The sequence below is a fragment of the Phacochoerus africanus genome, chromosome 2, assembly GCF_016906955.1.
Source record: "Phacochoerus africanus isolate WHEZ1 chromosome 2, ROS_Pafr_v1, whole genome shotgun sequence".
NCBI lineage: Eukaryota > Metazoa > Chordata > Mammalia > Artiodactyla > Suidae > Phacochoerus > Phacochoerus africanus.
In genome coordinates this window covers 244,178,612-244,322,790 of record NC_062545.1, presented here as the reverse complement: position 1 = coordinate 244,322,790, position 144,179 = coordinate 244,178,612, and the positions used below count along the sequence as shown (strand labels likewise).

Genomic DNA, 144,179 nt, shown 5'->3' with positions numbered 1-144,179 from the left:
ACAATCAAAGCCTAGAGATGCCACCACTGTCTTGGAAATGTGAAGCTCCACCCTAAACACAGCAGAGGAGGAAGTCAGAGGTAACTTGCACTAGGAGTCCAGCCAGGGATGGCCTCTTCTAGACCTATTGTTATGACCACAATAAACCCATTCTTTGGTTAAACCACTGTAATAGGTTTTTCCATTATTTACAGCCAAATTCAAATCTGATACAATTAGACTCCCTCTTTCGTAAAAATGTCTGCCTTTGGCTTCTGTCACACATACTCCTGGTTTTCCTTCTATCTCACTGGACCTTCCTCCTCCTTTTCTGCTTCTTCCCTATTCAACTTCCAAGGAGCACTCTAGGGATTGGTCTTGGGTGCTGTGTTAGCAAAATGCCTGCCGAGTTGTTCATATCCTCATCCCCAGAACATGTAAATATTTCACCATAGATGACAAAAAAAGACTTTGCAGATATGATTAAGGCTCTTGAGATGGGAGATTACCCTGGATTATCCAGATGGGCCCATTAAAATCAGAGGAATCCTTATGAAGGAAAAAGAGAAACAGGAGAGTTTAAAAAAAAAAAAAAGCTATGATAATGGAAATAGAGGCTGGACTAATGTACTTTGAATATGAGAAAGGAGCTACAGGCAATGAAAGCAAGTTTCCAGGAGATGGTAGAAAAGGTGAGAAGATGGATTAGGTACTAGAGTCTCCAGATGGAGTGTAGCCAAAGCCTTGATTTTGGCCCAGTGAGATCCAGTTTTGACTTCTGAGTTCCAGAACCATAAAATAATAAATTTGTGTTGTTGTAGGCTACTAAGTTTGTAGTAGTTTGTTACAGCCACAATAGGACACTAATTCAGTCCCCATTCCTTTCTCTAACTACATGTTTTTCCAAAGGAAGCCCAAGCCATCCTGTGGCTTTAAAATCTATCTATATTCCAAGACTACCAAATCTTTCTCAGCAAATCTGACCTCTCCCCAGTACTCCAGATTTTATGTCTAAATTACTACCTGCAAGGGAAAAGAAATAAGTAGCAGCCCCTTTACAAAATGCAGACTTACCTAAGCTTATTTTGGCCTGAATCTGTTACTTATTGAATTAGTCTGTATTCTGTGCTCCCTGTGTGTGATGCAGTATTTTATAATAGAGAGGATGGGACAGAGCAGGATACATCTACATATTTTCATCCAAAACTCTTTTTTTTTTTTTCTTTTGTCCTTTTAGGGCCGCACTCACGTCATATGGAGGTTCCCAGGCTATGGGTCGAATCGGAGCTGTTGCTGCCAGCCTATGCCAGAGCCACAGCAACGCCAGATCTAAGCCATGTCTGTGACCTACACCATAGCTCACGGCAATGCCAGATCCTTAACCCACTGAGCGAGGCCAGGGATCAAACCCAAAACCTCATGGTTCCTAGTCAGATTCGTTTCTGCTGTGTCGCCATGGGAACTCCCAAAAATCATTATTGATCCAAATAAGAATGTGTCACTCCTATGCCAGTCCCACGAGTGGATAAACATGTGCAATCATGCGTGTCTAAGATATCACAAAATCCACACTGCCATTTGGAATTCCCTAATTTCTCCACCTCGTCCCACACACCAGCATCTGCCCTTACCCCAGCCAAACCATGCTGTTCCTTTCCCAGGCTTCTTGATCCCAGTAAATGGTACCATTAACAGTTGCTCATGCCAAAAAAACTAAGAGCTTACCTTGCATTCATTCCTCTTCTCCTCATTCAACACATTCAGCCTATAATCAAGTCCTAGCATGTCTATCTTCAAAACAAAAATGTGTTCATATCTCCCCATCTACTACTTTCTCTGCAATCCAAGCCACCGCATCTCTCACATAGAATATTGCAACCACCTCCAATGATCTATTCTCCATACAGCAACCAGGAGAACATTGTATAATGTAAATTAGTCCATGTCACCCCCCTGCCTAAAACCCATCAGTGACATCTCATTGCACTTAAAATGAGAGTCAATCTCCTTTGCTGGCATTCAGAGACTTTCTTGGTTCTTCCTAACTTTCCATCCTCCTCACATACTTGGCTTGCCAAGTGCCAGCCATGCTGGCCTTCTTTGGAACATGCCAATTTCCAGTTCGCATTAGGACATTTCTTTCTCTTTTTTTTTGTATTTTTAGGGCTGCACCCATGGCCCATGGAGGTTCCCAGGCTAGGGGATGAATCAGAGCTGTAGCTACTGGCCTAAGCCACAGCTACAGCAAGATGGGATCTGAGCCACACTTGCAACCTATACCACAGCTCACAGCAATGCCAGATCCTTAACCCACTGAGCAAGGCCAGGGATCGAAACTGTGTCCTCTTGGATGCTAGTCTGATTCGTTTCTGCTGAGCCATGATGGGAATTCCATATTAGGACATTTGTACCAGCTTTTCTCTCTGCCTAAAATGCTCTCCCCCTAATTTTCTTTCTCAACATTTAAGTCTCATCTCAAATGTCACCTTCACATTGAGTCTTTCCTGTCTCTCCTATACAAAATAGCCATCCAAATGTCCCCTTAAAACATCTCCCTATTTCAATTCTTTGCAGAGTGTATATTCCTATCTGATATTTTTTGTTTTAGTGTTTATTTTGTTCCCCCCAGCCCAGGATAATGTAAAAGTTATGGCAGCAGGAGCCTTGTCTTTTTCACTGTTATGCGCCTAGATCTTTAAAGATTGTCTAGCACATAATAGGTGTTAAATAAACATTTGTCGTATAAGTAAAATTTTTCCCAAGACCTATGATTATGATTAGGAGCTGCTCTCATTGAGTCATTATTATAAAATGTCTTCACTATGGTTATTCTTAGCGAGTAGCACTGGATTTGATTTTCCTGTTTACTTATTGTCTTCACTACTGGATATGACTTTCTTGAAAATAATTATGAGATTAGGGCCGTGACTGATGCATTCAAGGCAGTCAATCACCATCTTTGAATTAATACATGAATGAGTCAATCAGTCAATCCATGAATCCATGAATGATTAATGAATGAGGAAAAGAGGAGAGGTGCCTGCTCTGTCACACATGTCCTCATGTGCCTTATCACACAGGAGGGGCACACAAAGATACAAACAAAGGCAACTGGTAGCAAATACAGACAAAAATAGACTTTGCTAAGCCTGCATTCTATAAGGGTGCTGCTTATGTGACTCTAGTTTTCACCCTGGCATGTCTGATAGTTAGGTAGGGTCCACCTGAACTAGGTATCATTGTAGAAAAGCACCCTAAGGATCCTCTGCTTAGAAACTCTGTGATGAGTACAGAAAGATTTGTAGGGAATTTCTAAACCTTCATTTTGTAGTGAGAACAAGATATAGTTCACTAACTATGATGATATACTAAAAGCCATTAAAATACTAAGTGGATTCTGATATCAGTCTCACATCACCATGGAATTAATATAATTGCATTAGCATTCAGGCAGCTACATTTAGGAGAAATTACTAGGCTTCAGAAACTTTGCTAAGAGCTTGACAGGAGGTGTGCTATTGTGATTTATATTTCATAGATAACATACCTGAATTAGAGAAACACCAGGTCGCATGGTTATCGCATGGATGATCCAGGCTATTAACCTGGTGTTCTGACTTCTAAGCCCACAACCTCGGCACCACACTAGCCTGAATTAACTAGCAGGGCCAGAGACTGGCCAGACTTTCTCAAGTGGCACTGTCTAGACTCCCTTCTGAATGGCCTAGTATATGTGGCTCCCACCCCATCAGCTGTCCTCCACTGGGATATCAGCATGTCTTAGGTTTATTTGAGGACTCTTATTATTAAGACTTTAGTCTCTGGCCAAGTACTCATTCAAAGGACGGCTTTTACTATACCCTAAATCCCTACCCATCTCACTTGTCTTCCCTCCCACAGATTCTGGGGGTTGCTATGCACAAGCTTGGTACAGGAGCTCCCTGGTCCTCCACCCTCGATGCTGTGCAGCTGGCTCTCTCAGCCTCCATGATCCCTGCTTTGTAGCTGAGTTTGGGCAACTGGATTAGCATATTTCAAAGGCTCTTTGCCATGAAGATTAAATATCTGCTTGAAGTGGAAAGTTGAAGTGACATCCTCCTTGGACAGAAGCACAGAGGCAATGACATTCCCTATGAAAAACCGTTTAAAATCCCACTTAAGATGTTTAATTATTTCATACCCAGTTTTGTATAGATTACTCTAGAACACTCTGATAGGGAACAGAGTTTTTTAATCACATTTGGTAGATTCTAAATTCTAAATTCAAAACACTTTAATAAATGAAATCACCAGTTACTTTTATTGCTTCAGAATTTCTACCCTGCAGCTCACAATAAGGGCAGCAGTTGTATCTTTTCTCCAGGACATGCTTCCTGGCACTTGGGTCACACAGTAGCACATGTTGCTTTTCTATAATGCTTTTTCTCTTGGCTATTTGGCCACTTACCATAAAGGAAGTGAGGACAACAAGGGTAAAAGACTGAAACATGGGATTCTGCTACTGTTCTTTTTTTATCCAAAAAAAAAAAAAATTAAACAGCACATGCTCTCTACATCATATGTCTTTGCTTTGGGTTCGCATTATGGGAATATTCAGAAGCACCTAGATGAATTCTGGCCAAACTGGAAAGACACCAAGATAATTATCAGTTATGTCTTCAAACAGATACCAGCTTATTGTTTAAATGCCGAGTAAAAAGGCACAGGAATAAGGAGTAGGTTGAAAAGCTTGAAAAATGCACCAACGTTTTAACTGCTAAAATCTCCCACCTCACTAGATGTAATAGGTAAACTTCCAAATGGGGGCCATGTCACTTTAAGGAAATTAAGGCCCTAAACATAGGAGAAACACAGCCAATCATGACTCTCAAAAATAATTCATTTCTATGTTCCTTAGTGCACAAGACATCACTTAGACCCAAAAAGAAATATTAAGCTTCATGGCATGGCAGCTGCCAGAAGCCAGTTCCCTTATCAGTCCAGCAGGAGTGTAATTAAAGACAATAGCTGGAGCAGCTGTATTGAAAAAACAAGTCATTTGTCTTCCCCCTCCCCCCACCTCTTCTGCTCACGTAGTTAATCTGAACATAGCATCAGCTCCATCATCAAGCTTCTCAAAAGGCAGAATAATGGGAAACATATCTGTTTCCCACTGTGGATTGTGAGTGTTGAAGAAATACTTGCTCTTATCTTGCTATGGCATTATATAAAATGCAAGCAATTTAGCTCTGGAGATTCAAAAGCTCCTGAGATAGGAGAATGTTGTTATTGCAGAATAAGAACAATTATCTTCCGGGATAGGGAGAACCTGAGAAAATGGCTCATACATAGCGGGTCTTCTAAAAAATGTTTAACAGGCTCTTCAGGGGAAAACCTGGATTTATAATATTTTCCAATTTCTGTGGTATAAATATTCTCACCATGACTGATTTCAAGCTACCAATACAACATCACTGAACACCAAGTTGGAAAGAAATCTACCATAGGAAACCATTAAACAGTACTCCTACCGCACATACAATAGTATAGATAATAGTAAAATTACTAGAAGTGATGAATTTTGAGGATTTGTTACCTTTGATTTTAATGCAATTTATTGATTTTGTGTGTGTCTTTTTTTAGGGCCACACCCATGGTGTATGGAGGTTCCCAGGCTAAGGGTTGAATCAGAGCTATAGCTGCTGGCCTACACTACAGCCACAGCAATGCCAGATTGAAGCCGCATCTGCGACCTACAACACAACTCATGGCAGCACCAGATCCTTAACCCACTAAGCTAGGCCAGGGATTGAACCTTCATCCTCATGGATACTAGTCAGATTTGTTTCTACTGAGCCACGACGGTAACTCCTGAAATTTTATATAATTTAATTTTTAATAATCGCTATGCTTATTGCCTTGCAGAATTCCTAAAAAAAAAAAAAAAATCACCTCTCACAAGCTGGTCCTAGCTGACTCTATCCCACCACTATCTATACTATATGCTGGCTACCACTTTACTAGAAGTAACAAATAGCTATTTAGTTATAACAAGTGAAGGAGAATGCATAATAATAATATTCATTTTTTTAAATGGAGTTTAGTCATTTCTTTCATAGGTCATAAGATCTACCTCTCCAGAATGTTCTCCCTGAAGCCATAAGAAAGATCATCTAGCAACATGCTTTTGTGATGTTACTAAAACAATGAAAATCCAGGTGCTTTTCATAATCATGATTGTCGAGAATGTATTTTGTAACCCTTTCTTCTTCATAGGTCTATGACTAAATGCTAATAGGAAACTTTGGCTGAGGCACCAAGATAACGAATGTCATATTCCAAATACAAAGCTATGCTGAGAACTTGCAAAAGAGATGATCAAAAAACAGTTGCACAGACTTCCACTTCTGGGAGGATGGAGTTGACATATTTTCCTTGTCCTTCCCAGTAAGTATGACTAAACATCTGGACATTATATATAAAACAAATGAAAGAAGACTCTGAAAGTTAGAGAGACACTGACAGACCAGCTAGGGAGTAACACAGAGGTGAGTTTCCTGGCTTTTCTTTTTGCCTCATAAATCCCAGAGGAGGAGCTGAAGAAGCCAGCAACCCAGAAACACCAATGGGCACAGACTAAGAAGCTCCCCAAGAGCCTTTGCTCTCTAGCCAAAAGACCTTCTAAGGATGGGACTCGACTGCATCTTGACTGCAGTCATGTCAGAATCCTGGTTGTGATATTATATTACAGTTTTGGGGAAAACTAGATAAAGAGTACATGGGATGTCTGTGAATTAGCTCTTACAACTGCATGTGAATTTATTAACTATGTCAAAATAAAAAGGTTAAAATTTTTTAAAAATTACATGTCTCCTATGCCCTCAGCTATATCAGTATATAAAAGGGTCATAAGTCAGAGATCAGGAGATTTTTGGAGAAAGCTGTTGGTGTACCAAGAGATCTGACCTTGCTTCCAAGATAGTAAACTAAGGGATGTTTCCCCCATGCCTACAAATCAAAACAGAGGGACTTTAAAGAGACAACTTAGAGAGTTTGATGTTTGGCTTCTTAGAGATGGGGATATATAGAATGACTCCCACCTGAAAAATCTAACAAGAACTATCAGCTGCTAATGGGTTTGATAGAAAAGTTAAAATGAGGCACCTGGTAGGGGCAGCCTATGTCCCCAGAGTCTGTGGAACAAAGGATACGTGATTATTTCCTGTGGACCAGATGGAGATCATGCACAGGAGCTAGCACAGGTCTTCTTAGATCTTGCCCAAGAGAGCCACGTGAAGGAGCAGAAAAGACCTCGGCAGGAAGAAGCCAGCACGCTTCGGAACTCCTAAGGGATGAGGGAGCTTTCCTAAATCTCCATTCAGAGAGAAATGCCCATGCCCATGGAGCAGTGCCTTTTCTCTTTGCGGGGATCAAAAGCCAAGTTAGCAACATGGGAGAGGATGAGCAGAAGCCCTAGGCTGGAAAGAACACACAACCGATGATCTGTAATGTTCACACATGGAGTGTTCTCATGTTGCCACAAGCTGGCAAACATTCATTATTATCAGCTCACAAACTGAGCACTCCTAAGGACTTCTCTGAATGGGGATTATAGATAATTTAATTTTTAATCATCACATAAACGGGTCAAGGGTCTTCATTACTGAAATGCATTTTGAAATTGTTTTTTAATTAACATAATTACAATATAAACAGCGAGAATAAATTCATTAAAATTAAACAATTCAATGAAATCATTTTTTTCTCTAAACATACTCTCTGATGTTTCAGTCTTTTATTAGACATACTTTTTAAGGCTTCTCTCTCACTTCCCCTACCCTCCTCACACACTCCTGCTGTGAACCCCACCCCCACCCCCACTCTCTCCAAAGAGGGGAAAATCTAAATTATATTCCTGGACACAGATCAGACCACATTTGCTAGTGGGCAGAGCCACCATGCATAAAATGGTCAGCATATGAGTGTGCTTTCTCTCTCCTTTCTCTTGCATATGATGCTGAAGTGATAAGCTGACCATATCCTGGTCATGTGCTCTCTTAGGATGATAAAGTGCTTTCAGAAGTAGGGGGGGAAGGATTGGGAGTTTGGGGTCAGTGGAGGCAAGCTAGTATGTATACGATGGAAAAACAACAAGTCGACTCTATATCACAGGGAATGATATTCAATATCCTGTGTTACAGGGAACTATATGCAACCTCTTGGGATAGAACATGAAGGAATATAAGTACTATATATATACATGTACAGCATACATTGGCACAACACTATAAATCAACTATACTTCTATAAAGTTTTAAAAATAAAAATATTAAAATTTTAAAAATTTTAAACAGAATTAACTGTAAAATGATTGCCAGGAAATCTTACAGGGGGAGAAAGAAGATTGTAGAAAATTACTACACTATTATCACATCTTGTTTCTATTCCACCCTTTTTTAAAAAAGCATCATAGGTTTTATTTTGTAACCAATAACTATATCATGCATATTTCAAAGTTCTAATTCTGCTAATTGTTGTTTCTGGTGGCCCTGACTCTAGGTGAGTTTTTTCCATGCGTGTTTTGTACATTTCAATTACGAGCTCATGTTTAGTGCAGCCTCTAATTTCCAAGCTAACTAACTACATAAAAGGAGCATTCCCATGATTTACTGGTTTAACAAGTATGAACTAAAATGCCAGTTGGACCTCTCATAGTCTCTACCGGTAAGGAGCTCCAGAGTCACAGCTCCCCGTGCTGGTTGGGGAAAACAGTCAAGGGCCTAGTCAGAATGATAACAGCTAATGCTTACTGGAAACTCATCAGGAGCGTTTGACGCACATTACGTAATCTTCAAACTACCCTGAGGGAGGTACTATTGTTAGCCCCATTTCATAGATGAGAAAGCCGACACTTGTATAGAGATTGACAACGTGCCCATGATCACTCTGCCAGTAAATTGTAGAACCAGAATTTAAAATCATGTCATCCTTAGACCCCACCACCCAAACTCTTATCCATTAGGCTGCATTGCAGTCACAACGAAAATGGCAAAGCACTCAGGCTCAGGCATGAAGCAACAGTAACAACTCAAGGCCAACAAGGAAAAGGACTAGACTGAGATCCTGAGGTCCCTCATGCACTTGGATATAAAATACAAGTAGATAGATAAGCTGCTGCAGAAACCCACCTCTGGAAAGATACAGCCAAGGTCCCGTCTGAAGCAGCATTTAACTCTAAGTTACACAAAACAGAGAGGCCAAGGCAGCTGCTTCCTCCACCCCCATTGGAACAGGCTGGGGAGCTAGAACAGTCCTGGGCTTTCTGGAGTCCAGCTGCAGGAAGTTAAGGGAGAAAATAAAGTCAGAGAATCTGGGGTGGGGCAGACAGGAAAGCTCAGAAGCCAGTACGGTTACACTGAGTTTACCCATATGCTGAAACCCACCACCTAGTGCACGCTCTTCATAGGATGAGGAAATCAGTATTTTCACAGAGTGCCGTGGTATTTGAAAATGCCACGGCATAGGTCTGGAGAACACAGCTCTGCAAAATGTATACTATACTTTCTGGATTTTACCCAGAAGACAAGCTCAGAAGAAGGTCTGTCGAGCTGCAAGCATGAGAAGCTAAAGGTGGTTTGGCAATTGAGCACCTGAGTGGTCCTTTTAAGTTGTTAAGTAGATAGATGATCCGAACCAACAAATGCAAAGGACACTTGTGCCCACTTACTAGCAGATGCAACCTCTTCTAAAGAAAAGATATTTTCAAAAACTCAGACTAAAGAAGAGAGAGTAAAATTCTTTCATCTGAACTGAATGTTATTCAGACTTGAAAATCTCACGTTAACTGTCAATACCACTCTGTGCCATCTATAAAAGTCCTACCTAGAACAATTAAGAGAAAAAAAAAACTGTACACATTTTTCCTAATAACCCATGTTCTTATTTCCATATTATGAAAATAAGCATTATGTAATTTTTTTTGTCTTTTTTTTTTTTGCTATTTCTTGGGCCGCTGCCACGGCATATAGAGGTTCCCAGGCTAGGGGTCCAATCGGAGCTGTAGCCACCAGCCTACACCAGAGCCACAGCAACGCAGGATCCGAGCCGCGTCTGCGACCTACACCACAGCTCACGGCAATGCTGGATCATTAACCCACTGAGTAAGGCCAGGGACCGAACCTGCAACCTCATGGTTCCTAGCCGGATTCGTTAACCACTGCGCCACAATGAGAACTCCGCATTATGTAATTATTAAACTATCAGAGTATTGCCTGAGGCTGATTAACCTCAGGAGAACACCAGACAAGGTGCTAATGAAGCCATGGCCAGGGATCGGTTCTCAGGAAGGCTCTTCAGGGACACTGGGTTTTATGACTTCCACCTGACCCCTCATCCCAGCTTGCTGGCAAGGGGGACAAAGCAAGATAGAAGGAGGAAATAGCCCTACCAATAGCAGAGAAGAGTCACTGCCTTTGTACATGAAGGAAAGCATATTATTAGGTCATGGCTGACATTTAACAGGTAATTCACTCAAATGACTTACCATTTCATACCCTGTAATTTGATGTGATTCTCCCTCTAACAGCACTCTGAACAGATGCACATTTCCCATTTACATTCAAAATCACAACACGCTCTCTTTTCCCCAGTGCAGCTCTTCTGAAGGACGAACACTAATGCTCATATATGCAGTAAAGGGAAGCTTCTAGGGACCACAGGGACCTCTGGTCTTAGCTGCCTGTCCTGTTCTCACTCAAACCTCTTTCCTCCACCCTCTCCTCTCCTCCTCTAGAAGCCCATTTCACCTCCATGTCAGGGCTTCACCTGCTATCCTTTCCATTTTAGAACTGCTGCTACAACCAGACCACTGCTCAGGGAGCGTCTCCCCTTGCACCATAGTCCAGAGCTCCATTCCCTGGGTTCTTCTCCTTTCCTTGGGTGTAATCTCACAAAGGAAGCCCAGGGAACATTCTTGAAGATCTTGCTGTTCATCACTCTGGGGAAACAAGCAGGAACTGGCCACAGGAACAAATACGTGCAAGTTACAAATTGGTAAGCCTCCTGAGGTCCCCTAGTAAGTGTCCTCTGGGTGGCTCTATTCTGGGGACAGAGAAGACAACACATATTTCCACAAAGGAGAGGCACACTACCATTTAGTAGCTGATAGTGTACTTTTATAAAGTTAAGACATATGATGCCTTAAAAAAAAAAAAAAGGACATGAGGGTATGGGGAGGGGACTTGTTGTATAATTACATGAAGTGATCTCCAAAATATAAGTTAAAGATAAGTGGTATATTTTGTACACAAAAGGAAGAAATATCTATCCAAAAGTATTTATTTGTAAAGGCCCTAAAATACTCTAGAAATAGACAACACAGATTGCCTCCATGGAAGGGAACTAGTTGGCTCTTGGACCCTTGGCAAGAAGACTTCTCCGTGGTTTCCCCTTTACATTGTCTGAACTTCTGTTCTTTCCTCTCTCAGAAAAGAATTTACAAGTGAAGGTATTCAGCACTCAGTAGACACCTGATAGTTGCACAGACTGTATTCATGAGAATTTGAAAAGATCATGCAATTCTCTGGCGAGAGGAAGGTGACCCTTCTCCCCTTCTCTCACTGTCACTCCTGTCTTCAACCCACCACCCATTAAAGTATTGTTGTGAAGTTCAAATGCATGGCTGAATTGTAAGAGAAGTACAGTAAACTCTAGATTCACTTCTCTTCCCCACTCATTTTGCATACTTTACACAGAGCCTTCCTCTCCTTAAAAATACATTTTCAAAAGGGATAGTCAAAACCCTATTGATTATTAAATTGAGCTTTTAAAAACATTTTTAAAAGACTTTGTGGAAACACAGCCTTTCTTCTCATGGCTCTTCATCTTTATATGAGTGCCATTGCAAATTCTTAACCACCTAAAGTTTAAACTTTCTCCAAGGACTAAGTTGAAGGCCTTGCAAGTCTTCTTTCAGAAGATAAAAGACAGCAGCCTCCTGCACACAATATCCCCCTCCCATCAAGCATTTTTTAAGGTAAACATCTTCAAGTTTAGTAAGAACAATTTGATTCAAAGGAAAATCAATTGGTCCTCAAATTCTGTTGCAGCTTTGAAAACATTCTTCCTGAGTAACCAAGGTGATCTGCGTTGTGAGTCTAATGTGAAAAAATGAGAATACAGCTCAACCGCAGAAACTGCCAATATTAAGCAAGAGCTAATATCTTGCATTTTTGCCAAGCTGGAATTGAGAAGGAATATTAGACCCAATAAAGATACCACATTTAACGAATCTGACTAGGAACCATGAGGCTGCAGGTTCGATCCCTGGCCTTGCTCAGTGGGTTAGGGATCTGATGTTGCCGTGAGCTGTGGTGTAGGTTGCAGACATGGCTCGGATCCTGCATTGCTGTGGCTCTGGCATAGGCTGGCCACTACAGCTCCGAATAGACCCCTAGCCTGGGAACCTCCATATGCCGCGGGAGCAGCCCTAGAAAAGGCAAAAAAGACCATAAATAAATAAATAAATAAATAAATAAAATAAAATAAAGATACCACATTAAAATAGTTGTCAATTGCATAGCTTCTCATATTAATGTTGACAATTATTTGTTCCCTACCCGGCAAGACAATTACACATCTTTGCTGTGTGCCATGACTCCTGCAAGAGGAACACATCTTGCTGCATATTGTCCCACTTGGCCATGGACTGGACTGGCCAATGAACATCGGCAGAAATGACAGTGTGCTTGCTCCAAGCAGGACCTTCTTGAAGAGGGTTGCACTTGTGTTTTCATCTGTAACTGAAGAACAACATATCCTAGATGGGATGCCCCATTAGCCTGGATTCCAACATGAAGCCTCATGGAAAACAGCCATTTGGAACAGAGCCCCAGCCACAGCTGCACCTGCAGGCTACCTGCAGGCAACCTGCAACAAGGTGGGAGATCTTCAGCCCATCCACAGAGTACGTACAATGAGACAAAGACAACAATCTTTGCTGTTGTTTGCTACTAAAATTTGGGGGTTTTTTTTTTATCACAGGTTAGATGGTTAATGCAACAAACAAATCTTAATGATCCCAAGAATGGGGGAACTAGGTTTCTGTGTTCTAGGGAAAAAAGGAAAAGAAACTAACATTTATAGAACATGCTCTAGGCCAACTACTACAACAAGCATTTTCATGAAATTGCCCAAAAATTTGATGTCTGAAATAACCCCTTGAGTCTTAACTAGAAAATGAGTAGCTAAGGTTCTATGACCTCTAAGTGTCCAAAGCTGGCATTTTATATGAGCTCCTTACTGGAGCCTTTCATAGAAATGAGATTCACCTACATAATTTATAGTCATCCTGCCTTCAAGGGAGTAGGTATCTGCCCTATATTAATACCTTTTTTTTTTTCCATAATATGACTGATATTTTATCAGAGTTTCTGCTGTGGCTCAGCAAGTTAAGAACCCAACATAGTGTCTGTGAGGATGTGGATTCCATCTCTGGCCTTGCTAATTGGATTAAGGATGTGGCATTGCTGCAAGTTACGCATAGGTCACAGATGTGACTCAGATCCAGAATTACCCTGGCTGTGGTGCAGGCCTACAGTTGCAGCTCCAATTCGACCCCTAGCCTGCTGCAGATGTGGCTATAAAAAGATAAAAAAAAGAATTATTAGTACCACCTTCAGAGAGAAAACTGTCTTTCAGTTCACTAATGTTTAAAACTTTTTACTTCCAAGAACAAGCCCATTTTTATTTCCTATTTTCATCTACTTAATATTAGCTGACTACCAAAAATCTTGAATCCTTCCATTTTAAGGGCAATCATCAATCGAAATTAAACTTTCTCTTATATTGTAGTAAATTTCATTAAGAAGCCTATAAATGTACCAATATTAATGTGAATCTACTAAAAAATTTGGCTTTTTAAAGTTTATATATGATAATAGAGATATCATCAAAAGATTTCAAGTCATCAGAGTCTAAGAATTATTAAAGATACTGTCACCATTAATGACACATAGGCATTGTTCTGGGAAGGGAAATACATCTGGAGTTTAATAAATGGATTTTAAATAGAGAAGAGTGGAAACTAATCTATCCAGATTGAAAGAAAGTTTTCAAAGGCAGGCAAAGTCAAATGTAGTATTTGAATTTGAGAAGCAAAATTCTCCTATGCCCCTTCTTATTGGAAAGGAAAAATATCTGTGGAAAGATACCATATACATCTTCTGATGATGTTAATCTTTTTAACCATTTTATGTGGCATTTTAACTATATACTTAGTAGATAGAACAAGATATCTATACATTTCCAATTTTTATAATTCTAAGAGAAGAATGATGAGATGTTAAAAAAAATTTTTTTTTAAAAAAGGGAGTTCCCATCATGGCTCAGTGGTTAACAAACCCAACAAGTATCCATGAGGATGTGGGTTCAATCCCTAGCCTCACTCAGTGGGTTAAGGATCTGGCATTACCGTGAGCTGTGGTGTAGGCTATAGATGCGGCTTGGATCTGGCGTTGCTGTGGTTGTGGTGTAGGCTGGCAGCTGTAGGTCCAATTTGACCCCTAGCCTGGAAACCTCCATATGCTGTGGGTGTGGCCCTAAAAAGCAAAAAAACAAAAAAGAGAGAGAGAGAGATTAGACCAGAATTAGAAATGTGGAATTAGAAAAAAAAATATGGGGAGGTTATTTTTTTACAAAGTGTATCATTAAAATTCAATGCTATGAACAGTCACCTAACATGTGCACTCTTTCACCCGTACATGAAATAAAGGCACAGTGTGGACAATGAAAAAGGTAAGTTTAGTGAGGGGATTATGGGTTATGTTCTGGTTTATATATCTTTTATTAATAACAATAATATTTCTAAACAATAACAGATAAATTCTGCTAGTAGTATCTTATTACATATACTCATTTTAATGTCCTATGGAGAATTTCAGCGAAGAACTGGAAAGCAGAAAATAAGTGAAAGACTATAGCTGAAAAAAATAAAACAATGTAAACTAACAAGAGAGGTATTTAATAGGAGTTTACATACAACTGAAAAGACAACTGGTGGGGTAAAACATCAGAAAAAAAACATATAGGCTGAACATGGAGAATCAAAAGGAAAAAATACAGAAATGAACATAAAATTCACATGAGATAATACGGTGAAAGTTCCAAGAATAAGAGAGTAGAATACACCAGAAGCAATATTTGAAGAGTCCTGCCAAAAATTTCCCATAACATGACCAAAACACCAAGAAGTACTGCAAACTCTAAGAGGAACAAATACAAAGAAAACCACACCTAGACTCATCATGGTAAAACTGCTAAGAAACAAAGACAAAGAGAAGTCCTTAAAGTCAACCAGAGGAAAAGAGATATATTACCTTTGAAAGAACCGTAAGTACTAAAACCATCAGCTGATTTCTCAACAGGAAAGAAAAAAAAGCAAGAAGATAACGGAATAATGTCTTCAACATGCTAAAAGAAAACACCTCCCAACATAGAATTCTATATCCATCAAAAATATTCTTCAAAATTTAAGGTAAAATACATTTAAACAAAAACTGAGAGGATGTGTGGTCAGCAGAAATACACTCGTGGACATACAATTCAAGAGAAAGGAAAACAATCTCAGAAAGAAGTGCCAAGAGGCAGACTAGACTGTAGAACAATGAAAAGGGTATATATGTTGGTTATTTTACATAAAGTCACCTACAAAATAATGTCATATGGAGTTTGAAATATATCACTAATATCCTTGACATTCAGAGCACATAAGGCAGGAAGGGGCTGCTCTACCATTTTTGTATTTTCCAGAACTAGTAAAGGTAGTAAGATATATACTTTAATTAAAGTATTTGATTAATCAAAAGGAATGCAAAAAAGAAGATAATTGTAATACTACATTGAATAATCAGAAAAATCAGATTAAACAATAACATTTTTCATGTATCAGAATGCAGAAATTCAAATGTTTGATAATATTAAGTCTTGATGAGGTTGGTGGGAGATTAAAACTCCTGCTGAAGGTGGGGGCAGTGGTGGGAATCACACAAGGCATTCAAATGGCAATTTGGAATTGCTATCAAAATGCAAAGTACAAGAGTTCCTGTCATGGCTCAGTGGAAACAAATCTGACTAGTATCCATGAGGACACAGGTTCGATCCCTGGCCTTGCTCAGAGGGTTAAGGATCCAGTGTTTCCGTGAGCTGTTGTGTAGTTCACAGATGTGACTCAGATCATTCATTGCTATGGCTGTGGTGTAGGCCAGCAGCTGCAGCTCTGATTCGACCTCTAGCCTAGGAACGTCCATATGCCACAGGTGTGGCCCTAAAAAGGAGAGAAAAAAAAACTTAATCACATAGAAAAATTCACCCTAAACAAATGAGGTTGAAGAGTAAAAGGATGGATGGAAAAATCATATATGCCATGCAAACACTAACCAATAGAAAGCTGGTGTGCCTTCACTTCTATGAGACAAAGCAGATTTTAAGACAGAAAGTATTACTAGACAGACATAAAAAGGGAACATTTTATGATGACAGAAGAGTAGTTCTACAATAAGCCTAAATTTGTATGACTCCAAGAACATTATCTTAAAAATATACAAAACAAAAAACTGACAAAAATAAAAAAGGAAATAGAAAAATTCACATCATACTTAGAGACTTTTGTTTTGTTTTATTTTTCAGGGCCGCACCTGCAGCAAATGGAGGTTCCCAGGCTAGGGGTCGAATTAGAGCTGCAGCTGCTGGTCTACACCACAGGCACAGCAACGCATGATCTGAGTCACATCCGAGACTTACACCACAGCTCATGGCAATAACATCTTTAACCCACTGATTGAGGCCAGGGTTTGAACCCATATCCTCATGGATGCTAGTCGGGTTTGTTACCGCTGAGTCTTGATGGTAACTCCCATACTTAGAGACTCTAACACATCTTTCTCAGTAATTAAGAGAAAAAACAAATACATCATCAGTAAGGATATAGATTTGCAAATGACCCTAATGGACAGATATAGAACAGTGCACCTATTGTGTCAAATATACATTCTTTTCAAATACCACAGAACATTTACCAAGTTGTCCAAAATCTGAGCCAAAAATCAAGTTTCAATACATTTCAAAAGATTTAAATAATATAGGTTATGTCCCAACTAACCACAGTGGAATTAATAATTAATACCAAAAATATAACTTAAAAAATCCCCCTATGTTTGGAAATTAACAATACCCTTCTAAATATTTCATGGGCTAAAGAAGATAATGAAAATGAGAAATATTTGAAGTGAATGACAATAATTTCTTTAAAACTACATATGCATTTTTGCAGGTGAAGAACTAGAGCCACACTTAGAAGTATATTTATGGTCTTAAATGTGCATAGTTTAAAAATGAGAAAGGCTGGCATTCCCACTATGGCACAGCAGGTTAAGGATCTTGCAGTGCCACAGTTGTGGCATAGGTCACAGCTGCGGATCAGATTTGATCCCTGGCCCAGAAACTTCCATATGTCGTGGGTACAGCCAAAAGAGAGGGAGAGAGAGAAAGAGAGGCTAAAAATCAATTATCTCAGCATTCATCATAAGAAACTGGAAAAAGAAAACAATGTCAAATTAAATCCAAAGAAAACTGAAGAGAGGAAAAAATAAAGATCAGAAATAAATTAAATAAAAAATAACCATATGAGAGGATCAACAAAGCAAAAGGTTGGTTCCTTGAAAGACATAATAAAATTAACAAACCCCTGCTAGGACCAAGAAAAATGGCAAAAAACAGGATTAAAAAAGGACATCAACTACAGTGTCTACAGATATTAAAATATAAAGTAAGTATTAAAATTTGAAATGATAAATTAAATGATAAATGATAGTTCCTAGAAAAACATAACTTAGCAAAAGCATCAGAAAATCTGCATAGTCCTATATCCATTAGAGAAACCAAGTATAGCCTGAATTTTTTCACACAGCACTATACTATAGAAACATTTCTTTATGTTATCTTCTTATGTCACTCGTTCATGATAGAGGACATTAATTATAGTAGTTAAGACTAAGGTTTCATTTAAATTTTATTAATTCTTAACCACATGAACTTTGATAAATTATTATAACCTTGTTATGCTACAATTTTTTTTTAAATATTGACCCCAGTGGTGGGATATTCTGTTTGCTTAGTACAATGCTGTGGATCTAGGAAATATTGATAAGGATAGCAATGAATATGTTTAATGACTGAATAGTAACCTATTTTTTCATCTTATAAATGCTGCAAGAAAACTCCTCGTGGAGTTCCTGCCATGGCTCAGCGGAAACAAATCTGACTAGTGTCCATGAGGATGCAGGTTGGATCCCTGGCCTTGCTCAGTGGGTTAAGGATCTGGCGTTGATGTGAGCTGTGGTGTAGGTCGCAGACGTGGCTCAGATCTGGCATTGCTGTGGCTGTGGTGTAAGCTGTGGTGTAGGCTATAGCTCCGATTCAACCCCCAGCCTGGGAACCTTTTTAGGGTGCAGCCCTAAAAAGATCAAAGAAAAGAAAAGAAAAAATCCTTGTTTATCTACCTTTATACACATCCCTATTTAGGATAAAATCTTGCACATGAAATTGATGGGCCAAAAGAGATTTATGACACACAGGGCCCATGGTCCTTTGCATAAGCTAAATCAGCTTACACATCCAAAAACCCTACACCTTTGTCCAGCTGAATATCATCCTTTTATAGTTTTGCCAATCTGGCAGGACAGAATGGCAAATCAGTATTATATTTACTTTGCATTTTATTTAATTATCAACTTTTATCCGATCTATGATAATAATAATGAAAGAATTTTTTTTCTATATTGTATCTGCCTTTTTCTTTTACCAGAGCAGAAGAGAGGGAGGCAAACTGGCAAATCACGAAGTCCTGGTGGTCAAGGGCCCCAAGGCAAGTACACGCTGGTTTGCCAACTGGCCCCAAACATGGAAAGCAAGCAGAGACCAAAGAAAGAGGCACCACACTCCAGAGTGGTAGTGGCAGGTTTAAAAAGCAAGGGAAATTACATGAGGTCCTACTGTACAGCACAGGAAACTAAATCCAGTCTCTTGAGATAAACCATGATAGAGGATAATACAAGAAAGGGACTGCATATATATGTATGACCGGGTCACTTTGCTGTACAGAAGAAATTGGCACAACATTGTAAATCAACTATACTTTAATAAAATAATATATATAACTATATATAATATATATAACTAAAAAAGCAAGGGAACTTACTCATGAGACTCGTCTTGGGTGGCTACAAAATTAGCAGATGTCAGCACTGCCAGCCAGAATCTTAAAGTTTATATGGAAGCCTTGGGGTTCAGCCATGTATGCTGACCAGATGGTCTCAGCAACACATGGCTCTCCTAGGGCTACAGCCTTGAACACGCTCCCGCTGTGGGAATGGTGGGGAGAATGTACATTTCAAGGACAGGGGATGGGGTGAGGAGCCTCTAATGGCCCAGGTCCAGCCCACAGGTCAACTGGTAGTCACATCCTCTCGATTACCTCCTCCAAATAATACCATCCAAAATTTTTTTAACTTGTCTTCCCTTTCTGGGGACCCAAAAATTGTTTGCACATGGGCTTTCTTCTTGACAGTCCTTCTTTCACCCATTTTTCTTACTGTATTTTTTACATATTGATTTATAAGAGCTCTTTATAGAGGTTGTTATTTACCTTTTAATTCTGCTTAGGTTTATTTACATTCACTCTCTTTTAATAATGAAAACATGAGGGTTATGGATTCGTCTCTGATTCTAGTTTTGGTCATATCCTACAGCTGTTACAGAGATTTTTCTCATCATTATCTTCTCAATGTTTGCATCTGCAATTTGTTTTTCATAGTATCTGGATTTAGTATATAAATATATAAGAAAAAGTAAAATCAGGAGAGCATGACTGCCATTCACATTACCTGTTAGGTTGCAAATTTTTTTGTCTTTTGAGGGCCGTACCCGCGGCATATGGAGGTTCCCAGGCCAGAAGTCTAGTTGGAGCTGTTGCTGCCGGCTTACACCACAGCCACAGCCATGCCAGATCCAAGTGGCGTCTATAACCTACACCACAGCTCACATCAACGCCAGATCCTTAACCCACTGAGCAAGGCCAGGGATGGAACCCGCAACCTCATGGTTCCTAGTCGGATTCGTTTCCACTGCGCCATGACAGGAACTCCAGATTTCAATTTTTAATAACTACAGAATATTAAATAAAACACATAAAAACCATACCATGAAAATATTCTCTCAACTAGAATGGTTGGACTTTTTCCCAATTCAAAAGAAAAAATATGGGAGCAGGGAGAGAATAGAAATTCTAAAAGCAAAAATTATATTCACTGGCAGAAGTTGTACGTAGTTGAAATGACATTGCACCCATTATCAAATTATGTTTTAACATGCCAGATGTAATCTACAATGCTTAGGTCTGAAGAAATGAGACAATTCAAAGCCAGGCTGTAAACAGACACCAGCTGTAGTTGAGTCTTTAGCAACCTCAAGTGAAAAATATGTCACCACAGCAAACTTCCCTGGGGTCTGTTTTATTGAAACCAGAAATTACTTCCATGACTAACAGTGTATATAGCATTGTTTATATTGTAGTGTTGACAGTTTAGAAATTGTTGACATTTCCAAAAGAGCCGTGTGATGAGAGAATTCGAAATTATTCCAATTGAGGATGGCCATGGCTTCTTGGTGAATTAAGTTCCTGTTAGATGCCTAGAGGAAGCCCAGAACAAGATCTGCAGGAATCCAAGATTTAATGAACTGATGCTGAGGCACTGACTAAACCAAGGTATTTACTGAACTTTTACGTTGTACCTTTTCAGGTGAAAGTTTCATGTTAAATATGAGAAAAACAGGCAGCCCTAATTTTGCTTAATCATGTTTATCAATGTTTGTCAAAAAGATCAGATTGTGTCCATCCATTAGGATACAGTATAATGACCTATGTATGAGAGCTTGGAAAAGTGAGGTAACAAAAGACGGTAAAAATATACAACTGTAGGAGTTCCTTGGTGGCTCAGCAGATTAAAGATATGCCATTGTCACTGCTGTGGCTCTGGTTACCACTGTGGCTTGGTTATACCTGGCTCAGGAACTTTTGCATGCTAGGGGCACAGCCAAACTATACACTTATAAAATATATATATATACATACATACACACACACACACACACATACACACACACACAGAGCATCTAGCCTCTATTTTGGCACATGTGACCCTGTTCCTGCCAAAGCCTAACTACAAGAATCTGAGGCCCTGACTTTTTTCAAATGCCACAGGCACAATCATTATTTCGCAAACTGACTTTTCATAGAATCCTTATTACCCAACACACATTTAACACCAGTCTGAGAAACACAATTTGGAATGTATTCGCAAATGTTTATTGACATGCATGTGATATATTGCCAAGCAGTGCCACACTATGTGTAAGACAGTAGCAATTGTGTTATTATATTTTTATATATTATTTATTTACATATAAAATATAAATATATGTGAAATGCACTTATATAGTATATTTGATTATATATGTAGTTGATCTTCATTATTCTTATATTCCATATTTGCAAATGTGTCTATTTGCCCAAATTTATTTGTAACCCCAAATCGATAATCATGACACTCTTGTAGTCTCATTCAGTGACATTTGAAAAGCAGGGAAAATTTTGAGTTGCCCCATGCCCTCTTTCTCAGATGCATTTAAACAAAGCAACATTCCCTCTTCTTACTTCAGCTCTCCAACTGTAGACAAATGTCCTTTTCATGGTTTATTTAGTGCCATGTTTCTCACATTTTTGTGATTTTTAATTGGTGTTATCATGTGAGCCCCAAGCATACTGCTAGAGAGCCATCTAAAGTTTCTAAGTCCAAGAAGGCTCTGATATGCCTGACAGAAAAAATACTTAGGTTAGATAAGCTTCCTTCAGCATGAGTTATAGTGCTGCTAGCTATGAGTTCAATATTAGTAAATCAACAATGATATTAAATAAAGTGTCTTTAAATAGAAACACCCATAACATAATGTTATATATTGATCAACTGACAAAAATATTGTGACCAGAGGCTCTCAGGAACCTAACCCTATACTTTCCTTAGGAGCAACTGTGCAGTTCTCAGTTATTCAGTGTTCGAGGCCCCCCCTATAGAAGAAACTACCATCAGATAACAAGAACAGATTATATATATAAATGAGTCAAAGAAACTTTAGAAACTTTGATTCTTTTCAGCTAGAGAAATGAAACTGAATAAGAGACATCTTTGGTAGCTATTCATTTATTCAATCAGTGAATGTATATTGAGTTCTTCTATGTACTGGGTATAAAGCAGTACATAAATAAAGACACTGTCCTGACTTTCTGGAAGTCTGTGTTCTAGCAGGGAAAGGCCACCATTCATAGAAGTAGTATAATGCACAACTTTAACGGGGAATAGAGATGTAACCAAATAGTCACATTAATGAATTAACAACCACAAACTGGGATTGGCAAGAACATGTTTCTCTTACCAAAACAAGATACCCAACTCAGATGGAAGGTGATGGAGAGAGTATTCTGCTCAGAAAATATGGCCTGGGCAAAGGCTTGTAGCAGGAGGGCTCATGACATTGTGTAGAAACTGAGAGAACATTGTGCTTGAAGCAAAAGAACGAAAAGGAAAATGGTCCAAAATAAAGCCCGGGAAACAGGCAGGGGGTAGACCATTCAAGACCTTAAAAGCCAAGCTAAAAAATGTTGGTTTTATTCTTCAATGGGAAACCACTAATGAGAAGTGATTAGATCACTCACCCTAAAAAGAAAAAAATCACTTTGGCTGTGAGGTAGAAATGGCAGAAAGCAGTGATCAGAATCAATGTGGGAGAACAGTTAAAGCATCATAACCTCCTGAAGTGTCTCTGACCGTGTAATTATAGCCCAACAAATATATAACTATTAGTATGCAGAGTGGACCTTACAGGGAAAAAATGAGGAGATAATCAGTACGGCCATAAGTGAAAGAGCTTTAAAGCTCTTATCTTAAAAATTATAAACCATAGGAATATTGTGACTTCTTTTCAAATATATGTCTGAGTTTCCTTTGATGTATATTTAATCTTGTTTGCTATGACTTCCCTTATTTTTCAAAAGGTATATTTGTATTCCATTCAAATATATACTTCATCCTGTTTGTCATTTTTTCCACATTTTCACAGTCAGCTAAAAGCATTTTTTGAATGTATGCTATATAATCATTCTTATGAGTACAAAGATTCCCTCCTCAGTGAATCCTAAAACAACTTCTGGAACGGATGGAGGTGGCAAGGATCATGAATTAAAGGTAACCTGGAAAACTCATGATTTAAGACAACTAGGTTTTGACTATGGTGGCTCCCTTCACTTTTTCCTGTGTGCAGACTTCTAAATAAATGGTAAAAGTTGTATTTCAAAAGAGAAAGCAAAGGGAGTTCCTGCTGTGGCACAATAGGATAGGCAGTATCTCTGTAGCATCTAGACACAGGTTCAATCCCTCATCCACACAGTAGGTTAAAGGATTTGGTGTTGCCACAGCTGCAGTGTAGGTGGCAAATGAGGCTCGAATCTGATTCCTGGCCCAGGAACTCTGTATGCTGCAGGGTGGCCCAAAAAGAAAAAAAGAGAAAGAGAAAGTGAGGAAGGAGGAGAAGCTGGAATAGGAGAAAAAGGAAAAAAAGAAGGACTCTCCTACCCGTATAAGCTTATCTGGTCCTCATTTGACCAATACTTGTAAATAAATAGACATTTTTAAGACAAGTAGGGAAATTTGAATAAGGACTGTGAATTAGATGATATGGGGATTTTTTTTAGGTGTGATAGTGCCATGTGGTGTATAAATATAACATATATGTTACATAAATATAATAGATATATATTTTAAAGTCTTTATCAATTAGAGCTGTGGACCAGAGCTGTGGTATCGTATCTAGGATTTGCTTTACAATACTCCAAAAAAGGGATAAAATCAATGAAATGTTACTAACAAAAAGATTAATGGCTGTTAAGGCTGGTGGTGAGACATAAGCATTCATTACACTTTTCTCTTAACTTTGGCATATTCTTGAAAATTGAGTACCCTTCCAAGTTATATCAACCTTTCACTGTGAATGAGCTATTTTACAACTCTGTATAAGTTATAGAAAATGGGAGAAAATGTAAATTATCCCTGCCCATAAAAGTGTAAATTGTGTCTAGCTGCATATAATCACTGCCTCATGAATAGACATTTTTTTCATCTGTTTGTAAATTCATTCCTTATTTACCTAGATAATGTGTGGTTCTTTGAATTTTCCTTTGAACCATTGTAATATCTTACTGATTTTCTCGTTAACTAATGAGTTAAATAAAATCTTGGTACACATTTCATTTTATATTTGTATGAGAATCATGATTCCACTTTTTTTAAGTATTCTTCAATAGTATAATTACAGTGTTTTTTCAAAAAAAAGGCTTGTCAAAATGTTTATGCCTAAGCATAAGGAGGGGGGAGCAGTAAATACCCAGCTGTCCCCACCCCATCCCTATTTTCCACCATGTCCCTGATTCCATGAATCAGAGGCTAGGGTTCTTGTGTTCTCCCTAGAACTGTTTTCTAAATAGTGCAGTAGCCCCTCAGAGAAGTGGATGAAACTCCCCCTTTTGTCTTGCTTATTAGTATTCCAGATTGTGCCTCAGAGTCAGTGAAGAAGTGAGGATATGGAGGACATTTTCAGAGAAATCTTCTGTAATATGTGATTTAATCTCACTTCAAAAGGATCCTCTTCTGGCTCAGAGAAAAAGGCTTTTTAACCTGAAGCCCCATGTCTTTCTCACAGGATATCTAGTGCCAGAGTTTCTTAGGCTGCCATCGTGTGGCAAACTGGAGTATGAAAGGGAAAAACTTGGACCAAGACAAGGGCAACAAGATACTGAATATAGTTTCCTTTAGCTCAGTTTCTGGAGAAGAATCTGAAAAAGAACATATATGTATACATACACATACATATATATGTATACACATATAACTGAATCACCACTTTGCTGTACACTAGAAACTAACACAACATTAGTTACTTCATATACTTCAATTAAAAAAAAAAGACGAGTATAAGTTGGTGGCATGCCTGCCTGCTTCATAATGGTCACTCTAGAACATGTGCTAGATATGAGGCTATAGAGGGAGCCAAAAACCCCTCAGTCCCTTGTCCTCAAGAAGCTTGCAATCTATAAGAGAGGAGACAGATATTAATTTTCAAAATCACACAAATGCACGTAAAATTACAACCCTTAAAAAAATGGTCTGAAGGAGCTTTACATAAGTGCTCTGGAAGTAAATAAAAGAACTTCAACCAAGGCAGGAAAAGTGGAAAAAGTTTCCCTGAGGATGAGATGATTAAACTGAGGCTCGAGGAGTTCCCATCACGGCCCAGTGGGTTAAGAACCCAATATAGTATCCATGAGGATGTAGCTTCAATTGCTGGCCTCGCTCAGTGGGTTTAGGATCCAGCATTGCCACAAGCTGCAGTGTAGGTCACAGATGTAGCTTGTATCCAGTGTTGCTGTGGCTGTGGCACAGGCTGCAGGTGCAGCTCTGATTTGACTCCTGGCCTGGGAATTTCCATACACCACAGGTGTGGCCTTAAAAAATAAAATAAAAAAAACTTGAGGCTTGAAAATAAGGATTTACTGGGTGAAAAAGTGAGGGAAGATGATTTCAGATAAAGGAAAGAGTGCCTGTAAAAACTCTGCAGCAGGAGGAAAGCAAGGGAGACTCTGGTCCAAGATAAGGCCAGGGAGGTAAAGAGGGGCCAGCTTAGGCAGGGCCTCAGAAACCATGCATATCAGAGGGTTTTCTTGATTCTCTAAGCAGAGTCAAATCATAAAATGATTTTAAACAAAGAAGCATGACAAAATCAGAGTTACATTTCACAAATATTGCACTAGATATTAGTCTGGGTCCAATCCAGAGACAGAAACTTTACAGCAATTTGAACAGGGAAAGTTTACTATCAAGAATTATTATAGGGAGTTCCCATTGTGGTGCAGTGGGAAACAAATCCAACTAGTAACCATGAGGTTGCAGGTTTGATCCCTGGCCTCACTCAGTGGGTTAAGGATCCGGCACTGCCATAAGCTGTGATGTAGGTCGCAGACACGGCTTGGATCCTGCGTTGCTGTGGCTGTGGTGTAGGCTGGCAGCTGTAGCTCCAATTTACCCCAGCCTGGGAACCTCCACATGCCACCCTAAAAAGCAAAATAAATAAATAAATAAATAATGGTTTAACAGGAAGTTGAAGTAACGAGAGACTGGCCTGTAACACATAAAGAGAATTCTAAAAAATTCTACAATGATCAGCCACTCCCCAGACCTCGTTGGAGAGGAAACCTCAGTGGGGCCTGGATGGCAGAGAAGCTGCAGAGCTGCATAGGGACCAGAGGAAGCTGTTCAAAGGTCAGGAACTCTCTGGAGGCACTCCCCTATGAAACTGCCCAAAGAGGACACCAGGAGAAGTTTCTGGCTGTTGGGTGCTGTGGGCCAGTGCACTACACTCAGGAACCTGGGGCCAGAGCAGCAATGCACACAGCAGCAATGTGCAGAGGGCAGGACTCTCCAACTGAGGAAAACTTCCTCCTCCTCCAGTGTCTCTCCAGTGCCCTCTACCGACCGCTTAGCATCCTGCCAGCCAACAAAGGAAAAATAGTTAGCAGAAGGACACAGCAAAGCAGGCAATGCACAGGGGACTTGAAGCTGAGAGGCCGTAAACTGATAACCAGCACACACTGGCCTCCATGTGGTGAGCCTTCTAGAAGAGGAGCAAACAAACCAGTTAGGAGGTACTTAAGTAGTCCAGGAGAAAGAAGAGAAAGTGATAATAACCTACAAGGTGCTGGACAAAACACACTTGGGAGTCCTGCATGGGCTAACAGGAAAGATACCAAATAGCCTGATTTAGGCCCCTGTGTGCAATGGGCTTGCAGAAGAGAGGCCTCAGAAGGTGTGGCTAAGAGAGCGAAGAGGCTCAGCTGTCACGGGTCCCAGCAGGACGAGAGACCGGCAGCATCAGCCATACTGAACTAATTCTTTGAAAACAAAGGCATAGGAGTAGTATTGTTCCCAAGAGACAGACTTGCCAGGCTTACACAAACACATCAAGTACGATCAAAGCTGCACCCAATCCATGCAAATACTACCACAGCTGGACTTGCAAGAACAGGCCTTGGGGTCTCAAAAGTTACTAAGGTAAAGTGAGCATGACTTGTGACAAACCATCACTCTCATTTTTAAAAAGCTTTTAAATGAATCATTGTTTTTCTTTTTCTTTTCTTTTTTTTTCTTTTTTCTTTTCTTTTTTCTTTTCTTTTTTCTTTTTCTTTTTTTTTTCTTTTTTTAACAGCCAGCAAGCCTGGCTTTCTGGTCCTTCACAAAGACCTTCAACTTACCCACTGTCTCAAGATCATCAGCGGGAAAGGGTCCAGATGCAGGAGGTAAAGGGTCACAGCTTATCTGTAAAGAGTCAGCCCCCTCATTTTTCCAAAACATTAGCATCAGCAAGTAGTGGAATTTTAGTACCAACTGAGAAGCCAGGGTTGAAGTAACTAAAATCTACTAAACATAAAAATAAACAACAGTATTTAACTGCTCCTTCTGGGCAGCAGGACTGAGGATAGGGAGGGATGGGGCAGTGATTTTTAAGTGAACACTTCTGTGTGGTTTGATCATTTTTAACCAGGTCTGAAAGGAAAGTAAAGATGTCAAATGGATAAAAGAAAGTTGTTAGATCATTATGACAATGGACTGGAATTATAATTACTCAAAGAAAGCTACTCTTGGGCCTGAAAGTGATTCAAGGACTTATTATCTAAGAGTGGCTAAGTTATAGGTTATACCTGAAATTGTCAACGGGGAAAGCACATTTCCCCTCTCTTGGCACCCCTTTGATTTCAGCTCTCTCAATACAACAGCAATACAATGCATTCTCAATACAATGACACCTATAAAAAGAGCACTGAGAAAGAATTACTTAGTATTGATCTCTGCTTGTTTAGCAGAACTAGGATTTAGACAAGTCTGAATCTAGGAATAGCCTTGTTTCCTGAGATAGAGTTAAGCAAGCTCTTTTATTTCCATAAAGTTTTTGGAGTTCCCATTGTGGCTTAGTGGTAATGAACCCGACCAGTATCCATGAGGACACAGGTTCGATCCTTGGTCCCGCTCAGTGGGTTAAGGATCCAGCATTGCCCCATGAGCTCAGATTTGGCATTGCTATGGCTGTGGAGTAGCCCAGCAGCTGAAGCTCCAATTCTCCTCCTAGCCTGGGAATTTCCATATGCTGCAGGTGTGAACCTAAAAAGAAAAAAAAAAAGTATTTATTCACTTCTTGTAGTTCGATTTTGATAATGCTGCAACACTACTCCAAACCTCTTCCTGGGGAGTTCCCGTCGTGGCGCAGTGGTTAACGAATCCGACTAGGAACCATGAGGTTGCGGGTTTGGTCCCTGGCCTTGCTCAGTGGGTTAACGATCCGGCGTTGCCGTGAGCTGTGGTGTAGGCTGCAGACGAGGCTCAGATCCCGCGTTGCTATGGCTCTGGTGTAGGCCGGTGGCTACAGCTCCAATTGGACCCCTAGCCTGGGAACCTCCATATGCCGCGGGAGCGGCCCAAGAAATAGCAAAAAAAAGAAAAAAAAACCTCTTCCTATTTTGGAGGTGTGAGTCAGTTGTGAAAAAACCATCCTGGTGGATTTGCAAAGAAGGACCTGGCTTAAAGCTTAAATCCATCATCCTGCCCATAAAGAAGATATAAAAGGGTCAGAGTAAAGTTTGGAAGGGGTTGGATGATTTCTTTAGAGAGTCCTGCTAATCCTCCAACCAGAGATGGTAGGTGTGAGAGGCCTACCTCTCTAACTTCAAGCTTAACAAGGGGCCTCCAAAAAAGCACCCTAAGAGCTTACAGCTCAGTTGTCCCAATGGATCGCTGACTTCCACCTGGGAAATGTGGAGAACAGCAGTCTTCCCCACTAGCTGATTCTTTTTCTTGCAATCTTTCAGAGGTTCTTCCTGCAGTGCCTCTCCTCCAGCGAGACCCCGATTACAAACCCCCTGGCAACCTCCCTTCCTAACAGTTCAGCTCTAGGCTCTCTGCTGAGGTCTCCTCACCTCTGAGAAAGACCCTTAAGGAAAGTTCTTTTCCAAGAGCTGACCACCATGCCAGCTCCCTACCGCAGACCCACTTGGCACAGAGGAAATTCCTCTCATTATGTGAGAAAAACTCTTCTCTCATTATAACTACAATTTGTTCATAACCTTATTCAACCCAGGGAAGGAAACTGCATTTGTCCCACTTGCAAGGCTTTTAATTAACATCTTGGCCACCAGCCATAAATAGCAATTCAAAGACAGGATATCGGTACTTCCACTACAAAGAGACCAAAACACACACACACACACACACACACACACACACACACAATTAGATTTCTGGTTTGCAGTCGAGGCTGCAAAATATTCCACCGTGTGTGTGTATACATATTATTTTTAATTGCCACACCCAAGGCTTGCGGAGTACCTGGGCCAGGGATGGAACCCGTGCCACAACAGCCATTGGAGCCACAAAAGTGACAATGGCGGATCCTTAACCCACTAAGCCACCAGGGAACTCCACTATGCGTTCACAGCTATATTTTAATTAACCAATTCCCTATTGATAGGCTGTTAAATTACTACCAACTTAATTTATTAACACAATTCGTGCAAACCAAATTGCAGAGTCACCTGGGACTCCAGTCAGGCAGGAGCTAGGATTCTAAGACAGCAGGAGAAAGAAACTCGACACCAAGCAGGCCTCTGCGCCTGCGCACTGGAGCCGACTCATCACGCCAGCAGCACGCATGCATCAACCAGGCAGCGGATTTCACGTCCCTCTTCCCTGCTCCCGTAAGCCACCTGGGAGAAAGGTAGCTTTCACTCCTTCTGCTTCCCAGCGGAAGCTGTTTCCACAGGGTTAAGGGGGGACTTCTGGAACAGCCCAGTCCTGGAGGAGCACGCGGCCAAAGTACCTCCCGGCCGGAAGGGTGCGTTCATCCGCCTACCTGGGGACTGGGCTGGGTTCCGGGGAGGAAGGGAGCCTATCAGAGCCAAGGACCCGCCCCCTTAGCATCACTGGTTCGGGACAGGTGCGGTGGTATTGTACTCAATGATTTGTAAGGGTTAAAGAAAACACTGAAAGTTCCTGATGCTTAAAGAGCATAAATTAGTTGTGGCTATTGTTACTGCTTCCATGTCTACTCATTTTCCTTCGGGCGATAGTAGTAGTTTGGTTCCACCTCTCCCAAGATTCATCCTGGCCCACTCAATCACCTTTCACCTACTCAAGAACTTCTAATGAGTCATCACCCCTGTGGCCTTCACTTTATACTTTTCTAACTGGACCTTCTTCTTCAGCCCATCTCCCCATCATTTATACACAGATATCCTGTTGTCTTGGCTCCTCACCGAAATATCTACCTCTCCTGTGGCTCTTCCTGACTCTGTAAAAATTACCACATCTGTCTGAAATCTGAATCTGAAAGACGAGTGGGCATTACTAGGTGTGTGTTTGGTTGTTGGGGTGGGTGAGAGTGGGAGAGATGTGGACCAAGGAAACTGCCTAAGCAAAGGTCCTGAGACAAGTGGGACAAAGTATTGGAGGACCTAAAAGAAGGCCACTGTGTCTCAGCATGACTGGAAAGCAGAAGCTGAAGAGGTAAAGTAGTAAGAGATATGAAGAGGCAAGCAGTAGCCAGGTCCTGCAAAGCTAAATATTTGGGATCTTTTTCCCTAAAAGTAATGAATGCCACCGAACAACTTGAATCTTTATGTAGTTAAATGGTATACCTTAGTGTAAAAGAATATTCAACTACCCCCAATCAATGAAAATAAAATGGATCATACAAATACACGAAATGGTTAAAATCTAAATTCTGCTCATGTTAAGTGCTGGAGCAAAAAAAGGTTTTTTTTAATACAGATACTATTATTACTACAATAGCCTGCTTCTCTACCTCTAATGGCTACTCATGGTTCCTCTGAAAAGTAACACCTAGCTGTTACTGACAGCTTACTTAATGCCAGCATGTTAAGTGCTTTGCATAAATTACCTGACTTAATAAAGAACCTTTACAAAGTGGGTACCATTTAGAAACTGAGATACAGAGTGCAGCTCACCCAAGTTCCAACAGTCAGTATGCAAATGACGGAGTAAGACATGAAGCCAGATATCCAATTATAAAGCTAAAGCTCTTGACTCCTGCACTAAATACTCCACTTAAACTTTAGGAAACTCATCACTGCACCTGACTTTGAATATTTCCCCAGTGCCTTGGACTTCATCCCACTATGCCCACTCATGAGCCCTTTTGCAAATCAGTGTCAAACGGACTCCAGGCCAAGTATGGAACACACACCCTTAGATACCACACAGCAAATCAAAGGCAACCTTTTGAGGGCCACCCCTAGAACCAGAGCACCCAGGCACTTTCTCCTGATGATTCCATCTGCTCTTGACTTATTCTCCCCTTAGCAGCCTATAATTCTGATGCCACAATCTTCTGGCGGCTAAACCTAACAGTTTTAACAAATACTTGCTAAAGGAATGCAAACTTACCTGAATATAAGCCAAAGAAAAACAAGGAGACAAATCTATTGTAATCTTCTCCTAAGGATATTGTGATTGTTTTCTCATCCTGTTTGTGATTTTCTATGTTAAATCTCGCCCTCTATTCCTATCAAGAGCTGGTATGTTCCAATTTGCAGATTTATAAGCAACTATGAAAATATCCACAAGATGTCAGCCTTGAGCTGCAGTGAGGTTCCTGGGATACGGCAAAGGAGTCAACTGCTAAGGAGAAGGGATAGATGGGGAAGTCTGGGGAGTTTGGATAGTTTCCTTTGCAGTATGAACTAAGACAGGAACTGTAGTGAGCTTTTTGAATGAACAGGATGGTTTGATTTTTCAATGGGTATAAATAATTAGATCAATTAATCTGATCAATAAATTACATCATATCACTGCTCTGCTCAACAGATCCCAATATGCCTCCCTCTTTTGCAGAATAAAAAGCAAACTCCTTACCACAGCCTATCTAACACTGTACTTGTTGCACCCTTCCATCCTCACCCACTTCAGCCACACAATCTCCGAACACACCTGAAACACTTCACAAGGAATTCTTGCATGGTTGATGCATTCAATTCAGACCACCTTCTCAGAGGTCTTCCTGGACACCATTTGCAAACCAGCACCCATCCAGCACCACCCACCTATAATGCCCACCCACCTTACTGTGACTTAGTTTTCTCCTTAACACTTTTCACTGCCTAACATATATTTACTTGATTATTAGTCTCACTCTGGAATGTTAATTTAGCTCTCTGAAAGCAGTAACTCATCTTGTTTGCTGCTTTTTCCCCAGAGCCTATTAAAGTACCAGGCTTATGAGAGATGCCCAGTAAATTCCAAATAAATGACCTTAATTCAAAGATATTCCGAAAAGATATCATACTTCAAAAATTCATTTGTTTTCTTTCAATAAATACTTATTAAATACCTAATATAAAGAAGGCATTGAATTACGGGAGGTACAAGATAATAAGACATTATCTTACTGATGAGAAATATAGTCTCTTGCTCTTAACTCATAAAATCCCAACGAGAAAGCATGCACAGTATCTTAAAAGGTTTTACAAAAAGAACAACATGAATATGACAACCATGGCTGTACACTGTAAGAAATTATGGAACTGGAGTTCCCGTCATGGCTCAGCAGTTAACAAACCCTACTGGTATCCAGGAGGACTCAGGTTCGATCCCTGGCCTCAATCAGTGGGTTAAAGTTCCTGCATTGCTATGGCTGTGGCGTAGGCCGGCAGCTACAGCTCTGATATGACCCCTAGCCTGGGAACCTCTATATGCTGAAAGAGTGGCCCCAAATCAACCAAAAAAATTAAAAATTAAAAAAAAATAAACTAGGGAACAACAAAAATATGATGTGTGTGTTTATCCTTGGGCATTTCATTTACTACCCTGTCTCCAAATAAAAGATTTTCAATTCTTAAACCTTCTGAAGATGTATATACACAGTAGCCTTTCTTTGTGGATAACATGATTCCCTTCCCCAGCCTTTCCTTCCTCATTTATGTTGTTTTGTTCTCAGTAACAATGGAGACCACCTAGTTACCCTTATTCTTCAATCTGCACTATTTAAAGGTGTTCCTGGCTTTAATCTTTAATTTGGAGCTGAGTGGGTTTATTTGTTTGTTGTTGTTGTTGTTGTTGTTGTTGGAGTTGAGTGGGTTTGTTTGACTGTTGTTGCCTGAAGACTCATGACTAAATTTCATGATTTCTATGTCCATTCTCCCCATTCCAATATCCTGAGCCCCTGGGGTATGGGGCGGGGACTGTAATAACCATGCCTTTTCTGAACAAAATTTTGAAAGTCAAGAAAAATAGTCCACTGAATGCATATGTGGTCTCCATCAAACCATGGAAGTAAATTCAGGCTCCTTTGCTCCCTAATCAATTATTTAGTCTCTTTCTGGCTGTCTACCCTCACAGATATCATTTTGGAGAAGAAAAAAAAGAGATGCTTAAAGGAGATTATTACTGGAAGATGATTTTTTTTTTAAAGAATATGGGAGAATGATTAGTAATCTTAAGTAATTTTATGCTCCAATACAGGTTTGCCTGTAATGCTGGTGATTTCTTTTCATGTGAGAAAGATGTATGAGTTTCAAGTAGAGAAAATTTGGGGGTACTGTCTTCATCTACAACCTATGGTTTAATTGGATATTTTCTCTCCTCTTGAAGAAAATGTAGTTCTATTTCTTAACAGTTGACAAGCATATGAATCTTCTCCATTGCTTTGAACGACAGCCAAGTTACCCCATGCATAATTCTGTTCATTTATTTCTTCTCCTTACGGAAACTGTCCAAATAAATGTGGTCACTTGAAAGGTGCTGGTACAATTAAAGTGTCAAACTCATTTCAGTGGATTTTATTTTATCCTAAAACAACCTATCTGCATAGTTTGAAACTCTAAAGCTTATTCAGGTAAAAGGCCGAATAAGACTCCAATAAATTAGGAATATTAGCCTATGAGATTATAAAATAACTTGGCTGCTTATTAATGTTGTGATATTAATAAGCTATATGCAAGCTGCAGCCATTAAGTATTACCTTAATGGGCTTACAGCAAGAAACTGAACTAAACCCTCCAGACGTAGTTTTAAATTTAAGCTGAGAACAATATTTAGTGAATTACATCAGGGAGGTGTGGAAACCAGTGTTTGATAGAGAATTCTTGCCCTTACAAAGGTAGAAAGAGTCACAGACTGATGAGGAGACAGTTCTTGAAATGAGGGTCCAAGAAGAATCATTTGGAAGAATAGCTTAACTTACAAGTCAGTCAACTTCTTTACCTCTTCCTTTCTTTTAGGAGATCTTTATCCACTTCTTCTTTCAAACTCAAACCACCAGAATGTGCTCACAAAACCCCACAATTTCACTGACCTGTGCTTCCTCTAACAAGCATGTGGATCTGCCCTCTCCTCTGGCCTGGGATCTGTTAATATCCTCCTTGCCTGCCCTCCACATGGTCATTGAAGATTAGCACCTCAATTCAGTGGATCCAAAATAGGCCTTCTCGGCAGGAGCTACCTTCCCTGGGCTACATTTAACTCTACATTAGGCCACAACAGCACAATACAGGTTATGGCTTCCAATCGGACCTTATGTTCTGGTGCGGTGGGTTTTCTGGGCCAGAAGCCCCAGTCTCTCTGCCTCGCATCTCCCTACTACCTGCCCACCTGAGCTGGGTTCCTCAGTAGGCCTGGCACGGGGGTAGGGGTGGGGTCCCCTCCATCCCCTTCACCCCCTGGCTGAGTATGTGAGGCCAGCCTGTGGGTTTCACTGCTAGGTGATAAAATGGACCCTGCCTCGGCTCCACAAATGTTGCCTTCTCTACTGCCACACGAGAGCATGCTGGTTCCCAGACAAAGTCTTTCTCCCATCTTAGGTCTAAGAGGCATTCTCCCACCGAATTTACCAGATACTCTACATTTAGGGGATTTATTGGACATTTGGCCAGCCAGTAATAAGATGACACCTTTGTGCTCCATTTTGTTGGTGATCCTTATATGACCTCTTTCATCAGGCAGAACCTTGGAAGAGAAGAAAAACGGGTTGCATCAAAGCCCATCTTGAACCTGTAATAGATTTGGAATGTCGTGATCATATCTAACATGATAGACACCAAAGGGTGACATTTGAAACCGAAGCACTCACGATGAGATGGAGGCTCTCACAGCAACCATGGCAGCCGAGTGGCTGCATGAACCCAGGCGACTGGCCTTGGACAAGGTACCAGGTTACAGCAGCTTTTACTGTGGCATCAGCTGCAATACCATGCACAGCTTTGGCTAGAATCCTCAGCTGCCAAACAATAACTGAGATTAGAAAAAAAGAAACAAACGAACGAACCAAAAACATCCATTCTTAGAATCAAGGGTAGCTTTTCTTTGGACCACACAATGAACAGACAAAAATCTGGCCTTGAGCAGATAGGAGAGAAGCTCTCACGATGGCCTTAGACCTGAAAGGCTATACCACTTCCCAAGGATTTTAGAGTCCTGGTGGAGAGGGCAAGGCCCTTGCTAAAACCAGGAGAGAATCATTCTGAATCAGGCTTTCCTCAAGCATGGGTGAGGGCCACAAGGGCTAGACTAGACAGAACTCTAGTGTGGAAGCTTCTGTAGTTATGTGCCTGGCTCCCTTTTGTTTCTCAGGCTATGCATGGGCCTGGCAACAAAGGCTGTCAGAGAGGAGAGTAAGAGGGCCCTCGGGAGAGTGCTCTATTAGAGTTTCCAAATGGGATACCATATATCCTATCTCAGTGAATAAGCAGGAGCACTCACCTAGGCAGAAACCTGGCAATCATTTGCTCCCCATCACAACCCACATTTAAGTTTATCCCATTCAGAGCTCTGTTACAGCTTAAGGTCAGGCACTACTCTCTTACCTGGAAAAATGCAAGGACCGGAGTAACTGGTCTCTCTGCTCCTGGTGTGTTAACAGAGCATCCTTTCACAAACATCAAATCTCAGCACTCCAGGGCTTCAAATCTCCTTGGCTCTCTAAGGCCTTGTACATAAAACCCAAAACACCTTCATACAGCCTCTCCAGCTGCATCTTGCCTTGAAGTCTGTTTTTAGCTATTGATTGGCCTTCAAATGCCAAGTGAATACTATTTTCTCTAGCTTTCCCTGATACCCCTCCCCCAGCTTCTTAGATGTTCTCTCTATGCTCTCATCATCCTCTCTTAAATCTGAGGCTCTAATCACATTGTGCAATGATATTGGGTTACCTGTCTATCATGGATCCAAGATACCTAATGATGGCTAGCATTCAGGAAGCTCCCCAAGTGCTGGGCACCCAAAGATGAGCAGAATAGGGTGCCTGCCCCTGAAAAGCGCCATCTACTCTAGAAAACAGTCGCACACATGAACTAAAACATGATAAATGGTATGATATATAATCAAAATCTATAACAATATCTTCTCTTCCGTCTCTACAGTACCATTATCTTATACACAGCACTAGCACATTGCTGAATTTTTGCTCAACAGTCTCCTAGAACACAGTGAGCCTGAGATAAGGATTGGGAAAGGGAAGGAGGTAGGACAAGGACTACATTCTTTTTTTTTTTTTAGGCTGCACCTGCGGCATATGGAGGCTCCTAAGGTATGGGTCAAATCAGAGGTGCAACTGACAGCCTACACAACCACAGCAACATCAGATCTGAGCCACATCTGAGACCTATATCATGGCTCGCAGCAACGCCAAATCCTTAACCCACTGAGCAAGGCCAGGGATTGAATCCCCATCCTCATGGATACTAGTCAGGTTCTCAACCCACTGAGCCACAATGGGAACTTCCAAGGACTATGTTCTTTGAATCCTCACACAGAATCTGGCATATAGAGGTGCTATGTATATTGAATATAGGAGTAATTAATCAAGCCCTTCCTAAGGGGTGGGAGGTGACCCAGGAAAGCTAAAAGGAGGAAATGGACATTATCACTGGACTTGAAAGTCATCTCGCAGACCAAATGGCATAAGCAAAGGCATCAAGTGGCAGAGCAGTCTAGGAGAGTCCTTGTCCAGCACAGCTGATTTTAGGAAGATGCTCAAAATAAATCCAAAGCCTAAGGATATTCTGCCACTCTTTTCTATCCTCTCGGGAATCCTTGGATGTCCTAAGAGACTCACAGTGAAGAGGTAGTTATCCTACACCTCCTCTTCGCATGAACTACACTAAATGATTCTGACTTGCTAAGGAAAGCTATAAATCCTCAGAAATCACATTAACTCAGAAGTGGTCACAAGGACACAACAAAATTCAGCACTAAGGCATCTTTGTTTTTCACTCACCATAAACCAGGTACTGGTGTGCCCCAAATTCCAAATTCCAACAGAGCTGAGGACGAGATCATGCCAGTCATTCCCCCTAGTCTTGACTCAGATAGGCCAGAGCAGTTACTTTGGGATTGAAACTATAATTTTTTAGTAGGTTCAATAAAAGTTAGAGAAAACATGTCTCAAAAGAAGAACAATACTTTCATGTGAGGAAACTGCAGTTAAGAGTGATTCTGTGTAATATTTTATATAACATGACTTTTATACCCTCTAGGTGATAGACTTACAGTGAACTTCAGTGTTATGAAGCAAACCCTTAAATGTACATGACAGGCAAAGAATAAAGTCAAAATAGGAGTTCCCTTGTGGCACAGTGGGTTAAGGGTCCAGCACTATCACCACAGCAGCCCAGGTTGCTGCTGTGGTGTGGGTTCAGTCCCTGGCCCGGGAACTTCCACATGCCGTGGGCACAGCTAAAAAACAAAACAAAACAAAATAATAAAGTCAAAATGAAAATACTACGTTTTGGTTTATATTTTTAATTTATGAAAACTTGTTCAAGCAAGTTCATACATACCACAAATACATACTCAGCAAGCTGGATATTCATGCTCCTATCACTATTTTGTACTTGGCCTATTTCTCTAACCTATGAGCCAGAAACAGGCCACCAGAAACTCTGAAAGCCTCTGAATCCATCAAGTGCAGGAGACAGAGCTGCACTTACCTTCTCTGTCTATTCTGTAGAAGAACTTGAGACTAGGTTCCACACCAAGTGTCTACAGATGTTGCATTGTTCTGCCTCAGAGAAAGAAAAGGGGAAGCAACCCAACAAATGGTTTTATTTCAATTGTTTACAATCTAACATGTTTAAAATTTCAAAAACACAGAAGAGTAAAATGAGTAGAAAAATCTGTGTTGTCTGAAACTTTAAAAAAGAGAATGTTGAAAATTTCTTGCATTAATTGGGGATGTGTGATTTTGCAGCCTATAATAAAGATTTTTTTTTTTTTGGCCACACTCACAGCACACGTAAGTTCAAGAGCCAGGGATTAAACCTGTGCCACAGCAATGACAACACGGGATCCTTACTCTGTTACACCATCAGGGAACTCCATACAGACATTTTTTATGTCATGAAAACAGGGAGAAAAGAGAAAAAGTTATGAATGTGGAATTGAGGAATGCTCTAAATAGAGGAAGAAATATTGAGAAACAGAAGCAACACAAAGGGGGAAATCCTAGTACCAAGAAAGCAGTGTAAGTTACAATGAACCTCTGGGAACATGAAACTGCTCCAAGTCTACCATGATAAAGACCTGACCAAGTTATAATGTCTCGTACATCAAAATTCTAATGTACCTTTGTGGGAAGTGTTTCACAGCATATCAAGTCTGGTTATATAATAGGCTAGTAAGCAAATATACTTTACAAAAACTCCTTGACAGTGATAATTGCAGAAAAATATGTTAGCTCAATCAATATCTACTCTGCATGAGGTCAGAAAAAAAACCAAAAGCATGTAACTTCGTAACATTCTACTTATCCTAGAAACCTGTCTATCATAAGAAGGGTTATGGTGTTCCCATCATGGCACAGTGGAAATGAATCCGACTGGGAACCATGAGGTTGCAGGTTCGATCCTTGGCCTCGCTCACTGGGTTAAGGATCTGGCATTGCTGTGAGCTATGGTGTAGGCCGCAGATGCGGCTCAGATCTGGCATTGCTGTGGCCAGCAGCTGTAGCTCCGATTAGAACCCTAGCCTGGAAACCTCCACATGCAGCAGAGGTGGCCCTAAAAAGCAAAAAAAGAAAACGAAGAAGAAGGATTATTATATCAAATTCATGCCATATTGTTTGTATTTATTAGTCATAAAACTATTTATAAATAGGACACTGACATCAAACTTTATAATGACTTCTTTTTAAAATTCAAATTTATTACGGCTTAAAGGAAATATGTTATTAAGCATCCAAGCTCTTTCTAAACTGTAACATCTTTAAAAAATTATTCCTTTCAAAGTATTGTTCAAAGTTGTATACGCTTTAGTTTTCAATATAAAAAGATAGTGAAGAGATCAACAATTCACAATTTTATGTATTCATGCAGAGTGAAGAGGAAATGATTCTGAGTCAAATTCCCAAACCCAAATAGCTGAGTAACTGAGATAAATATTTTAAAGCTGATTTGTATGTTTGTGTGTGTGTTCATTACAATTTTTAAGCATCCAAAACTGATCTGAAAGCTGACTATTGTTCAAACTCTTTAAATTCCACAATTCCATCATTTCTTCTATGAACCAGAAGATTTAAACATACCCAAGCGCAAAACCAGAATGAGCATTTCTCTCTTTAGCCATCATATCTACTTCTGGATTGGCTAGATCTACAGCTAACAAGTAAGTGGATGGATTTGGGCTTCCTCCAAAAGCAGCTATGATGAACTCCTAAGAACACTGTTTTGGATAGACGGGCCCTGAGGGGTTCCCTCTGGAAATCAGAAACATCTGAGGTCATTTCCAAGCACTGCACCAGGGGTGACTTTAGAAGGACCTCTTGAAGACAGCCACATTTGCAAGCTTCACACTGCTCAAAACACTGTTGCTCCAGTCCATCAGAGATCTGAATCAGAAAAAAATTGGAAAAGAATTTTCCAAGAAATGTCTTCAGACTCAACACAAACCCACAGTCTGGTTTTACTCTTTGACAAAAACATGTCACCCAAACATTTATTTTTCATTCCTGATCCTAAGAAAAGCTTCTGAAGACCACCGTTATTGTGTGTCCCACTTAGGTCTTCACTGCTTGGAGCTCAGGGTTTTTTCAGATGTAATTATTTTGATTCTGTTTTTTGAAGAACAAGTTTTGTTTTCTCTGGAAATGGTTCCTGTTCCCCCAGAATGTGTAACATTTCCTTCATCTTCACAACAGTCCTCTGAGATAGGCAGGACAGGTGAACTCTCTCCATTTTATCAGTGAGAACGTTGGCAGATGACCTGCCAAGTGGCTCCCTCTAAGCAAAGGTGTGATGCCAGAATCAGGTGCTCAAGTCCAGAACTTCAATGTTTTTATGCAAAAGCATCAAAAGGGGGTGTGAAATAGGGATGTAATCCACATGTGAGTTATCACCCTTCAAGCTTGGCCACAATATTTGCCTTGACCAAAAATCAAAAGTCCACTTGGAAATAAATGGTCATAAATTTACCTTTCATTTTTTTGCAGACTACCAAGCACCTAACTGGCCCTCGCTAGGAAAACTATTTTTCTGGTGGACATGGGAAAGGAACTTTAAAATCCACAGCTGCCATGAGAGTGACCTAAGAGAAAAAGCTGTTAAAATCGCATAAGCCCTGGGGGAGAGAGAGAGAGAGAAAAAAGAATTCCCCAGGAAGTCACAAGGAAATGTATTTATTATCTGTACTATCTTTATGATTTTAAACCTAAGAAATGAAACAGCCATACCACACGTGTTTTCCTATATGGCATATACATGTACACGAGTACACTATTTAAACAGAACTGGTGATTAAAGAGACAATTATATTTAATTCCTCTTTAGAATTACTGTTTTAAATCTAGCAAAAGAGATTCGTCATCCTCTACTTTCACCTGGGGTTTAAAGGTAACTTTTAAAGGCTCGGGGGTGGAGGCTTCCCCACCGTCTCGGGGAGCATGCGCAGGGCTAGCCTCCTCGCGGTCCGTTTCACTGAGCACCTCGGTGTACAGCGGGCTGACGGGACCTGGAGACTCGCTCCTGGCAATGATGTCCACACCCATCTCCCTGATCTCTTCCCGACCTTCGGCCACAGCTCGGTCTTTAGTCTTCGACCGAAGGCTACGCATCTTAAAAGTTTCCCTCGAGGGTGCTGCGTTAGAAATAGATTTCTTAAACCTTTCCCCTGACTGTTTCAGCCTCTCCCCCGACTGCCTTAACCTCTCCCCCGACTGCCGCAGCCGCTCTCTCCTCTCTGGGGTCACTATTCTGGTCCTAATCCTATTCACTTTCTTGTCAAAATTCTGCCGTGTCTTCTGCATGTTTTCTTTGGAAAACGCCTTTTTGAGATTATCAATGCGCTCCTTGCCTGACTTTCTAAGCCTGGCAGATCTGCTCTCTTCAACATAATATTCTTCGTCTGAAGACAGATCAACTGGGGGATCCAAGACATCGTCCTCCTCCTCTGGACTCTCGGTCAGGCTTCTGTCTTTCACAACAGACAGGGACGTGGGACACTGAACCTCCTCCTGAAGGAGAGAGAAAGCCAGCTAAGCGTTAGCAGGTGTTCATTGACCTCCCGGCCACGCCTTTTTCAGTCTCCTCTGCGGGCTGTTTACATTCCGCTTGCTCCTTCAATAGGGTTATTTCTCAGGGTTTCTTTTTCTCAGCACGCACCCCCCCACCCCCACCCAAGCTCACCCTGAGCAACCTTATCTACTGCTCTACCTTGAGATCCAACTGTAAGCAGACTCGCAAATATTTCACCTTTACCTCCCCCTTTTCTCTAAGACAAAGACCTATTTCTAAGCACCAGACAGACTTCTCCACCTAGATGTAACATCACACCATAGCACCTCTCACTTAACATGTCCAAAAACTAAGACCCAGCCACCACCCTTTCCTGGAACGCTCAGCACCAATAGCGAGAAATTTCAGAACTACCATCCAAAATATTCCCTCCTCTCATCCTATATTCAGCTGGTCACCAAGCACTGTGGATAACACTGCTTAATAACTAATCACTCTTCTGTTCCCTCCCCTCCTTCTTCCAGTCTCTCCCAACATCTTAATTCAGGCCCTATAACCTCAGACTTGAATTTGTATAGGACTTGTACCTCTAAAACATCACCTAAGCAGTTCCTGAGAAATGTTTCTAAAATATGGCTCTGATCACATCCTTTCTCTACTTTCAAAGTTTGGGAGTACATCAATACTCAAAGGATAAGGCACAAATCCTTTAGTATGACTAGAAGTCCCTTCAGTTTGAGCTAAACCTGTGTTCTCACTCCTCCAGTCCAGCCACACAACCACCCAGAGCTTCTCAAACTGTTTTCACCAGTCCATGCCTTTGAATATATATGGGCTTTGCTAACTTAAATACTTTACCTCTTCTCAGCTTTGTGAATGAAATCTTCCAAGAGTCAATTCAAATACTCTCAACTTCCCAAAGAGACCAATTCTGTCTCCATTTTATACCCAAATGACTTCGATATACCTCTACTTATAACATTCACCAGTTTGAACTGAATTAGAACTCTACTCATTTGTGTCTCCCTGAGGTCTTCACTAAATAACAGGTCCCATGAAAGCAGAGATTTTACCTTACTTATGTTTAATGCCCAGCATCTAGCAGAGCGTCTTGTACACAATTGGTATACTCAGTAAATGACTGTTGGAACAATAGGAAGCATATGCCTCATTCAACAAATAGTTACGAAGCATCTACCATGCACCAGTCAATATTCTAGGAACTGAGAACCTCCTGGGAATAAAACAAAGTAAAAGAACCTGTGGGGTCTTTTGTGTTGTCCTTTTTGTTTTTTCTTTTTGTTTTTGGCTTTTTAGGGCTGCACCAGCAGCAGAAGTTCCCAGGCTAGGGGTTGAATCTGAGCTATAGCTGCCTACTTACACCACAGCCACAGCAACGCCAGATGCAAGCTGCATCTGCGACCTATACCACAGCTCATGGCAATGCCAGATCCTTAACCACTGAGCAAGGCCAGGGATTGAACCCACATCCTCATGGATACTAGTTGGGTTTGTTACTGCTGAGCCACAATGGGAACTTCAGAACCCGTATTCCTAAACAGAGAAATAAACAATGCTTACCCAGTATGTTGGATGGTGATAAGTGTGAAGGTAAAAAATAAAGCAGAGACAGGGGACACACAGTGACAGGGAAGGGTGCTCAGAAAGGCCTCACTCATAAGGTGACATTCAAGCCTAGACATGAAGGTAATGCATGCATCTAAGAGGAAAGGAGAACCAACAACGAGGACAGTGTGGCTGAAGCAGAGTCATCAAGGGGCAAAAGGAGGAGGAAAGAGGATAAAAGGTATCGGGAGGGCCGGCGAGCTCATGTAGGGCTTGGTATCCAATAATAAGGACCATGGCTCTTATCTGAGTGTGACAGGAAGCGTTCTGAAAAGTTCTGAGGAGGACAGTGACATGCTTTGACCCATGTTGCAAAAGGACCACCCTGTTGAAACTTAGGCTGCTGAGGGGCAAGATAAGAAGCAGGCAGCACAGTTAGAGACCACTGAGGTCATTCAAGTTGAAAGATGGATCAGGGTGTTGGCAGAGGTAGTGGTGAGAAGTGGTCTGATTCCAGATCCATTTCGAAGGTGGGAACCAACAGGATCTGCTGCTAGATTTAGATGTGGAGAGTATCAAGGATGAATCTCAAGTAGATGGCCTGAGCAGCTCAAGGACAGATGTGCCATTAGCTGAGAAGGGGAAGACAGGAGGAAGCCGAGACTAAACCTGCTGACTTAAGAGATGCCCACTGTACATCCAAACAGAGAGACCCAGGAGGCAGCTCAACCTGGAATATAAGCCTAAAATTCAGGAGGGAGGTCTGGACAAGAGACAGAAATTTAAGATTCATTAACTTAGAGATGAAACTAAAAATCATGAGACCAGTTGAAAGAAATCACCCAGAGTGAAAGGGTCTACACTCAATTGATTATTCATGAGTCCTTGGAATCAAGGTATGTTTCAGAAATCACAACACTTCAGATTTGGGGGAAATAATATATACTATTCCCAGTGAGCTCTTGGGAAGAAATATTTTTGTGGCAAAAAAAACACATGAAGACTCACTCACTCTAAGGTGGGATAAAGAGTATATACAGTCTTACGCTACCTGAGCTCGGGTTTTTGCCATCAAGTGAGTTCAGGTTAAGCTACGTCTTGCTGTCAAATAAGTTACAGCAAAAAAATTTTATTTTTAGACATTTTTAAATTTTGGTGATAGATAAATGGATTTTGGACCTGAAGATAAGAAGAGATTTTAAAAAAAAGAAAAAGGAGAAATTTCAGCCAGTAGGCAGGAGGAAATCCGAGACAGTCTCACCCCCAAAATCAAATGGGAAAGATGTTCCAAGAAGAGAAGGGGGGCCAATATGCCAAATGTGTCAAAAGAGTAAGGATGAGAATTGGATTTGGGAACACGGCAGACACTGGCAATCTTGAGAACCAGCCCAGAAACACTGCAGCTGAAGGACTCCAACTCACTATTTAGGGATTATTTCTAAAACTAAACAAGAAAAACTTGAAAAATCAAGAGATTTTTAAGTGAACCATGAATGAAAATATATCAGAGAAACTGGGCTCCTACTTCAGATCCAGATTAAACCTGTTCACCAAAAAAGTTTACTATGTAAGAAATATATTGACACATATTCCAAAAGCCATCAGGCTGATAGTCAAGAAGGTATTCCCGGAACTCTTTTTCTCTGGATACTAATTTAAAATTAAATTCTTTGGCTATAGGATCGGAGAGTCTAGGAGCTTAAAAAAAAAAAAAAAGTCAGGCTATCTCATAGCTCTCTGATGAATCAGTTGGAAGCAGCAACATTATCCGTCTCCTTTCCTGACACCTGCTACAGGGAGTAGCTTCGGAAGCACTGAGTGGGTTGGTATGGCCTGAGTAAGTATAATTAGAAAAGGAGCCAACAAGTGATTACTCTTGGGTAAGGAGAAACCCCTCACAATCCTGCTATGAAGAAACCCACTATAGTTCAACTCAGGAACACCCTTTCTTCACCTGCACAAGTTCTACAAAATCAGTTTTCAAAACAAAACAAAACAGACGTAGAGTCAGAGAAAGTACTTATTCTGTGAATCTATTTGTTGCGGCTCCTATGAGTAGGAGATACCAGGAGTTAGGGGTGAATCAATCACAAAAATTGATTATAGGGGAGTTCCCGTCGTGGTGCAGTGGTTAACAAATCCGACTAGGAACCACGAGGTTGCAGGTTCGATCCCTGCCCTTGCTCAGTGGGTCAACGATCCAGCGTTGCCGCAAGCTGTGGTGTAGGTCGCAGAAGTGGCTTGGATCTGGGGTTGCTGTGGCTCTGGCATAGGCTGGCAGCTACAGCTCCGATTAGACCCCTAGCCTGGGAACCTCCATATGCCGCGGGAGTGGCCCAAGAAATGGCAAAAAGACAAAAAAAAAAATTGATTATAGGGTTGAATTATAGCTCATTTCCAAATACAATTATTAAATATCTTTCCATGTAAATATCTAGGTAAAAAGATGATTTTTGTAACAAAATGAGAACTTTGAGTCTGAGTGTGGTGGCCTTGATTATCAAAGTAATATAGGTAGGAGAATTTTAAGTATTTAGAAGTCTGGGACTTATCATTAGAGAATGGCCAAATACCTCATTTGGGAAGCACAAGGCACGCGGTTAATAAGAAAAATTGTTAGATGATACAGCAAGCCTCCTGGCTTTCATGGTAAGAAAGTCATCAAGGTGAAAGCATGTTCAAAGAGGAATCCTAATTGTATGATAAAGAGCAGATAACCATGGAGATAAAGTACCAATAAAGACTGCCACCAAAAGATCTATCAAGGGAAAACTCTTTGAGGAAAAAATTAAATGGAAATAAAAAGTATACTATAGCTGAATTACTCAGCTTCAAGTTAATTTTAGTTGAAGGCACAATCTCAATATAGCCACTTATACATATTAACTATAAGAATGAATTACAAGAATTTTAACGGCTAAGAAAAATCCATGTGACTGCTGTATACAGCGTTCTAACATCTAATGAATCATCGAATCCATTGGTATTTGCCTTTAACTTTTCTTTACAACCTCTTCCACCACAGGAGATAGCAAATGCTTACTGACAAAGTGCTGCTTACTCTGAACAATTTAACTTCACAGACTCTTCATGGTCTTGTGCCTCTCACTCACTTTTTTCATATCATCTTCTGTTCATTCAAGTAACTGTAGGGGCTCAAGTTTCAGGGAGGAAACAGGTGAACAGAGAAACAACTTTACAAAAAAAGAACTATGTCAAGAGACAAACAAAAGGCAATTACTACTTTTCAGAAACTTCTCTGCTTTATTTATTAGCCTTGGTTTTGTTTTTTTTTTTTTTTTTTGGTCTTTCTGCCTCTTTCTAGTGCCACATCTGCGGCATATGGAGGTTCCCAGGCTAGGGGTCTAATCGGAGCTGTAGCCGCCAGCCTACACCACAGCCACAGCAATGCCAGGTCCTTAACCCACTGAGCAAGGGCAGGGACCGAACCCGCAACCTCATGGTTCCTAACCACTGTGCCACGACGGAACTCCATAGCCTTGGTAAATGTTGATTAGAACCTGGTCTACTCTTCACACAAAGGTTCTCAGGAGAAATGCTGGATACCAAGAATGTTTCCTGGCATGTCTCATGCACATGGAGGGTGAAATATACCATTACTGTTAATGTCCTTGGAAAGCAACTTCAAGAATGGATACCACATCCTTCAGTACGAAATCTACATCCCCAGTATAGACAAGAACACTGAGACTGCTTTCTGAGAGTAAGACGACTTTTTTTTTCCCCCCAAAAAATTTAAGTCTAAAGAAGGGCTTCCAGGGACCTGACAGGAGAGGGAAATGGTAAAGATGTTTAGAGGGCATAGTCTAACGTGTCTACCTTTGAAATAAGCAACCCTTCTCTTTCCTCTGATTCTTCCTCCTAAATAACCAACAGGCTCTTAAAAACAAATTCAAGATAACACTCCTCCATTGCAGTGTTACCTTAAACGTCAACAGTGGGCTACGGAAAACTGACTGAAGTATAAAGAAAGTCCTGGGGAGTTACGGATGACATCCTTGGTATCTTACAAATACCTGCCTGCAATCCAACTGTGTTCCTATTTCACATTGTTTTCATTTTTCTAGGTTTTTTTCTATGCATACAGGCATACATCCATTTTAAAATACCATGTGATAACACTGCATATATGCACGAGTGAACAGCGCCACACACATTCCTGATTTTACGCTTACAACAAAGCCTTTGACATGAAATTCTGGGGCCAAAATGGATGTGAATTTTTAAGGTTCTTCACACATACTACCAAAACCACCCTCCAGAAATGTTCCCATTAATACTGCTACCTGCAGAATATGAAAATGCTCATTATCTCCTACTCTTAAAATCTGAGTGTTTCAGTAACTGCAAATATTTAAATAGGTGAAAGTGGACTTTTGCTCATTTATTTTGTCTTTTGTAAACTGATTGATAATGACTTTCCAATTTTCTACCATGAAGAAAAGTTAAACTTTTCCCTTTCAATTTGTGAGTTTTTAAATATATTATAGATAGTAGGTATTTGCCATGGATGCGTTCCTATTTCAAAAAATACGGGTGTCAAATGCAGAGTAAGGAACTTCTTAGCTCAATATACAGTGCCACACAAAAACTATCACTTTAAATTAGCTAAGTAAAAAAACTTTACCATCAAATATAAGAAATTATTTATGTGACTCCTACATGTATATAACTATAAATAATAATAAAAGAAGAACTATCTGTTCAGTGTTTTTCTTACCACTATGGCTTACACATTATTATATGTAAAAATTCCAAAAGACAAATCTACATCATGAAAAGTTTACATTTCATTGTTTAGGGCTTTCCGGGCTCTCCATAATAAAGAACTATAGGTCCTCGGTTTCTTGTTTCATACAACAAAGAGGTGTTTTTAATTAGAGGCTTCTTTGACACCTTCTAGTTCTATCTTCTCAAAGGATACGAGAGAGCATCACGCTAATATGGCTAATACGCCAAAAGAGGCTTACCAATATTAAGTTTCAAAGGCAAGAAATAGACTCAGCTAGACCCACAGTTCACATTTCACGAAATGGCTGAGAAGCTCAAAGCACTGACATGACAGTACACCAGTGAACACAGACATGGTTTTACCCTGAGCTCTCTGATGACACAGAATCCCACCACACACGTATACACAACAGTTACAACGTGACACTGGAAACTGTGACCTGTCGGCAATTGAAGGATGCACATGATGGCAGTAATCAAGCTAAGCTCAGGTGCAAGCTCACCTGGAATATTACCACACGGAATTTGTTCTTCTTTATTATCTCCTCTTGCTTGGCTTCAACTTTTTTCACGTGAGTTTGTTGCTTTTCCACCCGGGCCTTCACGTCTTTAATGTGAGCACTGACCTTTCGGGTTTTCTCAAACAACTTGTTAATGACATAGCTTGTGTTGCTGTGTGACTGTGAAAACTTCAGCAGGTCAATCTGGACGGACTTTATGGCATTTTCCATCTCTCTGTGTCTCTCCTCTATCCTCTTCTGGCTTGCCTGCACGCTGTCCACGATGGCAGCCACTTTGTCCAGGACAGTCACAATGGTAAGAGCAGCGTCTTGGTCTTCATCTTCTGTAACACGCGACAGGCGGTTCTGCTGGATTTTATCAGCATTTGAAGCAGACCCATTATGTTCCATTTTATTTATTTCTCAGTGAAAGACGTTCTTACCAAAATCAATTCTGGCACTAAGAGCAAAAAGTTAGCTTGATAACAGGCAACAGGGTTGTTTAAAGGGTTGGAAACCCCACCCCTGGAGACTGGTCAAGTATCTGTAACTACAAATACCCATACGTGACTCTTCTGCAATGTGAACCCTTGCAAAGCACTGGGTGCTGTTCCAACATGCTTACTGACTGACTAAGGGACTCAAATAAGACTGTGTGGGTAGAGAGGAAAGCTTGTTTAAAAGAAAGTTCCCTAAGGCCACCATGTTACTAATATTACTCCTAGAAGCCAAATAACCAAAAAAGCAAACTCTTAGTACTGGGTGAAGTTTTGCCTTTAGACAATTTCCAGCAGTTTTTGTAAAAGCAAATGGGAATTTTGATCTGATATCTACTTTTTCTATTAATTTCACACATTAAATGTACTAATATATTGATATGAAAGAATGCAGTAAATAAACACACCAAAACAGAAGCCATATAGTGAAAACATTATATTATAACATGCTTTTCCAAACCAAATATTAAAATTAATATTTAATTTTGAACATATTTTTAAATTCTACATGCATACTTCTGAATGCCTAAACTACATGTTAAACAGCTGAATACATTCTATTCACACTTCAGATCTTTAAACACCAACAATCTATTAATACAGCTATTACTACAGGACAAATTTGGATAGAGGTCTTAGATGATTTTTAAGCTCACTTGAAGAGCACCAATCATTAACAATCATTTTTGCATTTTATTCACAAACACTGATACAATTGGTTTATTTATGTTAAAACAAGTATTTTCTTTAAAAATGAATGTGTATTAAAGTAGTTTAAATGATAGAGTAGGCTTTATTCCAATCTGTTTGTTAATGACTATTTTCACAACATCTAAATCTACTTTTCAGTGATCTGTTCCATCATTGCTACCAGACACTTTTTAAAATTAATTCAGAATTATTTTTCCAAAGAGAGAAATAATCAAATTCCAGTCCATACATCTTATAAATAATTTACATCTAACACACACAGCTTTACAGTTCATGCGATAGGCAGTGTCTAAAAAATCAGTTAATAAATCTCAAAAACATTTAAATGTCTAAACACAGTGTCTTCTAGATTTTTTTTTTTTTTTGTAAGAAAAGTAATCTGTAAACATCTTTTACCTTTAGTTCATGCTTGGTCATTTGCTGTGGTCACTGTGGAAGAAGTGGGTATGACTTTATAACCATTTGTGAAGTGGTCCATCTTTGCAAAAATATTACATTCCATGGGTAAAGAGCAAGTCTTAGAATTACCATGTGGTACAAATTTGTGAAATCAATTTCTGTATTTAAAAACATAAAACAAAGACTACTAAACAGTCCAAAACTGCTGTAGCTATATATTCTAAATACGAGCCAACAGTACTACACTAAAAATGTCCAAAAATAAGGCCTCTGAAATAAATATTTCCATTCTTTAAAAAAAGACATAATAAATGTACATCACATGGTCAGTGTACATATAAAAGTCATTGGATTAAACCATTCTGGATGACGTATCTGAAGTAAAATGACCTAAGTTTTGCTTCTGTCTTCGTCCTCTATTGTTTTTAGGGCATTTTCTGTTAAGAAAAAGAAAAAAAGAAAAATGTCATTTTGCCTAGGATATTTCTAATGTTTCCAGAGGTAACACACACTTCACACAGAAAGCTGTATTACATGTGATCACATGAAAGGGAAAGAGATGCTATTTTATGACAGACCAACAAGTCAGATTGCTATCTGCCCCACAAAGCTGGGAGGCAAGAGGGTTATACATACAATGCAGGTATGAACACAAACAAAACATTCCCAGGGTCCCCCTGTTGCATATGCACCCCTGAAAGGAACCCTACCCTTCTAGCCTGACAACTCCCAAGCTACAGTGACTGCTAACACATGAACTTGCGACAGGAGAAAGGATCCTGGACTATGTACTTTTCCCTGAGCATGATGACACTCCCAAAATGACAAGAACAGCTTAGATAAAGGAAAAATCACAAAGAAATGTGCTTATTAACCCCAGATCAGAATACACAGGAAATGCTTTGTGATTTTAGACAATGACTCAGGAGAATCTGTTTCATACCCTGCTTGGGCAAACCACAGAACCTGGTACAGAACTGCCCTGCTGGGGATAAGGGATATTCTTGGCTCTGCTCTCATTGTTCTATAACTGCTCTTGTGCCTGCCTGCTAGGATGCAAACGTACTAGCTCTTCCTGTGCACAAAGTACTATGCTACACAATGTGGAATAAAGGGACCGGAACGAATTCCAGAAATTCTGAGTTTGGGCTCTGATAGAAGCTAGCTGGGCAACCTCATTTTCCTATAAATAAAATATTAAAGAGTTGGACTGACTTCTAAAATCTCTGCCAACAAGGAATTTATAATCTAAGGGAAAGTTTTCAGACTATGAGGACTTCTACTGTAAAGTTCTAGGTTTTTATTCAATTCAAAGAACACTACTTTGTCTTGACTTCAAAGCCTTGATGGTAACTTCCATTTTACATATTGCTTTTTACAAAATTTATCTTACTCATCCTCATAAAAACACTCTGAAGTAGACAGTGCTGGAATCATCTCCATCTCTTGACTGGGGACACTGGCTGAGAGGTCAAGCAACCCTCTTTAACTGTCACTAACTCACCACGATGCTGGACAAGTTCCAACTCCTGGGGCCACTGTTTTTTCTTCATACAATAAAAGGGTTTGGCTAAGATGATGTTCAACATGAAAGATGATTCCAAGCATAAAAGAAGAAAATTTTATTCATGCAGTCTTGATAAGAGAGTCAATGGGAACATCCTTTTAAAGGACGATTCCTTACATGTAACAGCCACCACAGGAGACGTGAACAGCTGTTCCATAATGTTCTACGTGGGAGAGGCACTCCTTAAAAATTCAGTGCAGATAAGTCCAAGTACATGATTATAATATTCTAAATCCAAGAGTGCAGAACATTCTAGGGAAGAAAAAACCATAATAAAAAGGCCTCAGGAAGAGATCCTTGATAAATTCAATGAGATGACCCTTCAGTCATGAGACAGTGGGCAGTGAAGACACTGTAACACAGTTAAAAATAAATATATGGCGATGTCTACATGTCTGTGAAGGCAACGAATGGATTGGGGTCTAAATTGGAAGGTACTAACCTGAAAACTACCTGCCAGGTAATTTTAATGTAGTAGTTGAGGATTAACCAAAGCAAAGAACTAGACAAAGGCTGGATAGGGTTTGTAAAAGGGCTTAACTATCTCTGTCATTTTGGGTACAGTACTTCCCTTCCCAGGGCTCCAGTTTCCTCACTTCTCTAGAATGAAAGGGTTAGACTCAAACTAACTTCCTGCTGACTCTAACATCCTTTGATCTTAAAGATGGCACTATCACTGGGTCTCAAAATCTCCTACCTTAATCATATTACTTTCTTTCACCTTCCAAATCGTCTTTTACTCCACTCTGCCTTTACTCTAATAATGTCCTGAGTGGTCTTTCCCAACCTCACATGTTCTCTCCTTCAATAAATTTTTTAGATGACACTCAGATTAATGCTCTTGAAAAATAGTTCATACTAAGTCCCTCCCCTGTTCAAAAACCCTGAACTGCTACAAAATTAAGTTGGAAGCTTGCTCCCATGCTATGTCGTACTGGCAAACATACTTCTCAAGATGACTCAACATGGACCCTCCTCTTGATGGTTCAGAGGAAAGAGGAATAGTTTAGGAATCAGGCAGCACTGAATCCAAGTCCAGGTGCTTCTACTTACTAGCTGGGCAAATTACTTACCCTCTGAGCCTATGTTAAATAGCCAGAGGCAGCCCTGCTATTACATAGTGGGTTTTTCCTATCTTCTCTTTCTGTTGTCATTGTTTTTTATAACATTATGTCCCTACTTTAATCTATTGCCCAGTTTCATACTCAGTAGTCTTGCCTAAAGGCAGATCATCTGTTCTATAGAATAAAGTCCATTGGCTTTAACACCTAAATTTTATGAAAAATATCTGTTCCTCAGGGAACTTTTTTTTTTTTTCTCATTTCTAGATTTATCATTCCAGCTCCAGATGGCTGAGACCACTGAAGGTCTGGCTTCTATCCAGACTTTGGATAGAAGAGCCATAAATCTATTATGGCCTGCCAATATGCAACTTGATATGTTCCAACCCTCTGCCCAGAATAAATGCAGAAAAGCATGGAGATGATGTATAAGAGACTCTGAACCAAACCTTAGAGAAGGTAGGAAGAGGCAAGCAAGAAGAAAAGACATCAGACTGGGAAGAACTTTATTTGCTGTGACTTCTCTCAGGTCCAGTTCAGTCCTGACATATTTATTTTCACTTAGAGGGCAAATACCCATTTTAAGACAACTACACTCCAAGTATTTCCTTTAATTTGTGGTTATGAAAAAACTCTGATGGCTTTAGTGATGACAGAGAATTTTAAAGCTTCTCTAGTTATGCCTGTATTCCAGACAATGAAGTCATGTTAAAATAATGATATAAGAACAGTTTTCTTCAACCTCTGATTTCTTCCTTTTTTATTATATTTACTCTGGATAAAGTATACTCTCAGGGCATAAAACCTATGCAGCTCTACAGAACTTAAAAAGTTTCTGCATGGCTCCTCTGGGCATCTACACACCATTCTGCTACCATCGCTGCCCCTGAAGGCAGTACTTAGAATAAGCACACGGTTCTAAGACCCTGAAATTCCTTTATGCCACTGAATATCCTCATGCTTCCTCTGCCTACAGTTCAGGTCTACCTTGTAACTCTGGGAATGAGTTCCTGACCAAATTCTAAAACAGCAAGATGAGGAGAGGTCAGACCTACACGGTAACTTTAGGGAACTGATCCTAGGACTGCTTCCTAATAGACTGGTGGGCGTAAAGTCCGTATCATTTTGAGCGCTTCACGGTTCTTCTTTAATGTAACAGCCACCCACCTCTAATCGAAAGCTGGTGTTCCTCAGGCCATCACCTACCTTGTTATGCACATGACAATTGCTACTATAATGGCAATCTGTACAGCTCCAATAATTGCTGCAATAAGAACGTGAGTGAGCTTTTGCCTACTTGGCACTACATAGAGAATACTAAAGTCTGTCTTTTCACAGTGCTGTCCAGTGTAACCAGATTCACACCTGCAAACAGGGGGAAAAAAAAAAAGGATACCTATGAGAAGTACAGATTTCAACAATTCCAGGCTTTAAAATTAAAACACACGAAAGAATGATAAACAGAAATGGCAAATCAGGTACTCTCCCACCATCTGAAAGAAATAAACATTGTCATTATTGTGCCTCCTTCTACTCTTTTTGATAGGTCTACCTTACACTGTGCTTCTTTTGTCATCTTTATAGCACATTAATTTTAAAGCTGCTAAGTAGTCTTTATTACCACCATTTAAAAATAGACACATAATATTCCATTAAATGACTATAATATAGCCAACTTATTTATTCCCTGCTCTTAGACATATCAGTTGCTTTCCATTTTTCACAACTACGAATTGTGATAGATAATATGGTGAATCCACACTTTTTTCCCCCTATATTTAGTGTAATTCCTTAGGCTAGACACTCGGAAATGGGATTTACTGCATAAATGGTACAAACATTTACAGTTCTCTGAACATAACACCAAATTATATTCAAGACACTTTTCAGTGTATATAATTATTTAAGATATGGGGAGGGAGGTGAAAATAAGTTATTAATGACAGAAACAGAGCCAAGCAGTCAAGTAGGTGTTAATCTTAGAAATTGTCTGAATTCTAATTAAAAGTAAATAAAAAGGCAACAACATCAGCTGGTGATAATAATTTGACAGGGGAAAACATTCAAGATACTTAACAGAAAATCCACATTTTTTTAGTTGACAGAAGCGAAATGTGTAAATTAGCCAGCCTTCAGTTAGAACTGATTAATAAAACATCTGAAGTCTAAGGATAGGATAGAGTATTTATTAACATCCCACACTTCATTACAAAAAAGTAATTTTTAGTGAAGCACACATAGCAAGAAAGAAATCTGCGAGCAGGGGAAACAGGGGCAGCCAGGGATGACGTAAATCCACCAGTCTATCCCTGAGGTTCCAAGCACCAGCCTGAGGGTTTCACAATGGGTTCTAAGCCCCTTAGCAGAGAAAAAAAAAACAACAGTACGGTAGATACACAGATTACAGAACACAAGTGAAAGCCCAGAAAAACACCCATACATCTATGTTCAATTGATTTTTGACCAGGATGCTAAGACAATTTGATGGGAAAAGAAGAGTCTCTCCAACAATGGTGCTAATACAACTGAACATCCCTGTACAAAAAGAATGAGGTTGGACCTCTTCCTCACAATGTACATGAAAATAAACTCAACGGGTCAGAAATCTCAAAGTTAACAGCTACATCTATAAAAGTCTCGGGAGAAGAAGAAAAGTAAGTATTCATGACCTTAGATGAGGCAACAATTTCTTGATATGACATCAAAAGCATAAGCAAGAACCACAAAAACGTTAAATTGGGCTAAATCAAAATTAAATGTTTTGTACATAAGGACACTATCAAGACAGCAAAAAGATAACCCACAGGAGAAAATTTTTGCCAATTATGTGTCTGAGAAAAGACTTGTAATCTAGACTATATTAAAAAACTACTACAACTCATTAATAAAAAGACAAAAATATTACAAAATGAGCAAAAGATCTGAATAGACATTTCTCCAAACAAGACAGATAAATGACAAATAAATGTTAACATCATTAGTCACCATGGAAATGCAAATCAAAACCACAGTAAGATACTTCACACCCACTAGGATGACTAGATTCAAAAAGTCAGATTCTAGTAAGTGTTGCCAAGGATGCCTTAGGGAATGTAAATGATGAGGCCACTCTTGAAAACAGTCTGGCAGTTCCTCAAAGAGTTAAACAGAGTTAGCATTTAGCCCAGCAATTCCACTCCTAGGCATTTACCCAAGTGAAATTAAAACATATGTCCACACAAAACTTACAAGAAATTATTCAGGGCAGGATTATTCATAATAGTAAAAAAAAAAAAAAAAAAAAAGCTGGAAACAATCCAAATATCCATCAACTAACCAGTAAGTGGATTAAAAAATGTGGCACTAGCCATCCAATGAAATACCATTCACAAAAGGGAACAAAATACTGACATATGCCCCAATATTAGGCTAAGTGGAAGAAGACAAACACAAAAGATGCATATTATATGAATCCATTTAAATGAAATGTCCAGAATAGATAAATCTATAAAGACAAAATATATTAGTGGTGGCCTAGAGCTGAGGAAGATGGGGAGATTTGGGAGTAATAATTGAAGAGTACAGAGTTTCCTCTGAGGGTGACGATATGTTGCAAGATTGTGGTGACTGCACAACTCAGAGAATATATTAAAAACAATTGGATGAAGGAAAGGAGAGGAGAGTTCAGGAAGTGGGGAGGGGAGAGGAAGGGAGAAGAAAAGGAAAAGAGATAATTGACACAAAATATAGTCTCACAAAATAAAATCAAATCACCTATTCAAAAGAGTCACAATTACTGGACAAGTACATGTAAAAGAATGAGATTAGAAGAGTTTCTCACACCATACACAAAAATAAACTCAAAACAGATCAAGCCTAAATGTAAGACCTGAAACTGTAAAACTCCTAGAAGATAACACAGGCGGAACACAAATCGCAGCAATACTTTTTTGGATCAGTCTCCCAAGGCAAAAGAAATAAAAAGAAAAAATGAATTAAATGGGACCTAATTAAACTTAAAAGCTTTTGCAGAGCAAATGAAACCACTGACAAAATGAAAAGACAATCTAGTGAATGGGAAAAAATATTTGCAAACGATATGACTAACAACAGTTTAACATCCAAAATATATAAACAGCTCATATAATATCAAAAAAAAAATAAATGACCCAGAGTTCTCTGGTGGCTCAGTGGGTTAAGGATCCACACTTGTCACTGCTGTGGTGAGGGTATGATCCCTGGCCCAGGATCTTCTGCATGCCATGGGCGTGGCCAAAAAAACCCTCAGGAGTTCCCATTGTAGCTCAGTGGTAAAGAACCTAACTAATATCCATGAGGACATGGGTTCAATCCCTAGCCCCACTCAATGGGTTAAGGATCTGGCATTGCCATGAGCTGTGGTGTAGGTCACAGATGCAGCTCAGATCCCCCACCGCTGTGGCTGTGATGTATGCCAGCAGCTGTAGCTCTGATTAGACCCCTAGCCTGGGGTGTGGCCCTAAAAAGACAAAACAAAACAAAACAAAAAACCAACCCAATCAAAAAAATGGGCAGAAGAACTGAAGAAACATTTTTCCAAAGAAGACATACAGCTGGCTAACAGGCACATGAAAAGATGCTCAACATTACTATTTATCAGGAAAGTGCAAATCAAAATAACAATGAGGTATCACCTCATACCTGTCAAAATGGCTATCATCAAAAAGTCTACAAATAATATATGTTGGCGAGGATGTGGAGAAAGGAAACCTTGTGTGTACACTGTTGGTGGGAATGTAAATTGGTGCAGCCACTATAGAAATAGTATGGAGGTTCCTCAAAAAACTAAAAACAGAAGTACCATATGATCCGGCAATTCCCTTCCTGGGTATTTATCTGGAAAGAACAAAAACACTAATTCAAAAGGTGCCAATATTCAAAGGTTCTGTTTACATTGGCCAAGATATGGATGCAACCTAAGTGTCCATCAACAGATGAATGGATAAATAAGAGTGGCATATGTATGTATGTATGTACGTATGTATGTACATATACACACACACACACACACACACACACACACACACGGGAGCATTCCTCAACCACAAAAAAAAGAATGAAATTCTGCCATTTGTGGCAACATGGATGGACCCCAAGAATATTGTATGATATCACTTATTTGTGGAATCCAAAAAAAACAAATGAATGTATATAGCAAAATAGAACAGTCACAGATATAGAGAACAAACTAGTGGTACCAGTGGGGAAAAGGAAGAGAGGAGGAACAAGATGGGATATGGGGTTATGAGATACAGACTCCTGTGTATAGTACTCATAAGCAACAAGGACACATTATATAGCACAGGGAATTACAGCCACTATTTCATAACTTTTTTTTTTTGTCTTTTTGCTATTTCTTGGGCCGTTCCCGCGGCATATGGAGGTTCCCAGGCTAGGGGTCCAATTGGAGCTGTAGCCACGGGCCTACGTCAGAGCCAGAGCAAGGCGGGATCCGAGCCGTGTCTGCAACCTACACCACAGCTCACGGCAACGCGGGATCCCTAACCCACTGAGAAAGGCCAGGGACCGAACCCGCAACCTCATGGTTCCTAGTCGGATTCGTTAACCACTGCGCCATGACGGGAACTCCTATTTCATAACTTTTAATGAAATATCTACAAAAACACTGAGTCACTATGTAGTTGAAACTAACATAATATTGTAAATCAATTATACTTCAATTTTTAAAAAAATCACAGTTACTATTGTTACTAAATTTAAAGGGAACTTTATTTCATTAGTCTTCATTTAAAGAGGGTACCTTCTAATACAGAGAACATCATTCTCAACAATACAGCTGCAATAAATTCAGTAATATAATGAAGTCTCATAGGATTTTGAAAATAATGTCTTTCACAGTAGGCTAATGGCCAAAAGTCAAAGCTCAGGGAAATAAAAACAGTTCCACAGGGAACTATAACAATATCCTAGACATACAGCCCTCTGACAGTTTAGTTTAATCCAAAGATTAAAAACCAGAATATCAAAAAGAATATAGAGACCATTTATCATTCAGGTAATCCTCCCTGAACATTATTTTCTGCACCTGACTTTTAGGTTATACTCTCCAAATACCTGGAGTAGTAACTTCTAGGTTAGTACTACTTCCGCTGCCGATTAAAGGCAGATGCAGGCATTTGGCCCTCTACTGTCTGTCCATTCATCCCACACCCTCCACAGTAGTCTCATTCACTCCCATGGCCTCACGTGCTGATTCATTCACTCATCCATTTAACATGCTGACTGAGCACCCAACAGGTGCCAAGTACTGTCCTGGGCATTTGGCGACACATCAGTGAACAAAGATCTCCAGCCTGTTTACCCCCTAGCCAGGGAGGGAGGGTCAATAAACATGATAATCAAATTAAGGGAGTATGTTAGATGGTGACAGGAACTACACAAGAGAAGAGAGAGAATTAAAGGGACCTTATAAGAGCCAGCTATAGAGGACGGCAGGACTGCAACTTTAAGTGAGGTGGTCAAAGTAGGTTTATCTAAGAGGCTTGTGAGTAAGTCAGGGAGTTTGCCATATGGACAAGTGGGAGGAGAACATAACAGGCAAAGAAGAGCCAGTGCAAAGGCCCTGAGGTGGGAGCATGAGTGCACAGCATGTTCGACGAATAGAAAGCATGGTTGGGGTGGGCCAGGTGAGGGGAACCAGGGGACCAAGACAAAGAGGTAGAAGGGCCCACCTGTGCAGGGCTCCTGCACTCAGAAGATGGAGGAAACGTGGGATGGGCATTAGTGGAGGAAGGACATGGACTTTTACTTTAAAAGTCTCACTCTGGCACTGTGTTAAATACAGACTGTAGGACACAATCAGAAAGGCTACTGTGATAATGCCAGAGAGAAAAAATGGTGGCCTGGACTAGGAATAACAGTGACAATGGTGACAAGTGATCAAATTCTGGATATACTCTGAAATAGAGCTAACAGGACTCCTCACCTGACTAAACTTATGAGACAGACAGAGAGAAAGAGAAGTCAAAGATGTGTCAGAGGTGTTTTGTCTAAAGATAGGGGTTGACATCAACAGTGATGGAGAAGGTTATAGGTGGAACAGGTTTAAGGGAGGGGAGACTGATCTGGAGATCAGCTTAGGTCCTGGTGAGCTTGAGGTACCAGACATCCAGGTGAAAATGGTATGGAGACAGCAGGATCCGTGAGCCCCACATTGAGGAGAAAGGTCTGGGAGTCATCGGCATGTGTCACATAAAGCCCTGAGGCTAGATGCAAACAGTAAGAGGACTGGGACTGGACCTTGGTGGCATGCCAGCAATGACAGCTCAGGAAGGAAAAGAGGACCCAGGCAAGAAGGCTGAAAGAGATGGCCAGTGAGGCAGAAGAAAACCAAGAGAGAGTGTAACTCACCCCTGGAGCCAAGTGAAGAATGCCGACTATCACACAGGAGGTCAAATGCCACGGATCGCTCAAAGGTAATTTAAGACTAAGAACTGACTAATGAGTTTAACAAGAACAGTTTCAGTGAAGCATGGAGGTAAAATCTTATTGGGGAGGATTCATGAGACATGGGGAGTGAGAAACTGGAGACAGACTATAGACAATGGTTTGAGTTTCTCTACAAAGGAGTGGACAGAAATGGGATAGTAGCTGGTAGAAGCGAGAATGACAAATGGCTTTCATTTCAAGACAAGAGAAATAAAAATAGATTTGTTACTATATATAAATATACATAAACAAGGATATATGATATGGAGAAAACGCAGTGATGGTAAAAAGCCTGTGGACAGTTCTCTTCATACTGCCAGTTTTCTCAGGGAACTTGGGAACGAGATCACTGGCTGAGAGCGAGGATGAGAGAGGAGGCGCTGACACTCTGAAGAGGGGTCATGGAGGAAAGGGGAAGAATGAATGGACAGCAGTTGCTGAGGGACTTCCTGGCTGCACGCAGGTCCATGGAGTAAAGGTCGGAGAGCCCACCTAGCCTGGGGAGCGTAAGTATGCAGCAGGTGGGAAGCTGGAAAGAACCAGGATTATGGTTTTGTCAAGTGAGTATATGATGAAACAGGAGAGGCGCTATAAGGATTGACCATGGAATTTAAGTAGGGTAAGGAGGCAATGAGGACATGCAGGGTGAGGGACATTAAAAAGGTGAGCAATCAATAAATTAGAGGCCTACTGGAGCAGGAGAACTGCTGAGTAGGAATCAGAAGAGAAAGTCTAAAGATGGATGATTCCCAAACGTATGTCTTCAATGTGCATGGGTCATGAGTTCTAAAACCTAAGATACCTAGCAGCCTGAGCCTGCCAGACATCCACTAGAAACTACCCCATAGGCACCGAGGACCAAGCATTATTAGGCTCAATACATCAAGTCCTTCCAAAACTCCCCCTTCTCCTCTCATTCCCTTTCCCCACTCAATTCTGTCTCAGCCAGAAACCTGGAAGACTCCCTTGACTCTTCTTCCCATGACCCTCCACTAAAGCCCACATTCCCACCCTCATAGCAAACTGGTCACCAAAAACCTATGGATTCAACTACTGTATTTTCTACTGCGACTCATCAACTAACCTCAGTCCCAGTACAACTCCTTTACTTAGTTCAGGCTCTCACTCCTCACTAATATACACTCACCTAATGTTCAGGCTTCGAATCCATTTTCCACCAAACCGCCAAGGTGGCTTTCAGATTTGATCACATCTTTCTTACTTAAATCCTCGGAAGCCTTCTCACTGCCCTTAAGGACAATCTCTTGGGATGGCACAAATGTTCCTATAAGACTCGTGCCTCCTCCCACAATACCACCCCCTACTCTCTGCTTCAGGTTGAAGTGGCTTGTATTTCCGTGTAGGATAGCGTTTTTCATACTATATTTTAATTGTTCCACCAGATTATATGTTTTTTTGAAGGCTAGATCCCTGTCATATTTGTGTCAGGTACAATTTGGTAAAAAGTAGACAGTATATAAACAAATAAATTAATGGCGGGATAATGCTAAAAGATTTTAACTCAACAAAGGGTGTTCATCCTACATATTTACTGCTACTAGTGGAAGTATATGTAATACTACACCGTGGCTCTTGTGGACATGATAGATGCTTAGACAAAATAAAAAGATAAACTGATTTTGGAGTTATAAATATGCAGAAAAGAAACTCTTTAGCATTTAAGAAACACCTCTAGTCGGGAGGAGAGGGAAAAGTTGGTTGTTCTCAAATGTATTCAAAAAATAGTTACTGAGTGGCTACTGGGAGAGGTCCTATGCTAGGCACCAGGGAGAGAGTAGTTAGCAAAACAGAAGCCCCAAACCAAGGGTGCATATAATCTAATAATATCAATTGCTATTGATTAAATACATATTATGTTCCAGGCATCGTGCTAAGAACTTTGCCTATATTATCTCATTTATTTTTTATTTATTTATTTATTTATTTGCTCTTTAGAGCCACACCTGCCCCATATGGAAGTTCCCAGGCTAGAGGTCAACTCTGAGCTGCAGCTTCCAGCTGCTAGCCACAGCCACGGCCACAGCAACGCAGGATCCAAGCCGCGTCTGCAACCTACAGCACAGCTCACGGCAATGCCAGATACTTAACCCACTGTGCGAGGGGATCCAAGCCGCGTCTGCAACCTACAGCACAGCTCACGGCAATGCCAGATACTTAACCCACTGTGCGAGGCCAGGGATCAAACCCGCATCCTCATGTTTATTAGTCAAGTTCATTACAAATAAGCCACAATGAGAACTATCTCATTTAATCTTAACAACACTAAGCAACTGATCTCATTATTATTAATTATTTTACAAACAAGGAAAATGAGGCATAGAAATTATAGGTAACTTCGAAAGGGCATAGCCAAAAATTAGCCAACCTGGTATATCTGATTCCAAAGCCTTTAACTACTATACCTTCTTACTGTCAATGAGTAAAATACTAAAAAGTGACCTGGTATCACTTCATTATCAGGGCATCGCCCTCTCTCATCCCTGTTAGGTATCTTGAAAAGACGCCCATCCTAGGAAGATGACACAATCTGAACTTCTGTCAAGATGTGTTAGCCACTGTGACACAAGTATGAGGTATCCACTTATGACTTTATTCTAAAATTGGCCTACTCTCCTTTGCACAGCTATATTATTTCAATGTTGAGGAAAAGGGGTGGAGGTGGGGGTGGACAGCTCTAGCTTCTTCAAAGACAAAGAAACTTTTCAATCAGGAAGAAGCTGAAATTTACCAAAGAATTCTTAATAACCATTAAAATAGTTTATAGCTGGATTTTTTGTGTTTGTTTCATTTTTTATGTAGGAGGAGAGAAAACCCGGGGGGAGGAATCAGGAGAATGGGACTAATGGAATGGAGGAATCAAGAGAGCCCATCTCAAACAGCTTTCTTCTACTTCTTGAGAGAAAGATTCTCTGGCCAAACTGCAGGGGGCAGGAGTGAGCAGAACGAGATCACTCAATGGTCAGTGGAAACATTACCTGGACAACTAGACCAACCTGGTATGGAGGACAAGCACCAAAAAGTGTTACCAGTATAGACATGGAACAGCAAACAGTAATAAGATCATTAGGTTGAGTGCTGGCAAATGTGAGATCTAGTTTTGTCTCAGCTCTCTTTCTAACTTGCTATTGTGCTTGAACAGGTCACACAACCTCCCTGGAATCAAACAGTTGAAGATTCACACCCTTTCTGTTTTTACACTTGATATCACAGCTGGTTCTACATTCCCCTCACCTTACTTTTAGAAATCTATTTTACTATATATTTTATTTCAGTTACATGTTCTTGGTTCTTAACACATTCTTTAGCCCCTCAACCACCTGGTGATAAATTGCCTAAAAGCCAAAATAGTGTTGGTAAATGGCATAATTTTTATCTTAAAAAATACACAGCATAATATTAAAAATGTTAAGCCCATAACCTCAAAACCCTATTACAGCATCCTGTGTTTTTGTTTTTGCATATTACTTGCCCGTTTTTTCAAATGATGCTAATAATTATTTTTTACTCAACTGAAAATACTACTTTTTAGTAATATTTAGTCCACATTTTATTGCTTTCTATAGAGCAGTGACCACTTAATGGAAAAAAATTCACACCTCTGATCTGGAGGTGCTCTGACTTACCTACAAGAAGCCTTCTGAGTAGAATAAATGAATTCACATTTTCCATGGATGCAGTAACCATTGAGATTTTCAGGGCAAGGCATGTGGTTTCCAATATAAACATCTTCCCTTTGATCACTAGCATCTTAAAAGAACATAAACAAGGTCAATAAATAGTGAAATGCAAATTGAAAAATACGGACTTTCAAAGGTTCTGAGGCAATGAATAAATTCACCCCTCACTGGGTAATTTGGAAAGGAAATTTATCAGATAAGAGGCTGGATAAGAACCAAGGTCTCATTATGCCACAAACACAGCAGGTAGACTATTCAGATTCAAAGCATTTAAAAATATTTGCAAGATGTGACCACTGTAAGCTACTGCTGTTTAAAAACAATGTGCCAAAAAACAAACAAACAAAACCTAAACATCTTTGCTATGAAAATAAACGCTACTTTTAGAAGAAAGCCCACCTACATTAACAGGGAAATGGAGTCAATAGCATTGACTTTTGGAGAACTGACTTATAACCATTCACCTTGAGGCTATGAAACTGAGGCCAAAGAACACTGGAATGGCAAAAAACAAGTATGGGATTCTGAAATTTTAGGGTAAAAAGTTTATTTTGGAATGAAAACTATCGAGCATATTGATTTTTTTCCCAAATGAAAATAGTTTTGCTGTTCTTTTTATATAGGTTTTTCTTAGTCTGTGTAACTGTTAAAAACTTCAAATAATAGGGAACAAACAAAAAGAAATTTAAAATCACCCGAGATCCCTCTCTCCAGAGAACCACTGTACACATGTTAATGAACATCTGTTTGGACTTAGCGTATCGATTTCAACTGAACTGCACTGAAAACAGAAGAAAACTAAAGAGGGGAGTAATCCAACTATCAGAAATGAGAAGAGTCAGGAAGGAAAGACAGAAAAAAGGGCAGTAAAGACGAAGGCATGGGGAACCAGTCTTCACAATCAATGAAATTCATTCATTCATTCATTCATTCATTCATTCTCTCCTATACCTGTTTCCCTCTTTCTCACATATATGCACATACTCATTCACCTACTCACACAATCTGGAATGGATTTTTTTTCTTTACCCTTTTTTTTCTGGCGTTTACCTAAGACATTAATCCTCAGCTCTATGGACTCAAGAGTTTTCCAAAGTTTATAGGCCTGTCCACCTTCAGGGAAAATCCCCAGGTTTCCTGCTATTTCATACAGGTCCAGCTTACAGACTGCATTATTATCATGTGACCTTGAGCACATTACCCCCTCTAAGCCTGAGATTTCACAGCTATAATGTCAGGACCAGAATAGGTCTAAACTTCATGCGGTTTTGAGAGGATTATGTGAGATAATTTATGGATATACAAACACCACTAAATCAACCAGTGCTCCATGTGACACATCATACAACAACAGCAAAGGCTTATCTCCCCCAAACATAATTAAAAGTGTTCATTTAAGCTGAAGAACATTAATGGAAACAAGAGGGATGAAATAGGAAGCTATGTGAGTATGGGAAGGGGAAAAGCAAGGGAGAACTGGGAATCAATATACCAAATGTGAAAAAAACTAAAAAGGCAGATTTTTCCGGAGATCAAAATTTACATATGAAAAACTTTTAATGATTATTAAGCTCCAGGAGAGGATAACTACAGAAGAGAGTATTATGTCATCCCTCACAAGACCAAACTTATCCCACTTTACCTCAAATTTTATGTATTTACATTGTACTAATTTATACCTAGAACAAGAACTAAACTAGGAGAAACCGGACATGTAAATTCTCAAATTTATAGGTATCTTTACTATTTTGTAACCTTAGTCACATCATTTTGTTTTGGGGGGCTTTTTGTTTGTTTGTTTTGCTTTTTAGGGCCTCACCTGCAGCATGCATTAGTTTCTGGGCTAGGGATTGAACTGGAGCTAACGGCTGCTGGCCTACGCCACAGCCACAGTAACATGGGATCCTAGCCATGTTTGCACCTGCACCACAGCTCACAGAAACGCCGGATCCTTTAACCCACTGAGTGAGGCCAGGGATCAACCCCGCATCCTCAAGGATGCTTAGTTGGGTTCGTTACTGCTGAGCCACAATGGGAACTACCTTCTAAAGAGTTGAATGAGATCAACAGAGTCCAACAGAAGTATAATATAAGACATGTATGTTAATTTTTCTTTTCTAGTAGCCATATTTTTTAAAAGTAAAAAGAAATAGGTAAATTAATTTTAATCATATATTTATTTAATCTAATGCAGCAAACAAATATCTCAACATATAATCAACAGACAAAATTGTGAGACTTTATATTCTTTTTTCTTAATTAGGTCCTTCAAAATCTGGTGAGTTCTTCATGCTCAAAGCACATCTCAATTCCGATTGGTCATATTTCAAATACTCAGTAGTCACATGTGCCTGGTAGCCACCATATTGGACAGCACAGAATAGATGACTCACTCATTTATCATTTATGCATCACCTGTCATATGCCAGGCACTCTGTTAGGTGCTGGGACAGAAAAGCAGTTAAGATATACCCTGTCCTCAAGGGGCCTATAAGGTTTCCTGCAGCTCCCAAACTATAATTCTGCTGTGGCAAAAGAAATCAAGGCTTCCTTTAGGCTGCTATATTTCTAAGCACCCACTCCTGTGCTACAATACTCACAATATTGTCTTATAATTAGTTATGTTATTCTCTCTCTACCATGAAACTATGAGCTCCATGAGAATCTAGGTGTTTGTATCATTCATTTCCATATAACTCCTGACACCCAGAAAGTAGTACTTTTCTTGCTACAGTTTCAAACCGAAAGTGCTATTCTAACCTTCACAATCAACCATTAAGTGACCTGAGGAATACAACTATCTCCCACAGCACTTCTCCCTGCAACTTCTCAGAACATGATCTTTTCATGGTATAATATACCACGAAGTATACAATAATGGGACTATACAGACTGAGGTTTACATACCAACCTATAATAATACAATTCCTATGCTATGTATAACAAAAAGACTGTATAGGTCTAAAGAGACTAAGGCAATGTACTAACTTACCATAAGTCTTAGAACAGCAGGAAATTTAAAGAATAATGCAGAGCTGAAAGCGATCAGAGAATTCAGCTGCATTATAGCAATAAGAAAACATTAATTAAGAATGGGTTTTGAGAAATTAATAGATGAGTTATGACACCAATAGCATTTACTGAGTGAACTAATCAAAGAATGCGGTATCAGGCTCTAAAGAGAGCAAAGCCATATAAAACCTGGACACGTCTAATAAGACTCTGAAGTCTGTGTCTGTCACAGAGTCCAAATTCAGCATCCTGCTCAGTGCCAACACTACTCATTATGTTATACCTTCACACTATTTCTGTGCACAGCCATATGCTCAGCTAAGCTACAGAAGGTATAAAGAAAAAGTGTACACAGCCCTTACCCTTAAAAGCTTATAATCAGGAGTTCCCATCGTGGCTCAGGGGTTAATGAATCCGACTAGGAACCATGAGGTTGCAAGTTCGATCCCTGGCTTTGCTCAGTAGGTTAAGGATCCGGCATTGCCGTGAGCTGTGGTGTAGGTCACAGATGTGGCTCAGATCCAGCACTGCTGTGGCTGTGGCATAGGCCGGCAGCTACAGCTCCAATTGGACCCCTAGCCTGGGAACCTCCATATGTCGCGGAAGTGGCCCTAGAAAAGGCAAGAAGACAAAAAAAAGGAAAAAAAAAAGCTAGGGAATCAACACACTCATACAAAAAGCTCAACAACACAAGGGAAGGGGTCCCACATGACTGTTTACAATAAAATGCCAAAAGAAGCTTTTACAGTCTAGATGCTACGGAAGTTCAAGTTCAAAGGAAAACTCATTTTAGGGAAAATAAGCCAGAGGAGGATTCATAGAAAGGGTAGGATTCAAGTTAGGTCTCAAAGCATAGACAGGTTTAGATAGAGGAATGGCAGAAACCAAAAGGAAAGCATAATGCAACTGTTCTCACTCTCAAGAACCAAAGGTAGGAGCTCCCATCTTGGCACATCAGAAATGAATCCAACTAGGAACAATAAGATTGTGGGTTCAATCCCTGGCCTGGTTCAGTGGGTTAAGGATCCGGGGTTCCTGTGAGCTGTGGTGTAGGTCACAGACACGGATCGGGGAGTTTCCACCCTGGCTCAGTGGTTAACGAATACGACTAAGAACCATGAGGATGAGGGTTCGATCTCTGGCCTCGCTCAGTGGGTTAGGGATCTGGCATTGCCATGAGCCGTGGTGTAGATCGTAACCTCTGCTTGGACCCTGCGTTGCTGTGGCTGTGGTGTAGGTTCTCGGCCACAGCTCCGATTTGACCCCCTAGCCTGGGAACCTCCATATGCTGCAGGTTCAGCCCTAAAAAGACAAAAGACAAAGAATAAAAAATTTTTTAATTAAAAAAAAAAGAACCAGAGGTAAACGGACCTAGCAAGAGCTGTACATTCAGACTGAGGAAGGATTTAAGTCTAAATTGGAAAAATAAGCTGAAATCAGATTACAGGAAAATTTAAACCCCAGGTGAGAAAAGTTTTCTTAATCCCATGGACAACACAGACCCTGTTGCTTGATGAAAAGCAATCCAATGAAAGCCATGTTTTACACAAAAAGTTAAATGAGAAGTTCCTGTCGTGGCTCAGCGGTTAACGAACCCAACTAGTATCTGTGAGGACACAGGTTCTATCCCTGGCCTCGCTCAGTAGGTTAAGGGTCCGGGGTTGCCACGAGCTGTGGTACAGGTCGAAGATGTGGCTCAGATCCAGCACTGCTGTGGCTGTGGAGTAGGCTGGCAGATGCAGCTCAAATTTGACCCCTAGCCTGGGCATCTCCATATGCCACAGGTGTGGCCCTAAAAAGAAAAAACAGAAAGTTAAATGGGAGTGGTTACCTAGGGCTGGTTGTTAGGAGAATGGAGAGTGACTGACTAATGGGTGTGCGGTTTCTTTGGAGGGTAATGAAAATGATCTAAGATTATGATGTGACGCTAGGACAACTCTGTGAACATCCTAAAAAAAAGAAACACCCAATTGCATACCTTAAGCAGGTGAACTTAATGATATGTAAAGTATACCTCAAAAAGCTGTTAAAAAATTAACTGGAAGATCAAGGAGCAGGGGAACTTAGGAAGACCAGATAGCCAATTAGGAGGTTACTACATAATCTAATCCTTATGCAGCATTTTATTTTATTTTATTTTATTTTTATATATTAAAATATTTTATTTTATTTTATTTATAATTTTTTTATTTTCCCACTGTACAGCAAGGGGGTCAGGTTATCCTTACATGTATACATTACAATTACATTTTTTTCCCCACCCTTTGTTCTGTTGCAACATGAGTATCTAGACATAGTTCTCAATGCTACTCAGCAGGATCTCCTTGTAAATCTATTCTAAGTTCTGTCTGATAAGCCCAAGCTCCCGATCCCTCCCACTCCCTCCCTCTCCCATCAGGCAGCCACAAGTCTTTTCTCCAAGTCCATGATTTTCTTTTCTGAGGAGATGTTCATTTGTGCTGGATATTAGATTCCAGTTATAAGTGATATCATATGGTCTTTGTCTTTGTCTTTCTGGCTCATTTCACTCAGGATGAGATTCTCTAGTTCCATCCCTGTTGCTGCAAATGGCATGATGTCATTCTTTTTTATGGCTGAGTAGTATTCCATTGTGTATATATACCACCTCTTCAGAATCCAATCATCTGTCGATGGACATTTGGGTTATTTCCATGTCCTGGCTATTGTGAATAGTGCTGCAATGAACATGCAGGTGCATGTGTCTCTTTTAAGTAGAGTTTTGTCCGGATAGATGCCCAAGAGTGGGATTGCGGGGTCATATGGAAGTTCTATGTATAGATTTCTATGGTATCTCCAAATTGTTCTCCATAGTGGCTGTACCAGTTTTCATTCCCACCAACAGTGCAGGAGGGTTCCCTTTTCTCCACAGCCCCTCCAGCACTTGTTATTTGTGGATTTATTAATGATGGCCATTCTGACTGGTGTGAGGTGGTATCTCATGGTAGTTTTGATTTCTTATACAGCATTTTAAACTCCTAGTCAACCTTTCTATTTTTTTCTTCTTCTTTTTTTTTCCCCTTTTTTGGCCACCGCATAGCATATGGAGTTCCCAGGCCAGGGATCAGATCCAAGCCACAGTTGCGACCTACACTGCAGCTATAGCAATACTGGATCTTAACCCACTGTGCCCAGCAGAGGATGGAACCTGCATCCCAGCACTCCAGAAAAGCCACCAATCCTGTTGTACCACAGCAGGCACTCCAACCTTTCTATTTTGACTTCTGTGACACTGAAAAGCTTCAGCTCCTTCCTACCGAGGAATAGATATCAGAAACAGAGAAAAAACTAAATACAGCTTAAAGATGCTTTTGGAAAGTAAATGAGCTCAGACACTCAGATTTGAAAGAGTCCTTGGAGGCTCTTTGGTCTGATGAAAGAATTTCTTTGGTTATAACACCGAGATCCCACTTCTACTTAAACACTTCCAGAGTTAAGGATTCAACATAATACAGTTAATTCCAATATTATCATATTTTCCTTATGTTGAGTGAAATCTCTCTTAGGGTAGATTTCCCCACGTTTGTTCATCATTCAACCCACTTCCTACCAATGTTTTTTCTTAAAGTCAAGTGTGCCCAATTCCATCCTTTTTATAGTGTGCAACAATCAACCCACTAATATTTAAGTGGAGTAAAACAGAACTGTCCTCTTTACTGAAGATGCTCTTAATACAGAATTATGTCAAATGACTCGACTTCAAATAATATAAACAAGCAGTCAATAAACACTTAAAAAAGGTCCTCAACATCAATGATTATTGGGGAAAATGAATAAAGCTATGCCCATTAGGCTGACTGCTTATCCCAAACCCAGAAAGTAACAAGTATTGGCAAGGACGTGGAGAAATTGTAACACTTGTGTACTCTAGTTGAGAAGGTATTAACAGTAGAGCCAATAGGGAAAACAGTATGGTGCTTCCTCAAAAAATTGAAAGTAGAATTACCCTATGATCCAACAATTTCCTTTTGGCTACATACACAAAAGAACTGAAAGCAAGGGAGTTCTCATCGTGGCTCAGTGGTTAACGAATCCGACTAGGAACCAAGAGGTTGCAGGTTGGATCCCTGGCCTTACTCAGTGGGTTAAGAAGCTGGCATTGCCATGAGCTGTGATATAGACCGCAGACACGGCTCAGATCCCACGTTGCTGTGGTGCTGGTGTAGGCCGGCAGCTACAGCTCCGATTAGACCCCTAGCCTGGGAACCTCTGTATGCCGCAAGAATGGCCCTAGAAAAGACAAAAAAAAAAAAAGAACTGAAAGCAGGGTTTCAAAGAAACAGCTATATGCTCATATTCATGGCAGCATTACTCACAATAATGAAAACATGGAGGCAACCCAAATGCCCATCAATGGATGAACAGAGAAACAAAATGTGGCATGTACATACAATGGAATATTATTCAGCCTAAAAAAGGAAAGAAATTTTGACATGTGCTATAACACAATATTGAAGGCATTATGTTAACTGAAATATGCCAGTCACAAAATGACAAATACTATACAGTATCTACTTATATGAAGGACTTAACACTATTCAAAAATCATAGAAACAATGGAGTTCCTTTTGTGGCACAGCGGAAATGAATCCAAGTAGTATCCAGGAGGACAGAGGTTCAATCTCTGGACATGCTCAGTGGGTTAACAACCCAGTCTTTTTTTTTTTTTTTTTGTCTTTTTGCCATTTCTTGGGCTGCTCCCGTGGCATATGGAGGTTCCCCGGCTAGGGGTCTAATCGGAGCTACAGCTGCCAGCCTACACCAGAGCCACAGCAACTTGGGATCTGAGCCGAGTCTGCAACCTACACCACAGCTCATGGCAACACCGGATCCTTAACCCACTGAGCAAGGCCAGGGAATCGAACCCGAAACCTCATGGTTCCTAGTTGGATTCATAAACCACTGTGCCACACCAGGACTCCAAGGACCCAGTCTTGCTGTGAGCTGTAGTGTAGGTCACAGAGGCAGCTCAGATCTGGAGTTGCTGTGGTTGTGGTATAGGCTGGCAGCTGCAGCTCCCAGTTGACCTCTAGCCTGGGAATTTCCATATGCCATGGGTGTAGCCTAGAAAGCAAAAAAAAAAATCATAGACACAAAAAGCAGAATGGTGGATGTGAGGGCTGAGGGGAGAGGGAAATGAAGAGTTATCATTTAATGGATATAGTTCCAGTTCATAAGATGAAAAGAGTTCTAGATATGGATGGTGGTGATGGCTGCACAACATCATGAATTTATTTAATACCACTGAACTATATACTTAAAAAATGGTTAAAATGGCCCATGCTGTTATATACATTTCATCACAACTTTTTAAATTGCCAAAGAAATGACTCTAAAGGTAAGCCTAATGACAGGAGGCTCAGAAGAGAGAATATAGAAAACTAAGTTCAAATTTAGACCTCCAGTCCTCCAAGAGGTTTTTTTTTTTTTTTTTTTGTCTTTTTACCATTTCTTGGGCTGCTCCCGCGGCATATGGGATGTTCCCAGGCTAGGGGTCAAATCGGAGCTGTAGCTGCCGGCCTATGCCAGAGCCATAGCAACGCGGGATCCGAGCCGCGTCTGCAACCTACACCACAGCTCATGGCAACGCCGGATCGTTAACCCACTGAGCAAGGGCAGGGATCGAACCCGCAACCTCATGGTTCCTAGTCGGATTTGTTAACCACTGCGCCACGACGGGAACTCCCCCAAAAGGTATTTTTTAAGCACCTGTCACCTTCCAGACACTATAATAGTCCCTGGAGTTTCAGGCGGTGGCAATGTAAACAAAACGTTAAGTGCAAAGACCCATGAGGCAGCTGAATATACAAAACAGGTGCTTAGAGAAAGATTAAGGTAGAGAACAAGTGTTCGACAAGGTGATAACTGATAGCAGATTAATATTCTGAAGAAAACAAACAAGATGGCAGAACTGATTTCTAGAATAATTGTGATACAAAAGAATGAGCACCAGGGCTTAGAGTCAGAAGTTCTGCTCGCTGCCATTCTACACAAGCCACCAAAATCTCAGTTTCAGCTTCATTCATCTGCAAAATGACAATAACATGGTTGTGATGAGGATTAAACATGTGAAAGCACCAGACATTGGATTAATAACTGCTGAACAGATGAACAGCCTACTGCCTCTCGTGAGCCATATAAAACATGCTGTAGACAGGCAGACTCACCAATGACAAGAACTTTTAGCACAGCCAGGCTACCGACATTGTTTTGTTAGAAAACAAAAATTGAGTGACACAACAATTAATACTCAAAGTAATCTTGGGCAGCAGACAGTCCTGCCCCCACTTTGCAGATGTGATCAATGAGGCTCAGAGCAATCAGATCACACAGTCTTTAAGTGTGAACCAAGTCTGACTTCAGAGCACAAGCTCTTAACTGTCACACTATTCTTTCACCGAGCTAGCCTGGGAGTGAGTAGGGAACGGACAAAAGTGGAACATCCAAGCACCAGCTCTCCAAGCCAAGAAAATAAGATAACTTCAAAGAGCAGAGATTAAAAGGCTTAAAAGATGTAATAAAGCACGGTTTCAGAAACAAAGGAAGCGATGAAGCCTCGAACAGCAAGCATTGGGCACAGAATGGTCCTGTCTAAACAATGCCCTTGGGTGAGTGGTGACAAGCTCTGTGAACAACAGCTGCAACTGCTAGTTTCTGAACAATGTGTGTGTGTATGTGTGCATGCAAATGCGAGTGTGCACATGTGTGCATACAGTATAAAAAGTATGCTTGAATGATTAAGGGGGACCTGCTATAAAGTATAAGGGAATATATTCAATATTCTATGATAACCTATATGGGAATGGATATGTGTTTTTATATAATCAAATCACTCTGTTGTGCAGCAGAAATGAACAACATTGTAAATCAACTATACTTCAGTAAAAAAAAAAATTTAAGTGTTCTTGGTCACCCAGTGGCTCCTTCCACTCACAGAAGCATCCAGAAACAAATCTGTCACTGGAGGCAGTGGTTTCAAATACAAAGGAGAGTATGGTTCTAAGTGATGTTGTAAGAAAACCCAGCTCCAGATGGGTTATCTGCCAAGGCATGTTGCACTGGCTATTTGTCCTGGTCCATCCATGTACCACTCAAATAAAGTTATCAGGAGTTGCTATTAACAATGAAGACAAGCACCTAGAAGGTGCTGCTGAGGCCACAACAACTACTGAAGCCTGCATCAGTAACTCTAGGGCTCATTATTTTTATACACCTCTAAGGTTCAGAAATTCAATATACTCTCTCTGGCTTCACCTACACCACTGTGCACCCCAAGCCCCATCACTAATACACCCTTCCCTAACCTTAGTCTCCTTGGACCCTATCAGAGAATCATTTCCCTAGGTAGAAACTCCTCCCTACCTCCAACACCCCCTCCAACACCCCCTGATCTCTCCGGTCTAAATCCCAATGTTTTCCTTATCAACACTACCTCTTTCTCTCCTAGCCAGTCCACTTGCCCAGTGAAACACCTTTTCCACTGTGAATAAACTCATCCACCTCCTCATCTATTCCCTTAGTAAGTACTCCTTTCATGCCCCTGATACACCAAAATCACATTCCTCCTACATCCCCTCCCTTCCACCTCCCCCTGCTGTGCTAAGCACCTGTCGCCTCCAGATCAGCATCCCACTCTCGTCTTTCACCAACCTTCCTCTCCCAGGGTCTGTCCCATCCACCTACACAGCCTTCTAACCAGCCACATCCTGACTTTCTACCATGCTCCACAACACACGCCCCCAGCCTTCCTTCAGTGATCTAGCAACTGGCACAGTCTTACCTTTGGATGAAGGAAATTGATCAAGGCCTTTTTTAAAAGGGCAAACAAGCTGTATTAAAATACGGAAACAACACTCATTAGGTAATGGAAACAACATATTATTAGTGTGTCTGATATCCCTGATCAGCAGGAGCAGAGACTACTGAGAGGATGAGGTCAAAGATAGGGTGAGGGCTGGGGTGAAGGTGAAGCTCAGGAATGAAGCGAGAATGTCTTGGTAATAAAAAGGTGTTATGGTTAGAGTTTAGGTTGCATGAAAATATCTTTGGATAAAAATGGCCACATTAAAATGTCATTTGTCACAAAGGAACTTTCTAGGTGGATGCAAATGTTGTAGACTGTGGAAGGTATAGTGCAGATGGAGTATATCCATTTGTCAAAACTGATAGCTAACATTTGTGCATTTCAGTGTATGTTAATCATACCTCAAAAAAAAAAAAAAAAACCTGTAAAAATAAGAACAATGATAATCCAGTGGGTGGAGGTGCAGAGACAAAACAAGAATGACTGTTAACTGTTGAAGGTGACTGGGTACATGAGGTTGATTAAACTCTCCTATTTACTGATGTTTGAAATTTCTATAATCAAGCTTTTAAAATGTCACATACCCAGCTCCCACCCACCTCATGTCCAGCCATCACATCTTTTATGATTTCAACATTACAACAAAGCTCCTAACACTGCAATTTCAGCATTTACCACAGGTTGTCCAACAGCCCAAGAAAAGCGCTAATTCAGCCACCCTGGTGGGCATTCAAATACTTCATTTCAGGAACACTCTTCTCCAAGAGCGCAGCTTTATAAGATTTCCTACCAAGCACTATCTTCCAATTTTTTATTTTTTTGGTCTTTTTAGGGCCACAACCATGGCATATGGAAGTTCCCAGGCTAGGAGTAGAATCAGAACTGCAGCTGTTGGCCCACACCACAGCCACCACAACTCGAGATCCGAGCCATGTCTGTGAACTGCCCCACAGCTCACGGCAACACCAGATGCTTATTAACCCACTGAGCAAGGCCAAGGATTGAGCCCGTGTCTTCATGGATACTAGTCGGATTCGTTTCCGCTGAGCCACAACAGCACTCCCAATCTTCCAATTTTTCTTGCTGATGCTGCGCTCCTGCTTTTCACTTTGTAGCCTCCATCCCTAAATCCTACTTATCTAGTCCTGCTTATGTACTACAGACACAAATATTTACCAAGGGCCTCCTATAAATGCTTGTGAGAACAAAAAAACAAAAGTGAATGGAGTAAACATACAAAATCAAGTTCCCTTCTGATCTCTACTCCTTACTATGAGAGTATTTAACTTTCACAGTCAGGATTTCATCTCCTAATTCTCTAGAAACTCCCTGGTCCCACATCATCAATGATACCTTTGTCTTCAAATAAATGCTCATCTTCTAATACCTTATGCAGCATTTTAAACTCCTAGTCAACCTTTCTACTTTTTCCTTCTTCTTTCTTTTTTTTCCCCCTTTTTTGGCCACTGCACAGCATATGGAGTTCCCAGGCCAGGGATCAGATCCAAGCCACAGTTGCGATCCACACTGCAGCTATAGCAATGCTGGATCTTAACCCACTGTGCCCAGCAGAGGATGGAACCTGCATCTCAGCACTCCAGAAATGCCACCAATCCCGTCATACCACAGCGGGCACTCCAACCTTTCTATTTTGACTTTCGTGCCACTGTACCTGTCTTGGTTTTTCCCCTTTGGATCCTCTTTCTGCTTTGTCTTCATTGGGACTTCCTCTCCTTTCTAAATAACAGTGCTATCCAAGGGAACTTTCTGCAATTCTGGATATGTTCCATATCTGTGCTGTCCAGAATGGTAGACATGGGTCAGATGTGGCTACTGAACACTTGAAATAGAGCTACTATGACTGAGAAACAAAATTGTGAATTCTATTTCATTTTAATTTAAATTTAAATAGCCACATGCGGTCACCGGCTATTCTACCAGACCATGCAGCTCTATACTCTCTCTCACTCATGCTCAGGACTTCAGTTATCATCTCTAGATCCAAGGACTGGCTCACACATTTACATTAATAAGCAAAGTCATGTGGGTAAGTTCCACAAGCAACTCAAACTCCAAAACAAAATTAATCACCTCTACCATAGCCACCTCCCTTACCATACCCCTAAACACGTTTCCCCTCTATAAAGAGAATCTACCATCTAAGTCATCTGACTTGATCTCTCCATCCCTCATACCTAAGCAGGATAGATTCCTTCTGAGTTTACTTAAATGACCTGCCTGCCTCCAGTCCAAGGCATATAATAATCACAATTCTTTCCAGGTAAAATGCATTCAACTTGTTAACTCTGTGGCCTTGCCTTTTTCAAATATATGATTCCCCCCACTGGCCCACAAATGGAGCTGAAGTTCCCTGGGATAACATAGCATTTGGGACAGTATACAATCTGGCCCCAAGCTACCTTTCAAGTTTTACCTTTCACTTCTACCACTCAAGCCAACCTACTCTCTAGCCAAAAGAGGATTCCTAGCCACTATCAGTACATCTACCACAGTATCTGCATCCACACCTCTGCTCATGCTCTTCCATCCTGCTTAAATATCCTTTTGACCTCTTTTCAAATCCTAACCATCCTTCAAGGTTCAGCTCAAATTCTACCTCTTCCATGAGTTTCTCAGGTCTTCATGATCCCCCACCAAACAGTAATCTCTTCTGAGTTTTTCACTGCATTTTTTAACAGGACCCTTTGCAACAATAACCAATTTCTACTTGGTTAGACGTAGGGGATATTCATTTCTTATGGCATCACAAGCTCTTTAAAGATGGATGTCATGTATCAGATAGCTCTCCATCCACCAAAAGTGTCCAGGAAAATAACCAGTATAAAGTAGGAACTTAATAAATTCTATCTACTGACTATGATAATTTCATTAGAGTTAAAAACAAATTCTGATGTGTAAAGAATGTGCAGTATCTCAAAAGTGGCTAGGCACTAAATTATCCCTGTAATTTTACCAAAGGCAGACAAGTATTTTGGGCTTACACAGTTCCCCAAATTGCCTTAAGTAGGAGCTTCTACCTACTGAAAAAGAGCCTTCCTATTCTGGTCACGTACTATCAGTATAAAGAATAAAACTGGCACTGATCTATTATGTCTCCTACGGGAATACAGAGATTTCCTACTTTAAATATAGCACTTTGTATCAATATAGGAAACTGATATTTCAGGGGCTCATGGGATATAACTGATTCAGGTTTAGCGTGATTCAAGTGACAGAAATAACAAATTATTCAATGATAATAACCACTACCATTTATTGAGCACTTATGAGTATGTCAGATAGTATTCTAAGCACTTGACATGCATTATCTCATTTAATTTTTATGACATTCCATGATAGATTCTATTCTCACTGTGCATATTTTTTTAGAAATTAGGCATAAAAGGTAGATCGCACATCTTCAAAAGTGTCCGTCAAGATAACCAAAGAAAATAAATGGGTAGACGATGCAAGTGTGGAAAAGCAATTATATAGAAGCCCTGGTCAGGGAGTCCCAAGATTGAGACCTGCTTCTGTTCACTAGACATAACCTCGCTGTGCCCACTGGTCCTCAGCCCTCAGAGTAGTTCTAAGAATCAAATGAAATAACAAATATGAAAATGAGAGGTGAAAGAACACTGGACTTAAAGTCAAGAGACCTAGAATCCGACCTCTGCTCTGACCTTTACTACACATGAAGACTTTGTACAAATAAATCCTGTAGCTTCTTTGAGCTGCATCCATTCTTTTGACATACACAGAGCTTCTACATATGCGCCAGACATTCTGCTAAGTATTAGAAATCCCAAGTGAACGTGAATGTTCTCCTGTTCTCATAGAACTCATAGCCTAGAGGCGGATACAGATGAGTAAAACAGACAATTATACTTAGAGTAGCTTAAGGGGTTGGACAGGGGAGTATATAAGAGAGGCACTTTATCTAGATTTAACAGTCAAGAGATAGTACCCAAAAGGAAACAACTTCTAAGCTGAGACTAGAAGGATGAATATTGAATTGCAGGCAAAGGAACAAGATTCAAAGATCTGTGCACAGAGGGCAAATGTTAACAGCAGATTCTAGAGAAGTAAAGAGGATTTTAAAAGCAAATATGAGAGGTGTTTCCTTGTGACGCAGTGGGTTAAGGAGCCAGCTTTGTCGCTGCAGTGGCAGGGGTCACTGCTGTGGTGTGGGTTTGATCCCTGGCCTGGGAACTTCAACATGTCACAGGCACAGACAAAAAAAAATTAAATAAAATGAAAGCAAATATGAGAGATTTTTCTGTATAATTTCTTATAACTGCATGTGAATCTACAATTAACTCAATAAAAATTAAAAAAAAAACATATATGATGGAAGTTCCCGTTGTGGCTCAGAACTAATGACCCAACTAGCATCCATGAGGATGCAGGTTCAATCAAGCCTCGCTCAGTGGGTTAAGGATCTAGCATTGCCGTGAGCTGCGATGCAGGTCGCAGACATGGCTCAGATCCCAAGTTGCTGTGGGATCCCAAGCAGCTGTAGCTCCAATTCAACGCAAAGGCCAGGGAACTTCCATACGCAGTGTATGCAGCCCTAAAAAAAGCAACAACAATAATAATAATAATAATTAATTAATTAAAAATAAATTTTAAAAAACATATATGAGAGTACTCTGTGAACTGAGAAGCACCTTAGCTATTTAAGTTAGTATTATCACTAATAGTCAACTGAATAATGTATATTGCTACAAAGAACAAAGCTGGCAAGGTCATGATAATGGAAGTAGAAGTAATAAGGACAACTAGCAACCATATTTCAGTAACTGGCCAAAACTGGGAAATTGTGATTCAATACCTTTAACGTCTGGTCGATACTGTAGTCCATCATCTTTCTTTCCCAATAAACTAGTGTCATCTGTGTCTATAAGAGAAAACAGTTTTCAAATTAAGATACATAGTAAGTTTCACACTATCAAACTCCTAAATATTCCAAATGCTCCAGGTCTTTCCCAACTCTCTGTCCATTTATCCTGCCCACATTTTCCACCATTGTCTTGATGTACTGTGCCACTTTTATCTCAGGCCGCAAGGCATCTCAGAAATAAATGCACTCTGCATGAACAACAGGCTAACTTCATTCAGACGCCAGTTCAAATACCATCTGCTTAAAAAAACTCTTCCCTGCACAAACTGAAATAATACATATCTTGAAGAGAAAGGATTAGCCCTTTCTCCAAAGGATAGTGGTCTCGAGATTTACCTTCCCCTGCCACTGTCACCCTGGAAAAATATCAGATTAAATGCGGGGGGCGGGGGGGCTCAACTGTGTTATCAGACCAAACTGACTATAAAAATGACCCCTGACTGGTGAATTATATTAGGTCTGGGATGGTACATGAACCATAAAACATCTGTTTGGAAGCACAAGTTTTAGCCTCCCAATATATAGCTGGGGGAAAGGGGAGGTATAGTCAGCATACATGGAGACCAAAATAAAAGTTAAGGATCAACTATTCCAAAGGATTTTAAATCACTATGAATCTATTAACAAAATCCTTTTTTTTTATAGGATTAAAAAAAAAAAAAGTTGGAGTTCCCGTCATGGTGCAGCAGAAATGAATCTGATTAGGAACCATGAGGTTGCGGGTTTGATCCCTGGCCTCGCTCTGTGGGTTAAGGATCCAGCATTGTGGTGAGCTGTGGTGTAGGTCAAAGACACAGCTCAGATCTGGCGTTACTGTGGCTATGGCGTAGGCTGGTGGCTACAGCTCCAATTAGACCCCTAGCCTGGGAATCTCCACATGCTGGGGGTGCAGCCCTGAAAAGACAAAAAGACAAAAAAAAAAAAAAAAATCCTGGAGCTTGACCAACTGTGCTCTGACTTTGAAATTCCAGGTAGTACCATTCAAGCACATACCAGTTCCTCAGAAAAGATATTCTCTCTCTATGCTACACTTTCAACTGAGGCTCTAAATGCCAACCATGCTACCTCTTCAAGATCAAAGCTAAGTGGACTGTCCACCGACATGGGGTCCCTATCAGCAAACAGTTTCATACACATACCTGACCCCACCTAGAAATCCTAGGATGAGCGTCTTGGGCACTCTCTGGTAACTTAGACCAGAGATACCATAATCAGTTGTTCAGAACTTCACAAAGAACTTGTTACCAGTATAAAGTACCAAATTTTGGGTTAGGATTTTTTTCCCTTAGCCCAGATAAAATATACCCCTTTAATAAATGAAGTCAAAAAAAAAAAAAAAAAAAAGGGAGGCGGGGGGAGGGAGGGTGGTTAGACCTAGTAAGCAGGAAAGATGACAATCCTAGCCCATGAGAATGTGTCTGGCCCTTGTTTGTTACTAGGAAATGATGTATTATCCTAGCCCATGTGAGCACTGCCAAGAAAAAAAGGATGAAAACCTCTGCCTTTAGTGATGGGACATTTCTAGTAGGCATAGAAAACAAAAACTGAGAGTTTCCTGGTGGCCTAGCAGTTAAGGATTTGATGTTGTCACTGCTGTGACTCAGATTTGACCCCTGGCCAGGTTCTTTTCACATGTCCGCATGCCATGGGTACAGCCAAAAAAAAAAGAAAGAAAAGAAAAAGAAAAAAGAAAACAAAAACTCATTCTTAGCTGGTATCATAGCTTCTAAACTATGACAAAAAAGCAAGAAGAGGAAAAAGAATTTTAAACTGAAGGTAATAATTTTTCCTTATATTCCATAACTTCATAGCAAAAATCTCTTAACAGTACATAACATGTCGGGGCAAAAACCACAGAGAGAATAATGCGAAAACAAAATAAACCATACGCTCTAGGAAAAAAATATGAAGATATATAGGCAATACTTATAGTTTTGCTATAATTAAAGTAAGTTGACAAACACTTAACTACAACCATTACAAATTTGAGACTACCTTTAAGAACTATATTTACAAGTCCATGTTAGGATCAGCTTAGTAATTAAACAATCAAGAAGCATCACTGTGTCTTGAGAAAATGAGAATAAATGAAAAAAAAGCTACATTAGTAAGAGAAAAAAAATTATAAAATACATAGTAATTATAAAGCATCAAAGATTTCTCATTTTGCAAAGTTGGAACACTACCAAAATGTGCAAATAAGAGTATGCATATGTTATACTAAAGACAGGTCTTTAGATAAGTAAAATAAATTTTACCTGTGCAATGACCAAGATGCCTTATGTCAATTTGTTCTTGTTTTATACAAGATGCTTCACGAACAAAACAGGGATTATTATAGGAACTCCCATCAGAAGCACACACAGGATTAAAACTGTATCCACTGCAATCTATATTACATACACACCTGTCAGAAAAAAACAATGTACCTATATTATACAACAGAAGTACTGCACAATGCTGCAATAGCAAAAAAGAACAATTCCTTCTTTTAAAAAAAAACTTAACTTTTTTATTATAGTTGATTTATAATATTATATTACAACACATTAATTCAATATTTTTACAGATTGTACTCCATTTAAAGTTATTATAAACTATTGGCTATATTCCCTGCACTATATAAAATACTATTGTAGCTTATTTATCTTATACATAGTAGTTTGCAAGCAATTCTTTCTTTTTTTCTGCTTTCTGTAACAGAAGTAAATACACTGTTTTAAGTCACTGATAAAAGTTTAAGCAAAGTGAATGCTCAGCTAACAGTTTCAGGTGAGAATTTAGAGATAATTTCACCCAGATATTATTAATCCAGGGGTTTCTCCAGAATTTTTACATCTAGAGACAATAATCAAGAAATGTCAACATTAATTAAAAAGCACCATACTGTAGTAGAAAGGACACAGAATTATGCGTCAAAAGTCATGAATCTAAATCTAAACCCATCTAATAACCAGATTTGTATCCAGTCTCTCCGTAAGTTTTAGTTTACTGAATTGTAAAACAGAGGTAATAATAATATAACTAACCTTACCAAATAATTAGGAAGTTAAAAAATAGATATTAAACATATAAAAGTGTTTCCTAACCGCACATCTACCTGTATAACTGAGTGTCCACTGAACACTGAGACTGCTTTATGGAGAAGACCAGGAAAGTCCAAGGCATGGTTACTTCTCTCAAGGAGAGTAAAATCTAACTGAGAATATAAAAAAAAAAAACACAGAGACTCTTCTGTTTCCAGCAGCATGGTGGACACAGAACCTGCATTAATCCTCCTACTAAAAACAACCAAAGGTACTGGATAAAACATTTAAGACATTCTCAAACGCATTCATAAGATGTCAAGAAGCCAAGGAATACTCAGGACAAATATTAAATGAAGACAGGAACAGAGAAAGGTCAATTAAGTTTGGTAAAGCTGATTTTCACCTTGAAGGGATCTGCCAAACTAGGTAAACTAAATTATTTACTTTTTGGCTCTGCAGGCCTCTAGAAACAGAAGACAAAGAATACTGACCTACCTAAGGTGGAGAATCTGAAGACACTAGAAAAAAGCAGGGGGGTAAAGTAGAAATGAGTTTCCATATTCCAAAGGAATTGTTTAAAGGGGAAAAAAAAAATTCTGCCCTAAGCCATGACATTGAAGAGAAGGAAGAAAAACTATCTCCCCTGAGAATTCAAAACCACAAGCCAGCCCTCACATGGGGGGCTTAAAATACTACTTGGGTGTTCTGAAAAACCTCAAGCCAAGAATTTAAGAGTCAAGGATTGGAAGGGGCCCCAGGCAACTGATATAAGTCAACACAATCCTCTCTGGAGAAAGTCAACTTTATTATCCTAGACCTCAAACATTTTTCAAGTTACAATTCTGAGAAAAACAAGCAGATCACACACATGCTCCCTCATTCCCATACCCACAACAAACAAGGAAATAAAACACCAGAGGCAGAGCAAGCAGATGTGAAAAAGGACCAAAAGAACTTCTAATAAATAAATGTACTGTTAGAAATAAAAACTCATTGGGCAAATTTAACAGATTAGATAAACTAAAGGTGAATTCATGAACTGGAAAACAGGTCAGAGGAAATTACCCAGACCCACAGCAGAGTCAAAGAGACAGAAAACATGGGAAAAAAAAGATTAAAAGACATGGAAGACAGAGTCACAAGTTCTACTCAAAAATCTGACTGGAATCCTGCAAGAGTTAAAAGAATGAGGCAAGGACAAGATTCTTAGCAATTTCTCAAACTTTCTAAAACCAAAAAAGATACTAATCTAAATATCCATGAAGCCTAATAAATTCTAAACAGGATTATTAAAAAGAAATCAAGACAGTGAAATAGCACAGTGAAATTTTTGTAACAATAAAAACAGTAACATAAAAGCAGCCAGATAGAGAAAAACGACCTTCAAGGAAGCAAAGAGACAGGTGTCTTCAAAAGCAATACTGAAGCCAAACTATTTATTTATAGCCAAAAGACAGTGAAATAATACTGCAATGTGCTGAGATAAAATAGAATTCTATATAAAAGGAACTATCTTTCATGAATAAGTATAGAATGAAAGTAATCTGAAAGAAGTAAAAATTTAGAGAGTTTGTCCCCTGCTGATTGTCAGTAAAGGAAATTATAAAGGCAGTAAAACAATGATCCTATAAGGAAGATCTGAGATGCAAACATAAATGAAAAACAAAAGTGCAAATATACATGTAGGTAATGTTAACAACATACTGACTATATAAAACAATGACAACAGTGCTCTTTGCTGCTAAATTTTCCTTAAAATGGTGAATTAAAATATGATAGCATACAAATTGGGAGGGAATGAATTTATAGTGTTCTAAGAATAACAAAGATACTGATGACTTTTAGACTGTGATAAGTACAAAAGCATGCTAAAATTGCTAAGGTTATCACCAAAAGGATCACGCATAACACTGAAAACAGAGAAAAACAAACAAAAAACATAACAAAGAAAGAAATAAAGGAATGGCAGGACAAAAGTACAAAATAGGATAACAAAAAAAAAATTAAAGTACATCAGTACGATATATTTAAGAAAAGTTTCTAGTTAAAAAACATAGGCTAGTTAAAAATACAAAAGCCAGATATACTGCTTACAAAGTACATGTTAAACTATAATGATATGGGTAGTTGCCAGGGGCTGGGGGTAGCAGGGAATGGAGAGTTACTGTTGAATAGGTATAGTTTCAGTTTTATAAGATAAAAGAGTTTGGGAGATGGATGGTAGTGATGGTAGCGCAATATTATAAAAGCCTTTAATACCACTGATCGGTAAGCTTAAAGTAGTTAAAGTCTGGAGTTCCCATCGTGGCTCAGCAGTTAACAAACCCAACTAGCATCCATGAGTACCAAGGGTTCTATCCCTGGCCTCACTCAGTGGGTTAAGGATCCAGCATTGCCGTGAGCTGTGGTGTAGGTCACAGACATGGCTCAGATCCCACGTTGCTGTGGCTGTTGTGTAGCCGGCGGTTAGAGCTCCGATTCGACTCCTCACCTGGAACTGCCTCATGTGCAGCCCTAAAAAGCCTAAAAAGCCTAAAAAGACAAAAGCCTAAAAAGCCCTAAAAAGACAAAAAAAAAAAAAAAGTTAAGGTCTGTAAACCAGCTATAGCGGAAAAAATAAAAATCATTTAAAAAAAAAAGTAGTTAAGGTGACTGATTTTATTATGCGTATTGTGGCAAAAATAAAAGGATTGTGATAAATATACTATACCTGGAATGGAAGAAATCTGGTACAGTTTCGTGTGTGTGTGTGTGTGTGTGTGTGTGTGTGTGTGTGTGTGTGTGTGTCTCAGACATTAGAGTCTATCTTTACGGCAAAAAGGAGTTATGATAAAGAAAGAAGGTCCTTCATAAAAAAAAACTTATTCACCAGGAAGATATAATAATTCTAAATATTTTTAAGTAGTCTCAAAAGCTATAAAGCAAAAATGGATAAAACTGCAATGAGAAACAGTCAAATCCACCATAGCAGATTTTAACACACATCTCTCTGCAATTCATGTATCAAGCAAAATATCAGTAAAACTGAAATATCTACAGATGAAAGAATATGATATTGGAATTTGCTTTAAAATACTTCTCCCAAAAAAGGGGGGAGGGAAGAAGAGATAAAACAAAACTGGACTTTTTAACTGAAACTGAGGGATGCATATATGGGAAGGGGTCCGCTTTATTCTTTTCCTCCTCTTCTATATGTTTGAAGACTTCCTTAATTCCTGGCGAATCACAGGACTAAATGTGAAAGGCAAAATTACAAAAGACCAAGCATAAAAGACCAATGAATTTAAGTTTGAAATAAAGAATATCTCGAAAGAGAATGAAAAAAAGATAATTTCCAAACAAAAATAACTACAGCCCATACAGCCAACAAATAATCAATATCCAGAATACATATAAAAATTAATTTGAAAATAATATATATAAGGAGTGCCCACTGTAGTGCAGTGGAAACGAATCCAACTAGTATCCATGAGGATGAAGGTTCAATCCCTGGCCTCGCTCAGTGGGTTAAGGATTTGGTGTTGGCCGTGAGCTGTGGTGTAGGTCGCAGACACAGTTCAGATCCCATGTTGCTGTGGCTGTGGGGTAGGCCGGCAGCTGTAGCTCTGATTCGACCCCTAGCCTGGGAACTTCTATATACAGCAGGTGCAGCCCTAAAAAGCAAAAGGAAGGAAGGAAAGAAGGAAGGAAATAAGATATAGAACTTGTAAGTATACAAGAGCAATATATGTGAATAGATGTTCAATCTGTTCAGTAATCAAGAAGATGTAAATTTAAACCACAATGAGATACCATTACATTCACTTAACAGCAGGAATTAAGAGAACAGCAAGGGTTGACAAGGGTGAGGAACAAAGGAAGAGGGAACTTATTGGTACAACCACTTTGGAAAACAGGCATTACCAGGAAAAGCTCAACTTGCACATGCCCAATAATTTCACTACTGACTAAGGCCTTCCTTGAAAATCTTACACGTGCGCCCAGGAGACACACATATCAATGTTCACAGAGCATTACTCATGAGAACGAAAGACTGGAAACAATCCAAATATCCATCAACATTAAAATGGACTGTAAAAGGCTGTGGAAAAGTCAAGAAACTGAATTCAATAAGCAGCTATGAGCATTAAGATGAATGAATCTCAAAAACATAATGCTGTGCAAAAGAAGATATACATATCATGATTCCATTTATATAAAATTCAAAATCAATCAGAAGCCAACTGATATCATTAAGAGGGTTATCATGTGATAAAACTACAAAGACAGCAAAAGAATGACTTCAGCAAAATGCAATAGAGCGGGCAGATCAAAGAAAGATGCAACTGGGAAAAGACACGGTGGTGGGGAGGGGCAGCTCTGAAGTACTGACATACCCTATTTCCTGGCTTGGGATGTAAGAGTCACAAGTTGTTTCATTTCTGTGTATTAAACCAAATGTGTAAGTTTTCATAAACTTCTTAATACATGCTTTGTTTCGCAATTTAAAAACGAAGGCACCAGAAAAAAAAAATTTTAATTCCTAAGAATATTTACTAACTGCCAGAAGCCAGCTCCAGCAGCCAGGGAGTGAACACTTTCCCGAAGAAGATGGACGGACGTCGGCTTTTGCATCGGAGACAGCCTCTTTGTCCCTTCTTTGAGGGCGCTGGACTGCTCAAATTTTATTATATAGACAGTTGATTATATAGACAGTTTTTCACTACACATTACATCACAGTGTTAAAAGTACATTGGTTAATTATTACATGGTATAGCAGCTATACATCATGTTTTAAGATCTTTATCTTAACTAAACTTAGTGGGTACAATTTAGGGGCAGTTAGGTACAGTACATCATGTTTTAAGATGTATCTTAAACTAAACTTAGTGACTACAATTTAAGGGCAATTGGGTACAATACATCATGTGGAAAAGAGGAGACTCAGTACAAATCATCCCATGGCCAGCCAGTCTTTACAATTTGAAGAGGCCACAGACACAAGAATTTGGCATTCACAAACCTTGTTTGTAGACTGATGCTTATCTTCAAAGTGTTATGGCAGGGAGACAGTGTTAAGTAAATATAAACCAACTTAACTAAACTAGCTATCACTTAAAAGCTTTTAAAATCAAGGACAAAACTCACAGCTAGGTTTTTTGGATAATATATGTCTAACTTTTATGAACCTCATTAAGATCCTAACTCTAAAGTTTACTATATAACTAGTTAATAGATAAACACTATGTTTTAACTAAGTTGGATTTAAATAGGGGAAAGTCCTTCAGGATGAAATTCTTATTATATTATTGTTGTAACTTCGTTAAATCACAAATCAGGGGAAAATAAGAATGGAAAATAAGAATAATAAGTAAATAATCAGGAAAAACTGAGGAAAACTGAGTAACAAATGAATAACAGAAGAGACTAAATCATCCATGGAACAATCCCCACTCAGCAACACAAAATGGAAATTATTTCCTGGGAAATTAGTTTTCCATCTATGTCAGCGGGCGAGCCTTATTGTCTTCTGGGACCTGTCCTCGGAATTGTGCCGTGCAGGCAGGCATCCCCTTGTTTAGGAACCTGCCCTCAGAATTGTACCGTTTAGACAGGCCCCTTTTATGAGCTTGCCCTTGCAACTGTATCGTTCAGGCAGGCTCCTTTTTTTGATTAGGAGCCTGCCTTTGGAATTGCACCATTCAGGCAAAACTCCCTTCCTTGGCTCCTTGTATCTTCTCGGCTCCCCGCAACTAACAAATCAAAAATGGCTTTTACTTTTTTAAAGGGATGGGGGTGGAGAGACTGTGACAGAGGCCTGAAAAATGTAAAGTATTTACTAACTGGTCCTTTAGAGAAAAACTTTTCCAGCTCCAGGTTTAAGGGATACAAGTCAGCAACAATGGAATGGCAATAAAACTGAAACAGAGGCCAATGGAAGAAAATATTACAGAACAGTTTCAAGGATGAGAAAAGGCTCAGCAGAAAAGGCAAGAAACCATACCCATGTAGTAAGAGAAACGAGTGTCTCAGCAGAGGGCACTGTAGCCCAACAAGTGTAGGAAAAGTTGGTGCTCCTCAGTGGGCTGGTACCACCGCGAGCAAGTCCAGGAGCTGTGAAAACAATCATTGCTCTGTTCTCAAGCACACATGAGGAAAGAAAATGAAATCATCGTCTCATCCAGCTCAGTGAAACAATGGGCAGAGGGCAGTAACAGACCCTAGAGGCCACTGACACCTCTGAACACAGCAGTTCCCGGCGTCTGGAGACTGGTGACAGCAGCAGAGGGCAAATGCCCAAGCACAGGTGTGGGCACTAAAGTGGAAAGAAATCACTTCAGCAAAGACGCCAAATTCAAAACATGGAACAACCACTTACTCTGCACCTACTGGGCAGATTTAGTCACATTTGCCTCTTCCCTCCCCCCCTGTTTTTGAGGGCCACACCTGGGGCATATGGAAGTTTTCAGGTTAGGGGTCAAATCAGAGTTACTGGCCTACACCACAGCCACAGCACCACCAGATCTGAGCCATGTCCACAACCTACATCACAGCTCACGGGCAATGCCGGACCCTCAACCCACTGAGCAAGGCCAGGGATCGAATCCACATCCTCATGGATGCTAGTTGGATTTGTTTCTGCTGGGTCACAACAGGAACTCCTCACATTTGCCTCTTTAATCCTGACAACAACAAATCATGAATAGGGAAGCTAAATGTGAAAGAAGTTAAAAAGCCTAAGATCATACACCTAACAAGTGACTGAGATGGTGTTCTTGCCCACTCATCACAGCTGTCACAGAAAACAGACATTTCAGCAAGGAAAGTGATAGATAAAAGGAATGGATACTTATTTTCCACATTTATATCATGAAAATCTTTTCACTAAATTGGCCTGTTTTTCTCTCAAACACACCAGGGACACTCCTGCCTCAGGGCGTCCCCTCTTCTCAGGACTCTTTTCCCTCTAACATCTACCCAGTTTGATCCTATCACCTTCTTCAAGTTTAATCTCAAATCTTAAAAGAACAGCCAAAAGTTAAATCAGTGAGCATTCATTTAAGAAATTAGAAAAAGTAATGGAATAAAATCAAAGAAAACAAAAAAGAAGGGAAAAATATAGATAACATAAATATGGATACAGATTTATATACACATCTCAGTCAAAATAGAAAACAAAGTTACAACGGAGAAGATCAATAAAGCTAAAACTTGGTCCTTTGAAAAGACTTTGAACGGAGTTCCCATTGTGGCTCAGTGGTTAACGAATCCGACTAGGAACGATGAGGTTGCGGGTTCAATCCCTGGCCTTGCTCAGTGGGTTAAGGATCCGGCATTGCCATGAGCTGTTGGTGTAGGTCGCAGACACGGCTCGGATCCCGTGTTGCTGTGGCTCTGGCGTAGGCTGGCGGCTACAGCTCTGATTCGACCCCTAGCCGTGGGAGCGGCCAAAGAAACGGCAAAAAAAAAAAAGACTTTGAGGAATTCCCACTGGGGGTAGCAGGTTAAGGACCCAATATTGTCTCTGTGAGGATGCAAGTTCTCAATCCCTGGCCTCATTCAGTATGTTAAGGATTTGACATTGCTGCAATCTGTGCTGTAGGTCACAGATACGGCTCAGATCTGGTATTGCCATGGCTGTGGCCTAGGCCTGCAGCTGCAGCTCTGATTCGACCTCTGGTCGGGGAACTTCCATATGCCACAAGTGCGGCCATTAGGAAAAAAAAAAAAAAGATTTTTAAGTCAATGAAGCAGGCTGAGAGAAAGAGAGAGAGAGAGAGAGAAAAAAAAAAAAGAAAACCAGTATCTGGACTGAAAAAGACTACTGATCATGGTTTAAAAGGTAACAAAAGTTTACTATAAATAACTTTATGCCAGCAAATTTGAACTTTTACGTGAAATGAGTAACTTTAAAAAAAATATTAACTATTAAACGTGACCAAAAAAAGAAACAGAAGCTGAATGGTACTATAATCATTAAAGAAGTTAAATTAATATTTAAAAAGTCCCTCAAAGACAACATGAGATTCAAGTGTTTTTTAAAAAGAATTCATGAACACATTCATACCAGTCATTCAATAACTACTCAAAATCATCCAAAGAATAGAAAGAACACTCCTTAATTCATTTTATAAGGCCTATAACAACAATAAATAAATAAAAGTAATAGATTAAAACTCACTGAATAAAAATAAATAAAATCTCATCCTTATAGAAGATAGAATACTAACTAATAATGCAGAGGCACAAAAAGATATTGCAATCATAAAGCAAAAATAGGATGCTATAAAAAAGGAGCACAATAAGAATATGAGCTCTTAGAAAATAAAAAGTACAGGGGAATTGACAAACTCAAAAAAGGACTGGAAGATGAACTTCAAGAAATCTCTTAGCACAGCAATAAAAAATTTTTTTTTTTGTCTTTTGTCTTTTTAGGGCTACTTCCACAGCATATGGAGGTTCCCAGGGTCTAATTAGAGCTATAGCTGCCGGTCTAAGCAAGAGCCACAGCAATGCTAGATCCGAGCCACATCAGCAACCTACACCACAGCTCACAGCAATGCCGGATCCTTAACCTACTGAGCAAGGCCAGGGATCGAACCCACAACCTCATGGTTCCTAGTCTGAACTGCGTCATAATGGGAACTCCAAAAAAATTTTTTTAATAGAAAAAAGGAGAGAAAAGAAAATTAAAGGACTGGTCTAAAATGTGCAACACCCAGATAACCAGAAATAGAAAAGAGAAGAAAAGAAGTCATCAAAGAATGAACTGAAGAAAACTCCTCAAATTGGAAGTCAGTAAGTTTCTGGGAACAGGTATAACACTGTGAAACTTTATTATACTGGGGACTAAAAGAAGACTCTACATGCTTCACCAGAGAGAAAACAAATCATAAACAAAGGACCAGAACCAGAGTGGCTTCAGACTTCAACCGAAAGCAAGAAGACAAGAGAACAATGCTTTCACAATTCTGAGGGAAAATTATCTCCCACCTAGAATTATGCACTCACCAAGTCAGAAGTCAAGTATTAGGTGTAGGATAAAAACAACTTAATCATAACATCTCATGCTGCACTCTATCTCAAGAAGCTACTGAAAGATATACTAAAACAGGAGAGTAAAATCAAGGCCAAAAAAAAAAAAAACCCAAGAAACAGAGTATAATATGTAGGAGAGAAGTAAAGGAATTTCTAGGATGATGCTTGTGGTATAACGAAAAAAACTTTAGGTATTTGTCCCCCATTGCTGGCAGAGCTCCTAAAACCCTGGGAACATCAAAGGATAAAAGTCTTTTGTATGTTAATGAGATGACTCATGGGCTCTTTCCTTAATTCTGAGTCATTTTAGCAAATTATAGAACCTTAAGGAAGGTCTTAGGAACCTCCAAATTGGTAGGATGCTGGGTAAGAAGTGCAGGGGATCTCATGTACAGCCAGTGTCTAAAGCAGGGGCAATTTGTGGGTCTGACTCCTTAACCTGTGGGATTTGTGCTAACTCCAAGAGCAGAAGAGAACTGAATTGAACTGTAGGGACACCCAACTAGTAGAAGAGAATCGGAGAATTGACTATTGTTTGAAAAGACATAACACTGAAGGATGATCTGCATTAAGAGGGCAGCCAGTCCACACTGAAATAGTTTCATTCTGGGGACAGTCGTGTTGCTGACTGCAATTACGGAGATGCCCAGTGCCACTGAGACCTCTTTTTAGCCAGAGGACAGAATGCGCAGGTAAGCCTGGTCCAGATTCTTATTTGTACTGGCCTTGATGAAGTTCCTGCTCTCCCCTCCACGTTGAATGCCCGAAACCAAAGAACCACATTCATTTAACTGACACACTCCTGAGAACTGGAGGTCAGCTATGTGAGACTGGAAGGAAACACAGCAGTCCACTCTCTGACCACATTTCTGCCAGTCATCCATACCTGGTGACACGAGCCTCCAGCCAGGTGTCTCAACTATGAGCCCTATGTGTTCCCCATGATTCACTCATGGTCTTGCCCACAGACCTCTCCAGAAGGAACACTTGTAAACTCCCTAGGAAGCCAAAAGCCAGACTCTGATTCAGAGACTCTTCAGTCTAAGTCTTTCTATAAGGCTTTCTTCAAAGTGCTGACTGGGTCAATGCTCAGTACTGTTAACTTGGCAATATTCTACTTTGTACCCTAGATGTTCGGTACATAGGTACATAGTATTCTTGAAATTGTATGTCTATGTTTCTAAACACATCTGTATGCAAAATTACACTTTACAACAAGTGTTTTAAATAAAGCATAGAATACTATGATGTATAGTGTGCTGCCATTAGTTTAAAAAAAAAAGAAAAAAAGGGAATACATGTACAAACTTGCTTGTACATGCAAAAAAATACCTCTGGGAGATTAAGAAGAAATAGATCACAGTGACTGTCTCTAGTGAAGACAACTGGGTAGCTGAGAAACAGGGGTGGGAAATAGACTTTTTACTGTAAAGCCTTTTAAAGCTTTTGAATTTCTAACACTGAATTTCAAAGGCATGAATGCATGCATACATAAATAAATGAATAAATTCAATGACTTCTCTGATTTAGCTCTATGATTTTGGCAAATCACAACTCTGCGTCTTTAATAATAGGGATAATAACCTCGAACACTAGTGACAGAATCAAATAAGCTTTTGTAAAAAGCTCTTTGAAATCCTGAAATACCATGTACATCTGAAGGTACTACTGAAAAATAGCTATCCTCTCTCTTCCTTCCTCCTTACTGTACATAGAAAATGTCATCCCTTCTCAATATGGTAAGTTTTATTTAGCAGTTAGGAAAACAAAAACTGGCTTAAACTAATTTATGTGAAATTATTTAGATTTAACAAACACCCCACAAAGCCTGCAACAAGTTCCCTCACACATGTTAAATCCTCACAAGGATGCAGCTCTAATAATAAAGCCCTTGTGTGAACTGCCACAAGTTCAACAAGACCTATAGAAGGACCCTAAGATACTCAACTTTATGGCAAGTTCATCCAAAATGGAAACCAGCAGGACAAAGTCCCTGTCCTCAGGGAGCCCCAAATCTGTTAGTGATCCCAACAGCAGAAGTGAGGTGGTAGAGGTTGCTTTTCTCAAGACCAACAAGGAACACAGAGTTAAGTCACCTAACTCATAGGGTAGGCAGAAAGCAAGGAACACTGCTAGGAAGAGGGTGCTTCACCCAAGTCTGGAAAGAAGGGCAGGAATTAAACAAGTATATAAAGAGGGGTGGGACTTCAGGCTGAGAGAATAACAGAGAATAATTTGGCAAATTACCAAAAAGCAACAGAGCATCCAGTAAATTCCAGGAGGCCATGCGGATAATATGTTTTGCATTTTAAATTCTAATCTCTTGGGGTTCCTTTGTGGTGCAGCAAGTTAAGGATCTGGCACGGTCACTGAAGCAGCTTGGGTTGCTGCTGTGGCACAAGTTCAATCCCTATCCCGGGTACTTCCATATGCCGCGGGTATGGCCAAAAACTAAAAATAAAATAAAACCTAACTTCCCAAAAGAAATCATTTTATTGGCAGCTGTACAGAACTACAGGAAGATATTTCTGGACAAAAGATCCTGTCATTGTTAACATCTGGGTTATACTTGGTATAAAATAATGTTTAACAATGTTTATTTCCTCTTATCAGAGGAAAACCAACAACATATGATTATTTTTCCATTATAATCTAAGGGGCCATGGTAGAAACTTATTAAATAGTTTCAAAGGTCTAATATTTCCTGCCATTTGCAGCAACATGGATGGACCTAGAGATTATCATACTGAGTGAAGGCAGACCGAGAAAGATAAATATCATATGATATCACTTATATGTGGGATCTAATAAAAAAGATACCAAAGAACTTATTTATAAAACAGAGACAAGCTCACATATTTCAAAACCAATCTTAGAGTTACCATAGGTGAAACCACTGTGGGGAAAGAGGAATTGGGGGCGGGAAAAATTACATATATACACTACTATATAAAATAGATGATGATCAAGAACCTGTATAGGAGTTCCCATTGTGTCTCAGCAGAAACAAATCTGACTAGGAACCATGGGGTTGCGGGTTCAATCCCTGGCCTTGGTCAGTGGGTTAAGGATCTGGCATTGCCATGACCTATGGTGTACGTCTGACGTGGCTTGGATCCTGTGCTGTTGTGGGTGTGGTAGTGTAGGTTGGCAGCTGTAGCTCCAATTCGAGCCCAGCCTGGGAACCTCCATATGCCACTGTGCAGCCCTAAAAAGCAGAAAAAAACCTGTATAGCACAGGAATATCTACTCAATAGTATGTAATAACCTACATGGGAAAAAAGAATGGATGTGATTATATGTATAACTGATCCACTTTGCTGTACACATAAAATTAATACAACATTGTAAGTCAACTATACACCAATAAAATTTTTTAAATAAATAAAAATAAAAAACAGGAGTTCTCATCATGACTCAGTGCAAACGAATCCAACTAGGAACCATGGGTTGTAGGTTCGATCCCTGGCCTCAATCAGTGGGTTATCAGATCCTGCATTGCTGTGGCTATGGCGTAGGCTGGCAGCTGTAGCTCTGTTCGACCCCTAGCCTGGGAACCTCCATATATGCTGTGAGTGCAGCCCTAAAAAGCAAAAAATAAAAAATAAAAACAAAAAAATAAAATAAAATAAAATAATTAATCTGGAAGTTCCCTGGTGGCTCAGCAAGTTAAGGACCCAGCATTGTCACTCTGTGGCACGGGTCAATCCCTGGCCTAGGAACTTCTGCAAGCCACAGATATGGCAAAACAAACAAACAAAAATTAATCTGTATTTTACATTTAAAAAAATTTTTTAAATCTGGAGTTCCCACAATGACTCAGTGGGTTAAGGACCTGACATTGTCTGTGGGAGGATGCAGGTTCAATCCCTGACTTGGCTCAATGGGTTAAGGATCCAGCATTACCCCCAAGCTGCAGATGAAGCAAGGATCCGGTGTTGCCGTGACTATGGGATAGGCCAGCAGCTGCAGCTCCAATTCCACCCCTGGCCTGGGAATTTCCATGTGCGACAGGTGCAGCTGTTAAAAAAAAAGAAAAGAAAGAAAAGAAAAAAAAGAAAAAAGAAAAAAGTCTAGTATCCTAAATATTCAGAGTCAGGCAATGTTAAAAAATGAAAATTACTGTCATTTTTAATTAGGAGGACATAAGAGGCAAAGAGTAGATAATGGCAGGAAAGTACTTCATTGGTTGTTCTTTTTTAAAAAAAGTATGTGCAGCTTTTCTAAGCAGACATAATGAAAAACACAAGATTTACAGCATTATTCTCTCTGTTTAAACAAGAAAAAAGACTTCATTGCACTTCTGAGGAAAGAGACACCTCAGATTGTGAGAGCGGCCAAAAATTGTGTCTAAACAGTAAATGGTACCACAAACAACAAAGATGTCCAGCAGGTGGATTAACTGTTTCTCAGTGTTGTCTGTCACACTGTACACCTACATGATTCTTTCTCTCAGCAACTCTGAGAGTTTACATCACTCAGGGGAGAAAAGGGAAGAACATCTCCAAAGTGACTGACATCAAAGAGTCAGAGAAGCAGGGACAATTTCCATAAAGCACATGGCAGACAAAATCCAAAGGAACTTTTCAAAAGAAAAGAGGATTTTTATAACTCACCTGTATTGACATTATGCCAGACGATTCTAAAGATTCCTCAAATCATTCATGGCAGGGATTTAGGACTGGTACATAAAAAGCCTAGGTGGCTGATGGAGTCCTATGATTATCTGGCCCCAGGGTCCAGACAAATAGCTGAGGGCTATCCTGCAACAATAACCTCAGCCTTGAACAGATGAGAAATACTGTTTAGATAAAGAGTGAGTATGGTTGCTAAGAATATATAGTTTAACACATATAATTTTCTGTAAACCAGAGGCTGTTTCCAAGTTTTAAGACTAAGTAGAAAGTCAACCCACTCTCTTTCACAATGGTCACAAAGGACTTCTGAAACCTCACCTATGCAGGAGTTAAATTTCTTGGAACTTCAGCTCTCTACCACTAGGTATAAATTCAAAAGGTAAGCATCAATGAAGATAGCCATGACAAACCCAGGCAAAGTCCACGACGTCATTAGAGAGACACAGTGTGTGTCAGGAAGAGAGAAAACGCCTCTCAGAAGCAAAAAATAATTTAAAGAAAATAGCCACGGAGCGGACAAGAGAGACAAAATTCATGCAATATATGAAGTTTATATACCTCACAAAGAACTTATTTATTCTGATTTTACATTGAGAATGTATTCCTACATTGGATACAGTTCCTACAAGCATATTGCTTTCTATTCCAGGGAAGAAGAGAAGCAAATTAATAAATGGGGGTCATCTATAGTCAGGCTCTTTAACAAAGCACACTGGCAGCACCCAGAAGCAAGGGCAAAGAGCTTGACATGTGAGAAGAAAACCATTTTTATAACAGAGATATAAGAACCCCAAACAGAAAGATGATTGGAGCCTGAAGTGTAGGGGTAAAACCATCACCACTAAGAGCATCAGTGGCCTCTGAGAAGGTCATGGTACTCCACAAGTATGTGAACAATACAGTGGATAAATCCCTTGTCACGAGACCTGTGTTCTGGTTCTGCTGCTTGATCACAAGCCATTCAGCCTCTTCTGAGCTCAGCTTCACCTGTAAAATCAGATAATACTTCCTCGCCCTATCTACCAGACAGACTGCGATAAAGAGCTGAAAAAATAATTCATGCAACAATGTTTGAAAAACATTGTAGGAGTTCCCGTCGTGGCGCAGCGGTTAACGAATCCGACTAGGAACCATGAGGTTGCGGGTTCGGTCCCTGCCCTTGCTCAGTGGTTAACGATCCGGCGTTGCGTGAGCTGTGGTGTAGGCTTCAGATGAGGCTCGGATCCCACGTTGCTATGGCTCTGGTGTAGGCCGGTGGCTACAGCTCCAATTGGACCCCTAGCCTGGGAACCTCCATATGCTGCGGGAGCGGCCCAAGAAATAGCAACAACAACAACAAAAAAAGACAAAAGACAAAAAAAAAGAAAGAAAAACATTGTAACACACTACATACTATGTGACTCTAAAAATACGTGAGAATATATTCTATATACTCTGTTTAAGAAGATAATATATTTAAATCAATTTCCATTTCAATGGCTAAATTAAAATACTAGCACTTCTCTTAAAAGCAGAAAATTAACTTACATGGTACCATTTATCTCATCCCCCAAATTGTCAGGGCTTTTTTTCCTAGCTATTAGCAAGGGGAAAAAAAGAGTTTTAAAGTAAAAGAAAGATTTTAGCTGCCCCTTGGAAACCAGAGAGGTTATAAAGACATTTCAAAATAAGAAAAGATAAAATATTTTAAAATGAAAAATGAATACCCATACCTAAAATGTAACATGAAATAAAACATCTACTATAGTTATATTACAGAGTAATATTTTTTAAATTATAGGTCATAATCCCTAATGGATTATAAAACCAATTTAGCAGGTCACTACTAGCATTTTTTAAGAAAATAGGACAGAAAATTTAGAGTACATTATTTTTAATAAAGGTTAAGTATTATTTCAGAGAGTATTGTTCTACTTAATAGCTATTATTACTGTGTACATATGTACTTATTTTCTAATAAAGATACCAATTGCTTCCTTAATATTTTCCTATTATTGCATCAATTTCCTGGCCTAGTCTTGGCTGCCTGTCCCAGTCTAACCATGTGCTCTTTAGGGAGTTTCCTCAGCCTGCATGCTCCTTACTATTAGTAAGCCGTTTCCCCCTGGTCTATGTCCACTTCCTTATGCTTAGAGCCTGTATCTGCAAGAACAGGGTTATAAGCTCTCAAATAAATACACAAAATGAATTTAGTATCTACAACAGAGTTGCTCTAATTGGGCATTGGCTATATATTATATTGTGAGGAGGTGTACTTAGAAAGATGTGCATTTTACCATACAGAAGTCATACTCGGGGCTACCTCTGAGACTATATGGAATCTGTTCTACTTCCAAGCAAAAGATTTCTCTTTCAATTAAAGGATGAAAAATGATAGAGGAGAAATATATAAAATATGAGTGAACAGAGGTAAAGTCAAAGGAAGAACAACATATCAAGAGACCAAGCCAATCAATCACTGACAGCTATTATGACTCTGAACAGTATTATAGGACAGTCCTGAGGAAAAACAATGGCAAGAACTAAATCTCTACACACACACACACACACACACACACACACACACACACACACACAGGTGTTTCATCATGCCCTATCATTAGCACAAAGAAAGAAGAAGAGAACATAATTAGTATCTATTACCTGTTCTCTCTGTAAGTCCACATTGCTATCATTTCTCTCTTGTTCTACAGACCACAATCTACTTTGGAAAACATGATCTTTCAAATCAAAACACTCTGACTGAAATAGCTGGATGCATGTCAATCCAAATGACCAATGTGCAGAAATAGCAATCTCAGGTTTGTTCACTGAACCTGTCTTGCACCAATTCTCACCTACTTCAAAAATGTACCAAGTAAATTATCAGACATTTAATTTTAGCAAGTGCGAGACGAGGAGCTGATTCCATACCAAAATATTGAAAACGTGGTGAACTTGATTTGTAAAACTCACTTCAGGCATTAAAGGTAATTAAACCATATTATCAATGTTTAGTACTCAATATGCACTTAAGGGCTAAATAAAACATGAGACTGAAAAATACACAGTGAAAATATGGATGAGTAAGAAAGAAAGTACAAATCTCCATAAAATAAGTGTTTTAAGATAGGCCCTAAGGGGAAAATGAGGAAGAAGATCCATCTGTGCTCCATAAGGTCCTGAATATACCATTAAAGCTTTAGAACCGACTATGCAAAAAGCAAGCATCACAGGGAGATGAAAGAAGGTTGAGACAGAATAAACAAACAGGAACCCAAAGAAAGAAAAAGCAAACATGCCTGTGTCATGAGATCTATACTGTTACTACTCCACCAAACAACACTCTTCTCACAGAGAGTGCACAGGAAATTGAACAGACAAAGCGGTGTAGCTACAAAACCCACCTTAGTGAAGGCTGATCATGAGTGAAAAGATAAAACAATATGATTTCGGTCCCTGCAGCTGAGATTTCTAGAAATAATTTTGACTTACTTATGATATTTACTTACTACGTCTAAAACTTTTGAAAAAATTTTGGATTTTCCTTAAGACACTGAAATACATAATAAGTGTGTGTATAAAAGTTCAAGCTAAAAAAAAGGAAAACCGTTTATTATTGACTCTAGTTGAAAATATAACAGGAAGATAATTCCAAATAAGAGTAATTCTGACGTTAGCACTTGGAATAAAATATATAAAACTATCAAAAATGCAGCAGTAAAACCAAAAAAAAAAATGGATTTCCATTCTAAAACACTTCAACTGACTTGAACAGCTATAGTATTATATCAACTTAAAAGCCAACAGACTAGCATTAAACAAAAAAAATATAGAAGGCACACAAAAAATATAAAGAAGCAGGTTAAAGGATACCTTTCTATAATATAATAATGCTGGTGATTAACCTTCAATTAAGTTTATCCCTTTCCCTCAATTAACTCACCCAACATTTTCTGCATCTTCATCACACTCAGCTTTATACTTGCAAGGTCCACACTTGGAATGTTTTCTGTGAACTTCAGCCCCTGACCCTTCCTCTTCTGTTTAAAAAGAAAAATTAAATTTTCAACCAAAAGTTGGGATCCTTTCCAGATATGCCTCACGTTTTTAGCAGCCATTATCCTATTTCCAGGGAAAATGTACTCAAGCTCTCGAAAACAATTAGTTCCAAAAATCTATCACTGCTTAAGTCCAAAAATGTTGTCAATACTGAGTATAAATATTCTGTGAAAAAAACAAGTATTGAGGCTAGCAAATAATCCCTTAACCTACATAAAGTGGAACAATATGGTTTTGTTAATTCTTTTAAAGAATTATCATAATATTAAATAAGAGAGAGGAAAAAGAACATGAGCAATAAATTCAGTCCAGTGACTGCTCTACTGAAACAGCCTATGCAACCCTGGTTAGCAAAGTGATTCAACATAGCAGAGTCTAACCACTACCTTTTCCTCACATCAGTTTCACATCTGCCTTTGTAACTATGTGACAATGAATTCCAGAGTTTCAAAAAAATTATCCCCAAATTTAAAAAAGGAGAGAGGTCTCTTTACAAAGAACTTGCCCATTTCTACTTTGCCACCAAGCATAGCCAAAAATACCCAGAATACCTAAGTGTGTGGGTCTCCTACGATCCAGAACAACAAAAAAAAGTGCACACCACCAGCGCCCAACGAAGTTCACATCCCACATTTAGGGAACCCTACATTTGTGCGTCTCAACTAGAGTGGATCCTATCCTGATAATTTCAAATTGGCCAGGGAAATCAGTTCTGAGGCCAATCTAGGGACTGTGGTTTACTCAAGACATTTCTCACTGGTGTGGGGAAGCACGCCCTCCTGAGGGGGTGTCAGTCAGCAGAGGTGTTATAAGGAAAGCACAAAGACCCACGTGCCTGTTTGGTAGTTTTTGCAAACTTGCCACTTCGGATGTCTGCCTAGTCTTTAAGTAGAAATCCTCCACAAATTTTCATGAACATTCCCAAAGAGATTCCAGGGGAGCATAATCCTAAGAATTTCAAAGGCCACAGAAACATCATGAGATCTGGAAATCATACAGTCACTGTGAGCTCACTAAAGTCTGAGTATTAATCTGAGCAAACCATTTAACCCTTCTAACTCATACTCCCTAAAAAAAACTGCTAATAAACAACATCCTCAGGGCAAGGCATCCAGTGTTTGTATCATAGAAGCAAATCTTGAGATCAACTTCCACTTCTTTAATGTAGTAACAATGACAGTTTCCTAACGGAGTACCTCACCAAAGGGGCTAGACCACATGATCCTTCAAAGTCCCTTCCAGCTCTAAGAGTTAGAATTTAAGATCTCATCCTTTACACATGATCATGAGGTTCCTACATAAATATGTCCATTTAAATTAAGTTCTATTGTTAGACAGCTTTAATTTTTTTTTTTTTTTAAGCTGGAAACTGTCATCCCTGAACTTGTTCTTCAGGATAGTACTTCTACTCTCTAAACGACCTTTATAGCCCCTTTCAACTCTAGAATTTTAGGATTATATAAATCACGGAAGTCTGGACCAAGGTTTCAGACAGTGCTGAAAGGATCACAACTGTAGTTTTCATTTGCCTACGTGTGATTTTTTTTTTTTCTTTTTTAGCTGCCCCATGGCACAAGGAGTGCCTAGGATAGGGATCGAATCCAAGACAGAGCTGTGACCTATGCCATAGCTGCAGCACCAAATTCTTAACTCACTGAGCCAGCCAGGGATGGAACTGGAGTCCCTGCCACTGCAGAGACACTATAGATTCCATTAGGCCACAGTGGGAACTCCCTAAATATAAATTTTAACTGTTTTTTCTTCTAGTGCATCACTATAGCACCTCAATTATTTTGCATATAATGGATACTCATTAAGAATTACAGCTTCAGGGAATTCCCACTGTGGCTCAGTAGTTAATGAACCTAACTAGGATCCAGGAGGATCCAGGTTCAATCCCTGGCCTTGCTCAGTGGGTTAAGGATTTGGCATTGCCATGAGCTGTGGTATAGGTCGCAGACACGGCTTGAATCCCGCATTGCCGTGGCCAGCAGCTGTAGCTCCAATTTGACCCCTAGCCTGGGAACTTCTTTATGCTGCAGGTGCCGCCCTAAAAAAAAAAAAAAGAATTACAGCTTCATTAGGCTATAAAATAGATTAGTCATTTTGAATTCTAATTCAGTATAAGCTCCTGTTATATGCTATTACTAAATATTAGTTTTTTAAACAGTTTTTTATTATTGCACCTTGAAAATTCTTTATGAGCAAAATTTGTAAGTAAGGAATGGGAGAGAGTTACAAATACTCTGGTCCAAGCTAAAATCATTTGTGTGGATAATCTTAAGGAGAGGGCACTTTGGTATAACTTCAATTTAACAGGAGCAACATTTCCCCTTTGTCTGACAACAAACCTATAATGAAAAATAGATTCAGGGAGGAGTTCTCTTGTGGCGCAGCAGTTTAGGATCCAGCATTACCATTGCAGTGGCTTGGGCTGCCGCTGTGGGCGGGTTGATTGCTGGCCCAGGAACATCCATATGCTGCCGGCATGGACAAAAAAAAAAAAAAATGCATGGAAAAAAGAATATCTAGAGCCATTACCCCCAAAGGGGTGCAGGGTTTCTTTCTGGGGTAATAAAAATGTTCTAAAATTGACTATTGTGATGAATATACAATTCAGAATATATTAAAAGCCATTAAAGGCCAAGTGTATTAAAATAGGATGCTTTAAATGGACAAAATGTATGGTATGTGAATTTTATCTCAGAAAAGCTGTTTTTAAAAAAGTGAAAGAATACAAATGCCTTTTAGGGGTGCTTGTAACTTACCTCCCTCTCCAGATCCAGAGCCATTATCTGAGAAGGAAAACAAAGAATGAATATGAAACTTTTCCTGGAACTTTCATTTTGTCAAATAGTAAAATTTCTTATCAAAAATCAAACTGTGATATCCATTCTCATGTAGCCCATTTCTCACTTCTTTTTTGCTATCTAACAGTTTATTTTTATACATCTATTTTGTACCTTTCTCCAAATATAAACTCCTTGGACACATAATCATCCATACCTCATACATCTTGGTAGCCTATTCAAGAAATACCCAGGTGTGCAGAATAAAGAACTATAAGTATTGTAAAGTAAATGACTAAATAGGAATAATTTTAATTAATTCACTTACAAAGCAGAAGAAAAAATTAATTTTGCTAAAGCTTGAGAGGAATACTCAATAAACTGCTTTTATTAGAAAGGCAGGAAAAAGGCTTTGGGTCTTGCTCCAAAAATCTTCTTAATGAAATTTGTGGATCAAGGCCAAAAGCCAAAAGGTATGAGCATTCCCAAGCTTTAGAAGGAAAGACCCTCAGGATTGAAGTTTTCATATTACTGATGAAATTACTTTCCTCTAGGAAACCTAACCAGAAGGAATCTCACCAAGGTGTAGGTGGGAAACTTGTTACAAGTGAAATTAAAGAGCCTCCCTCAAAGTTACGAGCATGAAGCCCGCGTAAAATGTAATGAATTTAAAATATTTATTTCATAATCCTAGAAGAACCAACATATAGAGCAAAGCATGTTGAAAAGAAAGTAATGCTGTAGTACTATCATCATGGAGCAGCAACAAAGCAGAGACGGCAAGTAATGATCTTGACACTTAATCCAGCACTTTCAAGGGAGATTTCCTAGCAAACCCACTCTGGTTCTTGAGACAGTTCTCTAGAGTCACAGGAGATGCCCTCAACAATACCACTCCCTTCCCTTCAGTCTCCTGCAGACAGGAACCATATTCCCAAACATAGGATAAAGAGAAGGAACTGGAAAAACACATATTTTATGTAGCACCCACTGCAAATCTTCATGGGATTTTTATACAAATTGTGTTCAATTTTGATTGATCAACCATTCTTCTGTGAGTAAATAGAGTGAAAGAGCAGAAAAAGATAAGGAAGAAGGAAACTCAATTTAATTCTGTTTTTATTGCCAAATTTTCTTGGAAAACTCCCTTTTCCCTTCTATTGCACATACACTGACTGGGTACATATTACATGCTAGACAACATGGTAAATGGGAAGAATAAACTGACAAATAAGACAGTCCCAGTGTAGGAGATACTTACTCCCAACCTTTGTTTCAACCAATGTCCAATGTTAATAAATATAACATCTCACACCTTCCTTAGGCGTTATTTAAAATTCTGAAATAAAGTAGATATTGTGACCACTGTAATAATGAGGTCAAGTTCTTCTTGTAGATCATTTCGTTGGACATACACTTTCCCTGGCCCCAATCCTGGTATTAGGATGTACCTCCCTATGTAGGACATCTTCCCGTTGAAAAACAGGATCTGGCTGAAGGCGGATGTGTTGGATAAATGAATTACAGTATGTGCATCTATAGAAATGCACAAAGTGTGAACAAACTCTGCCAGGAGATGCCACAGAAGAAAGATTTCAGAGGAGAAAAGGCTTAATTAAGCTCAACCTTAAAGCACTAGAAAGGAGTTTTCAAATAAGCAAAAGAGAGTGTTATGTCTAGCACAGGAAATAGGACCAATACCAGACCAAATGACAAGAGCAAAACCAGCCTCATCCAGCAAATAACAAGCTCGATATAGCACCTGATAGCTTAACTCATTTAATCCTCACTTAACAACCCCTGGAGATGATATTCATTTAACAATTTAGATATGTAACTGAGGCTCACAGCAGCTAAGTGACCTATGCAAGGTCATACAAAAAAACAAGAGCTGAAGTTATTTTAAAGGCAGGTCTTTTAACCCTGGTACAGTGCTCTTTCCAATCTAACGCTCTGCCTCCTGATGTTTAACATTCACTGCATATCAAAGCAGTTGGTGTCTTAAACTCCTCATAAATGATGCATAATTAATTTGGCATTGTAAAGAACTCCATATTCCTTTTTAGTTTCTAAATTAAGTCTGCAAAACATAATGTACTTAGAGAAGTATATAATAAGAACCACACCAAATGATAGTCTACTGGGCTAAAACATCATAATTGCACCATGCACCTAATTATTTAATGTATGGAAAAGAATTTGGCCTTGACCAAAGAGAGGTCTGGCCTCCATCCTCAGCTTCTGGAAGGCAATTAATGTTTGAGACAGGTACTGACCACATCAGACCTTTGGGTGGGGCCGGCCACACTCAACACTCTTAGGGTGGAGGGCTGGCCACATCACAAAGACCATCCACATAATTCAGAGTGGGGGCTTTGAGTCATGTGGTATTACTGGACCTGGAGTTTGAGATCAACTATAAGATCAATCAATCATGCTTATGCAATGCAGCCCAAGAACAACTGAACACAGGCATTACAATATAGAAAGAAAGGAAATGCAGTAATCATATAAAAATAGCCTCCACCTTTACTGTTAACCTTCATATACTAATGCTATTACAATATTTCACCCTGCATCCCTGCCCTCCCAAATACAAACTAGCATTAACGCCTTCCAAGATTAACCACTACCAAGTCAGGAAGGAAAAGAGAAGGAAGTAAATATAATAACTGGGGGAGGTCAGTGATGAAGGCTGGCAGACAGAAAAGAGAAGATATAAAAAGAGAAGAATTGGAGATCCTGCTGTGGTGCAATGGGATCTGGGGTGTCTCTGCAGCACCAGGATGTGGGTTTGATCAGAGCCCGGAACAGTGGGTTAAAGGATCCAGCATCGCCACATCTGCAGCTTAAGTCACAACTGTGGCTCAGATCTGACCCCTGACCTGGGAACTCCATATGTCACTGGGCAGGCAAAAAAAAAAAAAAAATAGAGAGGGAGAGAGAGAAGAGCTAGCACAGAGACAATCCTGAGCTGCCACTAATGAGTTTCAAGGGACATTTCCCTACTCCTTCCTTACCCTTTAAGATTAAAAAAAAAACAACAAAAGGATCCCAGAGCATTTCCCATCCAAAATCTTATTCTAATATTCAAACCATAAAGGCAAAAGATATGCAATGTCCCCCCCTAAAAAAGGGCATGAAGCATTACAAACGTCCTAAGAAGTGACACAGTACAAGAACACCTGGTATTAAAAAGCAACATGAAACGGAGGCAAAAAAGAGCTCCCCAACGCCCCACATAATCATCATCAATCCATACGGTGGTTTTGGGAATAAACCTCTGACTGGAAACTTCCTTTCAGAAAATATGACAGAACCATTTCTAACACTTCTTCAGGAGAATATCACACATACCAGAGTAGCATGGTCCTCTTGCTACTACTGTTATCTCTTTCTGGTGCTTACAAGCAGCCCTTCTGAGAAAGCATTCATTTTGATAAGTGTCCCCATTTGATCCACAGACAGGAATGTAATTTGTATGGCACTGCAAAAGAAACAAAAATAAATTCTCAGAACTAGGCGTGAATATTAATGCTTTATTTCATATGCATGAATGCAATACCATAGTGCTATGACATACTTCTACCCCAGAGAGTTTGTTCTTTTATTTGGTTTAAAAACAAAGAAGAGTTATGCTTTCTTATGCCTTTTTTTCACATTCATAATGAAAATAACTATAAACTATGCATAAAATTAAGAATGAAAATCTCTATCCTATCTACTTCATTTGCTTAGGATCCAGGGAAATAAGAGGAAATTCTTGCCAATGTTTGTAATGAACACTAAAGATATAATGTCAGTTCATTATTATCAAAATTCACTTAGTCAATACCTCTAGTACACAAAGTCTCAAGGTAACTGCTGTTCTCAGAGACCTTACAATCCTGTTAGAAAGCCATAAAAATAGGAAATACATACATATATATATATATATAAAACATAAAATCATGAACTAAATCAAAAGTACAGAGGATAGATATAATATCTAATACCTATTACTCTAAACTAAAGTATTCAAGAAAATCCTCCTTAGAGAAAGAGAAATGTCAACTGGGCTTTGAAGAATTAGCAGATGAAAAGAAAAATGATGATGTGGGTTTGAGAAATGACACTGAATTGGTATTGTTTAAAAAACTTTAAACTTCTATACATCAAAAACATAAAGAACTAACACTTTAAAATCTGGGGAAAATATTATGACACAAGTTATCATTTCTAAAATAGAATAGAACAGGAATTCTCTTGTGGCACAGTAGGTTAAGGATCCAGGCAGTGCCACTGCAGCAGCTCAGGTCACTGCCATGACATGGGTTTGATCTGTGGCCCAGGAACCTTCACACGGCACAGGCATGACCAAAAAATTAAATAAATAAAATAAGACAAAGATAGTACAAATTAATACAAAATGGACAAAAGACAAACTTACAGAAAAATAACAAATGGTCAATGAATATATTAAAAAATGCTGACTTTCACTAGCAATCAGTTGCATGTGAAAATGGGGTGCTATTTTTAGCTTATAAAACTGGTTTTTAGACAAACAAAAACTTCAATTTGGTGGGCATATCAGTATGCCTGTTACGGTCATTTAAATTGGCTCCATCTTTTGAGAATATAATTTAACGATACATTTCAAGAGTCTTAAAATAGAAACAAGATTTTTTATCTAGAGTTACACACTTAGGGATCTATCTGAGGGAAACTATTATAGATAAAAATTATTACAGTCATTTCAAACAGAAATGTATTCATATTAAAAATGACGGAGTTCCCATCTTGGCTCAGCAGAAACGAATCTGACTAGTATCCATGAGGACACAGGTTCAATACCTGGCCTTGCTCAGTGAATTAAGGATCAGGCAGCATTGCTGTGAGCTGCAGTGTAGGTAGCAGACTTGGCTCGAATCAGGCGTTGCTATGGCTGAGGTGTAGGCCAGCAGCAACAGCTCCAATTCTCACAGCCTGGGAACCTCCAAATGCCATGAGTGTGGCTCTAAAAACACACACACACACACACACACACACAAAAGTAAAAACCTCCTAAATATCCAATAAGGCAATGTTTATTTAAAGTATGCTATATCTGTTCAAGGAATTAATATTGCAGTCATTGAAAACTACCCTTTACAAGAATACTGTATGTCAGAAAAAGATAGAATGTCAGGTGAAAAGCAGATGATACCATGTATATAACTCTGAGAATTTTGTGCCATTTTAAAACATATTGCCTAACCCACAAAACTAAATGCAAGTTTCTTAAATAACATAATACAAAATAAAACTACAGCAAAAAATTAATTATATAAATATATCTCAATTATTTAGAAAAATATGGAGAAAAAATAAATATTCATAAAGTAAATCCTAAAAGATAACACCAATAAATTGTTCACATTACTTGTCATCATGATTTTTTTAATTTATTTTTTTTCCCACTGTACAGCATGGGATCATCATGATTTTTTATTTCCAAGTTTATGATTTTCTATATTTCTCAATTTTCTGCAATGTACAAGACTTAGTTTTCTCACTTATTTACTTTTTAAAAAGTGGTCAACTTACTTTATGAACCATAAATATGGCATGCTACTCCAGGTCAAGCAACGGCCAAAATAATTTCTAATAAAATATTTTATAACCAATTTGATTGGCTATACAATAAAAGCAGACTCCTACATCGACTTTAAGTTAAAATTTTACTCTAAGTGCTTTTCTATAGTCCTCCAATTTTTTAAGGATCATACTCTTTTTTTTTTTTCCCCTTTTTAGGGCCATACCTGCAGCATATGGATGTTCCCAGGCTAGGGGTCAAATTGGAGCTGCAGCTACCGGCCTACGCCACAGCCACAGCAACACAGAACTCAAGCTATGTCTGTGACCTACACCACAGCTCACAGCAACTCTGGATTCTTAACCCACTGAGCAAGGCCAGGGATTGAACCAATGAGCCACAATGGGAACTCCCCAGGATCACACTCCTTTATTCTCCTCCCCTAAAACGTACACAATAACTTGTATGATGTCTGCAGGAAATCAATGTTACCCTACAGTTATACAATGCATAATTAGAAAGAAAGAAAAAAAAAAAAAGACCAAAAGCTGCAAGATGTCAAATACTAAGTCTATGGACTTTTCAAGCCAACTCTATAACTTTGTAATGCAGTGCTCTCACAGATACTAACATCGCCCCCTAGGGGTGGGTGCCCTGACGGAGGCATTTTTTATTTTTACAATGATAAAAGGACCTTACTGTCATTTAGCAGATGGATTGCAAGGGTGCTCAATGTACTGCAAAGGATAGTTCCACGGAATGTACATACTATACAATTTCTGAATGTGTCTCTAGGCATTCATGTAGGAACTATGTTAAGACCATAAACAAATAAGGCTGCTCTAATTTCAATTGTTTTTATTCTAGCATCCACCATACCTCTACTTTTTTGCTTTCAAGCATTTCTAGTATGAAATTGCTGCTGCTCAACTTTTTAAAAATCCAAATACTCAGTTTAAGTAGCTATAATCACCTCACTACTATATTGTCTTCTAGTGTAATCAGGCCCAAGCATTTACATTTTGAAATACTTATTTCACTATAAATTCCTTTTATTTCTCCTTTATATTGCAATTGCACATTATATTGATTTCTCTAATTATGTGTTTATGTAGGTTACATTATCTACGAATTTCATTTAAGAATGGCAAAGAAATAGAATACAAATTTTTGGTTATAAAAAAGGGTCATTAGGAGTCCCCATTATGGCTCAGCAGTAACAAACCTGACTAGTATCCATGAGGATATGGGTTCAATCCCTGGCCTCGTTCAGTGGGTTAAGGATCCGGCATTGTCATGAGCTGTGGTGTAGGTCGCAGAAGCGGCTCGGCTCTGGCTATGCTATGGCAGTGGTGTAGGCCAGCAACTCCAGCTCTAACTTGACCCCTAGCCTGTGAACTTCCATATACTGCAGGTATGGCCCAAAAAATCAAAAACAAAAAAACAAAAAAAGGAGGGGTCATTAAGTCTGATAGGCCTGAGAATCTATATGGTTATAAAAAACATTTATTGAAGAGTTTCCAATTAGTAAGCACTGGCTACAACTTTAAATATCCTAAACTAACTTAAATATGAGAAAAAAAAAAAATCCCGTGAAGCACATGACTTAGTGCTTAGAGCTAGGAGTAATGAGGTCAAATGTGGGGTTCAGATCCTGGGTCAACCATCCGTGTGACTATGGACTAGCAACAGTGCCATTCTGCCTATCTGTAAAATGGTAATTATAGTAGTATCTACCTAATAAAATTGTTATGAGGATTAATAAGAGAGATCCATCTTTATCATTTATATCTGGCCATAGTAAATTCTCAGTAAACATTAGCTGGTTCTGGAGGCCCTTGGTGGCATCATCACTGCTGTGGCTCAGATCACTCCTGTGGTGTGAGTTCAGTCCCTAGCCTGGGAACTTCTGCATGCTGCAGGAATGGCCAAAAAGAACACTGGCTGGTTCTGCTATTGCTATTACCATTTCTGAGTCTTAAGTCATTGCTAATACATGGAAGACCCAAAACTCCTGACAAGAGATGTACTTGAAACACTATACATTCAGGTTATTCAGCAGATCTCACCATAGAGCAGGGGGGCTTAAAATAGTGCAGACAATGTCCCTGAAATTCAACCTAACGAGCGCATATCAAGGAGTGAGCATACAATGGCAAAAGTACACTTTTTTTGCAGTTCCTTGTTCAGTCTGTTTACAGGGGTCTCTCTTAGGAGCATCTCATTATGGTATGTTAAAATTAAGGGCAATTTTAACAAGATGCAACTTCTGACTTAGGCACTGACTCTAACCTAAAGTCTGAGTCCTCTACATTGCCACACTTGCTGGGAGAAAGAATTCTCTCTTTACCTTCTCTTTTGCTGGAAGAATGTGATTTGTTGTAATTTAGAAAGGTGCAACAGTGTACAACTCTGCAGTCACATGCACTCAAGCATATATTATGTACCCACTGAGTATCAAGAACTGTGCTGAATAGAATAAATAGTATTAATAAGATTATAATGATTCATTTTACATGTCAACTTGACTGGACCCCACAGTGCCTAGATGAAATAGCATTTCTGGATGGATCTGTGAGGGTGTTTCTAGATAAGATTAGCATTTAAGTCAGAGGAATGAATAAATGCCCTCCCCAGTGTGGTTGGGATCATCTAATCCACTGAAGGCCTGACTAGAGCAAAAAGGTAAAAGAGGAGAGAACTAATTAACTCTCCATCTGACTGCTGAGCTGGGACCTGGTCTTCTCCTGGTTCTCAGGCCTTTGGCCTTGCCTGGAACAGCCTTGTGGAGCATCCAGCTTTCGGCTGCAGACTGCAGGACTTCTCAGTGTCCTTAATTGAGTGAGCCAATTCCTTATAATAACTCTATTTCTCTTCTGTTCTCTTCCTCCTCCTCCTCTTCTTTTTTATCTATCTTTATCTATCTATCTATCTATCTATCTATCTATCTATCTATCTATCTATCTATCTATCCATCTATCTATCTATCTAATAGGGCATGGTACCAAGCCAGAGAAGACACAGAAATTCAGGAAATAGGACATACAATCCAGAGAACTCAAGAGAGAAGAACAAAGATGAACAAAGAAAACAAGGAAAAAGCCATAGGTGCTCCTCTTTGTATACTGCCGGAGTTTTTTGGGTTTTTTCTTGCTTTCTTTTTTCCTTTTTTTGGCTACACCTGTGGCATATGGGAGTTCCCCAGCCAGGGACTGAATTTGAGCCGCAACCCTATGTCGCAGCTACAGCATCACTGGATCCTTAACCCACTCCAACAGACCAGGGGATCAAACCCGCACCTCCACAGCAACCCAAGCCCAGCTGCTACAGTCAAATGTTTAACCCACTGCACCACAGTGGGAGCTCCTGTGTATTACTGAAGTTTTAATGGAAGGATGCAATACCAATCATTTTTCTTCATAAAAAATTTTAAAAAGTAGCTGTTTATGTATGTGGCAAGATAAAACAGCTCCTATTAACAGACTGAACAAAACAATTTTAGAATTTAAAATCCTGTTATTATCTGTTAAAATGTGTTTAAATTACATCCCAGAATGCTTTTTTAACACTGAAATCATGCTGAATCATAAGCAAGTTTTTTTAATGAATTGAAAGATATTACTAAAGCATCTAGCAGAGAAGTGTTTAATGGGCATATGAGGTCATTGTTCTTAAACTGGCAAGAACCTAAGTCTAACTTGAACAGATTTATAAGCTTATAAGAAGGCGGAGTAGTCAAAGGAAGGTTTGCTCAGCAGCAGGATCAAATCATGCTGTAAGCCCTGAGGCAGTCTGCTCCTACAAGGCAAGCAACTTGTCTTTAAACATCTTTATATCCCCAGCATCTAGCCTAGCACCCAGCACAAAGCAAGCAGTGGATAAACGTCTACTGATCTCAACTCCTAACTCTTATTTTCTTTCCCTGCTTTGCCACAAGGTAAGAATGCAAAGGATTCAGACGGATCATGAGAAGATTCTCTAGCCATTCAAGTGTGTTAAAAAGGTCAAAAAGGCTTTACAATCTTAGAGTTACAGGGAAAAGACTTTTTTTTTCTGTTCTTTGTCTTTTTAGGGCTACACCCATGCATGGCATGTGGATGTTCCCAGGCTAGGGGTCTAATTGGAGCTGTAGCCGCTGGCCTACGCCAGAGCCACAGCCACGCCAGATCCAAGCTACGTCTGCCACCTACACCACAGCTCACGGCAACACCAGATCCTTAACCCACTGAGCGAGGCCAGGGATCGAACCCACAACCTTATGGTTCCTAGTCCGATTCGTTTCCACTGCGCCACGATGGGAACTCTGGAAAAAGACTTTCAAAGAGTGAAAGGAAGAATCATAAAGACAAAGATAAATGTGAAATGAAAATTTAAAACTTCTTTATATAAAAAAATCTAAAGAAAATGAAAATGACACTAGGATAACTTCTTTATAGAACTCTTTTTTTGGTAAACTGTACAAACTAAAAAGGAACCATCTCTAAGGAAAATACCATTAACTGATTTAGTATTTAAAAGAGAAATTAAAACACCTATATGTTTGTATAATACACAGAATATAGGAAGAAACACAAGAAGTAACAGGCATTGCCTCTGAAAAGAGCAACTGGTAGTCTGGAAAGGAGTGAAGATTTTTTTTTCATTACATTACACATCTTATATGTTTAATATCTTCAAATTAGTTACTATATGCAGATATCACTCTTTCAAAAATCATATCAAGGAGTCCTCACTGTGGTGCAGTGGGTTAAGAATCCGACTGCAGCAGCTCAGGTTGCTGCAGAGGCATGGGTTTGATGCCCAGCCGGGCACAGTGGATGAAAGGATCTGGCGTTGCCGCAGCTATGGCATAGGTCACAGCTGAGGCTCAGATTCAATCCCTGGCCCAGGAACTTCCACATGCCATGGATGCAGCCATTTAAAAAAAAAAAAAACACCATATCAAAATAGTACTATATCACAGGTTCTCATGAGAGTTCATGAGTTATATAAACCTATATATGTATTAAATATTTAGAGCAGTTAATGGATATAAAATGCTCAGCACAGAAGCAATATTATAAGGACATGAATAGTGTATTATATACAGTGTCTGCACATATACATACATATGTCTTTAAAAATCAACACAAGGGAAAAAGAAAACACTCCCCAAAATGGACAAAGAATTTAAAATATTAATTCACCTAAAAATGGTTAATAAGTTTGACACATTTTCAGTTGTTCTAATCATCAGATGCAAACAAAAAAATTTTATTTGCCTTTCGGACTGACATAATTTAAAAGGATTGAGGGAGTTCCTGTTGTGGCGTGGCAAAAACGAATCTGACTAGTATCCATAAGGACGCAAGTTCGAATCCTGGCCTCCCTCAGTGGGTCAGGGATTCAGCGTTGCCATGAGCCATGGTGTATGTTGCAGATGTGGCTTGGATCCCATGTGGCTGTGGCTGTGGCGTAGGCTGTTAGCTGTAGCTCTAATCTGACCTCTAGCCTAGGAACTTCAATATGCCATGGATGCAACCCTAAAAAGCAAAAAATAATAAAAGAATTGACAAAATCCACTACCAAGAAGTTGAAAGGAAACAGACAGCCTGATACACTGCTATTAATGTGTACACAAGCATCCCTTTGGTACAATTCCATATGGAGGAATTTAACCCAAGGAAATGTAAGACAGTGGGAAAAGGGGAAGAGTCCCAGTTTTCCCCATACAGGATGGCTAAAACACCAACCAAAAAACCTGCAATCTTTCTGGCATGAAGAACCAGAGGATGGAATTCAGGGCAACCAGAGCCACTGGAGAGTGACAAAGAAAATCCCAGGAAGCAGAGAGGGAGCAAGGAGTCCCCAGATTCTGTGACTGACCTCTCAGCCAACCACCCAGGGGCACACTCCAAGTAGCCCAGCTAAGGCTCAAAGAAATGATCTTCGTGTTGCTACCCACAATAGAGAAGACAGAGTCCTCAATTTAAGTTCAGCCAACTGAACTATTCCAAAAACGACAATACTAAGAGGAACATCATAGAATTCAAATAATCCAAAAACATCATTCGCAATGAGTAGGACGCATTCAAAATTAATATGAGAAAACAAGAAAATACAATTCATTCTCAAATGAAAAGGCCATGATGGTCCCTGAGATGCCCCAGATGTTGAAACTGGCAAAGATTTTAAAGCAATATATCTATGCCCAAGGAAAAAAATGCTTGTAATGAATAAAAAGATAGGAAATCTCAGGAGACAAAGAGAAACTATAAATTCTAAAAATAAAACATCTGAAATTAATTCACTGGATGGGCAAATGGAGACGACAGAGAAAGGATTAGTGAACCTTGAGAGAGGTCCATAAAAATTTTCTAATGTGAAGAACAGGAAGAAGTAAAAGCCCATGAGGGCTTGCTTATACCTTATGTACACCAACACCTTTTTTTAAGGAAATAAGCGTACTTTAGTTACTATCCCTCTTAAGAGTTTGGAGAACAGGAGGGTAGTTAGACTCAACACTGGGCTGGCGACTGCGGTGGACACAAAGTCAGCTGAGGCACTTCAAAGGTGGCTATTGTGAATACATAATTGATTGTAACAGTCCCTTTTGATCAAGAAGAGCCCTTTTGGCTGGTCAATAGTATAATCCCCACCCCCTCCCCCTTTACTTAAACTTTCTATCTCTCTTAATGAAAATAAACATTATAGTTAATACTTTCCCCAGAGGCTTTGGCGTTCAAGTTCCCTTTCTAATTTTGCTTCTCATTACAATATCATAAGAACGGGTAGGAAATACTTCTCATTTCAAATGGATCATACAGAAATGTGCCTGAGGTTATAGGGTTATGAGAAATACTGACTATCCCATACTTTTATTCCTTATCTCTGTACCCTTTCCACTCTTTAAAACCCAAAATAGTGGGCACAATTAGAATAAGATTATGAGTTTTAAGAAATTCCCACTATGGCGAAGTGGGTTAAGGATATGGCATTGTCTCAGCAGTGGTACAGGTTCAATCCCCAGCCCAGGGCAGTGAGTTAAGGATCTGGTCTTGCTGTAGCTGTGACATAGGTCACAGTTGTGGCTTGGATCCGAAATTTGGCCCCAGAACTTCCATATGCCACAGATGGAGGCAAAAAAAAAAATTCTAGTTTTTTCTTTTGTCTCCTCTCAAATCCTGAATCAGGGACCACCTTGTGAGCAACATTCTAAGCCAGATTATAACTTTATCACAGACAATAAACAACAAGAAGAACTGAAAGTAATATATTTCACTTCCCTTCTTTTCATTTTTTTAGACAACAGAATTACAATTAAAATAGCATCTGAAAAGCAAAGATATTCACACTCTTAATTTGAGGTTTCCCTTTTTAGCCCATCTCTAACCCTGATCTACCCTGAGGCATCAAGTCAGTCATGTTCTTTGGCCTAAAAAGATAAGACAGAAGCAAATAAGAACAGAAGGGAATGAGACTAGAAAGAGAAGGAAAGGGAAAAAAAGCCAACATCTTAAATAAGTGACTCTACTGCAACCTGTATTTTATCTCCTTTCTCCTTTCACTGACAAGTATATCTTACAACTGAATAGAACTTTAATTTTTTTTCAAAGCATTTTCACATTCTATTAGTTCCAGTTTGTCCTCATAATTCAAGAAAAGCAGCATGGAAGGTACAAATAATAGCACTTCATCTGACAAAAAAGTATCAGTGGGGAGTTCCCATCATGGCTCAGTGGAAACAAATCTGACTAGCATCCATGAGGACGCAGATTTGATCCCCGGCCTTGCTCAGTGGGTTAAGATCCAGCGGCATTGCTGTGAGCTGCGGTATAGGCTAGTGGCTACAGCTCCAACTCAACCCCTAGCCTGGAAACCTCCATATGCTGCAGGTGCGGCTCTAAAAAAAAGACAAAAAAAAAGAATCAGTGGTCTGTGAACCCAACTTTCATATGGGGTTCAAGGTATTTTAATAAGCTTTTTAATTTGAAAACTGTAAAATTAAAAAATATGATAAATGCAAAATTTTTGAAAAGAGATTTGACTTCCTTACCTGAAACTGACATGCGCATTTCAAACCATCTCCGTCTTCTTTACAGACTCCTCCATATTTACATGATGCTTCATCACAAACTCTTATATCAGATTCCCTCACATTTAATTCTGTAAAAGAGGAAAAACTGTTTCATATATATGTCTTTTTTATCAAAATGTACATATATAAATAAAAGAAAAATCCTTACACCTCATTCACAAGTATAACATTAAAAGCAAGTTCTATAGGACAAAAAGTGTTCAAGAAAGAACCTTGCATAATAATACTCCTAAAAGTATACGAAGCAAAGCAAAATAAAACAAAATTTTCAGGATTTCACATAATTCCCAAGGATAAATCTACAGAATCTTTCTATTTTGTCTGCCAAGAGCTTAAGACCGTCTTCTTACTATGGTCTTAATGTTTTAGATTGTTTTTCTAGTGATTAAGTAACTTTTAAGGACAACAAATAATTCTTAACTAAAGGAATCTTGATTCTTTTGGTACCCAGAATAACTTTCAGGTAACCATTATTTACTCTAGACAAATAAACAGTTTTAATTACAAAAGAAGTATAACGTAAGCTTGAATATCATACGATAGGTATATATGGAGCATTTAGGTGCAAAGAAAGAGATTCAAAGTCTTCCTAGACTTAAAATTTTTATATGACTGACTTATTTTTACTACCACAGGAAGCAGAGCCTATCAATGATACTAGTATTCTGTGGTCATTTTTTTTCCTGTTCCAAGGTTGTTACTCTTGTTCTGGAATGATCAAATTAATCTCTCTAGGAAACCTATTAAATTGCTTCAAGGTTAGTGCTAAGTAACACTGCCAATCACATGGAATTGGGTGAAAACCACTACAAAGCACATTTTCTTTTCTTTCCTTCCTTCTTTCTTTTTTTGGGCTGTGTCTGAAGCATGCAGAAGTTCCCAGGCCAGGAATCAAACCCATGCCACAAGCAGTGACTTGAGCCACAGCAGTGACAACATCAAATCCTTAACCCACTGAGCTGTCAGGCAACTCCAAAGCCCATTTTCATATCCTCCCATTGGGAATGAGAGCTATAACAAATGCACTTATGCAAACAATAAACAAATGGTTGTTTGAAAAATCCATCCCAGTACACAGAAGAACATGCGTCTGGAAACAGAGAGGCCTAAATTAGTTTCTGACCCTGTGGCTCAATAGCAGGAAGTCTCTGGGAAGAGCACAAGGTCCCCTGCGGCTCTAGATGGAGATGAGATCCTGGCAAACAACAATCCCTCATCCCTGGCTTCTAGTTTCAGAGCAGGACTTGGATTGAGTCAAAAAGGTTCCACTTCTGGAGTTCCCGTCGTGGCGCAGTGGTTAACGAATCCGACTAGGAACCATGAGGTTGCGGGTTCGGTCCCTGCCCTTGCTCAGTGGGTTAACGATCCGGCGTTGCCGTGAGCTGTGGTGTAGGTTGCAGACACGGCTCGGATCCCGCGTTGCTGTGGCTCCGGCGTAGGCCGGTGGCTACAGCTCCGATTCAACCCCTAGCCTGGGAACCTCCATATGCCTGGGAACCTCCATATGTCGCGGGAGCGGCCCAAGAAATAGCAACAACAACAATAACAAGAAGACAAAAGACAAAAAAAAAAAAAAAAGGTTCCACTTCTAAATCTAGTGACATCTGTCCTAGCTGACATTTCATTGCCTCTCTCTGCCCCATTTGTCCTCAATCTTCTGCCATGTGTTTCAGGCCACCTACTCCCAGCTGACCCTCCAAGGATCTGGCAGTCAAGTAACGAAATACCCACGGAGTTGATAGTCACAGTCCTTATTTGAGTAACCACTCTGAACCAAGTACTGCACTAAAGTAAGCATACATCTATGTAACTATAGGTTACCAAAAAATTTTCTTCTTTTCCTTAAATAGATCTCAGGTGCACAGAATTGGCTTGCTCTGAAGTTCAAACATATGTGTAAAATGTTTTAAAAAATCAAGTAGAAATGAAAACAACAGGAAATTAATGCAGCTGTTTTGTCACTCTCCATGTTTCACATACTATTCACGGCACAGGCGACATATTTTAATTCTCTTCACCCTGGCTCTGGAGGCTTTATCTTCTAGGTTTTCCTCATCTCCCAATTTTTGCTCATTCTTCTCTCCCCTCCTGAACCACTTGCAATAGGTCCTGAGGCTCAATCCTAAGTGTGGGGGTTGCCTTTTTCTATCTACCTACATTGCTATTGGGAACTTGCAGAAGGTTCAGTTCAGCTTCGGTCTAATGTATGCATTGAAATCCAAACAAGATAACTAAATATTAATAAAGAACCGCTCTGGAAAAGAGAGTAAGAATGTATATCGGAGTTCCCATTGTGGCAGAGCAGAAATGAATCTGACTAGAATCCATGAGGATGCAGCTTCATTCCCTGGCCTCACTGCCATTTAAGAATCTGCCACTGCCGTGAGCTGTGGTGTAGGTCACAGACGAGGCTTGTATCCTGCGTCGAGGATGCAGCTCAGATTCGGTGCTGCTGCAGCTGTGGTGTAGGCCTGCAGCTGCAGCTCAGATTTGACCCCTAGCCTGGGAATTTCCATATGCTGCAGGTGGGGCCCTAAAATAAACATAAAATAAAGCCTAAACCATCCCTGCTACTAAGATCTTCATATGTCTGTGAGAGTTGTTTGGACATCTGTTTGCATGAGGGACTAAGGAACAATCATCCTTACTGAGACAGAAAAACTTGGCCTGATAAACAAAGCCTTGGTTGGACAAATGAGTGATTCCAAGCACAGAGTGGTGTCTATCACTCAGACTTCCCCAAAGGGTCATAATGACGGAGACAGGAGGGCCAACAATGAGAAACTAAAGAATGGCTTCTCAATCTTTAGAGTGAGAATTTAAACTAAAACTCTGAGGTAGCAAGGTATAAAGAGCTCCACTTTGATGCCCATATGACAAGATGTAACAGAGGGGAACAAAAGGGACTGGGACAGCTCAACAGCCCCAGCATATCAACAGCACATCTGGGCAGGGCAGCACAAAGCCAAGAAGCAAGTCGTGTCAGGCTTGGAGGTGCACCTCTGATATCCAGGGGGAGGTACCAATGAGCAACTTGAGGCGCAGCAAACATTCACTGCAGGAAGAAAAAATGCACCATGTGGCAATAGCCAGAACACACCGGTGAGCCCACACAGGACAACCTTGAGTGACTCCAAGAATAAACTTGGCAAGGAGGCATTCTGGGGGAGCTAGGGCTCCTACATTAACAGGTAAGGGTGAAAGTCACGAAATTCTGATTCCACTGTTTATATGCCACGTTTTCTTTTTACACCTTTTACATCAAATCCATGCTATTTTCATGTGTGTTAATGTGTTACATGTGATTATGTAGTTGATCAGAAAGCAATTCGGTATCTACTATGTCTCCAATCCTATGCAAAGAATTTGCAACATCCTGAAAAAAAACAGGGAGTTTGTAATGTTGCTAACACATAGAACAATCAGTAATGAATTCAATACAAATACAGTCTATAATAAGGGGGAAATTGTGTTGCACAGGCTATGTTTCTCTAAAAGTTTCAAGAAGTAGGAGATAAAAATGGATTTGAAGTACAGGATGAAGTGTCAAGGATGGCAAGACTTGCACTGGCCTTGAAAAATCAGTAAGATTCTTTCTGATTATAAAACTAGTATAGAATTATTACACAAAATGTATAGGTGGCATTTTAAAATAAAGAATGTTTTAATTGCCCACAAAATGTGAGTAATGTTAAAAGAGAGAGGAAAGGATGTTCTTATCTACAAAACAACCCGAGTGAAAGCAGAAACACAAATAATTTAATAATACACATAAATATCACTTATCAATGGTTCCCAAACCATGTTCCTTAGGAAAACTGGTGTCCTAGGCTACAGTGTACCTTCCTTAAAATCAAGTAAGAAGTTCAAGTTCTCATTTGAAAGAAGAAAACTTCAATAGAGAGAATTTTCTCATTTAAAAAGGTTTTTTCTCATATATTTCTCAAACCCTCACTAAGATTACTTCCTTGCTAGCTATCAACAAAACCAATTTTTCAAGAAACATATCAAAAGAAAAATTCCAACAGTGTTTTATGAGAACACTAGATCATGAATGTCATAAGCTCAGGAACATACTTTTTTTTTTTTTAATTTTTATGGCATATGGAAGTTCCCAGGCTAGGGGTTAAATCAGAGGTGCAGCTGCAGGCCTACACCACAGTCACAGCAACACCGGATCCGAGCCGCATCTGTGGCCTACACCGCAGCTTGTGGCAATGCTGCATCCTTAAACCACTGAGTAAGACAGGGATCGAACCTGCATCCTAGTGGGTAGTATGTCGGGTTCTTAACCCGCTGAGCCCCAACAGGAACTCCCCATACTCTTTAAATTGTTTTGTTATTGTGGCAGTCCTGGCTAATTGGCTACTTTGCATCTATTCTTACCTCCCTACTTAGTAAGAGAACCCAAATTTTCTGGGAGACAAGGTACTCCGCAAAGTAATCTATTTTCCAGATTCCCTTGCTCCGTACCATAGTTTGTATACAAGCACTATCCATTCCTCCTTCCTTCCTCCATTCTTTGCTTGGAAAGTAAACCTCTTGTGTAAGGTTGTAGCAGCATTTTATACGCATGAAGTTGAAAGTCACAAGCTAGGACAGTAGACAGAAAGACAGGAGAAGAGCACGGAGGGAATTATGGATCACTACCCCTACTCTGGATTTCATCCCTCCAGACTTACTGTTATGGGAAATGAACACATAAATTAGGCCCTTATCATTTAAGACACTACTGGTCAGGTCACTGACAGGTGTAGTCAAAGACAATCCTGACATAATGATTGCACATAAATTTAAAATAGTTATTTCTAAGCAAAGCCTTAAATTATCTGGTGCTACATCACAGTCCACATGATAAAATGAATTTGTCAAGAGCATCATGACTCTCTGGTGCTCTGACGCCTCACAAATTTGAGAACCACTGCCTCAGCCCAAACTCAGTACAGAAGGAGTTCTACACTGGGATCATCTTCTGAATGTTATTTCCTTTCAAGTATTCTGTACAGTACCAAGCATCAAGAGGGTACTATACTACCTGTCAATGACAATGATGATGACACACCTGCCTTTGAGCCCAAAATGGAAACTCAGCAAAAAGGACAAGCCCTTTCTACGGCCCTCAAAAATCAGTTCTCCAAATAGAAATATTTTACACAATCACTTAGAAGAGTGACTCAAAAGAAACATTTGGTTCTGGTTACAAATGTGCCCATCATAGAGTTCTCCAAATGTAAAACAGGTCCCAATTTTCATTAGCACGTCAAAGCTGGGTAATAATACATGGTTAGAGAAGGAACCCTTCTTACTATGAACCTGAACTGCCAAAATCCCCAACTCTTGGCAGCACTAAGTAGGTTCAGGCTACACTTCGAAATGAGACCCATTAGCCCTCCAAGAATGATTTCCTACCACCATTCCATTAAAAAGTTGGGGGATCTTATAAATTAGCTAATAATTATGGAAGCCAAGCGTGAATAAACTTTGCAAGATTGAAGAATTCAAGTAACTGCAGAATTGAAGGCTTCTCAGTCTCCAAACTACTGACATTTTGAGTTAGATAGTCCTTTGTTGGGGGAACGGGGGTATCCTGTTTACTGAAGGATATTTAGCAACATTCCTGGCCTCTACCCACTAGATGACAGTAGGACCATCCTAGTTTTAACAACCAAAAATGTCTCCAGACATTACCAAACATCCCCTGGAGAACAAAATCACCCCAGTTAAGATCCACTATGCAAGATAAATCCAAAGTCTTTTTTTTTTTGTCTTTTTGCCTTTTCTAGGGCCACTCCTGTGGCATATGGAAGTTCCCAGGCCAGTGGTCTAATTGGAGCTGTAGCCACCAGCCTACGCCAGAGCCACAGCAACGCAGGATCCAAGCAGCATCTGCAACCTATACCACAGCTCACAGCAACGCCAGATCCTTAACCCACTGAGCAAGGCCAGGGATCGAACCCCCAACCTCATGGTTCCTAGTCGGATTCGTTAACCACTGCGCCACAACAGGAACTCCAAAACCAAGTCTTTACATTTAATTCTCTACCACAATTATTACAAAGAAAATGAGTCATACAAGCAGCAATCTCTAAGATCTCTGCAAATAACCATTTTTTATTTCAACAGAAGGACTTCAATATATTGCCTCCAAGTTTATGTCAAGTCCTGGCTCAAAGAAGGTGTCCCTACTATGTCTTAACACCTGACAAATCTGCTTCTTGCCTCTTTATACCAAAACTCTATCAAAAGACTATATGACCTCTATTCTACAGATCCCGCACCTTTTTTTTTTTTAGTTTTCCAACTCCTTTCTTGACCTTTCTACAGCAGTTGACACACCTTGCCTCCCCTGCCAATCTAATAATCTTGATTATGCCCCCAATTCTCTGACCACTTCTTTTTTACTCCTTTTTCCTTCTTCTACTGCTCAGTCCATGTCCATAGCACTCTTAGAATTTAACACCAATTTAATCAACTCTCCAGAGTGACCAAAGTGTGCTATTCTCTGGAAAACATACCAACCAAAGCCCATGGTTCAATGAACCCTCAAGGCTACTAGGTCACTCTGTAGAACATTCATGAGTATTTTAGCTCAAAAGAAGAGAGTTGCTCTTGTGCTTCAAGAGTCAGTTATATATGTTTTTAGCCTCTGTATGCCAACTGTATTTGTTATCATAATTACGTGGTTTCAACTCTTCATAAGAGTGAAAATAAATTGTTTTTATGAAAACAAAATTGAATGCTACAGAATGACTTAAGATGAGCTGCTTTTTAAAAACAGCTGTTGCCTTAGGTATAGACAAAATAAAAACCTAGAATTTTGTATCCACAAGTCTTCAAATTCCTTTTTTTTTTTTTTTTTGGTGGGAGAATGAAGAATTTATTACTTGCAGCAAATAAGGCAAACACCAGGGATCTTTCCTAAAACATTGTCTATTAAGTTCCTTTTTAAAGACATTAACATTGGAGTGTGTTTTTGATATATCATGAACATGGTTTTTTCAGGAAAGGGGAAACTCCAGCTATTCTCAAAAAAAAATTCTGAGTCCTCTTTCAAAAGAGTGTTTAATATATACATATACATTTTTTTTTTTGGTCTTTTGTCCTTTTAAGGCCACACCTGTGGCATATGGAGGTTCCCAGGCTAGAGGTCTAATCAGAGCTATTGCTGCTGGCCTCCACCAGAGCCACAGCAACGCCAGATCCAAGCCGTGTCTGTGACCTATGCCACAGCTCACGATAACACCAGATCCTCAACCCACTGAGTGAGACCAGGGATAGAACCCACAACCTCATGATTCCTAGTGGGATTTGTTTCCACTGCGTCACAACAGAAACTCCTATATATTTATAACTTAAAATGCTACATGCATTTATGAATCATTCTGTAATCCTCAATTTAAAAACTTTCTTGATTAACCAACTATCAGAATCTTAAGGCACCAAGACAAAAGGGCTCCTCCTACATATAAAAACATTCTGTCCAGTGAGTTCTTGCCATGGCACAGTGGATTAAGAATCTGACTGCCAGAGTTCCCACTGTAGTTTAGTGGGTTAAGAACCCGACTGGTAGAGTTCCCCTTGTGGCACAGAGGAAACAAATCCAACTAGGAACAGTGAGGTTGTGGGTTCAATCCCTGGCCTCACTCAGCGGGTTAAGGATCCAGCATTGCTGTGAGCTGTGGTGTAGGTCACAGACACGGCTCGGAGCCCTCGTTGCTATGGCTGTGGCATAGGCCGGAGGCTACAGCTCCGATTAGACAGACCCCTAGCCTGGGAACCTCCATATGCCACAGGAGTGGCCCTGAAAAGACCAAAAAAAAAGAAAAAAGACAAAAAAAAACCCCGACTGGTATTCAGGAGGATGCCGGGTCAATCCCTGGCCTCACTCAGTGGGTTAAGAATCCAGAGTTGCCATGAGCTGTGGTGCAGGTTGCAGAAGTGGCTTGGATCCAGTGTTGCTGTGACTGTGGTGTAGGCCAACAGCTATAGTTGCAGTGGCTGTGGTCTAGGCCAGAGCTTTAGGTCCAATTCAGCCCCTAGCCTGGGAGCGTCCATATGCCACAGGTGCAGCCCCAAAAAGCAAAAAAAAAAAAAAAAAAAAAAAAAAAAATCTGACTGCAGTGCCTCAGGTAGGCTGCAGGGGTGCAGGTTCAATCTCCAGCCTGGCTCAGTGTTCCACTGATTCAATCCCTGGCCCAGGAACTTCCACACACGATAGATGCAGCCATAAAAAAAATTTTTTTAATAAAAAATAAAAATATTCTGTCTGCCCATAGCCATCCTATTGTGATACCACAACTTACTTCTCTCAGAACACTCCATTTCAGTTCTACCACTCAAGTCTTGACAGTTAGTTTTCCCAACCTTTATTAAAGTCCTATCAATCTGCTTTTGCCAGTGCTATTTCTAGTTTTCAGAGCACTGCTGAGGAAAGTCCTACAAATTACCTACAGAGTACATGATGATGAGTATTCTTTACTTATCATCATGTGTGGAAATCTTCACTTCATCACTAGTTGATTCTTTATTGAGTCCCCTTCAGGACATTTTCAAACTTTGTATCTTGTTCTTCAGAAAATTTCAAAGGGTTTATTCTCATTGTCTAGATGGTAACAGTATTTGGGAAAACCTGCACATCAATCCAATCTGATAAGACTTCTGCTGGATTGTTTCACTCCCAAAAGAAGCCCTGTTTCTCCATGACCATGTGACAACTGCCTACAAGAGAATTCCAGGATCTTTACACTGAAAACAGCCGAAATATTAAGAATATTTAAACATTTAAAATATCCCACACCAGGAAATGGTGTGACACAGCCATGGAATATTACATAGCTGTTTAAAAGGTTGTGTATATTATGTAGCAATATGGAAATGTGCTGATGCATGTCAGGTGAAAAGGCAGAAGACAAAGCTAAACACAAAGATAATGTATAAAGGAGTTCCCTGGTGGCTCAGTGGGTTAACGATCTGGTGTTATCACTACTGTGGCTTGGGTCACTGCTGTGGCTCAAGTATGACCCCTGGCCCAGGAAGTCACACATGCCATAGGTGCAGCCAAAAAAAAAAAAAAAAAAGATAATGTATAAAAACCACATAGAGGAAAATCCAGCCAGGAAAAAAAGAGAAAATGGTAACAGCAGCTGTGTTTGCACCAGCTGAATATGGATGATCTTTTTCTCTTTTCAAGTTTCTATGCCAGTTATATTTAATGGGGGAAGAGTCTCAATGTGATTTCAAAGAACTCCAAAGACAGTTTGCCATAAATGGACAAAACATGAGTTTGGGCATTAATACAGACCAGGTTCACATGCTTGGTTCTTCATTTCAGAATAATACCACCTTTCCTAGACAGTGTAATGATTAAACGAGATAATGGATTAAAAAGCAACAAGTCCTAGAACAAGTAGGTATAAAAGAAAGATTCACTTTCTCTTCTTCCCCAGACCAATCTGACAGATACCTTTATGTGACACAAATCACTAAAAATCAAACAACAGATCTATCTAGTAATGTTGCCTTCAGTCCCAGCAAATGAGATGGACTAGGAATTAAATTCTATGTAACTTGTTTACTAAATTAACCATATTACATTAATTATCTTCTGCTATAAAGACATGGGGGAGAACATAAGCCATACTCAATAGTTCATGATACAAAACCAAAAGCGGTTTACATTAATATTAAACAGCACTCAGAGCACAGATGACTAAAAGTTCTCTAAGCTAATTTAACAAAAGAAACTTCACATGTGCCACACAATTATCTGACTCCAATTTTTCTCATCCCATTCTGCATACTACTACCAAACTACCCTTTGTTAAACACCACTTTGATCTTGTCAATTCTCCACCCCCACACCTACACTCATTCCTGCTGCCTACTTAATTCTAAATGCCTCTGTGTCAGGATACTGCAGGCAAGGGGATGAGGAAGACAACCTACTGCAGGATCAGAAAGAAACATCTAGATCCCAAGTCAGGTGTTAACGGTACCTGGGATCTTCCTAGCTCTATCCAGTCCTACCAAAGATCTTGAACTTCTACATGCTTTCCTTTACTCCTATTTCTGACTAGCTTGGGAAACCTGTGTGCTTCCCTCTATAGATCCATAAACTGAGGTCTCTATATGGTTGCCAGGAGAGAGGGACAGAGGAATATTAGGACTGCTATTAGGAATGAAAATTCTTTGGGAAGCAATGGAAATGCTCTGTAATTAGTATATACCAGTGATGGCTACATAGCATACTGAATATATTAAAAACCACTGAAATGTGTATGTTAAAATGGTAAATTTTATGTTATGTGAATTATATCTCAAAAAAATTTTAAACTTTAAAAAAATCAGAGGAAACAATCCCGTTGTTTAAATTTTGAAAAAAAAAAATGAGCAGGCATTATAATTTGTTGTTTAAGAGGCAGACCCTAGAATCAGACGCTACATCAGGACGCTGGCTCTATTACTTATCACCCTAGTATTTCACCACCCTGTGCCTCCTCCAATCCCTCATCTGTAAAGTGAGGACAATAACAATAGGGACAGTTAACAGCAGCTGTCTCGTATGTCAATGAAGGATTAAATAAAGATGGGGGAAGTACTTAGAGCAGCGCATGACACGTCATAAGTGCTATGTTAGGTGTTAGTTATTATTTTTTTTATTCACACCAGCTCTGGAGAAGATGTAGAAAATAAGCTCTCAAACTAATCTGTAAGAATATAAACAGGCAGAACCTTTCACGAGATAATGTGGCAGTATGTATTGAAATTTTTATTGTCTCTATGCCTTAACCCTACTATTCTATTCCTAGGAAATTATGATAGGAATAGAAGACAAAACATACAAAAATATATGTACAAGATAGGTGACATCAGCCTTTTTTATAACAGCAAAGTGGAAAACAATCCAAGTGTCCATCTGTTGGGAATTAGTTAAATAAATTACTGATGAAATATTATGCAACCATGAAAGTTATGTGGCAGAAATACATATATTGATATGGAAAGACCAAGATCCATTGTGAGGTGGAAAAAAGCAGTTTATAAAACTAAATGGTTACAATGCAATTTATATTTTGCAACATATATATGTTTACATTAGTACTGTAAGAGTCTGCAAATACAGTTAAAATACTTCCTCCACCAGAAATTTTAAAATATCAATAAATATATCTAAGGAGTGGATATGCAATGAGATCCTGCTGCACAGCACAGGGAACTATATCTAGTCACTTGTGATGGAACATGATGGAGGATAATGAGAGAAAAAGAATGCATATATATGTCTAACTCAGTCACTTTGCTGTATAGCAAAAATTGACAGAACATAAATCAACTACAATAAAAAATAAAATTAAGTGTTAAAAAATATACATCTAAACACAAGAACAGCACTCTGGTTCTATTTCTAACCATTATTCCCTAGGGTTTGTAATACTAACTGGAATGGGAGGTAGCCAAAACCCAGGGAAATCACCCACAAGGACAAAGATCTACAAAACAACCTGCAAGCTGACACCAAAGAAACTGATACTAATTTAAAAGAGATTTTTTTAAAGGACTTTACAAAACTCTGGTGCATTATAAAGATTTCCAGGTTCAGAGTTTTGATTATTTCATTAAGTAACTATATGATCTTGGCCAAGCACTAAATCCCTCTGAGAAACCCCAGTTCCCTGAAGTAAAAATAGGTATAATAATCCCCCGCAGGATTGCAAAGATTAAATAACATCTTTAGGAAAGATCACTATACAGAATACTTCTCCCCTTGGACTGAAACCACCAAAATCAAAACCTTGACACAACCACAACCTTAAACCCCAGCAAACTGTTACAAAATAGTGAAGAATTATTTTTAAAGACTGAGTTTAATTAAACAGTATTCAGGAAGCACTTATGGTCTGAACTTAAAGAAGGAAACAATAATGGTAAACAATCACACCATCTAAAAAAAAATCTCAAATCATTTTAAAGAGAAAAAACTATGAAAAACGAATTCAAGACACTAAACAAAGACTGAGCTGACTTGTGAACAATAGAGAATCTAAATATATCAATAAGGCTACAAACAACAGAATTGAAATAGAAATATCAGCACTTTAGATGCAAAACAAAATTAGATGAAATCTGACAAGGCAAAATAAACTGTATTTAAAAATCCCAACAGATCTGACCTGTGAACAATACCGGTTCCAGGTTAAAAACAGAAAATGCCAGAGCAAACACCAGTATCAAGAAAAAAGTTCAAACATTTTTCCAGTATAAAATGAAATAATTTCAGGAGTTCCTGTCGTGGCTCAGTGGTTAGCAAATCCGACTAGGAACCATGAGGTTGCAGGTTCAATCCCTGGCCTTGCTCAGTGGGTTAAGGATCCGGTGTTGCCGTGAGCTGTGGTGTAGGTTGCAGACGCGGCTCGGATCCCATGTTGCTGTGGCTGTGGCGTAGGCCGGCAGCTACAGCTCTGATTGGACCCCTAGCCTGGGAACCTCCATATGCTGCGGGAGTGGCCCTAGAAAAGGCAAAATGACGAAGGAAGGAAGGAAGGGAGAGAGGGAGAGAGGGAGGGAGGGAGGAAGGAAAGAAAGAAAGAGAGAGAGAGAGAGAGAAAGAAAGAGAAAGAAAGAAGAGAGAAAGAGAGAGAAAGAGAGAAAAAAGAAAGAAAGAGAGAGAGAGAAAGAAAGAAAAGAAAGAAAGAGAAGTTCAGCATAAACACTAAGATATTGTAGAGGAGAATGGCAACCAACACAAATTTCTTCTTTACATTTTTACATATTCCTCAAATATTTTACATCAACATCTGTTTTTATAACAAAGAAAAAAGGTGCAGGCTGTTTTTTTTTTTTCCTTTGCTTCTTTCTTTTTTTAAAAAAAAAAACCATGGAAAAGACAGACTCAGAATATCTGCACAAAAAAGAGAGCAATGGAGCCATGGCTGAAAATATAATACCTGCCAAAGTCTTTGAAGGCAGAAAAATATGTTAAGAACTTTAGTACCTGAAAAGAATTTTCAAACAATGATGAAAACTACTGAGCCATGAAAAAATACATGACACTTACAAAAAAGAAATAGATCCAAATAGTAACAAAAGATTAACAGTAAATCATCTAATAAACTAAAAGCAAATACTGAAGGAATTTTAAGATTTAAATACAGAATTTCCAACTGCATGAGAAGTATGCCAACTCTTAAAATGTCTCATTTCTGCCATTAGAGAAGCTAATAATGAAACCAATAGTAAGAATAATGAAAACAGATCTGCTAAAGATATGTTTCTAACAATGTAAAAAGGGTGGGGAGAGAAGGAATCAATGGGTTGACATTATCTCCCAATTCGACTTTTAAAAAACTGAAAATTCACATGCCATTAAAGAAACCACATACAAAGGGAAAACGAGGGGTAACAAATATGAACTTAAAAGTTGTTTCTTTATAATAAAAAAGACAATAACAGTGTTGGCCAGAATGTTGAGAAATTAGAACCTCCAGACATGGCTAGTGAAAATGTTAAGTGGTGCATCCACTTCGGAAAACCATTTGGCAGTTCCTCAAGATGTAATCAAGTGGCCCAGCAATTCTACTGCTGGGCACACACCCAAGAAAACTGAAAACGTGTGTCCACAGAAAATCTTGTACATGAATGTTCACAGCAGCATTGTTTATAAAAGTTAAAAAGTAGAAATAAGCCAAATGTCCATCAGCTTGTGAGTGGATAAACAAAATGTGGTATATCCATACAATGGAATGTTGTTTGACCACAAAAAGGAATTTAATTCTGATACATGCTATGACATGGATGAACCTTGAAAATATCATAGTAAGTGAAAGAAGTCACTTGTTAAAGGCCAAAAATTATACGATTCCATTTATAAGCAATGTCCCAAACAGGCAAACCTACAGCAAAAGACAGATTAGTGGTTGCCTAGGGCTATGGGAATGGGATTTGGGGACAGACTGCTAAAGACTATGAGGTGTCTTTGAGGGAGAACAAAAATATTCCAAAATTGATTGTGGGTGATGGTTGCACAACCTTGTGACTATATTAAAAAAATACTGGGGAGTTCCCATTATGGTTCTGCAGATTACAAAGCCAACTAGTATCCACGAGGATGCAGGTTTGATTCCTGGCCTGCTCAGTGGGTTAAGGATCTGGCATTGCTGTGAGCTGTGGTGTAGGTCGCAGACACAGCTTGGATCTGACATTGCTGTGGCTGTGGTGTAGGCCAGCAGCTACAACTCCCATTCAACCCCTAGCCCGGGAACCTCCACATGCTGCAGGTGCAGCCCTAAAAAGACAAAAAAAAATTAAAATAAATAAATAAATAAAAGTACAGAACTGATATAAAGCATAAATTAAATCATTTCCCTTGATAGGGGCCAACCTGGCAGAGCCAAGCTCAGAAAAGAAAGATTTAGATAGACGGAGGTACAGAAGTAGATATTGATTGATTGACTGATTTAGTTACAGAAAGAAACTATGATAAGGCAAATGTGGTAAAACTTTAACAACTGGGAATCTGGGTATACTACTGAAAGTTTTTTCTAAGTTTGAAATTAATTCAAAAAAAACTTCTTTAAAACTGAAGTTAAATTAATAGTTATATAATAAGAATTATTAGTTACATAATAAGAAGCCAAGGAAATAACACTTTCTTTTCTGGGGTACAAATATCTTTCACAAAATTTGTTCTCATATTAGAATGCAGACACACCTAGTTCTAATACAAAAACTTAGAAATTCCACGACACATTCTTAAACCATAAAGCAAAATAACAAAACAATCTATGTGCAACATATCAAAATTCATAAGTTTTATAACAATGATGAGAGGAATTTTATCATAAATGCCTATGGTCTTAAGGAAAAAGAAACAATGACCTGTTTCTACCTCAAGCATTTAGAAAGAAAACAAAGGGAAAGTTGAAAAAGAGGAAGTACTAAAATTAACATATAAAATTAATAAAGGAAAAATATATCTGATAAAAATATCATTAGAGAGCATTTCAAGGAAAATGGTATGTATAGTCAGAGATGGGAGGGTAGCGTTCAAATCAGAGAGGTAGGAGGTGGGTTCATGGAAAGGGGTGAGAAGGAAAAGAGCAGTGCAGAAGTTGCAAGGAGTACAAGCAGAAAAGGTGCTCAGATGGGAAGGGCTGGAAACTGGTGACTGTGAGGAACAGGAATGAAGGAAAAAATATGCACCAATGTGACCCTCCAAACAGGCTCTCCACCCCAAATCAAGAGCATCACAATTCACCTGCCTCCTACAGGAGATCCAGAAACTAAAGGAGAAAAAAGATCAATGAAAGGATGACTGGGAAGCATTTAACAAAGTAAAGAGCTCATGCCCCACTAGACAATTTTGGTGGATTTTTCCCACATGGAAACAAGAGCCAAATGTTACCAATACCTACAAATTTTAGAAGGGTAGACCAAATTCCAGATTTTTAAGAGACAACTCTAGATTTTTAACGGTTAATAACCAATGCAATTCTTTGGCCACACCCATGCGTGTGGAAGTTCCCGGGCCAGGGACTGAACCTGAGATATGGCTGTAACCAGAGCCATAGCACTGACAATGCCAGATCCTTAACCCACTGAACCACTAGGGAACTCCAACAAATGCAACTTTTAGGAAGAGAGAACAAGCCAAATAAGTCCTTTCAGTTCTCCCCATTTCCACTGTTATCTTTCACCATGCTCTCAGTCATTTCCCTTTTCCCATAATTTTCACCAATTCCAGACTTTTGCTTTATAAAGCCACAATGTCAAATCCTTTAAGTTTCCCTTCGTTTTCAGCCTAGGCGCCAAACCTTCAGCTTGACCTTCAAGGCCTTCCACTAACATGGTGGCAGTTGTGTGACTCATCTCCTGTTTTAATCCCCACATCCCTGTATCCCCAAATACTCCCCTCACTGCCCCACTTTTGTACCTTTTCCAATGCCATTCCCTTGGCCTAGAATACCCTTCCCGACTCTCCTCAGTTTCTGTGTTCATTCGGTCACTAATTAATGCCACAAATAAGTATGGGATAGAAACCTAATTTTGTGCCAGGCATAGTTCTAGGCACAGCTGATACAGAAGTAAACAAAAGAGGCAAAAACCCCTGCCCTCCTGGAGCTGCAGATGGTAAGTAACAGGCATACTAGATCATACTAGATCACACAGGAAAAAGTGATTTGAGGTAGGAAAAAAGCATAAAGGAAGATTAGGGTGGGAGATGGGCAAGAGGGATGGAAGACTGGAAAAGGGGGCAATTTAAGGCATCATCTTGGGAATTCCTGTCGTAGCACAGCGGAAACAAATCCAACTAGGAACCATGAGGTTGCGGGTTCAATCCCTGGCCTCGCTCAGTGGGTTGGGATCTGGCGTTGCCAGATGTGGTGTAGGCTGCAGACGCATCTGGGATCTCATGTTGCTGTGGCTGTGGTGTAGGTCAGCAGCTACAGCTCTGATTTGATACCTAGCCTGGGAACCTCCATACGCTGAGGGTGCAGCCCTAAAAAAAAAAATAAAAAATACAATGAAAATAAGGCATCATTTTGAAAGTAATGTTAAAGACCTGAAGGAGCTAAAGGGATAAATAACTGGGACAAGAAGGTTCCAGGCAAAAAGAACATCAACAGCAAAGGCCTCAGGCAAAAGCATGACTGGTGTTTCAGGCTGACATTCTACTCTGCCTGTAAAGCCCAGCTCCAGTGTCACTTATTCAGGGGACCTGTTTTTGATTCCTACAGATCAAAATTATTCATTCCCTTGACATTGTTTCTTATCTTCCTTGGGGCACTTTGTAGAGCAAAACTTTTACCGATCAATTAATCAAAAAAGGTAGAGCAAAGAATCATTTTTTAAATGGCATAATATTTTTTTTCTTTTTTTTTTAAAAACAAGTGGCCACACCTGTGGTATATGGAAGTTCCTAAGCCAGGGGTTGAGCCACAGCCACTGTAGAAGCAATACCGAATAGTTATATTGTGAGCCACACGGGAAGTCCTGACACATATATTTTAGACATTTTTAGCTTCAAACATATAAATGTACATTCATTTCCACATGTAGCATCAAGACCTTTTCTTTGAGTACAGGTCTGTCAGATGCAGCTCCCCACTTCCTTGGAAAAACCACACTCATAATCCATCATCTATGATGTCATTTTCCACTCTTTTTTTAAAAAGCAGAATGGGGAGTTCCCGTCGTGGCGCAGTGGTTAACGAATCCGACTAGGAACCATGAGGTTGAGGGTTCGGTCCCTGGCCTTGCTCAGTGGGTTGACGATCCGGCGTTGCCGTGAGCTGTGGTGTAGGTTGCAGACGCGGCTCGGATCCCGCGTTGCTGTGGCTCTGGCGTAGGCCGGTGGCTACAGCTCTGATTGGACCCCTAGCCTGGGAACCTCCATATGCCGCAGGAGCGGCCCAAGAAATAGCAACAACAACAACAACAAAAGACAAAAGACAAAAAATAAATAAATAAATAAATAAATAAAAATTTTTAAAAAAAAGTAGAATGGGTTCAAAACATCTGCAAACTTTTCTACGAGCAGAATCCTTCCATACATTTACAAGGTTTCCCCAATCTGTTTCAGCTGCCTTAACCACAATGTAATTCACTGAAAGACAAATCTTTAAAATAATGCCAGTTGGAGTTCCCTTCATGGCTCAGTGGAAACGAATCTAGTTGTATCCATGAGGACACAGGTTCAATTCCTGGCCTTGCTCAGTGGGTTAAGGATCTGGCGTGGCCGCGAGCTGTGGTGTAGGATGCAGATGCGGCTTGGATCCCGCGTTGCTGTGGCTGTGGTGTAGGCCAGCGGCTATAGCTCCAATTCGACCCCTAGCCTGGGAACCTCCATATGCTGTGGGTGTGGCCCTAAAAAGACAAAAAAATAAAATAAAATAAAGCCATTTGTGGCAACACGGATGGACCTAGAGGTTATCACACTAAGTGAACTAAGAAAAAGACAAACACCATATGATATTGCCTACCTATATGTAGAATCTAAAATATGATGCAGAAACAGACTCACAGACATAGAGAAAAGATTTGTGACTGCCAAAGAGGACAGGGGGTGGTATGGACTGGGAGTCTCAAATTAGCCAATGCAAACTATTACATACAGAATGGGTAAACAACAAGGTCCTACCATTTGGTACAGAGAACTATATTCAATATCCTGTGATAAACCATAACAGAAAAGAATATTTAAGACAATATTTTTAAAAGAATGTATATGTATGTACACTTGATCACTCTGCTGTACAGTAGAAATTAACGCAACATTGTAAACCAACTATACTTTGAAAAAAACTTTTAAAAGGTAATTCTTTCAGTTTCTTGCCTTTATCAAGTCTTTCCAAATCAATTCATAAAAACAATTCCTCTTGCATTCACATTTCATCTATTTGAGTAATACTTATGAACTTATACTCACAAGTAGCACTGGTATAAATAAATTTGAGAACGAACAACTGACTCTTGGTAAGCAGAGAAATCAAACGATACACAAAGCTAACCTACTTCTGGATCATCTGTATGCCATGGGATTTGGATAGAATAGTTTACTAAGGGAATGTTTAATACAGAATATTAAAATCAAGCCCAGCAAAGAAACAGAATAGATAATCCTCCAAAGAAGATAAATAAATGGCCATTAAGCATATTAAAATGTGCTCAACATCATTAGTCACTAGGGAAATGTAAATCAAAATCACACTGATCAATGTCTTCACACCAACTAGGATGACTATAATCAAAAAGACAACATCAAATGTTGGCGAGGATGTAGAGAACTGGAACCCTCGTACATTGCCGAGGACAATCTCAAATGGTTGCAGCTGCTTTGGAAAAGTTTGCCAGTTTCTCAAAATGTTAAACAGAGTTTAGGGAGTTCTCGTCATGGCTCAGCGAAAATGAATCTGACTAGCATCCATAAGGATGCAGATTTGATCCCTGGCCTTGCTCAGTGGGTTAAGGATCTGGCACTGCCATGAGCTGTGGTATAGGTCATAGATGTGGCTTGGATCCATGTTGCTCTGGCTGTGGTGTAGGCCAGCCACTACAGCTCTGACTCGACCTCTAGCCTGGGAACCTCAATATGCCACGGGTACGGCCCTAGAAAGACCAAAAAAAAAAACGAACAAACAGAATTGAAAACATATGTCCACACGAAAATTTGTACATCAATGTTCATAGCAGCATTATTCATGATAGGCAAAAAGTGGAAACAATCCAAATATCTAAACTGATGGAAAAACAAAATGTGCTACATATAGGTATATACTGTATAGATAGATAGATAGATATAAATCTCCATACAGTGGAGTATTACTCAACCAACAAAAGGAGTAGAGTTCTAGTGTGGTACTGGTACCAAAACAAACATACAGACCAAAGGAACAGAATAAAGAACCCAGAAATAAACCCAGATACCTATGGTCAATTAATCTTTGACAAAGGAAACAAGAACATAAAATGGGAAAAAGACAGTCTTTTCAGCAAGTATTGCTGGGGAAACTGGACAGCTGCATGCAAATCAACAAAACTAGAACGCACCCTCACACCATGCACAAAAATAAACTCAAAATGGCTGAAAGTCTTAAATGTAAAGCTAGACGCCATCAAACTGGAAGAGAACATAGGAAAAACCTTCTCTGACATCAATCTTACAAATGTTTTCTCAGGTCAGTCCCCCAAAGCAACAGAAACAAAAGCAAAAATAAACCAATAGGACCTAATCAAACTGACAAGATTTTGCACAGCAAAGGAAACCAAAAAGAAAACAAAAAGACAACTTAGAGAATGGGAGAAAATAGTTTCAAATGATGCAACTGACAAGGGCTTAATCTCTAAAATAGACAAACAACTTATACAACTCAATAGCAAAAAAGCCAACAACCCAAAGGAAAAAATGGGCAAAAGACACTTCTCCAAAGAAGATATACAGATGGCCAACAAGCACATGAAAAAAATGCTCAACATCACTGATTATTAGAGAAATGCAAATCAAAACTACCACAAGATACCACTTCACACCAGTCTGAATGGCCATCATTAATAAGTCCACAAATAACAAACACTGGAGGGGGTGTGGAGACAAGGGAACCCTCCTACACTGTTGGTGGGAACAACACTATGTACAACTGCTCCATAGCTGGTACAACCACTATGGAGAACAGTATGGAGGTAGCTTAGAAAACTATACATAGAACTCCCATATGACCCAGCAATTTCACTCTTGGGCATATATCCAGACAAAACTTTCCTTGAAAAAGACACATGTTCATTGCAGCACTATCCACAATAGCCAAGACATAGAAACAACCCAAATGTCCATCGACAGACAACTGGATTAGGAAGAAGTGGTATATGTACACAATGGAATATGACCCAGCCATAAAAAAGAATGAAATAATGTCATTTGCAGCAACATGGATGGAACTAGAGACTCTCTTACTGAGTGAAGTCAGAAAGAGAAAGACAAATACTATATGATATCACTTATATCTGGAATCTAATATACGGCACAAATGAACCTTTCCACAGAAAAGAAAATCATAGACTTGGAAAATAGACATGTGGTTGCCAAGGGGAGGGGGAGGGAGTGGGGTGGACTGGAAGCCTGGGATTAATAGATGCAGACTACTGCCTTTGGAATGGATAAGCAATGAGATCCTGCTGTGTAGCACTGGGAACTATGTCTAGTCACTTATGATGGAGCATGATGTGAGAAAAAAGAATGTATATATGTATGTGTGACTGGGTCACCTTGCTGTACAGTAGAAAACTGACTGAACACTGTAAACCAGCTATAATAGAAAAAAATTAAAAATCATTATATAAAAAGTTAAAAAAAAAGGAATAGAGTTCTGATATACGCTACAACACAGATGACCCCTTAAAACATTACGCGCATTGAAAGAAGTCAATCGTCAAAGGCTACATACTATATGATTCCATTTATATGCAGTGTCCAAAATAGGCAGATTCAAAGAGTCAAAAAGAAAATTCATTGCCAGGGGCTCAGAGGAAGAGAGGAATATAAAGTCATTGTTATTAGGTACGGGGTTTTTTCCTGAGATATAACGGTCTAGAATTAGATAGTTATGACAGTTGTACAACTTTGTGAATATACTAAAAACTGCTTAACTGTACACCTTAGAAAAAAATTCCAATGCTGTCAATGTTGAATAAACGCTTATTATTGAGTGGCATGGGGGAAGGGGATAAAGTCCAGATGTACTAAATAGAAATTTCCTGCATTTATTTATAAGAGGCTAACTAACCATCTCGTTGGAATATAAGGTCCTTAAAGACAAGTATAACCTCTCCTATATCTCCCTTAATATCTAGTATGCTAGCTCATTCTAACAAGGTATTTAATCAAGGTTCATTCAATAAATTAATAACTACATATTACATACCAGGGATCTAAAAGTGTCCTGATCATGATTTTACACTAATTAGGGAAAACTCACTTTTTATTCCCCAAAATTCTGAACTGCCACTAACAAGGCACTTCCCTTAATTTGAAGTTTTTATCATCCATTTATACATCCTTATCATCATACTATAATCCAGAGGCCACACTTCAAATTCCCAAGACATTTTTAAAACCTCCTTCAAATTCTTCACCAGATATATCTCTCACCAATGCAGCTTGTTGGTCTCTCAGAATGTTTTTCTTCCTCTTTAACCTCATTCCCTAAGATAGAAATGCCTCACATGTTCAACCTCATTTGTTCTTCTCAAACACCCTAAAGCCAAAAAGGACTATTATCATGATCTTCACATTACAAATGAGCAAAAAAATCATCAGGTCTAAGGTCCCCTGGTTTCCTAGGTTCAAAGTTCATTTTTCTTCACATAAATCATGGATTTCCAAACTTTTTTCTCTTTGGATAAACAAAGAGTTTTCTAATAAGTTAGAGTTTAAAAAGGATAAGTACAAAATAAAAAGATAAAAAATCAGGTGGTGCAGTGTTAAGAGCACTGTCACTGCTGTGGCTCGGGTCACTACTGCGGTGCAGGTTCAATCCCAGGAACTTCCACACACTGCTGGTGCAGCTAAAAAGAAGACATAAGATCTAAACAGTAAGTATAGAATTCAGAATGAGTAGAGAGCTGAGGCAAGAAGAAAATTTTTAAAAAGCCTTGTTTAGAACAAGAAGAGATAAACAAAGGGCCCACTGCTTAGGGAAGATGTTGTAATATCAAGAGAGAAGAGGGACTGTGCAGACCCTTTCAGCTTCTTTGCTTTGGCAATCCTCACCCAGGAGCATGACCTTCAAGCTGAGAAGGCTGGAATGCTGATAAAAGGGAGCTAACATCTAAGGTAAGTGGCATGGAAAGTGGACAGTAGTGGAATAGAGAGCTAATTCTAAAGAATCTGCTTTCTCATCCAAACAAATCACACTCCATAATACTGAAGAAACTTTTACTTCCGACTGTTATTTAATCTAAGCTAGAGATAGACAAGATGCCAGAGGAGCAGAAATGAAAAAATACATTCTCAATTTTTAAAAAAGGAGAAACAGGAATCCAGAAAACAAATCTATACATAAGCTGCCCATATCCACTGAAAAACTCCAGGATGTGAAAATAAATGTTTGCACACAATAAAAAGAAAAAGTCATCATGAGCTCTTGATTAGGGTGGGCTATACAATATTTGCTTTTTGATAGGATTACTAGAATGGAAAAAAAATACGGATGATACAGACATATTGACTCTAACAAGATGATATGACAAAATCTTTTAATGATAGGCTGGTGAAGAAAATGAGAAAATGCTGAACAGCAAAAGCTCGAAAATCTGTTAAACGCAACTAGGAGGAGGCATAGTTGGTTGAACATCTGGTTCATTAATGTATCAACAGCAAACAATTTGAAAGGGAGTCTACAGTAAGATATAACAGAGTTCCATCCTTTTCCAAAATCTAAATAACTTCTATTAATTTAATAGAGTGACAGACCTACTCCTCACACTAATGAGAGCCACAAAGCTGTGAGTGATCCAATTCACACAGCCAGATGGAATCAGGCTTCAGGAAGGTCAGAACAGGCTCAAATGATGGTTCAAAACCAAAATGAAAAGTCAACAGGGAGCAAAGGCCAGCACTTAGATTTTTTTTCTTTTTTCTTTTTTTTTGCCATTTCTTGGGCCGCTCCCGAAGCATATGGAGGTTCCCAAGCTAGGGGTCAAATCGGAGCTGCAGCCGCCGGCCTACGCCACAGCCACAGCAACTCAGGACAGGAGCCCATCTGCAACCTACACCCCAGCTCACAGAAACGCCGGATCCCTAACCACTGAGCAAGGCCAGGGATCAAACCCACAACCTCATGGTTCCTAGTCAGATTCCTTAACCACTGAGCCACGAAGGGAACTCCCAACACTTAGATTTTAAAACTCAAACATGTGAAGGAGTGAATTTCAGTTTATGTGGAAAATACCTGGGTAATAAAAGCTACTTAAAAAAAAAAAAAATCTATGCAACGCACAATCCCAAGCTGCATTAATAGATGCATACATATCCAGACAGGAGTACTACAGTTCTCTAATTAATCAACTTAAAATTTTTTATTTTCCATATGAATCATTCCCAAATCTTCATCCTAGAAACAGTTATGACAAGAATCTACAAATAACATTTAGTTAAAACCCTAGATTCAGATCAGAGTTGTTCAAGTATATCTTAGCATTGACGCATTGTATTTGATGAAACATTTATTGGCATATATATCAATATATCCTTGAACAAAGGCTGGGATATTACTAAATTCAAGTAATATCTTTTAGTAAAAGAGGAAACTAAGAAAAACTAAGTACCTTGCTCCAAATCACAATTGCTCAGCAAGGGCAACAGTCCCCAAATCAGTCCCTTTTTCCCACACCTTGTGGATTTCCAGCCCTCTACCTCTTTTCTTAAAAATTGTACTATGTGCTACAGCGTTATACACAAAAACATCCATCAACACACACTATACTTTGCTAAGGACAAATTAGCTCAGCAAGAACAAATAACCACAGCACATTGGCCCTTAAAATATTTTGACATGGTATGATCACTTACAAGTTTAATAACCAACATTTGTTACAAAAAAGGCACTCTAATATACAAATGGCTTTTATTCTTAACCATTAAAGTGTGATTATTTATTAAAGTATTATCCCATATTCCACTTATGAGAAAAATAAAGTAAAACTTATTACATGGATGGAAAAGCTTTTAGTGGACATATCATTGTTTACGGTGTTCATAACCCCTCCCCCATCACAAAACATGCCATTATGACAATTAGTAAAAGATTTTAGACCTTCAAACCTAAACAGCAGGCCAAAGGTTTTCTTCATTTTAGAGTAGCATAAGCATCTGTGCTGAGGCCCTCTTGGTCTCTCCTGACTCCCTCAGAAACAATGCCTTCAAGAGCCCTTTGGGTACAAAGGTTATCTGGTAGGCAGACCAGTGGATTCCCTGTAACCCCTTCCCTTTCCCCCTTCCTCCCCAGCCTCTTCTCCCACCCTTGGTTTAAAGAAGACAAGTGGGGAATGAGAATTGATAAAAGGGCAAGTTAGCAAGGCTGTGGCTTCTGATCACTAGCATCTGCTGGGCCAGTTCCAGGAGGACCTACCCAAGCCCTAAGAGACCTGCCAGCCTCTCCTTGCCTCAGGGCTCCTCTGGGACCCGTGGTGAAAGGAAGAGCTAACTTTACCTCTCGGATACCCTCCTCCCAGGTCTCATTCATTAGAGCCCAAGCAAGCTCTTTGTTTCCAACAGCTGGGCGGGGGGTGGGGGGCCGCAGATGGCCTTGGAGAGAGGGGAGAGGTCACTCCCTTGCTCCCGTGGCTGCCAATCTCCAGGCCCTCCCCCAAAACATACAAACACACGCACAGGAGAATTCCCTCAGAACCAGTTCCCTCTTTCCACAGCACCTTAGCCCAAGTCACCCCTTGCTTTATACAGAAGCACTCCCTGAGACCTAATTATCTGTTTCTATTACCCAAATCCCACACAGGATGATTCCCAGGCTAACCTCCCTCCGAATGGACGCAAACAGGGTTCACTCCAAAACTCCCCACCTTCCTCTGCGATGCAACCCCCCGCCCCGCACACCCCTGAGCCCCAGGCTTCACCTAGCACAACACACAAAAACAGAGGGTCTCTTTAGAGTCTCAGTACTTTCTCTGCTCATATTCACAGACCAGGGGCATGCTAAACCCCAGGCGCCCACCTCTTAACCCAAAACACACACACACACACACACACACACACACACACACACACACACACAGTCACTCTACATGGCCAATCCGCATCCTGTGGGCCACCCGTTCCCTTTACCCACACGGCCCCTGAGACCTCAGTGCCCCAAGAAAACCTTCCCACAACATGGTCACTACCCTGGCCTCTCACCATCACAGAAATACATAGAAAACCCCTGCCAGGGGCCGCCCTCCCTACCCTGAGCCTTCACAACACAAACTCACGCTCCCGCGTGCACACCCACGATCATACCGGCAGCCCGGCCGGCTGCCTTCCCCTGCCTGGCGGGGCCTCACCACCTCCCAACACGCCCGGCCGCCCGCGCGCAGCCACTCGGCACACTTGGACGCACGCACAGCCACTCCCCGGCCCCACGCGGATCCCCAAGCCCGCACTGTGCGCTCGCGCCCTGCCCTCCACCCGGATCCTGGGATCCCCACGCCGGGGCCTGGTTCGGCGGGGTCGCGGGTACCAGGAGGGAGGCGGCGGCGGGGCAGAGGGAGGGAGGGGCCGCAGGGGCGCTCTCTGGCCAGTCCTACCTGAGCAGTTGATGCTCTTGCCTTTGCCGCCGGGACAGTCCCCGCCGCCACCGCCACCCGGGGGCTGGTTGGACGCGCGGCTCCCGGGCAGGGAGAAGGCGAAAAGCAGAAGCACCGACGTATAGCAGCAGAAGGCGAGCGGAGGCGCGGCTGGCAGCCGGAGCGGCGCCTCAGCGGCCGCGGCGCCCATGGCTGGCGCCCCTGGACGGCGGGAAGCGCAGGGAGCCGCAGGCCCGGGGCATCCAGCCGCACGCCGGGAGCCCAGCCGCTGCCTGGGCGCCTCCTAGCAGCCGCGCCGCTGCGCCCGGGAATGGCCCCTCAGCATCCCCGCCCCACCGGCAGCTCCCGCCAGGCCTGAGCCCGCCGCGCTCGGGACAGAGTCGGAGGGTCGGGGCGCGTGCGAGGGGCGGGTGCGCGCGAGGGTGCGAGCCCGCGTGGGGGAGACAGACCGAGGCCGGGGAACAAGCGGGCGCGCGCGCCGCGGGCGGGGGTCGCGGGGCGGGGGCAGGCCCAGTTCCTCGCTCGCCTTTTCGCCTTTCCTTTGTGTCCGCTGCCGTCGCCGCCGCGTCACAAAGACCCCGGCCCGCCCGGTGAGGGGCGCGTGACAGAGCCGCCGGCGGGAGGGGTGGCTGCGACCCCGCCCCGCGCACACCCCCTGCGCCCGCGCCCGCAGCTCCGCCCCCGCCCGCGGCCGGCGCCGCCTCCGGGGGAGCTATTGTTCCAGCTGCCAAGCGGGAGGGCAGGGGGCGGGGGGGTGCGGCCGCCCTTCGGTCCCGCCTAAGAGGGGGTTGGTGGGTGCCTAGGAGGATCCGAAGGCAATACCCTAAGAGATGTGTTTGCCGCCCTTTGTAGGCATTTTGAAGTGTTTCCTCGGCTCAGCAGCCGGGCTGGGAAAGGGTAGGTGGTCTATTATATAGGTATTTTCTAGGTGATGAAATTGAGCCGCGAAAAAGTGAAGGTGACTTGTCCAAGGTCACGTACGTACGAAGAAACCGGCAGGACCAGAACTGGAACTTTGGTTCTGACTCCAGCAATGTAGTTCTTAGAGATGGGTGTAAATGACCAAATTACTCAAATCTTCATTCCCCACTCTATTGCCACAAACACCAACTGAATTTAAAGAAGTTTTTAAAATTATGTATTGTCCTCTCCCACAAATAACAGCTAATGTTTAGATACGGTGTGCTATGTGCAAGACCTGAAGGCGCTCTTTGCGTGAATTCGCTCCGGTTCTTTTTTACAGCCCCACAAGGGAATTTCAGGCCATTCTGCAGAGGAAGGAGTTGAGACCCAGAAAGGTAAAGTAATCTGACTCCCAGTCCAGTGATCTTCCTACCTCGAAGTGCCAAGTGAGACCCAAACACAGGCGGTAAGATTATAGACTGAATTGCTTTAAATTCCTCTGCTTTAAAAAAAAAAAAAAATTCTGTTATGCTACCTCTCACCTCAGAAGGAATTTTTAAAACTCGTTGAAAACCTGATAATTTTGACTCGTAAAATTTTTTATTTTTTTGTTTGTTTGTTGTTTGTGCTTGTTAGGGCCTCACCTAGGGCCATATGGAAGTTCCCAAGCTAGGGGTCAAATTGGAGCTGCAGCTGCCGGCCTACAG

At 39.9% G+C, this 144,179-nt stretch overlaps 2 protein-coding genes across 2 annotated transcripts; both read right to left on the bottom strand.

The window, feature by feature from the left end:
- Positions 1 to 40,826: 40,826 nt before the first annotated feature.
- CAVIN4 (caveolae associated protein 4) lies at positions 40,827 to 49,055 on the bottom strand. The gene is made up of 2 exons (XM_047768050.1): positions 48,499 to 49,055; positions 40,827 to 41,676 (listed from the first exon to the last, which is right to left on the bottom strand). Exons 1-2 carry the CDS (start codon positions 48,904 to 48,906, stop codon positions 40,996 to 40,998), a joined length of 1,089 nt encoding a protein of 362 aa, XP_047624006.1. The 5' UTR covers positions 48,907 to 49,055; the 3' UTR covers positions 40,827 to 40,995.
- Positions 49,056 to 49,415: 360 nt separating this feature from the next.
- TMEFF1 (transmembrane protein with EGF like and two follistatin like domains 1) lies at positions 49,416 to 142,864 on the bottom strand. The gene is made up of 10 exons (XM_047768047.1): positions 142,570 to 142,864; positions 116,737 to 116,846; positions 106,505 to 106,634; positions 103,127 to 103,153; positions 100,243 to 100,339; positions 81,891 to 82,039; positions 79,564 to 79,629; positions 63,842 to 63,965; positions 53,937 to 54,095; positions 49,416 to 50,539 (listed from the first exon to the last, which is right to left on the bottom strand). Exons 1-10 carry the CDS (start codon positions 142,757 to 142,759, stop codon positions 50,455 to 50,457), a joined length of 1,137 nt encoding a protein of 378 aa, XP_047624003.1. The 5' UTR covers positions 142,760 to 142,864; the 3' UTR covers positions 49,416 to 50,454.
- Positions 142,865 to 144,179: the final 1,315 nt, after the last annotated feature.

Coding starts and splice junctions, on each gene's coding strand:
- CAVIN4 (XM_047768050.1), bottom strand. CDS start 48,906: ATGGAACATAATGGGTCTGCTTCAAATGCTGATAAAATCCAGCAGAAC. Junction 41,677..48,498: donor TCCGTGTGGTAATATTCCAG/GTGAGCTTGCAC, acceptor TCTCTCCTTCAG/GAGGAGGTTCAGTGTCCCAC.
- TMEFF1 (XM_047768047.1), bottom strand. CDS start 142,759: ATGGGCGCCGCGGCCGCTGAGGCGCCGCTCCGGCTGCCAGCCGCGCCT. Junction 116,847..142,569: donor CAAGAGCATCAACTGCTCAG/GTAGGACTGGCC, acceptor CCTCTTTTACAG/AATTAAATGTGAGGGAATCT. Junction 100,340..103,126: donor CTCTGGATCTGGAGAGGGAG/GTAAGTTACAAG, acceptor CTTTTTAAACAG/AAGAGGAAGGGTCAGGGGCT.